General features: G+C 45.8%; 1 protein-coding gene and 1 pseudogene across 1 annotated transcript; one reads left to right on the top strand and one right to left on the bottom strand.

The window, feature by feature from the left end:
* Nucleotides 1-3545: 3545 nt before the first annotated feature.
* LOC135378971 (adhesion G-protein coupled receptor G6-like) lies at nt 3546-72268 on the bottom strand. Its single transcript, XM_064612174.1, has 22 exons — nt 72194-72268; nt 63814-63912; nt 59442-59591; nt 54258-54339; nt 40145-40308; nt 39888-40076; nt 38504-38713; nt 36633-36911; nt 32467-32680; nt 25509-25678; nt 23629-23745; nt 22059-22186; nt 17592-17738; nt 14611-14702; nt 14059-14446; nt 13814-13981; nt 13491-13612; nt 13145-13416; nt 11546-11615; nt 11274-11473; nt 9245-9363; nt 3546-4545 (listed from the first exon to the last, which is right to left on the bottom strand). The coding sequence occupies exons 2-22, from the start codon at nt 63905-63907 to the stop codon at nt 4378-4380; spliced, it is 3543 nt and encodes a 1180-aa protein (XP_064468244.1). The 5' UTR covers nt 63908-63912; nt 72194-72268; the 3' UTR covers nt 3546-4377.
* Nucleotides 72269-112110: 39842 nt separating this feature from the next.
* LOC135379219 (U2 spliceosomal RNA) lies at nt 112111-112254 on the top strand (annotated as a pseudogene).
* The last annotated feature ends 12650 nt before the right edge of the window (nt 112255-124904 follow it).

Raw genomic sequence — 124904 nt, 5'->3', positions numbered from 1 at the left:
TCACGAAAGTGTTTCGCTCCTTTGTACTCTCGGAGCGGGTTGGAATTGTTCAGTTAATAGAGTATAGCGATCCCAATGATGCCTTCAGAGGGATGTTTGGCAAAGGCACTTCCGTGGGACCGCCTGTGTCGTTCAGCAAGACGCGCGTAGCACCTGCGCGCGTAGCACCGCGTTTTTGGGGCGATGGAGTGTTGTTTTTGTAATTGAATAAAACGTGGATCAATGAGATCTGCAGAAATAAAAACGCAAAAAAAAGAGAAGTAATATCAGTGGTGGATATTAAACCGGATAATGGTTTATTATTACACGGACTCCTCATTGGTGTTATCACAGAAATATTGGCGCAAAATGGGCTTGCCAATATGGGCAGCCCATATTGGTCCAATATGGAGCCTGGTTGCACTCCCCACACTGGTCCGATATTGGCATCCCATACTGGACCAATACTGGCAAGCTTGGCAGCCCATATGGGTCCAATATTGGACCAATATTGGCTTGCTGCTTGTGTACTGAAATACATGATGTTGACTGCACGTTTGTTAAGTGTATTGAGGCATAAAACATCTGTAACGGTGAGTGGGTGCGACTTTGAAAATACCCGGTCAATTTGCAGTGTCAAGGTATACCTAATAGTGCTTCTAACATTCCTTGTCAAATACCATGTTTTTAATTCAACCTATCGTCAATAATGTAATTAGTAATTACATGCTGAGTGGAGCTGTAAAAGGGATCGAATTCCTGTTGTGTGACGAGCATTGCTCACAGACAAATGTTTTGCAAGGGCAGCAGCAATCGGACGATAGCAATACATAACGATTTTGCTTCTTACCCATGTCTAGTTTTTTTCTTGGTCTCAGCACAAGAAAAAAGTTGCTGTCAGAACAAGATGTCGCAAACGTCCGTATATCATGCGCATATCTACAAACGACCTCCTGGCGACGTTCCTGTGATATCGATATCTATGGATTTCTCTGGGATCTGCTGGCTACTACTACCATTCCAAACATCCAAAGGTCGATATCTTGCAAACGTACCTGGGACATCAGGTATTTCCTGGGTAAAACCAATTCGCCAATGTCGTTCTGTGACGTCCCATGGATATCCGAATATTCAGGACGTTAGCGACGATGTAGGGATATCCTGGGCATATTAATGATTTACCGAAAAAGTAATACACACTGTCCCTTCCTTTATTTCCTTATTCGCACACTTACCGGCCTTGGTGGCTCAGTCGGTAGCGTGTTCGCCTTCTGATCCCGAGATCGCGGGTTCGAACCCGGCCGAGGACGTCAGCAACTTGGTGGCAGGGTACAAGTTGCTTAGACATTCCGTCTTCCGCGAGGCACGTTAAATACGGGGTGCCGTGTGGTGAGCTTTCATCGCACGTTAAAGAGCCCTCAGGTGGGCAAAAGCAATCCACAGACCGACCGCTGTGGCGTCGCTCATGATCTCAGTTGTCTCGCGACGTAAACACCCAATTATTATTATTATTACTCGCACACTTAACAAACCCCTTTGAGGCTAAAACGTAGCACTAGGTAGTATGAGTGCTAATTATAGGAAGAGAACCGGCGCTCGCTAAAACCTGGTACTAGACGTCGTCCGCTCTTATGCCGGCGAGGCTGAAAAAATCGGGGAAAAGGAACCAACACTTGGGCGTCCAGGTTGGGTGTATTAATTATGCGAGCAACCATCGCATAAGAATAACCCGCAAGCAGTGTCCCTAATGTAGACCGTGCTACCTGTCTGACACTGAGACGTTGCAATACACGAAATTTGTTGGAATTAGGGGTCGGCTCGTACACTTGCGATGTTCTGATTACCGGATAGAAATCGAAGCGTTCTAAATAAAAACGGGATATCACTGCACGGCTTCACGATCCGCACGATATCCCCGTCACTATCTGCAAGTAAGCATTAGTGTCTCTACCCACATCCCCTATGTAGAACCGCATGCGAGGGTACTCGGTGGAAGAAAAAATGGCGTGCCCAGATGAGCCACCGCTTGCGTCACTGTGCGTTCAACTGTTCAACCGCTATTAATGAAAGTAAGTGGAGTGCTGAGGTTCCTCGATATTTTTCAGGCTCAGAAGGAAACACATTCGTCCCGAAACATTTTATTTCTCAAAGTTGTAGCGAGGCGGTGAAAGGGGCAGCCGTTCCGGGCGCCCTCGGAGCACCGAACGACAAGCGCTTGTAGGTTGTTTGTACACATAAGGCAGGGATGGAGATAATTTGAATTTACGAGCTCGGGAGCGAATGAGCGTTTTCTTTTCTTTGTTTACAGACCTCCTGACGGCAGCGAGAGAAGAGGGGCGCTTTACCTTTCTGCCCCGGGCTGCCTCGCGACGGCTCGGTTTCTCTTGTACATTTACCTCTCATACATGGTGCATCATGAAGCGTGATCTATCACACGAAATACTGCACATATTGCATCTTTGGAAACCTCCGGTGTCATTTTTTGTACTACATTTTATTCCTACGGTTGCAATAATCACGGATTTGAGGGTATGCTCAATATACGCCCAGACATGGTACACCTGCTTTAAAAAAGCGTGTGTGTCGTGTCGGACAAGCGTGTGTACTCTGGAGATGCGGATACTGCCAGTGTCAATGTTATCCGCGTGTGGCTCTCTTTATAATGTTTAATATTATATATTATATATATATATATATATGTAATATATTATATTATACAGGGTGTCCCAGAAAACGTGTCATTGAATTATAATTAAAAAACTACACCACCTAGAGTCATGCGGTCAATGGCATTTGTTCTTACTGGGCTTTTGCCACCTACTCATGTGCATGTCGTGTAACGTAAGTTTAATTATGTAAATTTTTGCGAGCTTAAGTCGGAAATTTGCCTAGTAAAGGTCACTTTCTTACCCCACCGATGTGAAGAGCGTGTCTAATTTAGTGAAATTAATGATAATTGGCAGGGATATTCAGGAGCTATCCCATCGGAAAAAATAGCCGAACATCATGCTCTACGGAGGTCGCACAGAATAGCGCACGATGAATTTTTCAGCGCAATCTTTGTCAGTCCGACGAAAGGAGGTTGGAAACCCAACCCTCCCCGACATCGCAGAAAGAGATAAAACAGGCACGGCTTATCATGTCCGACTTTCGCTGGGATAATGCTTTCCCTCTCCCAATTTTAGGAACTGTTACTTTTTCTACTATCACTCCGTGGGCTGGCTTCGGAATCTCCTTTCGTCGCACTGAGAGCGATTGCGCTCAAAAAGTCATCGCGCCCTATGGTCCGTTGCTCCGAAAAGCATGATATTCGGCTATTTTTTCAGATGGGATTGCTCGTGAATATCACTGTGAATTATAATGAATTTGAGTGAATTCGGCACGCTCTTCATATTGGTGGGGTAAAAAAGTGACCTTTACTTGGCACATTTCCGAGTTCAGTTCGCAAATATTTACATAATTAAACTTCGAGTACATGACATTCACATTAGGAGGTGTCAAAAACCTAATAAGAAGAAATGCTGTTGACCGCATGATTCTAGGTGGCGTAGTTTTTTTATTATAATTCAATGACACGTTTTCTGGGACACCCTGTATATAATAATGAATGTTTGTAAGTTGTGTGTACAAAATGTGCGCTATGTCGCCGGATGCTACTCCGACGAATTAGCTAGTCTCCCTAATTCATCTATGCCATCTGCAAATAAGTCTTCGTTGTGCTACCCGTCGTTTTCGAGAACGGCGCTCATTCCCCGGAGTGCCATAGTTTTATCTCCTTATTTTAACCAGAACTGGATAATGCTGACTATACTCGTCGCGCGTTCAGTGTCCAGAAGTTGGTTCTGGGTACCAGTGGTACAAGCCGAATACACGGTACAGCACGAAGGAGCCTAAAAAATCGGCTCCATCAATACTACCAGCCGCAGGTGAAGGTGACGTCTTTTCCTGCATACTCCTGATGCGCGTTTTTCTTTTCTTTTTTTTTCTGGCTCATTTGCGTTGCAAACTTTGGTGATGATTATTTCAATGTATTTGCTCGTTTCTGTTTTTTTTTTATACAGTGGCTTTGAGCAGCGGCTGGCCCCCAGTCCTGCCATCTCGCATTCCCCCTGAATTCACCATTTAAAAGATGGTGAGCAAATTTTGGATAATTTGTCATCTAATATTTACATCTCACTCCCACCGAACGCGCGCGTGGACGTATAATCTACCGTTATATAGATCATTAAAACGCGTACGATCCGACCTTCTATCACGATAATGGTTATCCACAGTGGTCGCACTTGAAGTTATGTTGAAGAAAAATTGACGGACCTAATCCACTTTAAGCACAATGTCCAGTGAAAATGAAGCCCAAAGGGCAGTGACTGCAACTGCTTCCTGCACTCGTGCTCGCACTCAAGATCTACGCCTAGCGGGTCCGTCAAGGTTGAAGTGGTTGCCTTCATGTTGCGACACGCCTTGATCCTCGTGACGCCCAAGTCCTCTTCCAGATTCAGTTGAACGACATCTCCAGTCCGCAAACTTGTCCTTCCATAGTTGCTGAGCTGTCTTGTCGCACGCCACCTGAGAACAACAGCGAGGTGCAGAGAAATCGTGCGTATAACCACATGAGCCTATTGAGTTGATCCTTACTGACGTCATCGTCATTCGATGTGATGTTTCTCTGGTTGCAGGGTTTAACGAAATATTTTTACTTTTTGCGGACCACCGTCGCAGCTCGTCAAGGTTATCGAGTGTGAACCATAATAAGTGTTCGAGTTTTATCAAAGGAGAAGCATCACTGAACGTACTCGTACACTCTCAAAAATGAACTTCACCGCATTGCACGCTCCTAGCCACAACCATCTTCTCGAATGATATCGCTATCTGGCCTGATTTGTTGAAAGCGGGAGGCGTACGCCTTTTTCAGTGACAATTATGACCAGCATAAGTGTCACAAAAAAGGCGTACGCCTCCCATTACCATTGTGGCGGCCACCTACCGTAAAAGAAGACGGACAGCATGCCCTTTTCACGCACACGATCTCGATCATCATTCTCGCTCGCTCATTCCAGGAATAAACTGTCACCCCATCGAACCTCTGTCCCAGTGTGGTTGCTCCTTACTAGCTCCCACATATTTGGTGACCCGAACGTCGCTAGCCCATCGCCTGAAGCTCACCGCGACCATCTCCGCGAACTCTTTTCCCGGCTCCAGGAATACGGCCTCATTATTAATCCATCAAAGTGCCTTTTTGGCGTCAAGGAGCTGGAGTTTCTCGGCCACCTCGTCACTGAAGACGGCATCCGACCATTGCCCACTAAGGTCCAAGCCGTGCGTGATTTTCCGCTCCCTCCAACGCTCAAGAAATTGCGGGAATTCCTTGGAACGGTAAACTTTTACCGCCGCTTCATCCCGAACTGCGCCACTATCATGCGACCCCTCAACGAGCTCCTTTCAGCCAAGACCCCACGAAATGCACACCTTTCTTGGTCTGACGTCGCCCTGGCCGCATTCGAGCAACTGAAGGTTTCCCTCGCGGACACGGCCCTCCTTGCCCACCCACTCAAGGATGCCCCTACCAACCTTCTCGTTGACGCTTCTAACGTTGCCGTTGGAGCCGTTCTCCAACAGAAGATTGATGGCGTATGGACCCCGTTGGCCTTCTTCTCTAAACCTCTACGACCTGCAGAGCAGAAATACAGCACATTTGGCCGGGAGCTACTTGCGATCTACCTGGCCATTCGGCATTTCCGTTATTTCCTCGAAGGTCGACAATTTCACGTTCTCACGGACCATAAACCCCTTACCTACGCTATTCACGCCAAGCGATCCACTCTAACGCCTCGAGAGGTCCGGCACCTGGCTTTCGTGTCCGAGTTCACTACCGATCTTCGCCACATCAGCGGTTCCGACAACGCCGTCGCCGACGCTCTATCCCGCGCTCCTACCTGTTCGGCCGTCACACTCCCAGCACCTTTGGACTTCAGCGAGATGGCCTCTGCCCAAATTCGCGACCCTGAACTCGACCAGCTCCGTTCCTCGTCTGCGTCTTTGGAGTTCCAGGACGTGCACATCCCTAACGCAGATGTTACCTTAGCCTGCGATGTCTCAACGGGCTCTCCTCGTCCTTTCGTCCCAGAAGCTTTCCGACACCAAATTTTCAAAGCTCTTCATGCCACGTCCCACCCAGGAGTTCGAGCTACACAACGTCTCGTGTGCGAACGATACGTCTGGCCAAACATGCGCTCGGACGTTCGCCGTTGGACGCGTTCGTGCCTCGACTGCCAGCGCTCCAAGATCAGCCGTCACATCATTGCTCCAACTCGACTTTTTCCTCCTCCCGCGTCCCGTTTCGAGCACGTACACATGGACCTCGTCGGACCCCTGCCTCCATCTCGTGGGTTCCGCTTCCTGTTTACGTCCGTCGACCGTTTTACTCGTTGGCCCGAAGCTCACCCTATACCTGACGCCACAGCCGAAACCATATCACGCGCATTCCTGTCTGTCTGGGTCTCACGTTTCGGAGTCCCAGCCTCCATCACGACAGACAGAGGCCGCCAATTTGAGTCGAAGCTGTTTAACGACCTCCTCAAACTTCTTGGCATCAAGCGACACCGAACTACGGCTTACCACCCCTCCAGCAATGGCTTAGTCGAGCGCCTGCACCCGCCAGATCAAGGTTTCCCTTCGTGCTCAATCCGACCCCGCTCTCTGGGCTGATCACATGCCCCTCGTGTTACTCGGGCTGCGTACTGCTCTCAAGACGGACCTTCATTGTTGCCCGGCCGAGCTTGTTAATGGCACAACCATCCGCGTGCCCGGAGAATTCTTCGCTGCATCACCACAACCCACTGCTACCGACTCGTACCTTGCCCAGCTCCGAACCACCTTCCAGAATCTTCGCTACACCCCTTCACGACTGTCTTCAGCCCGCCCCCCGTTCATCCTCAAGGACACCTTCCTTACAACTCACGTCTTCATCCGCAATGACGCCGTACACTCCTCGCTCCTCCCACCCTACCTCGGCCCGTACCAAGTACTCAGTCGTTCCGAGAAGTTTTTCACGCTGAACATCGCCGGACGAGAAGACGTAGTCTCCATCGACAGGCTTAAGCCTGCCTACATTGACCAGCATGACACCCTCATCCACCATCTCCCATGGCCTACAACACCAAACACCGCGCCGCCTCAACGGTCCCGCAAGGTCCACTGGGCTACCCCGCTCACTTCGTGACCGTTGTTTCTCTGGGCGGGGGAGTACCTGTGGCGGCCACCTACCGTAAAAGAAGACTGACAGCATGCCCTTTTCACGCACACGATCTCGATCATTCTCGCTCGCTCATTCCAGGAATAAACTGTCACCCCATCGGACCTCTGTCCCAGTGTGGTTGCTCCTTACTAGCTCCCACACCATCAAATCAGGGCAGACAGCGATATCATTCGAGATGATGGTTGGCTAAGAGCGTGCTATGCGGTGAAGTTCATTTTTAAGCGTGTACACTGTTAAAACAGAACTTCACCACATAGCACGCTCCTGACCAACCATCATACCGAATGATATCATTCTGTGTCATGATTTGTTCAAAACAGGGGGGAGGCGCCTATCTGGGACAAGATAATCTGTCCCAGATAGGCGCCTCCTCTCATATTCAGCAAATCAATGCACAGAATGATATCATTCGGAATGACGGTTGGCTAGAAGCGTGCTATGTGGTGAAGTTCTGTTTTAACAGTGTAGTGTGCTACAGGGTTGTAGAATGGGGTCACCCATTTAATTCCAATTTCATTCCCCAGGAATGGAGATTTGTGATCATTCTATTCCTTCTAATTCCGCAGAATGGAAAGCTGAGGTCACCTACCACTCCTGGAATGGCTCGGCATACCCATCCCACGTCTTTAATTTAATCAATAAAATAGAAAGAAAGAAAGGAACAAGGACCAGTAACTGTACTGGATAACAGTGTTAGAGGAGGTGGGCATTTCCCTGCACGAACAAAACGCAGGCAAAGTGCAGAGAGGTTCCTAACGTCACAAAAGCACGGACACACTACTATCATTGTGATGATGCCGTTTGTACTTTTAGCCTCGGTTCTCATCCACACGATGGAAAATAAAAAAATAAATGATACATTTGATCTTTTTTTATTCGGACGTCTGAGGAATCTTGTTGATCAGGGATATCATGTCCCGGTTCACAAACATGATGTGTTGGAAAGAGGTGCCTGATAACCAACTTCGCAGCGCTGGAATAATATGCGAAGCTGCGGAAAATACTTGTGCTACGTCAGCTGAAGCTACGCGGAATTCTTGGTGACCACGGTGTGCTTCGCTGTATTATTATTTTCGATATGAAGGATAAAAGTAGTCCCGTTTATACATCCCGAATATTCGACAATATTATGTTGCTCTTGACCGCGTGCAGGAGCGGTGGTTGCTCCAGATATTTTCGCACTTCTCCTGTGTCCCCATATTCGGATACATCCGCCACCAAAATTAGCTGACCAAACGCGGCCTGATTGATGGGCGTATCTCATCGCCGAGTGTTTCGACGCAGTCCTAAGGAATCTTGTGACATAATACGTCCCTCATCAACGATGAACGGTTTCTGCATCCTCAACACCACATCGCACACCGGTCAGATGTGGGTCTTTCGAGTACGCGACACAGGAGCGACAGACAAGTGACTCAATTACTTTTAGCAACCTTTACTTTCCGCTTCGCGCGACCAAGGTGACCGCCGTTGCCACCATAGTGCCCACCGCGGAGGCGCGGCGACACGACAAAACAGATGGCGCGGCGGTGCAGCTGAACCTTTTGGTAACTCGGAACTGTCTTATGCAAAATGCTTAGAAATCAACGTTAGTTTGAAAATAATGTTGAATTGTTGCACCAATTGAGCATCAGCTTTCTTTTTTGCTCAAATTATTAATCACGTGGTACCAGTCGCCCAATCCCTGCACCCACAACCCAAGTTGCTCTTTTTTTGCCGTCCGTTGGCAGCACCGTTCAGGTTCCGACAGTCTTCAAAATGCCTTCGCGTAAAAAAAAAAAAAAAAAAGAAAAAAAATACGCCGACTTGAAAAATGACGGTCTCTCTGTGTTATCAAAGAACAATGTCGGACACAACGGTGGGCAAAAAATGAGGGTCATTTTCCACTTTTCGGTCCCTTTAACTATCGTGGTCAACGAGGCTCACAACGGTGATGTCAGTAACGCAACTGTTAGTCAGTTATACATTCGTAACAGTTCTTACTCAAACAGTATGAAACACATAACTCACGTGGAACATAAATATGGCAAATCCTTGCAGAGTTGAGGAAACCACGAAGAGGTACTCGAATATCCGACCGATTCCGTGCGCATCGATGGTGCTCGCGTAGGCAAAAATCCAGGTGAGCCCTATACAGCCCGCCACGGAAACAGGACGTTAGCTATCCTCTTGGAAGCGCTCGAAAAATATAGCTGGTGGTGGTGGTGCTGCTTCTGGTGAAAGGGCTCGCCGTTGTCGGCCTTACAGAAGTGAACAACGCCACCACTGACGCCCTAGGGGAATGTGCGTCCTGGGCCGACTTCGAAGGTAACTGTGCAGACCTATCTCTGGAAGTGTCTGAGGAAAACCCAGGAAAATCCCCAGACAGCACAGCCGGCACCGGGATAAATGCAGCACTTCACCACACAATATACGGTTCTGACCAATCAGTATTCGGGATGATATCGTAGTCAACGTATCACCCGGGACAATGATGGGCGTTCAGTGTGCGAAGTGGTGAAGTTCTGTTTTAAGACTGCGAGGTACACGCGCTCGAATCCCGGTGCCAGCTGTGCTGTCTGGTGTTCTTCCTGGGCTTTTCTTACGAGGGTGGTTCCATAAGTTTCCGGCCCGACCAACTTTTAATAGTCATAGAGACGTGTATCACTTTTCGATATAGTCACCCTTAACTTCGATGCACTTTTGACACCTTTCAACAAGCATTCTTATACCTTTGAAAAAATAGTCCGAAGTTTTGTCCGCAAAATGCTGGAAAACTGCCTCTTGCACCTCACTATCGTTTTGAAATCTCCGTCCTCTGAGATCCCTCTTCAAGTTTGAGAACGGGAAGTAGTCACTTGGTGCCAAGTCTGAACTGTAGGGTGGGTGGTGGATTTCTTCGAAGCCGCACTCCTTCAGTGCAGCCTTGGCAACAGAAGCCGTGTGGACAGGGGCATTGTCCTGGAGCAACCGGACACCTCGACTCAACCTGCCGCACCTCTTTTCCTTAATGGCGTCTCGCAGTTGGTGCAGAAGTGAAGCATAATAAGTCGCATTCACTGTGGTGTTCCTCTCTTTGAAGTCGATGAGGAGGATCCCGTGACAATCCCAAAATATTGTTGCCATGATCTTCTTTGTGGACTGTGTGACCTTGGCTTTTCTTGGGGGTGCTTCTCCTGGTTTGCGCCATTCCATCGACTCCTTTTTCGAAAGGGGATCATAGTAGAGCACCATAGTCTCATTCCCTGTGAGAGTTGACTTCAATATTTCTTCTTCGTTCTCTTGACAGAGCTCCAAAAACTCTTTGGCATTTGATTTGGCATTTTTACCTTTTTCATGTGAACAACAACAACAACAACTAAATCATGAAGGCCCTCGTCAATGATGCGAAAAACGGTTGTTTTGGAAAGCCCCAGCCTTTCTGAGATTTCCTTCACCTTCAGACGCCTGTCGCTCAGCACTTCCTCCTCGACAAGAGACAAAGTTTCTTGTGTCACCACTTCCACTGGACGACCATCGCGTGGATCATCTTCAATGGACTCTCGCCCCAGTCGAAACTGCTTAGCTCAGTCTTTTACCATTGTGTACGACGGAGAGGCTTCCCTGTACACGTTGTCCAGTCGCACTTTAATTTCTCTAGGCGAAAGTCCCTCTTTTGTCAAGAATTTTATCACAGCGTGGTACTCGATTTTTTCCATTTTAACTGAAGAGTGCACCCTGGCTGTTTGAAATGCCGTTCTCCAACCGACAAAGGCATGCAGAGGGTTGAGGGTGGTGCCCCGGCCCTCCAACAGATGGCGCCACGCGTCCTTAATCGCATTTTCAAATTCGAGCGCATTTTCTACCTCGGGCCGGAAACTTATGGAACCACCCTCGTACATGCTGTAGACGTATGGCGTAAGTTCCCTTAGAAGTCGACCCAGGACACACATTTCGTTAGTCGTGACGTTGCCCACCTCGGTGAGGCCCACAAGGGGGAGCACTCACCACTACCACTACCACCACAACAACCACAACCTAAGAGTGTGCAGCACAAAAAGGCAGAGATACGCTTTCTTACCTAAGAGAAATACAACGCAGACTGTCGCACGTAACTTCAGTTTTGCTTGCTCATGCCACTGCTGATTATTTCGTGCGACTTGTTGCCGCCTGCAGTAGATGCTGTAGATGATCATAATGAAGACAACAATGTTCACTGCCAGTATTAGCCCGACTGGAAGAAAGAAGCCGTACAACAGTGGTCGTCCTTGAGGCCAGCACCTGAAAAAATAAAAATAATAATACACCACAGGCGCTTGGATGTGAGCAACTACAGAAGCACCACTCGCTTACAGCTGCTGCCTGCTGTTGTAATTCTGTGGATCGTATGAGACTACTGCAGTAACTACTACCAGAGGTACACCTGTAACAAGAACAATGATGGCCACAAAGAAAGTGCTGATAGCACTACTCTACATATATATCGGATAAAGTGTACCATATAATCGGTAACGTTATATGGATAATTATATAAATAATAATCGATCTTGCTGAATACTGCTGCCTAATATGCGATAGCACAGACAGAAATGGTTTTCTTGAAGATCATGTGCGTAATAACGGGTGCCACGGGCTTCTGCGAAATCACATCTATGTCTCGAGTGTTGGCACAGTGTATTGTCCAAATGCCGGGGGATAAACGTTCTTTGTTCTCCACAGAAGAGTCACACCGGCGCAACAAGTCAATACTAATAAAGCAGCCTAAGAAGAACTAAAAACTTGACGTTTATGACCCGCCATGAGAAAAAAAAAAGCGTGACCATCAACCGCTCGTTATTTATTGAACAGTGAGCTTAGGCATTGTTTCACCAATGCCGATTAAGATCTGAACCGAGATCAACCCCAAGCAGCACAATGTACTGAAAGTCGAGTGCAATAGGGGTGGACTGTATGTGTCTTATCAATGTTCCTTAGTTTCATGAGTCTGTTCAAGGCCTTCCACCTACCCGTCCACCCCTATTGCACTCGACTTTCAGTACATTGTGCTGCTTGGGACGACCCCTTAACTTCAGTTTGGCATGTTGTTCATCTGGATTTCGCGAACATCCTGCCAAGTGAACGACAGATGGAGAAATTCGTGGTTTATCAAGAGGACGAGAGAACGTACGAATAAACATGCTGGGCCACTCCCAGATTGCTACGCCATCATGTTTAATGGACTAGCATTCTGCTTGTCCAAACAGAATAGCTGATTAAACAGGGAAAGGGTGCAGGCTAGCTGGTATAGATCCATGAAGAAGTCCAAGAGACACGGACACAGAAGACGGCACACGTAAGATGAACCAATAAATTATTGCTGTGTCTGAGAACTTACGTGTGTCGTCTTCTGTGTCCGTGTCTCTCGGTCTTCTTCAGGAATAGCTGATTGTCAGGATCTAATTTCTGATCATGGTTCTCGCGCGGGTTACAAAACGTCATGTTGTCAATTATGTTTTAGTCTGTTTTATTAGTATCGGTCTGTTGTACTGCGGCGTGACCCTCCTATTCGGAATAACGGCAGTGTACGGCGTATCTCAGTGCGTTTTTTTTTCAATGATACAAGAAGTAGTTAAAAGTAATGCACGTTTTCTGACAAGCCTGGCGTGTTTGCCGCATCTGGGAACACGGCGCCAGAATTAAGGCGTTACGGGTAGTCGTGTTACAGACGATTTCTTGGTAGACCACCCAGGTAAGGACACAGGGATATTGGTGGGATTGCACAAGTTGCTTAGACATAACGTCCTTCTGTGCGATGTGAATTAAATATGGCGTTCTTTGTGCTGAGACTTCAACCAGTATAAAATAATCCTCGAGTGTACTAGATTAATCCGCAGGCCGAACACTCTGGCGTCACACATGTAACTCCGTTCGTTGAAACGTAACGCAGTAAACGTTACCAACAACTATGCTTACCCCAGGCAGGAAGACCACACTTGAGCACGAGGTGGGGGATGTAAGTGCCAAGCACTTTAACAAAGCGGAGATATTGCAAAAGAGCTTCTACCAGAGTCCAGGAGAAGGCCACTAAGAGCAGATAATGCATGATGACACCCATGCCTATGCAAGCGTAGGAGTTCCTCAGGCCGTTCTGCGTCATCACTATCAGGGCGAACACGAACAAGGCTCCCAGCAAGGAAATTGAAAGGTTCAGGAGGCATTTATATCCCACACCTTTCTTCCATCCTCTGCAAAAAGAGTAAACATTTCGCGTTAACTTCGGGGTCATGACTTGAGCAAAAATAAAGGTGTCTCTACTTGCTTCGAGATGGCATATGTAAGGATCACTGCGAGAAGGCCAAACAAAGAAGGCGCGATCCCAATTAGTGTCAGGTAGCTCAGAACAGTTTCGTGAATGTCGTCTATCAGCACGTCTTTCTCTTTCTGAAATCACAGACAGAAATGAATTTAAACTGCATTACATATTGAAAGAGACACGAGACAAAGAGACACAACAACAATCGCACACTCCTTGGTCGGTCGGTCGCAAGAACGCTCTGAATCACCACTATGCTGGGGATACACCTACCGGTACCCCTACGGTACTCTAGAATATGCAGCTCTGTGGCCAAGAAGGATACTCACAAATATTATTCCGAAACTGGTAAGATGAGTGCAGTTGCATACGTGGAACTGTTCAACCATGCCAACGTAAGTGCATCCTTCTGAAGACCAGTCACCCATTTCGTCGTTTGCGTGTATGTCCCAAAAAACGCACTCTGCTATTAACTGCGTTGCGCTGGTTGTCTTGTTCTAATGTTGAACAGATGATAACATACATTGCTTGACGTGGATTTCAGAAAGTATTGCATTCAAACATCACTACTTACACATTTGTGGCGGAAGTAAAAACTGAAAACAGCACCCTCCGGTTCGCGGTGGGGGTATTTTAGCTGAATTATCTGGGTGCACTTTTGATGCCAAGCGTCGGAATAATTGCCGAACAATGCGTTATGAGAAAGCAGTCCGAACGTCAGGTTCAAATTTTCTATTTCAGGAGCGTCGGAGCTTCTTAAAGGTGGGAACACAATGGCCACTTCAGCATGTTCCGTCAGTTCTTCAGCTTTAGAAAATTCGATCCATTTTTTGTCGGCTGCACTCAGGTAAACACCGGGCCCTGTTTCTGGAACAGAGAGCTTTCCTATGCCAGTCGACCCATTGAGGACAACTATGTAGTTTTCAAGATTAGCTGCCGTCTGTTCCATAGACCAGAGGACTCTGAAATTGGGAGAAAGCGATAAAATAATCCCTTTAGTGAAGTGTCGAGTCCTCAACCTCTGCAAAGCCGTCTCAGGGTGCCGAAACGTTAAATCTAGGGCGATTATTTGAAAGCTACAGTTCGTGGAGCAACGCAAATGGAAAATGCCAGAAGAATGCCTTACTTGTTTGTGGTACCGGCCATGCGAGAAAGGTACAAGGAAGTAGAGTTGGCTTGAATGATGCTGCTGATAGATCCGAGGACATTTTCCGCGACCTAAAAAAAAATCTCGAACCTAAAGGTGCGTTGACATGGTGCATCCTTTTCGACCAGTTCTGACAAATTTTGGAGTTGGTGGAAGTCGGCCGACACCACCAACATGAGTTGCTCGGAATCGGTGCCCGAGTGAAAATTTCAGGAAGTCGGTGGCGTTCCAGCCAATCAAAGGGAGAAGCATTGCCACGTGACTTCCGATGGCGCGATGAGATTTCGTTCGTGTCGTACTGCACTGTAAACTTTTTCACACCTTATAGGGCGTAAAAAAAAATGTGCAGGGCGCGCACCTTTTAGGGTGTGACATCAACTCCTTTAAGCCTAATATGGTGTAAATGAGTTAAAGGGTGTAACATGCAAACAGTCCCATATTTCATGCATAATTCTGAAAAAAAGATTACAACAGGCGTAAACATATGACCATGCCTCTGCACATCATGCTTACCAGCCTTATGTTTACAAACAGGCAAATTTCAATGTTACTTGGTGTACAGCAGCTGAAACAAATGTGGTGGAGGTTTTCCACCCAACCTCTGCATCAGTGCTGTGCATCAAGAAACCCTGAAATGTGCACTGTTCTGCAAAAAAGGTTGGGGAGCATAATATACTGAGTAATGATCATGTGGTTACGGCTATTATAACTTTTCTTCCAGAATTATACATGAAATATGGGACAATTAATACCCAGGAGATGGCACAAAGTGGAAAAAAAAAGGCAGAAAAGCAGCAAGGCCAGATATAGCCTACTTCAAAATGGGGAAGCCCCTCTCTCCATTTATTGCTGTGCACTTATTGTTACATGACAATCTAATGTGGGCACAGACAGGATGACTATGCTTATGACTAGAATAACATCCACCTGGCACACAGTGGAGTCTAAATGATAGCATAGCTAAAAAGGGGAAGTTTGTGCTGTGCTGCACAACACCATGCACTGCAGGTCTCAATTTGATCTGCAACTGCAGCAAAAAAGAAAAAAGCCGAACCCATCTTGTTGTGGATGGATCTGTTTTCCAGAGAGCAAGCGCTGCAGACATTCTCTTTCTTTAAATAAGCAAGTAACAGGTAATGATCGAGACTCTACAACAGAAAATTGGTCCGATGCGTACGTCCGATGTACGTGTGGTCACACCGTAATGTAGGACATGTCACCTCCACCAATGGTGCACGGGGCATTTTAGTTGAAGATGCTCCACATCACATCAGGGACTATCTCATCAACAATCGCATTGTTATTGAAACTTTGCAGTCAGTGGAGAGCGCTACGATTGAGAGCCAGACATTCAGAGTTGGATGTATTATTGTGAAAGACACACATGAGGATGACCTTCCAGTGTTTGCTGAAATTTTGGGAATTTATGGTGTGAACTCTAACATATTTTTGAATGCTCTGGTGGTGCCCACACTTGAATATGACGAGCACTTCCACATTTTCAGAGTGTTAAGAACTGATGAAACCTGCATTTTGAACACTGCTCATTTCACTTTATGTGATTTGCTATGTCTCCACAAACTGTCGGACAGTGCATATGCCATAAACCCGCGGAAATTGCTTTTGAAGTTGGCTACACTTCACAGCTTTGTAAGAATTGAAAAGTCGCTCTCCATGTCAATACTTATGCTTCTGAGCCACAAGCCTGTCTCAATTATTGCCATCTACTTACACCCCTTATTTACACCCTGTGTGAGGAAAAGGTGTATTCAATATTGCGATGAACAAACTCAGGGCATTTACACCCTCTGAACTCGGTAAGGAAAATCTCTGGGGTGTAGACTAGGGTGTATAGCATGCAATACACCTTTTTTACACCTTCAAGGGAGTGAAAACTTTTACAGTGTGCCTGGGATGCGTTCGAATCTGGCACGTGTACCTGAGAAGTATTTTGTTAACTAACGCCACACAAACATACCAATAGGCATTTCTTAAAGATAATAATGGGCGCTTGGCCAAATAAACTGCGTTAGCTTTGACTAATGGGAGTTGAAAAAAGGCACCATCAGTTAGATTCGAATCCACACCCTCCGATTGCCGTAACGTTGCTTGTGGGTGGAGCCACCGAGCTAAATAATAATTGGGAGTAGATTGGGAGTAGATGGTACACGGTGAACGTATGTAGTGCACCGTCTCCAAGTTGGTCATAGGACGATGGTTTGTGTTGGTGGGAAAAGTTGCCCCGTGTGAACGCTGGCTAGCAGCCACTCTTAACACGTAAGCTGCATGACTTAACTGCTAGACGTAAGTATCACTCACCTATAGGCAGAGCCGTCCCCAGGCAAGCTACAGCCTTGGGCAGTCTAAACGTAAAGTGCCCCTCCCGCACCGCCCCCATAAGCCCCATAATAAAATTAACAGCAAGAAGATAGAGCTCACCTGAACATACGAACTTCTAAAACATATATTGACTCAAGCTTTATTGTACGACCTATTTCCCGGGACCCGAGCCCCCAGTGGTGAAACCACACGAAGCGGCTGGCGCCCCCCCTCCCCCTCCCCTGTCGTACCGGCTCTGCCTATAGGTGCCCCGGACATAATAGGCAACCGACGAAGGCTCATTCGCAACTGAATTCCCTTTATAAATCGGGAAAGCATGCGCAGAAAAAAAGTGAAAATATTTCAGCGACACAATCGTCATTGAGTTTAAATGTTCTTGCTATACTTCGAGGGCATGTCAGATTCATCATAAAACACTTACGGTCTGGCATGTTCTTGTAAATGTTAGATTTACGGGGATTTCAACAGGTAGAGTTTTTAGGAACGGAATACACTTCATGAATGAGAGATCGCTTCCATGACGCACAAGAGGTCTGCTGCGACGTGGCAGAGCGCAAACGTTGAGCGAACACATACAGAGAGGGAGAGAGCATTTTCTTTTCATTCTTGTTGGACTGTACCTGTTCGCTGATGTGTGGAACTGATGCAATATTCACCAAGGTCTGCACAGCGTAGACCACATCTTGAGGTAGCAGTTCGTTTGTATCAGATGTAAAATTTCGCAGATCCACTGCCGCTGATAATACGTTGTATGAGTTTAGCGTCTCCTAGTTTCAAGAGAATGTAATTAGATTGTGTTAGTTACTACATTCGAAATACGTTCGCGCCAGAAATATCTTCCGCATGGCATCCTCGACTGGCAGCCAACGATCGCCCTAAAGCGCTCTGGGTCGTGCGCTCTATCTTCGATTGGTCAAACCGGAGCACACTGACAACAGCTTTGGCAGTTGTTTCTTTTTCCATCTCCCTTGTTCCTCCCGCTGGGAGCGCTCTGGCTTAGAGCATTGGTTCCGCCAGTCGAAAACACCATTAGCAAAGAACTCATATACTGTTAACGATAATTAGGCTGCGGTAGTGAATACTAGAGTCTACCCTTACACACGTCTGTAATAGCATAGTTTAACACCTCCGTTCATCAAAAATTCACTGTACCTTTTGGCGCCCTGCCAAATATGTACGAAATGCAATAGTACTGCAGGAGACGAAGGACGGTGCCTGCAATGTAACCGTACCCTGATTTGCGTGCAGCGCAACGGCAAACCTGGACATAAGCTTTCATGGGCCTCGTCCAGAAACATTTCACTAAGAGCTGCAGCAGTACCGACAGCACGCTGTGCCGCTTGGTAGTTACTGTGGGGGACTCAACACACTGCACTGCACTGCGGTGGGCACTTCACTGGCCTTTAGCTGGCGTTGTCGGCGGCACACCGCTTATGTTCATATTCTTTGGCGAATGAATCTGCATCTCCCGCAGCGATCGAATGCACATGAATTTCGACATGGCCGAAGCAAATATGGAGTGCATTAACGTTGCAAGGAAGATGCAGGATTAATTACACTTTAACACTTTAATTACACCCAGACTAACTGCAGCTTCCTTTACGCCGAACACAAACGCGTCTTCAAACTTTCCGCCATAACGTTTCGTGAATGGCGCGCATTGGCTGACGCCATGGAAGAAGATACCATGGTACCCGGGTTCGAATCCCGTTGCCGGCTGTGCTGTCTGGGGTTTTTCCTGGGTTTTCCTCAGACGCTTTCAGACATATGTCGGCACAGTTCCCCTAGAAGTCGGCCCAGGACGCACATTTCCCCAGGGCGTTAGTCGTGACGTTGCGCACATACGTGAGGCCGACAACGGCAAGCCCTTTCACAATCACCACCACCAAGGAGCGGCTCTTCCCTCCAGACTAGCGTAGCCACCCTCTAGCGGTCGCTCGAATCAAAATCGCCATTACGTCCTGTCCACCACGTGATCCCCTCTAAAGTTTCGGTTTTGCAAGGCTTTGTTTCTCGCGCTGCTCTCCGTGTGATTTCGCTTCCCGAAGGTAAGGTAAGGTAATTTATTGTGAAAATGTGAGCACCATCGTAGAAACGACGTAGGGTAATGTGTTCCTGTCCTGGCTGTGGCTGTCGTTGAACTGAAAGCAGCTCTGTCACGGGAACACATTTCGTTCGTAAGTACTCGGTCAGTTATTTTAGTCGCCTGTGTGTGTTCGAGTCATCTTGAGTTGTTCGTTTGAGACCTGACCCTATGCCGCAGATTCATTTCATATCCTCTGCTGTGGTACAAATCTGATTAATAGTGTTTTGAGTACGGCATTCTTTACCACTTAATCAAGAAACGTACATACGTTGGAAGTCACCGTTGCCACACGTGATATTTCCGGTCCCGCGTACTCCTTTTGCGTTCTGCACACCGTGACTGATATTGAATCATGCCTAAATTGACATTGAATATGCTGAGGCGCTGACGTGTAAGATGTTCAACCTCTCGAAGAGCTTTGGGTCATTTGGTTCACGACAGGGACTCAATTCCTACGCTTTGTTGCGTGGGTGGTGCCGGGCTCATGTTAAATGGCCGTTGGTTTCACTGATGATTGGGTTCGTTAAGTGGAGACTCGAGAGCCAAAGTAGGGACGACTCGCGCAGTTCCGGTACGCGTGACTCGTATCAAACTCCGTAACATCATCTCAGGAACGGAGCGGTGGGGCGCGTTAAGTTGGTGCTCCGTGAACGTTCCGTCTTCCTCGGGATCACTTAACACGCCGAAAGAAACTTCTGGTGCGCGTTCCCGGGTGCACCTTGTGTGCCACGTCTCTCATGCTAGGAAATGCGATACTAGAGCACTGCACGGGCCCGGGCTTGGCGGTTTTTAGGCGGGCCTGGGCCGGGCTCGGGTTTCAGCCACCGGGCCGGGCCGGGTACAGGCCTTTCAACGCCAGACATGGTCGGGCATGTACGCAAACATATTTCACGAGACTGGACAGCTGAATTTTCACGTTACTTCCCCCCCCCCCCCCCATTGGGTATGTGATATCAGGTATTCTCATCGGAGAACTATCACTTTTTTTACATGTGATCATGCTTATTTCGTGAATTTATCTGGATTTCACGCGTGCACTCACACACATTTGGGGACGATTGGTGTGGCAGGCGCGCTGAGGGTCCTGCACGAGCATCAGTTAGGATAGGTGTTGGGACATATTTCGTTCTCGTGAAGGTCCGGCACGAAGGTCGGTTAGGTTAGGTGTGCTAACATATGTTTCGTTCGCGTGAGAGTTCGAAGAAGGGGAACTAACACCGGAGCATGTGCAATAGAGCGGCGATGAGTCTCTCTTGAACCGCAATGTACATACGCCGCCATGCGCTGCGTTCCCAAGCAAGGAAGCACCAAGCACAGAGCGGCTTGCCGGCAGAGAAACACAGCCGCTGCTGCGTTCGAATGTACCTCCTGACTCTCCACCAAATAGCTGCGTCATTTTCCTTGCTGCGCTGTGCTCTTTAGTAAATCTAAATACGTCTCCGAACCTCGAGAACAGATAGAGCAGAGGCGCGCTGGGACCGGGCCTGAGCATGGAAACAGTCGGGTACGGGCTGGGCCTGGGCCGGCGGAGCCGGGCCTGGGCAGGGCACGGGTATGAAAATTAAGGGTGGGGGTATATGTTTATTCACACAAAAGGAGATGTCAGCCAGGTAAGTGCCGGCTCGCTACTCCTTAAAAAAATAAGGAGAGAAAAGAAGAAAAAACAGGTGCTGGAGAAGCCGCGATGGGAACGATGTGCTGCGGGCGGTGAGGCTTGCCGCCTGTGCTTCAGAGGGCGGTCATCATTTCGGTGGCCTTGAGGTACTCGAAGAGTGCCTTGGTAACATCCCATTGCCCAGGGCGCGGGACAGGCCCGAGGAGTGTAGCGAGCGAGAGGGGGTGGTGGCCCAAGGCTTGGAGGCGTCGGGCGAGGGCGGCACGGGGCGCCGAGAAAATTAGGCCCGTGCAGTGCTCTATGCGATACCACTTCCAGCCCTTGACGCATATTTCGATGTACGCGCAGTTCGGCGTGCTTGGTTGACGGTTTCAATTCTCCAGCACCTCCCCACGTTTACAGAAAGCACTCGCAGCAGACTACTGAAGAAAGCTTAATAGGTGGAACGCGTGGGGAGCACTTGACTTCCTGATCGCCTCCGCTACGTTCCGGTGAGAACCCAGGAAAGGCTGCCCGGGAGCCTGCCTAAAGGGATCATGAAAGGATATTTGACAAGCCTACCAATTTGAAAGCATTTACCAAGCATTTTCAGTTTGTTCCTCTGTACTAAAGCATTCACCCTGTGACATATGAAGGTGAAAATCGTTCAAATAGCGAAAATAATCTATATTAACCATGACCGTAAGCGGCGGCTGCTACGTCCCGCTTGCAAAGCAAACTGGCCGTGACATATCATACACAAGGGATGCTGCCGATTTGCGGACGGTCTCTTGCGAGCAAATTGCAAAATTCGTTGCGAGACTGCAAACTTCGCAGTGAAATATGTTTTAATTCGACGTGGAGTTAAGATCGTGTCTAATCGTTGACACAGAATCCTACCAGTGTGTACTGTAGCCGTTGATTGTCAGTATGGTTAGCGGAGCTCGTTTTCCTCTCTGAGCTTCTTCTTCAGAAAATGTCTCTGTCGGTGGCCTTTTGGGAGCTGCTGCGCAAAGAACGGTTCCTAGACGCTACGTGGGTCACATAATATCTTCCCCAATCGCTGGCACTTTGCGTTTCGCCATATTTCTACTGATTTCGACATCGTTGTCGTCCATACCGAAACCATACACCCACGTGGTCTTGTGGGGTGTGCGCTCCCGGTCGTCCACAATATGCTGGGAGGACTGGACGTTGGTGACGTAAACCCGCTTCGAAGGGATGTATCCGGCGGTCATGCCCCGCTATTTTTGCGTCGTAACTGCGCCTCCAGTGCATTGAATACAGTTAAAAGTTAGGAATAAATGTCTGTTCGTAAACCATTTGGTGCCTCACACAGAATATGACGCGTAACGTTTCTGTCATGTTATTGAAACCTCTTAAACGGTATCTATTCTCCGCATTTACCCTTAAAAGTTTGAGGATGTCCAGTGACCTTCCTGAAGGAACCTCCTGGCAACTTCCTTGCACCGGACCCCAATATGCGCCTGTGGTGTAGTTTCCTTCGCACTTTCTGAGCACGGGCACACCATTATCTGAAAGTTTTAAAAGCAGAATGAGGACCATCTCTGCAGACCATAACAAATGTAATAGCTTATTTCACGAGTATTAAGCGAGGTATGACAATGGAGTTACAGTCTGAAGCGTCTTCCCCTGTACTCGAGTAATAGAAAAAAAAAAGAAAAAAGAAAGAAGACGCAAATGTTGCCCCAGCAGCATGTCACCAGGCAGGATAGCGGGACCACCGCAACCACCACCGGATGCAAATGAACAGCGCAGTACTAGCAGGCGAAACGGGGAAACACACAAAGGAGACACACTTTGCGGAATGAAGGATGTCGTTACCAACGTAAAAGGAACGGGCATTTACCCGGCGCATGGTTCGTGATTTAGTTACGACTGAAATAAACGGCAATAGATAATTTCCTTCTCCCTCTCCTTCCCACGAAACGATCTCATGGGAAGATTCTACAGTTGGACGATTGGACCTTTGAGGAGACTATTGCGAGCCCAGAGGTATGACTGTGAATTGACCTTCAAAGGGCATCTAAAGGGGTTGGCGTTTGTGGGTCTCAGAGGCTAATCGGGGCAGGCATATTCTGTACTGAATGCTCATTAGTTCCAATACACGCGTACTGAGACGCAGGACGAAATACAATTCCATGGATGAATATGGATCTTGTCTCTACTTTGCTAATGTTTTTCCTTTGAGTGTTTCTTATGCTGTACTTTAATATCATGTTATTTGTGAGCCACTTAGGCCAGGGACTTGAGGGCGAAATAAATAACTGCCTCGCATACTGCAAGTGTTATTCAAAACTCCAGCTGCACGCGAATGTGGAACACGGTGCGAGTTCCACTTCTACACTCCCAGAGAAAAGGGTGGAGCAGTTATACCTTTCAGGAGGTAATACTTGTGGCATATGGTGTGCCTAAAAGGTTGCAAAGTTCTACCTGCTACCTCACTCTCTGCAACGAATGATAGGGTTACCACTTCTGATTCGGTGAGCGAGGGGGGCGTACACCTTTTTGTAGCAATTTGGATATATGATAATTGCCTTTACCACCCTTTTACACACTTTATCGGGCACTATGTTGACCTAGGTGGTAACTATAGAAGTTACCAACTTTTCACACCCTTTTTTCTGAGAGTGGAGACCCGCAATGTGCCTTCCATAGGAGTGTTGCGTCCAGTGTAACACTCAGAGAGATACGACGTGTTAGCATGTTGTTCTGCGTGAAAGCGAGAACGTCGACAATGTAGACAATTTACGTAGGAGTAGTGCGTAATTAGGAAAGTGACGGTTTTGATTGTAATATATGAGTTCACCAGCCGCCATAACATACTGTCATTTCTAAGCGATATATATTTTTAAAAAATTGCACAGGTGCATGACTGGCGGTATTCAGCAGGTGCCCACTGAGGATTACGTGCTGTAACACTGTGTTCACGTGTCTGCACTTTTGGGTTGCTTACCGCCAACGCAAGGCTGAAGTGGGGTTGCAATATCCCCCATGATTGTTTCCGGCCACTCGAGAGAGATGCAGCCATTCTCTACATCGGTGTCCTGCGTGGTGCCATTCAGGCAGATTCCTACATGCACAAAAGAAGAAAAAAGAAATCGTAATTACAAGTCCTGCACGGGTATAGGAATGTTGTGATTCGCGAGCAGAGACCCGTCATATCAAGCTCTGTCTGTAGGCTCTGTCGAGCCCCATTGACACTAGAATATGAATGGGTTCCTGGAGGGCTCGTGCTAAGACACCAGTTGCAATTGCCGAAGACAGGGCTTAAAGAAGCAATGAGAAGACATTAACGTGGATTGAAACCGTGTCTCCTTCGTCAAGCTGTTCCCTCAGGGGTCATCACGTAAAATATTTTTGGCTCTGCGCTTTGATTCTGTATTGTTACTGTGCAATCAAATTTACAGAAACAGACGCAGAAAGCAGCCGTGCACTGCAGATCCGGTCCCCGTATGTCCTAGGGAAGTCCCCGTGCCTACGTTTCTTTGTTTCTCTATTCTCGGTTCATGAGCTTACTGCTTGACACATGCTTGACCGGCGCCATCCTACGTCACGGGTCACGTGCCAGGGGGCCACGTTGCATCACGACGTCCCCTCGTTCTCGATGCGCTCTTTCCACGAGTGGTGGTTTGTAAAGGCGCGCGGAACGGAGGCGTCAGGCGCGCTTTGTACGCCGCCTGTACTCGTCGTTCTTTCGCAGAAGCTCATTTTATTCGTTGCGTAACAAGCTGCGGTGAAAAAAAAATGTGTCGTTTCGGCTTCCTTGAATTGCTCGGTTCGAATGAGCCAAGTCAAGAAGAACGAACGCCTTGGTGTTTGTTTGTTTGTTTGTTTATGAGGTGACACAGGGCGGGACTGGCCAAGGACCGACGCGCGAGAAATATGCCTGAATAGTGAAGACGGCGTTGAAGATGTCGTTGTCGACTTCTCTGTAGCATGGCACACTGCCAGATGTAACGGACGTGGTATAAGTATATTTCGTGGGCATATACACAAATAAAATGATCATATTCCTACCTAGCACTTGCTGCAGTAACTATGAAGGTATCAGACTGTAAGGATATACGAGGGTGTTTGTAGGCGACAACGAGAAGCATGAGCTGTTTTAAGGCGTGAGACATTGTGCTATTTCTGTTGCCTCTATCTTGGTGTGCTTAAGCTTAGACCTCCTAGTGTGCCTGACAATAGCCTGGCTGACATTTCATTTTTTCTTTTCTTCTGTCCTTTTTTCTTTCACTCTATTAGACATACGCCTCCCCCTCTTAGTATGGACAAGCATGAGCTATTCGGAGCACCTTCAATATTTCGCAAAATCAAAGAATAAAGAAACGAGAAATAACATTTTAGCTTACCCCGCTCCCATTATAGAGGGTGTTTAACGTAACGTGACGAAGATAGTAATAAATTGCCTCAACATAATGAGGTCAGCGCTATTTATCTCGTGGGAAATTTTCCCATGACTTGAGACTTTTCTCAAATATAATTTGCCAGAAATTCAAGTTTGCCAATTGATCTTCGAAATTTGCCAAGTCAACCTCTTTTTTTTTTTTTTACGGAAATTGAAAAGGAACGTCACAAATACCCCATTGCATTGCAAATTACACACTCTACACATTGACAATACCATGGCGTCGCTCATGATCTCAGTTGTCTCGCGACGTAAACACTCAATTATTTAAAAAATATTATTATTATTATTATTAACTTTAATAATAAATAAAATTTTACGAAAACCGTCATCTCGACGGTGCAAATTCTCGTCCGAGCTCAGTTCGCTGCCAAATAGCTTGGAACCGTACTATATGTTTCGAAGGACTAATAACTGTGGGGTACCTGCGACGTTGATCTCAGCGCTGTCGGGAACAATGTTGTAATCGGATGACTGATTCACGGAAAGACGGAGTGCGTAGTCCGTCATCTTTGTCATACTCTCCTGATCCGGAGGCTTGCCACCTCCGCTTGTCCGATAATATATGGCAAACCGAACGTTGTATTCGTTATAGCTGAAAGGAAAAGAACATACGAGTTAAGAAAAGCTATAGTTTCAGGAAGGAAAGTGTTCTTCAATAAATTGCGCAGAGTGCAATATGCATACTTCTTTTGAAGGTAACGCTGATATTACCAATGCGGAACGAAAATATGTGTTTTATCCCACACATGTCTCATGCCACGTATACCGCATCAGGCAGTTCACTCATTACCACATTCCACATTATTTACTCATTACCACATTACCATTCTGTGTGCTGATTTGTTCAGGTGGGAGGTGGCTATCTGGGACAAGCATAATGTGTCCCAGATAGGCGCCTCCTCCCATTTTCATCAAATCAATACAGAACGATATCATTCGGAATGATGGTTGCCTATGAGCGTGCTATGTGGTGAAGTTCTGTTTTAACAGTGTAGAGTTAAGCGTTAAATTGAAGTTAAGAGACCGTTGATCTCGGTTCAAACGTTGATCGGCGTTGGTGAAACCGGACCTTAGCCAAGTAGCGAAGGCGAAATTAAAAATCTGACCCGGCAACACTGTCATCTTCATGACACGAGTGATCCTGGGTGTTGGTAGCACGTGTACGATCGTAAACACACATATTAACGACGTGCGCATCGTTTTTGGGTGTACTAAAAGTTTCTTCATAACTTCAATATAGAAAAAACTACATGTTGCCCCACTCGTACACATCTACGAAGTCATCTACAGGGTGTCTCTTTTTCGATTGAGATTTTTCATTAAAAACTGTAAGGGCTATAGACATCCTGTTTTCAATTCTATCATCACTGGGCCTGCGGACGTTCTTGGCCATCTGGTGCTCAACCGTTCAATGACTAATTACCTAAAATCGTTCATTAACTTTTTAATTATAAAAGCTACGAAGCTGTCCGAATGTGAACATCTGTTCCCTTCGGACACCTGATATCGTAGCCGTTTTCAGAACAAAAATTCGTTCGATAAATCGTCCGCAAAAAATTCGTGAAGAGACGCCTTTTTTTTCTTTATCTTGTTCATTGCGCATCTTCGGAGACGCGTCTTTCATTCACCCCCAATGTGAGAGGGTGAAGGAGCACAGTGCCGCCTCACACGTCGAACAGGAACTTTTAAAACTTTTTAAAAAAATGCATCGGGTGAAGCTATCGGAACTGCCCTTATCTTGGATTGCATTTTCTGTTTTCTTTTAATCTTGTTCCAGGATGCAAGAGGCGATAGTGTGATCTTCATCCTCTCACATTGGGGGTGAAGGAAAGACGCGTCTCCGAAGATGCGCAATGAACAAAATAAAGAAAAAATGGTGTTCCTTCACGACACGGACAACACGGACAACACGGACAACTTCGTAGCTTTTATAATTAAAAAAAATCAATTAAAGATTAGTCATCCGACGGTTGAGCAACAGATGGCCAACAACGTCCGCCGGCCCAGAGATGATAGAAGTGAAAACAGGATGTCTCTAGCCCTTATAGTTTTTTTAGGAAAAGTTCGTATAAAAAAAGACACCCTGTATAACACGAGTGCGTTACCGTATCTTACTCCTCTGTCCATGTGTAACAGTGGAGAGTAGGCCTGTTTATCCGTGCTTCCCTGTAGCCATGCCGTGTGTCCCTACATCGTAGTACCGAGTTCCTTCACTTTTTGTGTGAAACACTAAGCGACGTTCTCGGAGCCGTACACCAAGATCAACACGTGCGAATAGATGAATGCTTTCGTCATGGCGAGACCGGCCATGATGGTGTGAATGTGTTTCTTTTTTTTTCTTTCTTTTCAACGGATCCAATATGGCTACTCCTTGAAGAATTGCAAACGGCTAATAACTATGTGCACATTTCGCTCGCGGTGGGAAACAGATCTTGAGAACTTCCCAAATTTCTGTGTGATCGTAGCGGTACCCTTCTGTTTGGAGTTGTCAAAACCTGTGATAACTGTATGAATTTCGAAATGATATGTGTCATTAAACCTGATATGATTTATTTTTTCTTTGTTCTCCTCTGGTATTGTCGCCCTGGATGATTAGTATGGTTCGGTAAGGGGAAGGGATTTCAAAGTAAAAGAAGAGGCGAATGTGAACGCGCCATGATTAATTATGCGCTGCTTATTATTCGTACTCCTCACGTCATCTCTGACTTCATTTATTTACAATCGTAGTAGCCGCGCCACAGATGGATGGCGCTGACGGTCTTTATCATGGCGTCATTCTGAAGATGCAGGGGCATATGGTAGTTTCATTACCTGTCTATGGGTGCCACCTTGGGTGCCACACAAAGTTTCAAAGATGAAATCTACCCAGGTACCAGCGCACAGTAGCCGAAGCCAAGTCTTCGCCAAACGCAGGCATGCTGCCCAATATTCAACGCCTTCAGCCTTATAATCATTCCCGAGTGTTTAGCTTAAATGTCTATCTTCAAAACAAAGTGGGATTCAGAACGAGTTCTGAAGTTGAATTCTGACCTATGATGTGATCTGCTGTGATGTCAAATGATGAGCAATGATGTGATCGGCTGTGATGTCAAATGATGATCAATGATGTTATGGGCTGTGATGTCGAATGATGGGTAATGATCTGATGAGCTATGATGTGATTGGCTGTGATGTTGAATGATGAGTAATGATGTGATGAGCTGTGATGTTGAATGATGGGAAATAATGCGATAAGTTGTAAGATTGATGTTGAATGAATAATTATGTGATGAGCTGTGATGTTGAACGAATGGTTATGATGTGATGGACTATGATGGATATGTCGAATGATGGGATATGACGTGACAGGCTGTGGTGGTGATGTGATGTTGTGGCTAAGGCCGGACATGATGTGATGTTGAATGAATTTTTCGGGAAATGCCGACTTATAGTCTCCGTGCCTGTATCTTAGGGTAACTAAGATGCGAAACTTTTGTCCCAAGCTGTTCCTGCGACACATGCCCCCGGGAGGCAGGTGAAGTCAGCGTCGGTTTCACTCCAATGGGGGGGGGGGGTATGTTTATTAAGAAAAAGAAAGGAAAGGTCAGCCAGACGAAGGTCGGCTTGCCATTCCAAACAAAAAAAGGTAAAAAAAAGGCACTCCAATGGGGGACACAATAGGGTAAGAAAAAATGGAACTTCCTTTTTAGCAGCTGGTGTGATGTTCTGAAACTCCCAAATATGAAACGATACCTCGCCTTGTAGCTGTTGATACAAAGAGCAGTGTTTGCAACCTGTTTCATTTTTAACTGCAACAAATTAAAAAAAAGCGAATTGCCCTAGGACGCTTTAACTTTGTCATGAGATTACTTGACGCGGGTGCCCCTAGGAAACCGCATTTTACGGATCCTAGATAACCATACTCAATTAGGGGACTCATTAACAGTTATTTCAATCAACTTTTTCATTATTGCCTTGAGCGATGACATTGCAACCGCGATTTTTCAGCATGATATCCTACAAAAATGCCCTTACAAAAATGAAAATTTACTTTTAATTGACAATCGACTTCCTTTTTATTGACCCTATTGACTTCCTACTCTCTTTGCTTTTGATTGACTTTAGTCAATCAAAAGCCAATTGACAAATAGTTGACACAAATTGACTGCATTTTAAATGCCATGAGTCAAGTGGCAGCAAATTGAATTTTGCGTTACTTTTTTTACCACAGAAAGTGCAGCCGGTACACACATTATTCAACAAGCATACGAGTGCACGGTTCAGAAGGCACACATATTATTCAGCCGGCCCAAAGCCGTTTCATACCGACGTGACGACTTCGTAGCTGCTGAAATTTGGCGATGGGGATCACAGGGTTTGCTAGTTGATAACCGTTATGGCTGTGTACCGGCTGCACTTTCTGTGGTAAAAAAGTAACGCAAAATTCAATATGTGTGCCTTCGTTGGAGCGTACTACGTTGTTCCGCGCTCCGCCGGTGAGGAGTGACATGGCACCGCGATTCTTCCGCAGTGCATTCGTTTCATTCCCACTTGCCGCGTGCTTGCCCGTTGCCTGCGCTGCAACATGCAACCTCGCCTTTGAGAAGGATGAAAACCTTGCTTTTTAAGTACAGGTTTAATGTTCGCATAAGGTAAATCAACCTAGCTGTGATGCATCGTGCGACACCTGGGTTTTGCTTGTGTTTAACCATCGAAGTACATTCTATTGCAGACGGTGGACGCATTGCAAATGGCGGCAGGAGAGGATTGGCTACATCGGTGAAGCGACGATGTACGTTACAAGCGAAATTAATAGTATTCTTTCGTTATAGGTGACCATGAGACTATCGATTGCAAGGACGTGAGTTAGAAAATGGTGTACTATTCCAGCATTCCCGTTGGAACAATGCCAGCGCGATATTCACTTCGGTTTCTTTACAGGTTGACGGTCACGCATACGCGTTCAAAATTGCAACTGCTCACACCGAAGCGTGTCTAGGTGCCACCTGCTTGGACAATTGTTCGTCGGCCATTTCGTTTTAGGAACTATCGTGTTCGTCAGTAAGGGTGATCTTGATTGAGCTTTGCAGTGCCAAAGTTTCGAGGATTGTGTGTTGAGCGTTTGGAGGACTGCCTGGTGCATAGGATGGGTTGTGCGTTGTATGGGTTGGATTGTATGGTATGGGTGTGGGTTGATGGGTTGTTCGGCAAACGATGATGTACTGGATGCAATTTAAAGGTACGTGCAAGCCAATCAATTTTAAATAAAATTGTGTTTTCATGTTCGATGTCCTTGGAGCATTTTCTTCCTTGCTGCAGGTGCCTCCTTCCGGGCGCCTGCAGCTTTCGCAGGCACCGCGGAACACAGTCAGAGTCAATAAACACAGTGCCCATTCTCAATTGAAAATTAGTCAATCACCAGTCCATAAAACGGTACATAAAACGGTACATAAAAGTCAGTGCCTAATCTCAATCGAAAATAGTCAATCGCCAGTCAATATAAAGACACCGGCCAATTATCAATAACAAAACAATCAGAATCAATCACCCATAGAGTAAATGTAAATTGACATTTCACTGGCATACGTTGACTTTAGTCAATTGACGGTCAGGTGAAAGGAGACCTTTATTTTCGTAAGGGATCTCTACGTGATCTGTTTAAACCACTCAGGTAGCACAAAAGTAATTGCTGCGCGTGCCACAGACCTAACTATTCCAGCTCTACGGTCTGCTGCGAATCGCAAGTGATCGGCAAAAGAGCGACAGTGACGTCGATATCTCCGCCCTCACTTAATGTGCGAATGCGCATCGATGTAGCTTTTACAGTGCAGTGGCGTTACAAGAGACAAGTTGTCTCTCCCCAATGCAGTCACTACGGTGCTGTAGAAGATCTAGAGCACATTCTTCTCCATTGCCCACTACCAACCTTCCGGAATCGTACTCTCCGGATCCCTTAGAGGAGTACAGAGGGCCTTCCAAAAAATTTTCAGATTAAGACGCCTGATGAAAGTGTGTGTGTCATTTTACTGAATGGCGCTAAAAATTTTGATGTGTGCAATTTGTTTACCAGAAAAAAAAAAAAAAAACTCACATAAACGTGGGTCCGCGCCTTCACCCTCGACTTGCCACTCCTGGTATTACGAGGAGGAGAAGGTATAATGCCACGTCCTCGATGACGTTATAAGGAAAACTCGTTCTGGTTCGCCGGTCAGTGGGGGTCAGCGCCATGTCCCTTTGCCGCCTTATAAACCAGTTTTGCCAGTTCTCCCTTAGAATTGGGGATAGAAGGAGCGGCTGAGTCATTACCGAGCCACACTCTAAGAAAAAAACGTAGAATTTCCTACTCAGAGTTGCAGCGGGACGGTACTTCTACCATGTCGTGCCAATAGACAAGTTAAGAAAATCCCAGAGTGCTTAGCGTCGCTTTGAACTGTGGGAGTGTACTAACACGAAAGAATCGGGTGGCTTCCAAACTGTTCCGATTTCTCCCCTACCGGTCCATTGCCCACGACGTGTCAAGGTCAGCGAAAGCGAAATGTGAAGGATTACTCTTTGTTCCCGCGCTTAGCAAGCGCCCAGGATGCAATGCGTGCGAAAAGAGCACTGGGATTTTCTGAACTCGTCTATTCACACACGACTTCTTCGCGGGTGTGGGCGGCGGCGGCCCTTTCCCTTGATCCTCTCTCGCACGTCTGCTCTAAGAAAAGATGGTAGAACGACATATTCTACTCGGTACTTTGTTTCTATTCTGCAGTTATTCCCAAAAGGTAAAACTGGTTGGAGTAGAAATATGGTTGCAATGCAGCTCTACCGAAATGGGTAGAAAATCATACCTTCTTTTCTCGGAGTGCAGGAGAAAGGCTTTTTCAGAACCCCGAACAGCTGAGTAGCAGACGACAGAGGAGTAGCAGAAAACATTTCTCTGGACCAATCGGCGAGCGTTCTCGTTATAGCGTCAGCGGGAGGTTCGAGGCAGTCACAGGCTAGTAGTACTGCTCTTTACCGCCGTTGCGCACGTTCGCTTTTTTGCGGCGCACTTTAAATTCCATTTCTGCGATAATTATGACGCTGTGGTGTGAATTATTTCGCATGGTGCATCTTAGTGGCCTACTTAACAGTTTCATAGGAAGAAAACAGGGTGTTAAAAATGCCTTCTGTGCTACTTTAACGAGCTGGCGTTTAATTTTAATTCTTCGTACAGAGACGTCTTCAAATGTCCGAGAAGGTAAAAAAATCGAAAAACGTATTTGTAATCGGATTTTTTTTCTGGAATCACACATCGAATTTTCAATTACTTTACTAATTAATTCATCGGACCGTGTTACTGCACTCATCTAACCCTCTTACTACTATGCACATTGATTTGGGAGTGTTGATGTGGTCAAAATTGCGGAAACGTACCCAAATTGCTTTATGGCAAGGACCCTCGCTTCTGTTAGGGCGTTGGCTCCGAAGGTCTGTTTCCCTGATGTCATCGTCACCGTCCAGAGTAATCTAATGATGTCTTGGCGCATGGTCCTCGCGAAGTTAATGAATGACTGGGATGACACGTCGTCCAGTCCGGGGATGTTGTCTGTCGTTGTAATATTCCATGAACCGATAAAGGTTTCGAGATCTGCGACAAAAGATTTGCGTGTCCAACATTCACGCGTGTTAAAAATAAGAATGTGAGTTTCTGCCATCTACAGAACACTCACGCCCGTCTACAGCATGATCATGGTGTCGATGGGCTTCCGCGATGTGCGCAAAATGTTTAGTTACGCGTTCATTGCGTGGTGTTGGCTATATTACAGAGCTGTTTGGGTGCCGTGCTTCCGGGCCGACTTGACAGGGAACTATGTCCAGATTTGCCTAAGAGCTTTACAGCAAACACCTAGAGAGCACATCTGATGAACGGATTCTAACCTGGGTCATGCCCGAGTATCGATGGCCTTCGGTTGATGAAACCCTGCACCTCAACATCGCCTTCCTAACATCTTGCAGCTAATGCAATAAAGAACAGGAAACCTGTTGCACGGACGCGCACTAATAACTGGCTCCAGTGAAATTATTTAACTGGTAAAAAGGGCAGTTGTTTCTGGGAGCCTTGTTTTCGTCAATGTTATGTGTTGACACATTGACGCATTCGTTTCGGGCAACTGTCAATCCCTAAGTGAACGGGGACACATAAGCAGCAGTCGGAAAGGCGGCGGCTTCAGGAACGGTCGCACCCATGTATGAAGCCATCACCAATATGTTAGGCATGGGCCGACCATCTACTTGGCTAATTTTTTTGGTCCATACAGTGCGTAAACAGAAAATAAATGAACGAATTTTGTAGTTTACAGCAGAGTTGCGGAATGGGACCACCCATTCCATTCCAGTAGGCGATTTCAGATATTGCCCTTGTGCTCCGCACGGGGGCCCTCTGTCGCGCAAGTCACGCGCATCGCGCAATGCGTTGTGGGAAATGGTTTGCATTCGTGCTCGTCTGCCTGTTGTACCTGTTGCTTGAAGGTGCGGCAGGTGAAGGAGAAAGAAAACCGAAACCGTTTGCGCTCTTCTTCTTCTCTCTGGCTCATGAAAACTAAATCCCAAGGTGCAGCGGGGCTTTCGCAACACGGCGGTCTCTGGTGGGCCATCCATGCAATTTCTGAAATCGTCTATTCCATTCCGAGGAATGAAGATTTGTGATAATTCCATTCCTTTCACTTCCTCGGAATGAAAAGTTACAGTCAATTCTCACTCCTGGAATGGCTTGGCAACCCAATTCCATTGCTGTAATTCTACCAATAAAAGAATTAGGACCGATAACCTTACTAGCTAGCCCAGCAGTGCTATAGAGGAGATTGACATTATGCCCAGCACGGAAAGACAAAGTTATTTCGCCCTCCTCCTCTCCTCCTCTTCCTCTTCATTGGCATCATCATTACAGAAGTTTTCCACTAAAGTAACTGGTGCAAGTGATGTGGGGTTGCGGGCCTCACACTAGTGACGCCAAAATCACTATTTTATTTTTTGTGAAAACCAAACCAAACCATCGCCCATGACTAGGGTTGCCACCAGGCCGGTATTATACCGGCAGGGCCGGTTATTTGGTCGCTCTGCCGGCTGCCGGTAGAAAGGTGATACCGACCACCTTTTGCCGGTATTTATGGCTCAAGACCTTTCACGTCGACTTTTTCGGGGTATTCCCTTCAACATTTCACTACGGCTGAATAAATCTGGAGCACAGACTCAACTCCGCAGTCATCAGTCGTTGCCTTAGTTATTCATTACAGTCTTGTGTTCGGAGGGGACAAGAGCAGTTGTTGTGCAAAGCTGTTGGTGGTTGTGTCGAGCGAGCTAGAACTTATGCCGTATACAACCATCATGTGATCTTCGCCTGCAAAGAAGGCTTGTCTGCGCTGAGGCGTTTTTCAAAGTGAGTGGCAATCCAATCCGGTTGCTCCAATACAATCCAGTGTGGCGTTCATGCCTGTTTAGAGCAATTTCTAACATCAATAATCCAGCCCCACACAGGAACATATGTTTCCTCGCATTTGAGCGAGCACGCTCGCTCTTTCTCTCTCTGTGCTCGTCCGCCCCTCACACACTTGCACTTTCCCGCGAGCCTTTCCCTCTATTCCACCTCCTCTCCCTCAGCCGGTATTTTTCACTGCGAAAGGTGGCAACCCTACCCATGACCGTGTGGCACCCAGACCATTACATTCCAATTCCATTCCGCCTGCGAAAAAATGTCTAATTCCATTCCCATTCCATTCCCAGGACAGTTTCCGCCATTCCATTCCAATTCCATTCCGGGCTCTGATAAATGTGGAATGATTCCGGAATCATTCCAACCTCAAAGTGGCAACTCCGCAACCCTGGTTTACAAATTAGCACTACTTCCGCGAGTGCAGAGCCTCCGGCGGCATGACGTCACTCAGTAAGCGGAGGAGTGAAAGGGCGGCGCTGAGAGGAGAAAAGCGCCGTGCAGACGCCCGCAGGGCCGCGCCATTCTTTTCCCCAAGATCGCGCCCTCATTCGTTCTTAGAAAGTGACGTCTTGTAGTTTCTCCGGAGAAGGAACTCCGAAATGGCCTCAACATCAGGCCTATGCTGTGGCCATGTATTCCGTTGAATAACAGTGAAACTACGACACTATTTCGCGTGGCATTTTCGATGCCGTGGTCAGTGATCCACATGCGATAAAATGATACTATAGTTTCGAAATCGATTGAAATAGAAGTAACCGTCCCTTTGAGTTACAATCTGAGAAATGCCGGTGGCGGGGCTCGCATCCGCATGTCAGAGCAACAGGTAAGTAACGCTTACTTTCATCTCTGTCTTGTTCCGCCTAATCCAGCGGCCGAATAGTCGCGTTTCGCTTCACGCCAGTCAGACGAAAAGGGGGGATATATTTATTGGACGAAATGAAAAAAAAAAAAAAAAAAGAAACGGGGGAAAGGTCAGCCAAACGAAACGCCGGCTTGCTATTCCGCAACAAAAAGCAAATTAATAAAGATGAAGAAAGAAGGGGCATCAAGGGACGAAAAGGGGCGTCATTGGGAACCTCCGTTTTTGGTAAGTGATGTACAGGGCCTGACAAAAAGTTTACGAAACGCTCCAGCGACGTAGTTTTTCTTCTGCGCGACACCCTAGCGACATGTGGAAGTGGGTTCATCCAATAGACCTTTTCCATATTCGCGTCGCCCCTGGCGGCGGAATGTCGAACGTCGTGTCTTCCCCCCAACAATGGTGACGCTTTACGAGCTGGCACGTACGTTGTGTGGGAAAGTAGCAAGAGAAGATTTGAAGAAGAATGCGGAAAGAGTGAAAGCGCATTGTACTCATTACCAGACCTCAAACGTCCGCGTAACCTTGAAACCGATTATCTCTCCACAATGAACATGACAGTCGCCCACAGGTGGGTCCATGGCGATGTTTTCCGCTCAAAGATGGCGGACTCAAGGGCTGGGCATGCGCATACGCGTTGTCGGAAATTGTCCATTGCTCAGAGAGGTGGAAAAGTGTAGACGACCTCACCAAGAACGTGCAGGTGATATTGAAACTACCGCGGTGTGTCGCAACCAGCGTGCTTGTCCACCGCTCAGAACGAGTGAAGAAACGAGCTTCCGCCCGCCGCTACGGTGTCGACCATAAGAAGTACGTCGATCATGTATTCCGAAAACTTATGTCGGGACACATACCTCCCGAGTAGGGCAAGGTCCACCACCACCAACAACAACATAGATGAATGGATGATGATGATGTGGGATGTTTCCCTGCGTTTAGTGCAGGACCCTACCCCATTCCAAAAAGGTTCACATGAAAGGATGACGAGGGAAGGAAATCCCTACAGTTCGTGAAGGAGGCCGGTGGCCCTCAGAAAGGAAAGAAGAGCGCCAAGTGCACGGCACTGGTGTCCAGGGTTACTCCATGGGCCGAGAACTTTGCAGATGTTGAATGGCCTCTGATCCAGCATTTCAAGGTCCACCGAACTCCCCACTCCCTCTTTTTTTTTCGTACACAATCTACACTACACACAGTATACAACTAATTACCACAAGCACAAACACAAGAGAAAGACCAACTACAACACCTTACCAGCGAACTGCAGCAGCCGCTTTCGAGATTCAACCTCCTTAAAGCCGTCAATTGAGATCCCTTCGCACCAATAATAACCTTGTAAGTACGGACTGTTCCTCGTAGCACTCGGTAGAGTTAGTGTGTGAGAACTGGAATCTGGGGTGACTCGGTTCCCCTTGATGGCCAGACCGTCCTTGAACCACATGATTGACCCTTCTATGATCTCGGGTGATGTGTGGCAAGTAAAAGTCACAGAGTCTCCAGCTCTTTCCATTCCTGCACGAAGCCAAGGTGTTCCTGCAAAATGAAACATGGTACAGCAGATGTGGCGGCTTATAGTGCACGATTTTTTTATAGCGCGAGAATATAAGCCAAATACAGCGCGATTTTGATATAACGAGATATAGCAGCGATACCAGATATAGTGAAGTGTAGCACGAGCATGGTACTTCAGATGTGGCAACCTATAGCACGAGATAGAGGGATTTGATCTGCACGGCTCCATAGGATCCCTTCTTTATATGCTCATTAAAGGGGCACCAAACTGCAAAATGTATCTTCCCTGATTGAAAGATGTCTTTCTTTTGACAGCGTTAGAAAAGGAACGGGATTTCGTTCGTTGTGTTGTTCCTAATTTATGTTGCAATGTTCTGTAGAGGACACGTAGGAAGGGAGTTGCCTCAGGACTGAAGCCGCCGATATTTCGAACAGAGACTGTTCTTCTTCAGGCCGAAAGGGGGCAAGAAGAAGAACAGTCTCTGTTCGAAATATCGGCGGCTTCTGTTCTGAGGCAACTCCCTTCCTACATCTCTACGGGTTCACTGGATTTCTACCCATATATGTAGAGGACACGGTTGTCTAAAATCAGCACTCCGTAGTTTATCGCATCTCAAATCTCCAGGTGTTGCAAAACTTTTTCTTTTGAGTAATAAACACGTGCTGCGCACGGTTCACCTTCAGATACAATATTGGAACAACACTTTCAAGCGCAACCTAGGTAATATGGGATGGCGAAGTGCTGACGGGCGATTTTAGCTAACCGTGTCCCCTGCAGTACGTTTTCCCCCTCTCACGAATGGCCGGAATCCAGAACAGACAGGGCATGACCCCCCCCCCCTCACGTGATCTCTTGCAAAGATTCGGCAGACAGTCACTCAAATCATCGATCAATCGATCAGTAACTTGAGGAACAATAACGGAATGGAAGGACTGCACTAAATATAAACACGAATGTGAGTACGAAATTGCGACCGGTCGTCAACAATAAAACAGAGGCAGCATCCAGGAATCGTAAAGTACTAAATTGTACCCTATATTTAGGGAGTGACTTTTTCGGGTTAAACCCGATTTCGCCCGGTTATTCCCCCCGAACTGACCTCCGACCAATTCGGGTTAAACCCGATTTCTCCCCGAATTCCTGTCACTATGAAACCTTCAAGTGACGTTTCCACTGAAGACGAACAAAGGTAACACATGTAAGAATGGGCCACTTACGTTCCCAGCAATACCCATGTGTGTCAGCACTCCCGAGCAGAACAACATCTTGGCCCAATATTGGACTGATATTGGCAATGCCGGCCCAATATTGGGCCAAGGTGCTGTCTATGCCTTCGGGGATTAGTGCCGGTAGGGTGCCCCCCACATACACACACAAAAAAAAGAAGAAAAAATATTAGGAAAGGTCTTAATAGACCAAGATGAGAAACAAAACACCCGATAACACTCGAAGGCACAATTATCGCCCGATTTCTCCCCGAATTACAGGCTTAAAAATAGTACCCGATTTCTACCCCCGAACCTGAGAAAGGCATTTAACCCGAAAAAGTCACTCCCTACCTATATTGTTTCGGTGGGGTTCTGATCCAACATAAACAATGCTGCTCTCCTACCAGCTTTGAGAGGAGCCTCGCAGATGAAAGGATGTCGCGTCCAGGGCTCTGTCGTTGACCATTTCATTTGAAACGCGTCATGGGTGCCGTTGACACGAAGCGTTCTTCCTCCTTTCCGGTAGTCCGATGACTGTTCCCAGTTTGCAGCCTTCGCTCGACCGTCGGCTCCAGTCTTTGGATGAATCCAGAACGGGCCCTCCGTCGTACTGGCTTGAGAAGCGGAGGGAATTCGGTTACGGTTTATGTTGATACTGTGTGAGACGGTATCGAGAACAATAAAGGACGGGCAGGAAGACAACTGCAAAAAGGAACAAGTGCGTACAGACGGGACGGAGAGGACAGAGAAGAGCGCACGGAAGGTGCGGGGAGATGAGGAAGTGTTCCCGCCTCTTGTTTTAACTTTCTTTCCCCCGCTTTGACCTTGATGCTGGTGACAACCGTCTTATCACAAAATAAACAAAACAACCGACTTATCACAAAGAAGGCAAAACAAATGAAGGCGGGGATACTTCCTCCTGTAGACGCATGTTTCGCGCGCGCTTCTTCGCGAAAATCAAGCCGGTGGGGCTAAAGCGTACTTTTTACTGATTTTTTTCGGAGTTCTACTTCTGTTGCGATACTGCGCATAGTTTTCTTTTATTAAAATTCAATGACACGTTTTCTGGGACACCCTGTATACAAGCGTCGTTAGTGCATCACACACGCTATGCGGCGACCACGAAGAGTACGAACGGCGTCTGCAGATGAGCAGTGGAGGTTTCGCCACGCCGCTGCAGAACGCAAACAGCATAGCGCATCTGTTGGGCCTCTTAGGAATTAGTGTAAAAATTATTAGTGTACGATTAGTATTAGGTGCCCATCGCTGGGTCATTGTCAGAGCGCGCAGGGACTACACAACGGAGCGTGAATGCCATTGCTCTGAGCGTGGTACCTAACTCACCGTGATACCTGCCTTGCGTTATACTTAGTTGTCTCCGTCCCTATACTACTTCTCTTGTTCCACTATCAAAGTTGATAGTTTGTGAATTAAAACTTAGAAACGATAAAACCCCCAGTGCAGGGAAAGACGAGCACAGAAGACACACACGCACACACACCAAAAAAGACGAGGACACGGCGCTTTCCCCGCACTGGGGTTTTTATCGTTTTTAACTATGAATCACCAACCAGCAAGAGTGTTAACCCTTTTTCTTTGCTAATTAAATTCCCTCCAACTTGAGTACTCTTTCAACATGTACTCAAATTCCCCCTCCCAACCTGCTTAGCATCCCCACGTGGAACACGACACAGCAGAGCAACTTAGTGGAAGCGAAATTCCAGCGTCTTCCCTCGGGAATAGCACCCACAGCGAAGTTGAGTTGCACGTCTTTTTAACAGCACTCACCATCTGATCGACGCCAAGCTGTGAATAAAGTATCGGTCGACGAATAGCCTTTAAACAGAGCCAGCTGACCTCCGTGGCTCTCACAGATCCTCTGGGCTTCGCCCTGACTGACCCCCGTAGAGTTGTACCAGAAACACTTGGATCTGGTATCGATATCCAGCCAGCCACCTCTTGGACACCTGGGAATGTCTTGAGAAGTAGGAGACATCAAGTCAGCATTTTTTTTTCATTCGCAGCGCTTCATATGTAACACATACTCAGTGAACCGTCCTTGGTGGGTAACGAACAGAGCCCTTCCAATGGTTCATCACACGGACGCTGCACCACACGGTTAAACGCATCACGTTTATATAGCGCTGCAAAACACACCTTCCGGCTGTGTGTCTGCGGTGACAGGATATATGGGGCCCACTCTTCGTTCCTGCGCATACGAAATACTCGGGTAAAGGTGGAATCATCTGATTTGTTGCATGGCAGCGTGAGTAACACGCTTAACAGAGGAATCGCTGATTGTTGAAATTCAGCGGCAGCGTTTGAGAGCCGAAAAGGCAAGAACAATGATAACGTCATTCTTCATTAGCAACACCGAAGGTCTCTGCATACAAACACATATAAATGAACGCGGACAAAAAAGCCAGAAGACATAACGTTGAATTTATGGTCCATGCAATATGACACCTACAAAGCAATACAAGGTTTTCACGTAACATTTAAACAACGCAATAACAGGTTACCTCGTATTGCTTTGTTAACAGGATGTGTGAAGCCAATGTGTGTACTGTGGGGTCCCAGTATCTCTAACCCATAAACATGCTAACCGCTGCGACCTCCTATGAGGCACTATGAGACGTAGTTTAAAAAATGCAAAAATATCAGTGCGCCCTGCAAAGTTAAGCCAAATTCGCGTTTTCTGCCAAATCGACGCCGCACAACCATGCAACGCTTAACAAGCCGATCCAGGTCCGCACGGCTGGCCCCGCGTTCACTTGCGGAGAAGTTGCTCCTTTTCGCATGGGTCGCTGAGCTGCACCTGTATTTTGCTGTTCAAATCGTGGATGAAGGAAACAGTGCAAACAACGACCAGCAAACTAAACCAAAATACTTTTGTTCTGTGCCACAATGCGACTCTGCGTCTTTTGCGACTCAGGACAGCAGTTTGTCTTTCCATGTTATCCTCTTTCCACACGTGGAATGAGGTTATATCTTATATGGCCCGAGTGTGCATAAGGCCCAAGTGACCAGAACGCCCAAATGTTCATAAGACCCGAAAAGAAATTGGGCCTTTTGAGCATTTGGGTCAAATGAGCAGGGCAGGATAAGGTGTCCAGAAGGCCCTAATGCCCAGAAGGCCCAGATGGTCATATGGCCCGAAAACCAGGAAGGCATCAGATTGACCTGTGAGGTCATGGAACCGCAAACAACAGAAGCGTATTTCCCCATTCAACTAGGCCAGCCCCAACCTTCCCTCACCTGAAAGAAAGGCTTCTGTTGCCTCAGGGTCCCAAAACTTGCACTGATAAAAGTACCGTATTTTTCTGTGTATAAGCGCCGTTATACACTTAAAAAAATTCTCTGAAGAAGTCCTGCGCGTCATCTAATGTCATCATATGCGCGTCATCATCCTGCGCAGGGCTTCTTCAGATAACTTTTTTAATATATAACGGCGCATATACACAGAAAAGTACGGTACTTTTATCAGTGCGAGTTACGAAATTTGGTGACGGAACAAACGATCTCGGAAAAATGGTTCCCGAGGGGTTAGTGCGGAAAAAACGGTCCCATGCGTAGGCATGGTTGCTACGTTCAAACCCCTCTCGAAATCGTACATTTGGTAGCTCGGTTGGGATAGGGAAACGAGGAGTAAACCCTTCTCTCCTATGCAAATTTCCTCCTGAACCCCTCCGGAAATATTTTTTCTGGCTACGCTACTGCCGTGCCCGGCTTGGTTACCTTCGCAGAAAAAGCGGTACTCATTGTGCGTCATAGCAGTATTCCAGAGAAGATTGAAAAGCTTTTAATGTGGCAAACGGATAAGATATCCAATAAAAATATTAGGCACAGAGCCTACCAAATGTACCGAACGAAATATTGAACGCTGTAAGGATTCATATTTATTTGTATTTAGTTTTTGACACATCTATATCTTATTTGCTTGAAAAATTGTTTCCTCATTTCAGCACATTTATTAATATTTTTAGTTCAGTTACCTTTTTCTCCTCTGTCGCATTCATTTAATATTGTACATAGGAGCAAAGGAAATATCTAGGACACTCCTAATCTTCCCTCCTGGTTTTCGGGCCATATGACTATTTTGGCCTTCTGGGCATTTCGGCCTTCTGGACACCTTACCTTGCCCTGCTCATTTGACCCAAATGCTCAAAAGGCCCAATTTCGTTTCGGGTCTTATGAACATTTGGGCGTTCTGATCACTTGGGCCTTATGCACACTCGGGCCAAATGAGACGATACCGTGGAATGCAGTCTACTTTTACGCATCGTCGGAAGAGATCGATTGAGCGACTCAGAATCGACAAACCCTTTACATCTGCAATACTTGTGTGTGTGTGGCAGAACTCTTGGAGCGCACTTGCCTACATATCTGGTGAACTTTTTTTTTCTCAAGCACATTCAATATCTCTGCAGCTCACGTCAGAAAGGGAAGCAAAACCATTCCTGGGCAAGTTTGTTTCAAACTTGCGGATCGGTGCAGGGAACAACGCGAATCTTATCTCATTTACAAATTCCAATCAACCATGAACGAAGATCTGGGAGAACTTTCAACGGTAAGAAATCTGGCTGCCTATATAGATGAGCTACACTTTTCGTTTCTTTTCTGTTTTTTTTTAGCAAAGTTTGAAGCAGCGCTCACCCTGCCCCGGAATTTTCCCCAAAGGGGACAGTGACCTACGGACAGGTGTCCCCGGACAAAATGTCCCCGGATGAAATGTTCCCGGACAAAATGTCCCCAGCTGACTGCGAAATGAAAGTTAAAACTTGAGTTCTTGTTACATAGCCGTTTCTAACTTGCGTGACGATATATGTCTGTTTTCATGCTGCCCCGTGGGTATAGTGTGCGTCCTGGGCAGACTTCGGTTGGCATATCCCTAATGAAAACAAACATCTATTGTCACGGAAGCTGGCAACGACTATGTAGCAGGGGGATGACGCCGAAATAAAGCATGTAAAAATAAAACGTTCAAAAATAAATCTCTTAAATATCAAATTTGCAAAATTTAAGCGTGGATTTTTTAATGTTTTATTTTAAAAGATTTATTTCGGCGTACAGCCTGTAGCACGAACTTTAATTTCGCAGTGGGGGACGGCAGCCGGGGACATTTTGTCCGGGGACATTTTCGGGGATGTTTTGTCCGGGGACATATCGTGCGGGGCCGTTTTGTCCGGGGACATTTTGTCCGGATCCCCCACTGTCGAAACGTCGACCCCTTGCCCATTTTACTTTTTAACATCTCCCTATGTAATAAACTAGTGTTTGTAACTTCCCTAAAATCTGTTTCCCCGTCTTTTTTTGAACTTTTATACATATATATATATGTGTGTGTGTGTGTGTGTGTAAGATGTGTAAGATGTGTAAGAAAGTGCAAGGGATAGCGCGAAAACGTATAGGAAGGGGGTTTCGCAACTGTATGTCCAAATACGTCTGTACTGTACGTCCGAAGGTCGTGTCCCTTTCGGGGACCATCGTAATCCCCTGAAGACCGTGGCTTTCGGGCGCGACCTTGTTCGCCTCTAGCTTTCAGCTCTACCGCTGTCGGACACTATGACGTCATTTGTTTACACAAAGGGATAGGTCTATTGGTAGCGTGTCTGACCAGCAATCGGCGGATGTGGGTGTTGATGCCATTTCTTCAACTGCCATCATTCAATTGAAGTACCACAGAAGCCACATTGAGTTCCCATGTTTGTGGATTACAGTCCTGAGGACTGTTCTACAACCTTCTGCGTAATTTAAAGTACCAACCCATTTTATTAATTAACGAATTGATGTTGAAACCTCATTAAGACCATCTTGTTCCGTCTAACTATGCCATATCGCAAATAGGTACACCCAGTGGAGTTTTCGCAGGCGGGAATGCGGCGGGTACACGAGTGAACGCCCGGTGTTTCGACGCCAACTTGAGCTCCTTGACCATAGATCATTCAGCCTGTCCAAACTACTTGGCCCATGGAGCTCTCCTGCGCATCAGTGCCGGGCTCTTCGCTCTCTTTTTGCTTTCATACAAGCCACTAGACTCCTCAAAGAGCTCTGAACAGAACTCCGACCTGTCGTTGCTTGCGTTCATCATAATTCATCCTCTCATGTGAAGTGGGGTAGGGTCCTGTGGCTACCACGGGGAAACATCCCATGTCATCATCACTTCTTCAGTCATTTATTGTTGTTGTTGTTGTTACAGGGGAAATGTAACGTTCTCCCGCTTCTCATGAGGCACCTGTGTAATTACGTCTCGTTGAAGTTTCGTGGGAGCCGTATCGTACATCGCCAGGCTGACCACGTCTTCGGACGCGTACATCTCGAGTGCGGACGAAACGCCTCCTTCTGGGACACGGCACATGTGGCTCCCTGGTCTGGTGTCAAGTTACTCCAACCGCCAAGAAACCACGTTACTATGATGATCTAGCTTTTGGTGAAAACGGAGGCGGCGGTGCAATGTAATTGTTACAAGAGACAGTTATAGCAAGCTCATTATAGTTAACTGGAAACTTAACAGTAACAATCGTGCTGATATTAGCTCTATAATTGCGCAGACTACAGAAAACAACCAAATGTTAAACGGTGCCTGCCAACGCAATCAATTACAGAAGGGCACAAAAACATTGCACTCTGGATCAAATAAGTTTTACAGGGTTATCAAATACGTTTACGTTACGAGGCAGAATTTATCTTCCAGCTGCCTTCGCCTGCACTCTTAAAAATGAACTTCACCGCATAGCACGCTCCTAGCCAACCATAATCTCAAATGATCGATATCGTTATCTGCCCCGATTTGTTGAAAACTGGAGGCGTACGCCTTTTTTGTGACAATTATGAACAGCATAAGCAGGTCCCGACACTCGGCGCACTTCGCGGCTCAAAGTATAGAGGCGCCACAGTAGACTGACGAAAGCGCCCTCACTTCGGTGGGTTGCTATGATCGCGTCAGCAGAATTTGATTTCGTTTGCAAACTGTTCTTAATCTTGGATAAAGGTTCACCACAAGAATGTTTACTGAAACGAAAATCACCTCTGTCTTGTTCGAAAATTTATTATCACGTGACCTATGCTCATGACCAATCAAGCAACAGGCGAAACCGAAACTTCTGATGCGCGCGCTGTATGAAACCGTTGCAACGGTTCTCCGTTGGTGGCGTCGACTCTCCGCACTCGAGAGCAGGTTGCGTTCTTTGCTGTTCCGCGCGAACACGGTGCTATTCACGGAAAACAGAGTTTTTTTTGTTAATTATTATACCTTCTGGACGTGGTGGACATGTCTACTGTTCCGCTAAATGGTGCAACAATTCTGGAAGAGCACCAGGACTGAAGTTTTTCCGGATTCCTGTGGATGAAAGGTATGTGCCGGCATTCTGAAACAGCTGTACAGACTATGCTTATTATCGATTGTGTAGTTGATTGTTGCGTTGTAAATCAACGTATATCTTACGTAAATTAGCGTAGTATTTTGTATGTAAGGGAATTTGTGTGAAATTGTTCCGGCTTTGAATTCCGCTTTATTTTATCCGCAGGTTTATTTTATCGCCTTTCTCACCTACAAGTTTCCTCTTCTTGTTTTCTTGCTTGTCTGTGAGCGACCACCACTACCACATTTTTTCGATACCCAGGTTCGACAGTTGGCTTCTGTACGCGAACAGGCCCGACTTGTTAAACAAACCAAGGGGCCAAGGGCCCTATCCTGGTCAAAGTAATCTACCTCGATTACTTGAAATTTCTTCTGTCATTGGTGCACAATCGAAAAAGGCGTGAATATTAAAAGTGGTTGACACCTTCTATCAACCAATCGCCCCACGTGTTATCTTGGGAAGCGACCCGCCTTATCGGTGTTTCCTCCTGAGAATCCGAAGACCACACCTGTGATCTGCCTGCCCTGCCTTGTTGCTTCGGTTCTTAGGTGTCGGAAACAGAAAACTCTACCGGCGTAAAACTGAATTTCGTAGAAAATGCGTGGAAAAGCACGCTCGTAATTTCCTTTTTTGCTGTTTGTCATTTTTCTTGACGTACAGGTGTGCAAGACGGCAATGTTTGTGTGACACCGTGATTGTACTTGGCATTTATAATTCGGTATGTACCCGTGAGATGGCGCTGATGGCAGGCAACAAAACTGACAAAACGATAAAAGCGCGAAGGATCATTGCAAAGGGTCGAACGGACAGTGTGGCGCGAGCCGTAAACGCGTTTATGAGAAATCGGTTCGTCCTTTAAATCTTGAGCTTTATTTATGAGTTTTTCTTTATATTTTTCTGCATGTTCATGTGCTCGATATGCGAAATGATAATTCGCATTTCAATATGCTTCTTTTGCTCGTGAGCTGTGGGGGTGGTAATGATACCGCAAATGAGCATTGATAGTTTTACTCAAGAAACAGTGAACTTTGATCGAAGAGTTTTTTGTATGCACACCGCTACGTTGCAATAACATTGATTGTACGACGTACGGCTCGGACGACGCTTCGAAAAGCCCGCCGCTTTCACGCATACGATGTCGCGATCGGCGCAGAGAAACGGTGTTACGCGGTGCTTTTTTCTCATCATTAAACACAAGCGAAGAAAGACATGACTTTTTTGTTGTGACGAGCACATACAGACTTTATACAACACAATAAACGGAAATGCACATGCGGACCCATCACGAAACCCATCGCCGCTCAAAGTAATCGACCCTCTTTCGCTAGATTACTTTTCAGCTTTGAAACTAATATTTTACGTCATTATTACGTCAAAATGACGTAGGGTCGCGGTCCGAGATTAGGGCCGAGAGGCTGCGAAGGAAAACTAGGTATAAATTTCAATTGAAACGGGCGGGATTTAAGGGCGGAGTATTCCGTGGCAGCCCCGCCCTACAGCTTGTGACGTAAAGTAATCGAGGTCGATTACTTTTGACGAGGATAGGGCCCCAAGTGCACAACAGTTACAGGTTGTGCTCTGCGCACTTCCTAGAAGCAGATTATGTGGATCCAGCTCGCACTCGGCTGAAGAAGTCTGCTATACCTAGGGTCCCAGTGCACAAAGATGGACTCAAGTTTCCTGCGTCACAGGGTACGTGGCCAGAAAATTTTTCACCTTAAAATAAGAACCCTTCATGGAAAAATGAAGCAGAAGTTGAAGGAGGTTGGCGCTTTGCGTAATTGAGATTAGATTAGATCCCTGGATGCACACAACCGGCGACCAGTGTAGTGATGATTATGAGATTTGATAATGGACCGGGCGCTTTTGGTAAGCCAATTGTGGGCTAGGCGATAATGGATAGTGCTAGATGTGTTCAGTCGTGACGAAGCTACTCGAAAGTGGCCCTCATCTCTTTGTGCATTCGCCCGCGATTCCTGTGTGCAGTTATTGATTCTGTGCAGTTATTGATTCTGTGCATGTTTGTACTCAGAGGCGCGCGGTCTTCCTGAACAATGTCAAGACCACGACTACGCAAGCCAGCTTCAAGAGGCAACCTTGCATCTTGACACAGGTAAAGCAAAACTAAGGAGTGGTTGATGCTCACCACGATGATAACGTAAGAAACTCTGCTATTCATTGACCATCGCACGGCTATTAAAATATTTGATCCGCAAAATATCCATCGACCCTGTGATTAAACACAAGGTGAAAGAAGGCTTCAGCAGGGCCCTGAAGAAGAACAATCTGCTGGGAATATCGGCGCCTCCTGAGACTTTCTATTATGTATATTGAAGAGGGCGGCGGGTAATGACATGACGCTTCCGCGGCGATTGCGCTCACTTCGTTTTTAACTGATACGTCAAGTGAAGCTAATCCTTGCGTTAGGTGCAGGGGCAGATCCAGACCCTCGGTTTGGGGGGGGGGGGCGGTTTCTTTTGCGGAGCGCGTAGTGGGGGAGGGGGGAGAGGGAAATCCAATGTATAAACTGACGTTTTGGGGGGCGATCGCCCCCCTGGATCCGCCACTGGTTAGGTGTCAGAGGCTGCATTGTTGTAAAAAAAATATGTTTCGGGCAAAAGTAGGTTGTGAGAAGGTGCTGTGATCCCTGAAATTGTTGATACGCCAATCCTATTTTTTTTTAGAGCTGAGACACGCCCAGTATTCCTTCCCGTAGTGTGTTGCACGGGAAGAAATGCTTGAAGTAAAAGCGTAACATTCATTTCCACTTTGATTTTTGGTTCTCGCATTCCTAAATACAAAATTGGTCACGAAACATACTAAACAAGTAAAAGGAAATGCTTTCCATACTTAGTAATATTACCGCTTATAATGCCAAAGTCGAAAGACTTGCGGCGCATGATTTAATTTAATTCTTGAGCGATCCTTTGCATGAAAAAAAATAAATAAAAATAAAATATTCATAGTGAAGCATTGTTGCTCTGTGAAGGGAAAGTTGTAAAAAGGCATTTCAGGGCTTAAACTTTAACAAAACACATCTTAAACAAATCACATTGTCTTCTCTCATAAGAAAATATTATTATATTCTATGTTCCTGAAAATTATTCCTTGTAAATGCATAGTAGCAGTTGCCTCAAAGTGTATCACCTACCGTCTCAATGAACACAATGAATGTTCATAGTTTCAATCTTTTGTTTATCCTTTTGCAACAGGACCATGCCATGACCCTACAGCACAGTCGTCAGGACTTGCCTTGCTAGACCATTCGGTGGAAACTTCAATATATCATATGCCTGGGCAAGCTGACAATGATGGTATGCAGTGGTGTGTTCTCTTTGGCAAACCATCATATGGTCATGGAATTGGTTTTGACTGAAGACACTCTTTGAACCCCTCAGCAGTGGACACTGACTCTGAGGCACACCGGGCATCCAAGGAGGTTGACGGCGATTCATCAGTTTCCATTCCGGCTCAAGTCATAATGCCGATATGCAAAAATAGTGTTACAGATTCAGCCACTGAGAGTCCGACATCAGACGTTGAGGTAGTAGTGGAATGCACAGGTAAGTATTTTTAAGCAGTACACGTTGACTGCATGCTACTTCTTGCATGCATTACTTGTAGTATTGAACTACGGTATTGATGATGGCGCTGCCAGTTCAACTGGTTCCACTTCGCAACCAGTCGACCCCCAGGAGGTCAATGGTGCTTATGTTATAGCTGTGGCTAAAGCTATTTTCCTCACCATTTGTTAAATGCAACAGGTACAAGCTCCAGCATATCTACAACCACAGACGGAGTCTCAGAAGGTGCAGCAGATACAAGCTCCAACATAACTATTCCCACAGATTCAGCCCAGGAAGGTGCAGCAGGTATGTACGCACATCTCAACTGTAAACTATACTCCTAATTGCTCCTTATTACATAAACTGTAGTTCTTACTTTGTGCTATTTTGTCTACCAACAGCTATGGATGTGAGCACTGTCATTCTCCCACAAAGAGACTCAACACGGGCCACTTCTCAAAACAAGAGAGGAGCAAAGAAGTGGAAGTACTCGCCCCAGACAGAAAGACGAATAGCAAGACTGCAAGAGAAAGTCAACAGGTACCGAAAGGCCCTGAACAGACTCAAAGCCAAGGAACAGCGGACCAATGTCACAAAGGAGGACTCTCTACGTGTGCTCAAGGGGTTTGTCCCCAGTGCTGTCTATACTCTACTATGCTCTCAGGTGGCCCTATGTTCTGTAAAAAAACAAGGAAGAAGATGGTCCGAAGAAATGCAGAAATTTGCACTCAAGTTATATTTTCATGGTCCCAGATCATAAAGGTTTCTTGCCTAAGTGATGACGCTGCCCTGTGTCAGGACAATAAGAAGGTGGTTGTCACGTATCCGCATGAAGCCTGGCATCATTCCTGGCGTCATTCAAATCATTCAAAAGGCAACAGAACACTGGGCTAGACGTGAAAAAGCCTGCTGCATTCTGTTGGATGAAATGTCCCTCAGCAAAGTTCTTCATTATGACCCAGGAGAGGACATTATAGTAGGATTTGCTGATGATGGCACAGAGAGGACACCACGGATTGCAAACGTCGCCTTGGTAATGTTGTTGTCTGGGATATCACGACAGTGGGTACAGCCAGTTGCCTACACTGTTGCTTGCAATGCCACAGGAGCAGAAACTATGCAGAGGCTCTTGCTGGAGTTAATTGTCAGGCTGAGGGAAGTGGATGTTTGGGTGAAGGCCGTGATATGTGACCAAGGCGCAAAAAATGTCTCCCTCGCTAGTCGTCTCAACATCACTGCTGAGAGTCCTTTCTTCTCAGTCAATGGTGAAAACGTATTCTTTCTATTCGACACACCACATCTACTCAAGTGTGTGCGGAACAATCTCCGAGCCCATCAGCTGGAAATAGACGGAGATATCATTGACTGGTCGTACATTGTTTCACTGCACAAAAGCTCGCACCCTCTACGTCCCAAGCTTGCACCCAACTTGACAGACAAACATGTCTACAAATCTGCATTTGCAGATATGAACGTCAAGAGAGCAGCGCAGGTCATGAGCTTTGCTGTATCAGTGGCCATTCTAGTTCTGATATCTTTGAACGAAATCCCAGCTACAGCAAAGCCAACAGCGGAGTTCCTCGAGAGGATTGATGTACTCTTCGACAGCATGAATAGCTCCTCGGTGAGAAAGACTGGACAAAAGAAGAGATACGCACTACCTGAGACGTCGGAACACATTGCTCTCCTCGAAGAATATCTGCAGTATATAGCGAAATGGAAATTCAGAAGCCCACGGCAGCCACACACAATTGAAGGCTGGCAGATATCCATCAAAGCAGTTCTACTCCTGTGGGAAGACCTCCACAAGAACTTCTCCTTTCCGTACTTACTGACACGGCGACTTCAACAGGATCCATTGGAGAACCTGTTTAGAATACTGCGTCAGCAGCACGGGTGCAACGATAACCCAAATGTTTTCCAGTTCACCGCCAGACTGAAACACATCTGGGCTGCCAAGTTGATGAGATTATCAAAAGAAGGGAACTGCGAAGACGACACTTCACTTTTTTTGTCCGAACTTGGAGCTGCGACCACTGCGACAGCTTCAGCTGAAGATGCGATACCTGCCAGTACGGAGGTGCCACAGCCTGGTGAAGGTTCAAATCCTCTGAATGTTGCCGGGGACAATGCTTGCATTGTTGATGAAAATGTGATTTACTACCTTGCTGGGATCATTGTAAATGACTTTCTTTCTGAGAAACCGGACAACTGTGCGTGTGAGCGTTTTTTAAAGCCAGAGGACAGTGAGATGTTGGCTGGTACACATCAGTTTCTGGCTATGCTCAGAGCAAACGATGTACGCGGGGAGGTATTTGGGGACGTCACAATACCGTCTGCGAACTGCTTTGAGCTCATTCAGAAGATGGAGGAGATGTTTGTCGACCTGATTGGGTCAGCTGCACATCTTCCACATATCTGTAAATACCTGTGTACAGCACTGACTCTCGAAACTGATATATTCTGCAGCTCTGTGTGTCAGGACAAATTTGTAAAAATGTTTACTCTTAAGAGACTAAAATGGCATCTCCGCTTTGTGAACCGTTCCTTGAAGGCGCAACGGTCAAGATACTCTTCAGCAGCACGCAAGATGCGAAAGCTTTCCTCTGCACGCAGGACTGCAGGTGGTCAAGACAAAGATGGTGCTGCTGGAAGTGTAGACGGAGTGTAAGCGGACTGAGCTGCTGCTTTTTTAAAAACATCTGTTAACTTCATTTCAGGGGTATTACAAGCTGTTTCCCTCATTTCTCGTGCTTTCTGCATGAGAGAACTGATGTTCTGAGGCTGCAACAACATAGAAAAGACAAATACATACAAAGCCTCAAATTGCCAAAGAAATTAACGATGAAAGATGGAAGTCACTGAAAAGGTTAGCCGTCTGTAGGATTTGAACCCACATTTTCTGGATTACCGATCCAGGGCTCTATCAATTGGTAGAGCTCTGGACCGGTAATCCAGAAGATGTGCGTTCGAGTCTTATACAGCTGGCTAACCTTTTCAGTGACTTCCATCTTTCATCTTTCTGCACGACTTTGAAGTGTACATATTCTGAATTGCTAACGTAATGCAAAGGTTTGCCGTTAGGCATCATTGCAATGATCTGTTGCTGTGTTGTTCCTAACTCATTAAGCTTGCAGTGTATAGGATAATTCAATACAGTTGTACATACTTCCCCATGTTATCAGAGCGTCAGTTCATTCTAAAGTGCCAACATCACTGCTATGTTATTGTTCGTATATATACCCCACACTGTCTACTGTCTAAGCACCAATTTTTGTGTAAGCTTACTTTCAAGTTTGCATTATATCGTGTGTGTATGTTTTCTGAACATTCGTGTTTCATGCGTAAAGGATCCTGTTTCCATGCGCCCATGCATACCTATACGTTGTCTGGGCATAAATTTCTCTGAGATCACTTTCAATTTTGCAGCGCGTGATGAGCGTTTTCCTTACGTATAGTGCGGTTATGCTAAGCTGGCTTCCTTCCCAGAAAAGAGATTGCTGTGCACTATTTGTCACATATAATTCCGTCACAGGCGTGAGCTTATCCCAGTGGCTGGTCACACTAGTTACATTCCATAGTTTTGTTTATATGCCGTGCACGTTAGAAAGGTGCATAAGGTAAGCAGTGCAGTGCGGTGCAGACCCCCTTTTACACGCTGTTTACGGGCTGAGCACACCGAGTTCCACAAATGGGCACCTCATAGCGCCCAAATGTAGTGACAATAGTCTTAGTATGAAACAGTCACCCCTGTTTCCGATAATCATAGTGGTGCCACTATTTTTCGGGCAATGAATCTTTCATAAACACCAAAGAACGATTATTGAATGTTCTTCCGATTCACAAAGCGAAATCTTACACAAGCAGCAATATTTTTGAGTTACATGCATCGCGATATTAACCCACCGGAGAGCTGTGAAAGTAGCGGTGAATTTTTACTTTTATGTCAATTGCTGCCTGAATGCTACGAATTTTACTGTATTGCCATTTCGGAAAAGAACCACATCGTACCGGATGTAAACAATTGCAGTATATTCTTGCAGATACTATACATTTTTCATCAAGTGAAAATAAATGCACTGCCTATACGAACTTGCTGTTTGCATTGTTGTTTTCAACTGACAAAATAAGTAAAAAATCAGGCGAAGCGCAGCTTACTAACGACAACGCGCCATGTTGGATATGTGTGGGCAGTAACGCACAATCCCGGAGGTCCGCGCACTATTTCATACCCCCGTGCCAAAACTGCGCACGCTCAGAAAGACCCACCCTCCGCTTGGGGCACTACTGAGCTGCAAAAAGTGGCTCCATAGGGTCAACGGACGTGTCCCGGGTCTGGCATAAGTGTGAGCGAACGTCCGTTAAAATCGGCTGCATGACCTAAAAAATTCCAACTGTCTGGGTGACACTCACAAATGTGTTCGGAGGTTTTGCATTTGTCGCGCATTAATTATTTGAACGCGTTCTTGCATTTGTTTATGGTTGATATCGCATTGATAATTAAACTCGAAACTTGTTCGATTACAGGCAGCAGTTTCCTTTCTGAACTCGGAAGCCTATGGAAGCAATACATATATCATTAGTGTAGCATAAAATTTCAGTACGAGTCTGGTGCTCATTCTGCTGGTCGCACCAGGACGCCCTACATTTTCTTTTTTTCTGTATCTGTCCACCTATAATTCTCAATCGCATTGGCAGGGCATCGAGCACGTGTTCACTCCGCGTGCAGAAAGCCCTGCTAAGAATACAAGGACGGAGTTCCCAGCCAAGTCTTTTGTCCAATCCAATCCAGTCTCGGATTCGTCCGCAGCTTCTACGCAAACGTGTGTCGGAGATTTCCGGCGCACGTCAAAAGAACCCCAGGCGGTCCAAATTATTCGCAGTCACGTACAACATGTCGCCACACTGCGCAGACAAACCTTATGTGTACCATCACGGTACCATTATTATATATTCTACAAAGATTTGCCATTCGAAAATTATTCGCTGGACAAGGCGCGCTCGTTGGTTTTGGCGTTTTTTTGAGTCATCCCTGAGAGCAAGGCGGCAAGAGCGAGTTTTAGTAATTCGTACGATATCGCCTTTGCGTACGTAAGGGATAGCGTTGATGGTTCTACGCACGCCCATAACAAAAAGAGAGCTTCGCGCAGTGCGCAGAACCACCAACGCTACCTGTAACGTACGCTATCGCCTTTGCGTACGATGTACTAAAACTCTCTAATAACAATTACCGTGAAAGGGCAGCCAAGGCTTCCTCGTCTGCTGCACTTTCGGACTGAATGTAGCCATGCTTCCTCGTGAGATCGCTCCAACCTAAACGGGATACAATGAAATAAAATTAATAGGCAGTCAGGGGGACTTACAGCGCGAACAAGGCAAACGTGTTATGGGTACAATGAGACGGTACGCCTTTTCTCAGTTTTTTTCCCGCATTGCTTCCGCTGCGGAGTTCAAAGATGGAAAGTGATGTTCTGACGCTGGAACACAAAAGACAGGACAACACACAAAGCCTCAAGTGCCTAAGAACGATGAAGGCAGGAAGTCACTGAAAAGGTTAGCCAGCTGCAGTGGATGCGGTTTGTCCTAGGGAAGGGTAACCATAATGCTAACGGAAGCAGAAACGGTATATTACCGAAATTGGAGATGGTAACGATACGGGAAACGGAAATGGATACTACGGTCATTCATTAACGGAAACAGAAACGGAAACGAAAGTTATCGACCCGAATTGGATTCGGGTAATGGCTGTTCCTGTTGTGCGATGACATTTGAGTGACTTTTCATTTTACATTTGTATTTTGATGACTCTATTCCCTGTAATGCTCTAAACACTACACGTGAGCATGGAAACAAAGTGCAATATTGGACCTCGAGGGTGCATCCCTCGCTTACCTCGTCCCAGTCTTCATAACTCAATGATATCAACCTATGACTATACTGCACAATGCCACGAGATCATGGGAAGGATTATCCTACGCCGAATAGAGTGGTTCTTAGAGTTCCGGCGTCCGCTACCTTCCGAAATGGCAGGTTTCAGAAAGGCTCGGACCTCGATAGACTGCATCATAAACTTGGTCACTCACATTGAAGAAGCTAGATTTCGGGGTGAGCTTACAACAGCTGTTTTCTTGGACATAAAGAGAGCATATGATACGACGAGCTACAACCATGTCCTTTACGACCTATACAGTTTCAACGTCACTGGCAGGGCTCTTCGCTGGATTGCTGCTTTTCTTAATGGTCGGTCTGTTTTCGTGAGAACAGCAAAAGGCGACACGAGTTTGCATACATTGTCAGTAGGGGTACCACAGGGGAGCGTACTCAGTCCTTTACTTTTCAATGCTGTCATGGCTGCCCTGCCTCGTCTCTTGCCCAAAGGGGTATTTGTTAGTCTCTACGCAGATGACATCTGCATATGGTCATCGGGAAAGCAGTGGCCTGCTTTACAGCGTCGCCTTCAGACTTCACTTGATCGCGTAGTGCACTTCCTGCTGGAGAGAGGCATGGACCTGTCTTCAGAAAAGACTGTAATGCTGCCTTTTACGCGTCGCCATCTTAAAAGATTTCAGCTACAAATTGGTCATCATCAGGTACGTCGTGTACCACATCACCGCTTTCTCGGCATTACTCTCGACCGGAGTTTGCCATGGGTAGCGGAGGTGCGCTGTCTAAAAGCAAGAGCTGAGAGTCGTCTTAATGTTCTTCGTTACTTATGCGGTTCCCGGTGGGGCACATCTCCTCGGGCAATGCTCAGCGTTCACCGATCTCTTATAAGTGAGATGGTTGCGCATCACATTCCCTTGCTACACAACCTCCCTGTTACCACAGAGAAGGTGTTAGAGTCTATCCTAGCAAAGGGCTGTCTTGGCCTTCCTCGAGCAACGTCAAACGCTTTAGCCATGGCAGAAGCACGGGAACCACCTGTATCAGCTCTCAGGATGCAAGAAACGTTCCGCCACTACGTGCGGTTGGCAACGCGTCACCATCGCCATCCTCAGCTTCGAGCCATTATGAGTCGTCACCACTCTTCTTTTACCCAAGCTATCCAGACACAACGTGGTCTTATTCCGAAACACAAGCCACATGCATTACCAGATATCCCAACATGGCTCTTGCAGCCTCCTGACGTAAGAACAAGTGTGCCTGGACTCCCGGGAAAGAAGGATATACCAACGCATGTTTTTCGTCAGTTCAGTCTTGAGCTACTAAACAGCTCCGCAGGCAGGATGCAGATTTTCACGGATGCCTCTACGACATCATCCGGCTCCTCGTGTGCATTTGTTATCCCGGAGGCGAATATTGAGAGAGCGGTGCGGCTGTCTCACGTCTCCTCTGTAACGGCCGCTGAACTTTATGGAGTCCTCTTGGCAATAAGTTTCCTCAACTCACAATCTTCAGCTGCTCGCTGGACCATCTATAGCGACTCAAAATGTGCGTTACAGACCCTAGCTACCATGTTTATTACGGGATCTCTGGCGACAGCAGCACAAGATGTCTTACACGCACACCATGCAGCAGTTTTAAAAGGTCATGACATCCAAATGCAGTGGATCCCTAGTCACTGTGGCATTGCAGGTAACGAGGCTGTGGACGCTGCTGCACGCCGGGCTCTTCAACTAAGGCGCGCCCAGGTGTTGCCCATTTATTTCACCAAGGGTCACGCGGGGCGAATGCTGAACGAGTTCAAACAACGAATGTGCAATACCTCCTGGTTAACAGGATCGGCTCGGGATTCGCTTCTGTACAAGGTCGACCCAGGGTTACACTTTCGAGTACCACCTTCCTTTACGCGACAAACGACAACTGTCCTACATAGGCTACGGCTCAATGTACCGTACAGCGCACGTCTCCTCTTCAAAATCGGAAAGCGAGACTCTCCGAACTGTAGTGAGTGTGGCGTTGTAGAGGATGTAGAACACATCCTTCTCAGGTGTCAGAAGTACGTCGATGCTCGAAGGGCATTAGAGACAAGCCTCTCTCGTTTGTACTCCCGAGCCTTCGACATCACGAAAGTATTAGGTCCTCCTTCGTCCGACAAGGCGCTAAGGGCACTTGAAGACTTTTTGCATGCAACCGGGCTTATGGACATCCTATGACACGGTGAATGTGTGATGTGTCCGGTGTGTGCCCCCGGTGATTCCGCCACTTTACTCTAACTTGGGCGCAGCTCTTGAACTTTTGACCTACATGTTGAACTCCATTATCATCTCTGTTCGTCTCTGGACATCATCCTTTTGCGTTTTCATCATCTCATCATCGGATTGAACTTTCTGTATTAAGTGTACTGGGGTAGCCAGTTTGACTTCATCGAAACTCACATCCCCATTTTTTTCTTTATTCACATCACATCACATCACAATGCCACGAGGATGAGAGCCTACGATTTTTAGTTATTTATTTATTTACTTATTTTTTTTTTGCTTTTTTCATTTCACGGTGGCTATGACAGTATTATTTACTACTGAGAGCGTCCGCTTATGAATGCGACATCGAATGAAGGTTATGCCCATCTTGAGTTGCTGGACTCAGAGTGAGTGAAGACTGAAGACATGCCCCTACATTAAAAAAAATGTTGCCAGATGTACGCACCCCAACGACGTAAAATTATTTGTGTACTGTGTACGCGTGACACCGAAGGAGCACTTGAGCAAAACGGGGTACTGCAGAGTCGGACGGGATGTCCTCCCGCATCTCTGTATAAAAGCCTTTCCATTACCGCAAACAGTAACGTAAACGTAACGGAAACGAAGTTGAAAGGCTGGAATCAGAAACGGATAACGGAAACGAAAATATAGCGGTAACAAAATTGGAAACGGTAACGAAAATACGTCCGTTACACTTCCCTGTGTCCCCTCAAATGAAGCACTCTTGGAAGTCGTTGCAGAGGTGCGTTAGCTTAGGTCAAGCAGGAGTTCATAGAATCTGCGCTCTCTGCGTCTATCTGAATCTCTCAGTCCTTTAGAATCTGGATTTGTCTCTCCTTGTACCCACTCGTAATACATGATGGCTGAGACGCAAGTCCTGGTGAGTATATAGAACTGCCTGAGCTGTTATCTCTATCCGATGATGGCACCGTTATGCGTTGGAGGAACAGTTCAGCGAGTGCTCTCTCTCCAAGAACGAGCAGATATAAGACTGGTTTCACATGAACGTCTTTCAGCCGCCCACTTGAACCCACGGATATCGACTGTCTTTAGGTTCTATTTACGAAGCAAAGGGACAACGCATGAGTAGGTTATTGTGAAACCGCCCTAATGGAAGATGAATTGCATAACCGTGTAGTAGGGCGGTTCGAATACTTCAATTTTTTCTAATGTCGAAGTGACGAGTTGTGAAACTCGAATTCCGTTCTATATTTCAATTCCTAACCAATTCAGAGTCTCCTTCAAGCCGGATATACAGGGTGTCCCAGAAAACGTGTCATTGAATTATAATAAAAAAACTACACCATCTAGAATCATGCGGTCAACGGCATTTGTTCTTACTAGGTTTCTCCCACCTCCTGATGGGAATGTCGTGTAACGTAAGTTTAATTATGTAAATTTTTGTGAACTGAAGTCGGAAATTTGCCAAGTAAAGGTCACTTTTTAACCCCACCAATGTGAAGAGAGCGCATAATTTACTCAAATTAATGATAATTGACAGGGATATTCAGGGGCTATCCCATCAGAAAAAAATAGCCGAACATCGTGCTCTACGGAGCTAGCGCGCGACAAATTTTTCAGCACAATCCTTGTCAGTCCGACGAAAGGAGGTTGGAAACCTAGCCCACACCTGGGGAACGCAGAAAGAGATAACACAGGTATGGCTTATCGCGTCCGACTTTCGCTGGGATCGCACTTTCCTTCTCCCAATTTCAGGAACTGTCAGTTTTTCTACTATCACTCTGTGGACTGGGTTTCGAACCTCCTCTCGTCGGACTGAGAGCGATTGCGCTCAAAAAGTCGTCGCGCGTTATGGTTCGGTGCTACGAAAAGCATGATGTTCGGCTATTTTTTTCGATGGGATAGCTCGTGAATATCACTGTCAATTATCATGAACTTGAGTGAATTCGGCACGCTATTCATATTGGTGGGGTAAAAAAGTGACCTTTACTTGGCAAATTTCCGAGTTCAGTTCGCAAATATTTACATAATTATACTTACGGTACATGACATTCACATCAGGAGTTGGCAAAAACCTATAGTAAAAACAAATGCCGTTGACCGCATGGTTCTAGGTGGCGTAGATTTTTTAATTATAATTCAATGACACGTTTTCTGGGACACTCTGTATTTAAATAGTTCCCGATCTGCATGTTGAATTTCTAGAATAAATCCGAGGAGCTATCAAAATAATGACGCACTAGATCACTGTTCCTGCTGAATACAACGGCAACTAAGTCTAGAAAAAGAAGATCATCACGAATAATGTACCTCGTATTTGAGACTTTGTAAATGTTTCAGGCCTTGCCAAGTAGCCGTTCCACCTCCTGCAAATTTCTCTCCCCTCATCCCAGGTCATCTTTGTGTTTGAAGGGTCGGCCTGACACGACGGCGCCGTATCATAGCACACTGACTGATTCTCTGAAATGGAAGCACGAAATGGTAACATCATAGTTACATGAAATAACTACATAATTCGATGCAATAATTTTAGAATATATATATTAGGGATGTACCGACCGAATCCTCGAATCCCAGGCAGGGATTTGAGATTCGCGAGTCCGAATCCATTACCGAATGCCCGAACAGCGCCTCCTCTATTACTCAATGCCTCTCCATTTGGTCAGAGGTGCCGTACTGCGCATGCGTATTAGTTCACGTTCTCTCGTTTGACGGCGCCACTACCCTACAGCCAGGTCTGACGTGCCCTGACGTCACCTGCAGCACATGTTCGTGTTTTGATGTTTTCCTTGTAATCACTCGCAAGGAAGTGCTTGCTGCACACAACGGAACAGTTGGAAGCAGTGTTCGGCTCCTAATCTTTCCTCACTATCACTTTCTACCACTTCTTTCGTAACGCGAGATCCGCAGGCACCTCGTGAAACGATACCCCTTGCTCCTTTTTCTTGGTCCCAGAAGTAAAAAAAATGGCAAAAGGCAGTACGCAGTACCGCATTTTTCGAAACGTTCGAAACCGCGCTTATCGAAATCAGACAAGAGCGCATAGCAGACGACAAGGGGTATAGGGAAGTGGCGCCCTCTGCGTGTCCTCCGCGGGAAAGGGAAGCGACTCGGCGCATCTGCAAATGGACAGGCATTGAGAAGAAGCACTGGCCCGAATCTTTCGAATCCACCAAACCGGCAATCCAGAAGATGTGGGTTTGAGTCCTACAGCTGGCTAACCTTTTCAGTGACTTTCATCTGTCATCGTTAATTTCTTAGGCAAATTGAGGTCTTGTATGTATTTGTCCCTTCTATGTTGTTCCAGCCTCAGAACATCAGTTCTTTCATGTCCACCAACCACGTTTGTTTGTTCCTTTTTAAAATCGGCGCCTCCAAGCCTGCTCGATCGGCGGCCCCCGAGGCGCGCCAACACGAAGCTAACATAGCATGAAGCTCCGATATTAGAACTTTAAAAGTAACACTGTTCTGCTTTGATTGTTTCTTAGTTTTATGGAGGGAATTCAGACTCCTGAGTTTATGTATTTCCTGTAGTCGATGAACAACATGTTAAATACGTTACACTAAGGAAGAAGTATATGATGGGTTTGTCTTCTCCCGAAATTTCTTCTTTATTAAAAATATATCAAATTCTGCTTCAAAACACTTTTCAGGAGAAGAGTGTTTTCCCTGTCATTTTAAACTCTTTCTAAAGAAAGTATTCGAAAGATTCAAGATTCGTAAAATTCGTGGATTAGCAGAACCTTCCTTGGATTTGGATTCGCAAAATTCTAGATTCATCCCATCTCTAATAGATACACACACACACACACACACACACATATATATATATATACCTACGCATTGCTGATGAAGGCCCAACAAGGCCGAAACAGCTGTCCAATGCTGGTGTGGCGACGTTTGGGACTATATATATATATATCTTGAAAAGTTGGAGTTCGACCGGACGGCTACGTAATTATAGTCGAAATAAATGGGAGACAGAAGACGAAAGTAGGGGAAGTAACAAAAAAGGGGTTTATTAAAATTTAAAAATTATAAAAGTTAGGGAGGATGTCTACGTTACCGCGGAAGCTCCGCCTTCTTTTGGACGAAAGAGCTAAATGTGGCCACGAGGCTGATAAGGGGCTTGAGAATGACGTGATCGGTTGGGGGAAATTCCCGCCACCCGGCGGTTGTCAATTGGGGACATTCCAGAGACACAAAAGCACTCTGGAATTTCCCCAATTGACAACCGCCAGGTGGCCGGAACTTCCCCCAACCAACCACGTCATTCTCAAGCCCCGTATCAGCGTCGTGGCCACATTTAGCTCTTTCGTCCAGAAGAAGGCGGAGCTTCTGCCGTAACGTAGACATCCTCCCTAACTTTTATAATTTTTAAGTTTTAATAAACCCCTTTTTTGTTACTTCCCCTACTTTCGTCTTCTGTCTCCCATTTATTTCAACTATGTATATATATACATATAGTTGAAATAAATGGGAGACAGAAGATATATATATATACTTTTTTGTTTGTGTATATACGTATATAGATAGAAACTCATGGAACGATGCGACAGCATCAGAGGACACGTGTTTCGCCGTGTTCGCGGCTCGTCAGCTCTGGGTAGCTGCGCACCGTTTGGAATTGGCAAACCAGGGGTCACTCAGCGAGCGATATACACCCGGGAGGGTGACTGAGCACTCCTCAATGCACAGTGCAAGCCAGTGAATTATAATGCCGGAAAAAAGTCATTAAAGAAACAAGTGGATGACACTAGACGTGTTTGAAATTCAAAATTACATATTAAGATGGCTTCTATGGCTGCACACAGAGAAACAGATACTCATGGAACGATGCGACAGCGCCAGAGGACACGTGTTTCGCCGTGTTTGCGGCTCGTCAGCTCTGGGTAGCTTCGCATCGTTCGGAATTGGCAAACCAGGGGTCGCCCAGCGAGCGACAACACCAGAGCCGTTTATAGGGAGAGTTTGGCCATTCTCTGATCTTTTGCCGCCTCGTGGGTGGAGCCTAGTTTGACGTCAGAGTCGTCGTTGCGCCCCCAAAAAAGACTGAATCCAAGCAGAATCCACTTATCAGCCATCTGATGCGCGCCATATTGATGCTGTCCGTCAGCTTTGTCGTCGCAATGAATGCAGTCTACAGGAATAACCGGCTCATGACCCACAGCCGCCTGTGATAAGAGGGGGGCTTTGTTGCCAAACTAAAAGAGTGCAAGGACGAAGGGCTTTCGAAGGACAACGTACGCACGTGGCGTCCCTCCTTGCATCGTAAACAACGATCAGCATGAATATGGCGTCTGCGACCGGGTGACAACGGGACAACAATAGAGCACGGAGAGGGAGGTGGCTTAGCCGTGACGTCGCATGACGCGCTTCAAGTTAGGCTCCTCCTAATGGCCAAACTCTCCCTATAAACTGCTCTGGACTACACCTGGGAGGGTGACTGAGCACTCCTCAATGCCATTGAGGAGAGCCATTGGCATTGAGGAGTGCTCAGTCACCCTCCCTTCCTTGAATATCTTTTGAATGTAATGCTCTGACGGCGTTTGAATGGCTCCTCCCACCTTATATTCTGAATATTGATTCTGCACCACCGTCGTACGCATTTCACCATAATCCTTCACCAAGCAGACTGCGATAGGTTTGGCCAAACCCTCCTTCTGCCAATGGTGAGCTTCATATTTGTGGTCAAGTATCAGCCTGTGCACAGTCGTGCTTGAGGACGTGCGAGCGGGATTGAGTGGACGATGTGGTAGGAAAGGCGTCAAAGAAAGAAATGCGCCACGCCATCCTTAACAAATTTTCGAAATGGGTTTTTTGGGGACATTAAATTAATACCTACTTTTTGCTTGCCTCTTACAAGTTTCTACATAGACACACGCAAGTGGTAGCAGCATAACCTACGCCTTGTTATACACCATTATTTGCAGGAAAATATTGCTGCTGCTGTTGTGCAGTTTGCTCCCTCCGGGGCCGTCTCTCTCCGTACCTACTCAGGTCATGGACCTGAAAACTTGAATATGGGATGATGTCGGGTGATAGGATAGTTTTTCGTATTTATCTGGGAAAGCTGGAAACCGACTGTCACAACACCTTTAAGGTGTTGCACGCCCCCGATTTGTGTGATGTGTTTATTGCAGGAGCTCCGGCACCCAAGGCTCTGCTACTGCTCAACAACTGTTTTCGTTGTTGTTTGCACGCAGCTCCTGCGCTACCACAAGAGCAGAAATCGTCCTGTCTAGTACAAACGAATGTGATATGGTGTTTGAGGTAGACCGGGTTAGATAATGTCATTTATTTGTTGTGTCACCCTGTTATATGACTTTCGGAATCTAAGCATGCGTCAGCACACCTTCTGCAGTCTCTTTTCCCGGACGCACTTCTACAGACTCCCCCCGTTGTTAGTGATATATTGCACATTTTTATTTAGGAGAATATAGGGCATCCTGTTAAGAGGTATGAAGATGTTGACACATATATGCATCTTTTCCTGGTGAACGTAAATCACTAAGGGAACAGGACGGGTAAGTAACGCACACTTTTGCTGGAAGTCCGCCTGGTCTGATTGCAAAATGGCCGCCTTACGCTGGTCGCCCATTCTATCTTCTTAATTCAAGAGCTTGGACTACTCTGAGTAGGACGCAACCATCAAGTAAAAGAAGCACTATTGCAAACTTACGTGGTAATAGATATGCTGAGTACACATTAGGTAACCACAGCGCTTGGATGATAACTCCTAGCATGAAAGACAGGAACAACGGTAGTTCTTGCATGCTGGCTGTGAAAAGAGAGATACGGGGGTATACCATTGGTTTCTCCAGGAACTACACATTGCCACCAGAACCGATTCGCGGCACACGGGAGCAATGACAGCCTGCTCAGCATTGATGCGACCTGTGGCAACCTTACGCCAAAGTAAAAGCACGTTTAAAGAATGTATTTACAGAATTAAGCAGCTTTAGTCGATCGAACAGTGTTCACAATACTGGTTCATCACTTCAAATGAAACGTGTCCTTAACGCGGCCAACAGGATAACAACCGACTTGTCTTATTTGGATGTCACGTTGCTGGTACATTCTGGACCCTACCCGTTGCTATGCGTTGTACGCACTTCAGCGGCCCGTACACTTCAATCAACGACATCCACACCATCTGAGTGTCGTAATTACACGGCATTCGGCGCGGCAGTATACTGGGGGAAGCCCATTGTTGTGCATTTACCGCTGTTACCGAACGTCAGCGCAGCGCACCTATGTTCCGCTGGTTAGGCGCATGGGTGTCCTCCTCACGAAGTTGCAACGCGAGCTGGTCGCCCTCGGTGAAGAGGAATTTCTACGAAGGTGGTGTTTTCGCTCGTACTTCTTGTGCGGTGTGGATACGTAACCGTCACATCTGCATTGTAACAAATTGTAACACCCGTTCATTATGTCTTCTCTCTTTTTCACTTGCAGATAGTCACGAACATGATTGTAGATATTGGCGGTACTAGTGTACATACATACACAATTTATTGTGTATATATCCAGTCTTGCATATAAACGCACATATAGGTTTATGCATATATTGCATAGTATACTAGTCATTTTAGTCACAACAGCGAACTAGCCGGTTGGTCTTCTCGAATGTTAATAAATTTTCCTATAACACTTATAGTGGCTCCGTAAACACAACAAACCAATTACGTTGTTTCTTTCACGCGACTGATCGCGGCTGAGGACGGTAGCAATGTTGGAGGAGGTAAACATTGGTTGCTGCGCCTGTGTCGAAGATCTCGGCGCGCGTTACAGAACTCCAAGGTGGTTGAGATTATTTGTGCTCCAACCCTGCGGCTGGTGCAGCACGTGTTCCACGCAAATATAAGCTGAATCACCTTGCGTGTAAACCAAGCCCCAATTATTATTCTAAGCCACTGGCATCAAAATGTTGAGCTAGGTCATAGCGGAATCTCTTTACTGTATCGATTTCGTAATGTGTCTCAAATATAAAAAAGCTGGCCTTCAGTAGTAACGTGGGAGCTCCAACTGGGGACCTGGTACGCCCCTATCAAATCAGGGACATAGCGAGGTCATGGGAGGTGTCATGTTCTCGCTAAGGCAATATATCGAAGCATACGTTTTCCAGCAGCCTCGCATGATATGAAAAAAAAAAAAAAAAATAAGACAACGGTTTCATACAAGTGGTCCCAGAGTGATTTCTGTTAGTGTACATACGCCTCGGCCTGTCTGATGTCTTCTCAGCATCCTCATTATCAACTCTAGTAGAGCAGCTGCCGCCTTATTTTTGCGTTGCCGAAGAACGAGCTCAGCTTCGGTAGTATTATTTGGCTGTCCATTATTATTTGGTTATCCGATAGTAACGACACCCACGTGACTAACTTCTACGCATATGATTTCACTTCGCATGCTCCAACGAGATCGTATCCTTCGAAGTCTGGACCAAGGTTGACAGGGAGCGGGCACTAAGTGATCTAGCTGTGGAGGAGCACCCCGTGAGCTGTGACGTCACCGAGCATCTAATCGTCACAATGGGTAGGAAAATGAGCGCTAGGGAGTGCGAGAGTGAGAATAGAGAGAGAAAACGGAAGCAGAATATTTGCACCGTGCATGCATTTGCGCCACATTCCCCCTCTTCTTTCCTCACCCTTCCCTCTACAACGATGTCTGGCTACCCTGAGCCGCGACCCACAACCAGGCTGGCCGTACCTCCCTCAAACACCATTCCCCCGTCTCTACGGCACATAAGTCATCAACTTCGACTGCAGCGGCTAGGGCGTGCTCTATACCTTATTGTCTACATTGAGCGTGGCTGTCTCGGTTGCTAAGACATATATACGTAGTTTCGTCATTTCTCGAGTAGGTGACGACACCGACCACTTCCGTTGTCTTCTGTCTTCATTCATTCATTTTTATTTTATTTTACCCAAGATACATCTTAAGTGGGAATAATAGATCGGACCGCGGGGCCGCCAGGCTTTTTCGTCAGTGGCGGGCGAGACGTCCACGTGAAGGTCGGCAGCTGTTGACCCGGTTGGATTTCTTGACTCGTCTGAGGGTTCGCCAGGCTAGGATCTTTTGACCCCTTTGTGTTACGTCGTTAACTCTAACATCGCTAAGCAGGAATTACTCGTATCGAAATACGAGGGACTCGGTTTACGTGCGGTATAAATAGAATACAAATGCAGTTCTCTTATGTCATCTGTGTTAAAAACAGGTGGTTGCATTGTAAGATCAACCTGTTTGTAACACACGATTTATAGGAGTGCTGTCTCTCTCTCTCTCTTTTTTTTTTTTTTTTGACAGCGCTTTGTACTAGAGATTATTTTTACAGTTAGCGTGGGCTACGTACACTCACGTTGGGTGGGCCGGCTGCTGTTTCAAACACGTTGATTATTCAAACACTTCTCGTATCACAGCAGGCTCGTAGTCGAAGAGCCAAGTCGCTGTTGTGGACAGACGTTCTACTTGGTGGAACCGTCTGACCATGGAGTCTCTCAGGGTACTAAAGATAGCTTCATATGCCCGAACATCTGTCTTTTATTTATTTACTTTTTGTGTGTTTTTTTATCAAGTTTTTCCTTAATTTTTCCCGCCGTCCACGAAAGGACAAAGACAAAGCACTTTGCGGCTGTGCCCATTATAATTGGTAACAAACTTCAGTTCTTCCATAACGTGGGGATGGCTGCGCCAATGAACACAAAAATATAAAGAGAACTCTGAGTCCAGCAGTATACCCTGCATTTTGGGGTTGAGGTCAATGAACGTGGCAGGTCAATGTTGATTGGAAAGCACAGTCAGACAGTATTTTCCTGCACAGTCAGCAAAAGAATAGAATAACGTGATAAGGGTGGGGCCAATGAAAAGAACGCGACAAGGATGCGCAAAGGCAAAAGGGGGACTCGCCGCCGTAATTCCTACAGCACAACCTCAGGATTTTCTCGCTTACTTTTTTTGTTCGTGTGCGTGTGTGGTATGAAGAGAGAAAACACCGAAAAGTATTCGCTGTTACCGGGCATATTACTTCCTAACTTAATACTACGTACAGCGCAATCGTTCTGCAATGAACATGGTAAGGGATATACTTTCTTCTCTGTCGGGAATCCTGACCAGTATGACGCTTTGACTGGTTGGATCTCTTGACTCGCCTGTCACGTGACCGGTTGGATCTCCTGACTCGATGGATCTCTTGACTCGTTGGATATCTTGACCGGGTTGGAACTCTTGACGCTTTGGATCCGTTGACTCGCCGGTCACCTGACTGGTTGGATCTCCTGACTCAATGGATCTCTTGACTCGTTGGATCTCTTGACCGGAAGCGCTATCTATACTGCGCCATCCAGGGTCTAGGAGCCCCGGAAATGATGAGGTCATACAGGAAGTCCTTTTTTGTTGCTTTTTCGCAGAGTAGGCCTCGATCTGACTCTGTCGCACCCTACCTCAGAGAGTATGTATGTATGCGGCGCCAGCGTGTGCCCTACGGTGGTGAACGCATTTCTACGTGGACTGTCAAGCGTCTGTACAAGTCCCTCTTGGAGCTACTCCCCATGCCTCCGGCTGCCGTGGGCCTTGGTGTGCCAAGGCAGGTTGCTTGTCAGCGCGCGGGCGGGTTAGACGCACGTCGTGCTACATTGGCGCTTGGCACACGGCGTTTTACCGCTTTGGGACCGTCTGTCTCGATTCGGAGTCGCCACTGCTTTCTGTCCATTCTGTGCTTGTCACGAGACTGCAGAGCACGCGTTTCATCAGTACCTTGTGCCCGATATGCTGTAGCACAGAGTTGAGGTCCTGTTCGGCGTGCCCGGGATTCGGTGGCTTTTGTCAATTTTAACACCTAAAAATTTAGTTTCTCAACAAAACTGCAAGGAGAACCTAATAGCGATAGTGATGTGGCTGTAACTATATTTCGATTGAGAGAGTGAAATAGCGTAGTCAGTGTTTTACTGGAACTTAACTGTAATTTATTGCAATGGTCCCAATAGACCAATTTCTTAATGCCAACTTTTATTTTTACTGATATGTCAGAAATATCCTTGCCGCTTAATAGTATAGGGTCGTGTCGTCAGCATACAAATAAACATCTGAATAAGCTACGTGCGCATAAAGGTCGTTGATGAAAACTAAATATAATAGAGAACGCAAAATGGACCCTTCACTCTTAAAAATGAACTTCACCGCATAGCATGCTCCTAGCCAACCATTATCTCGAATGATATCGCTCTGTGCCCTGATTTGTTCAGAACGGTAGGCGTACGCCTTTTTTTTAACACTTATGCGGTTCATAATTGTCACAAAAATGGCGTACGCCTCCCGTTTTCAGCAAATCAGGGCAGATAACCATATCATTCGAGATGCTGGTTGGCTAGGAGCGTGCTATGCGGTGAATTTCATTTCTAAGAGTGTTGGGGCACTCCCATATTACAAGTAGCAGGTAAGGAGAAGACATCCTGGTATCTAACAACTTGAGATCAGTCCGTAAGCTAACTTCTAATTAAGTTAAACGCAGGGCCAACAATTTCGTAACTAACTAATTTAGTTAGTGAAATTCCGTGGTTAACACAGTTGTACGCATTGAAAATGTCAACAAACGAAGGAAACAGCGATGCCTCCTTGGTCACTCGATTGTTTTATGCGTCCATTAAAGGAAAGAAGGGCAATCTCCGTAGAATACCCACTCCGAGGACCAAACGGGCTAGGGCACAAAATATTACACTTCTCAATGTAGCTTATTAAACGCCTCTGTAATAATCTCAGCAAGCCAACACGTTATCGACTGAGAAATATGCACAACACCAGTCGTCTCTTCCAACGTGTTCAAACTAGACATATGCGCTGATGCTGTTTTCGTCGCCCGCGGCGTTGGGCCAATTTTTGGCCGGAGGAGGCGGCGTCATCGCTACTGCCGCGCTTTTCGAAAATGACATTTTTTTGCGAAATACACGAAAGATCTGTGGGCATCATAACTGTGTCCGTTTCAGTTTCTTTTCTCTGTAGGTGCTACACTATACTTATAAGTGACAGAATGCTTAGAAAGCACTGAATTGGTATGATACATCCAGAAAGAAAACTCCGAGCTGGGAAAACTGGGAGCGAGAAAGAAGCACGAACAAGACATCTTGTTTGTGCACGTCGTTCCTGTGCTGACGTACGTTCTCACGATCGGAGGTACGTAACTTCAGCATGAATACCGTCGCGACCGAACTGGCACGTTTCAAAAACTTTTGCTTCTGCTATCCAAATTACGGCTTTCCTATGGTTAGGCTCTGCTACGGCTTGGCTAGGCTCAAAGCCCTAGCAAGATTCCTCGTGACACTCAACCCAAAGAAAGACGCAGGAAGTAACGTCAACACCTTTCTCTGAAAGAATCAGGCAAACACACCGCGCTCCGAACGGCCACAAAACCCGCGAAAAACTAACATCACCTAGACAGAGAAAGCCTGCTTAGTCGTCGACATGACGTAACAATTAAGAGTCAGCAAATCAGAACCGTGTTTTCAACGGCGGCAGCCAATCACGTACGTGTCTTCAGAGGTCGTGTCTATGAAGACGAACCACCGTTCTGCGAGATGTGATTGAACGTCCACACGTACTAAATGGAAAAATTTGGAAATAGAGCAGAACGGTCGCAATCTTTCCCCAAACTAAACTTCTGGAACGCGTCTTGTGATTTTTGTCTAAATATTTAGGTCCGCAGGTTTCAGGTGAGCTGCAGTCAGTTGCGGGTTCTTGAATTTGCAGAGCGGTGAATCGCAGTAGCAGACGAATTCTTACTCGTAATGTCCACGTTGCGAAGGGGGGAGACGAGGAAAGCGCAAGCTTTCTGGGTCTACGTGGCGTTTGGAAAAACCATGAGAAAAACGCAGGTCTTTCCCCCTCCACCTCTAGTGCACGTCGATAGTCTCTCGCCCTCGCCAGAGCCTCGGACGCGCGGTCAAGCGGCCAAGATCACTCCAGTTTTTGCGCGATTTTGCATCGATAGTTATCCGCGGGCTGTTTCGTTGTTCGATCTCGTCACTTCCATACCCATATCTTTGGAACAGAGAACCACAGAACAAGCATCGGTATAAAGGATGGTTTTCGGGTTGTAGTGTGGCACCAAAATGTGAATATGTAACCCCATTCGTACCCATCTCAAACTCGTTATCTTTTGTGTTTGCACAGCCGCAAATTTCTGCAAGGTACATCCCCGCAGTAAGTATCTACTGACAGAGAACATTCCCCCCTTCCAAGACAGGTTCTTCAACCACGAATAATATCTATTTTACGCAGTTATTATATAACTGTGACGGAAAGTCGATCACGCTTGCTAAACAACTGCGTCAGCTGAGCGGAGTACGTTCACCAAGCAACTATTGGAAGACAGGAGAATATTTCGCATTTTCAATGACAGCGGTATTTGAAGCTAGCACACTCCATAAAACTTGTGATGCTATTCAGCAATACCCGAGGTAACCTAACATCCTCATATCAGTGACATAAGTATATTAGAATTTACAACTATTTTTCTTTCACGGGGCACAGATGATCATCTGCGTACAACGATTCCTAACGTTTTTTTCTATTTCTTGTTTTCATTTTATGTTAGTGTTTCACAGTTATCCCGAGAATCATGGCGTGGCTGGCGTTGGGTGGTAAAGTAGTTCGTCCATCAACTGGATACTGACCCGACCCGACCCGTGGGGCAGGCTTTTGTCATATTATTGGACTGCTTTTCTTTTACGCAACATTTGGTCACCTATTGTAACTTTCTTCCACTTATTATCACAGGAAGCAGAATCGTTTTTTTTTTTTAGCGGGGAGTGTTTCCTGGCAAAGGCACCTGAATGGACGCCTAACCCCCGATTCTCAACCACTTTCTCGGTTCCTACAGGGCTCTTGCCAAAGCTGTAACATGGGTTAGTAAGAACGGATATGCTATACCATGAGGGTAGTTTCAGTGCGAGCAGTACCATTGTGGAGGACAAACGAGTCGGCACGGCGAAACCGAAACTGTTCGCCTCTGTCACACCTATGGCACCTTTCGAGTCATTTTGATAAGTAACATCACCTCTTAGTGGCTTCGGATCTATTTAATGACTCTTACGTCTACTCGAGCATACGGAATGCTCATTTATACATTTAACACTACCGATCTATAAGGTTAGTTAGGTTTCACAGCAAAATCGGCCAGCTCAATCAAAATACATTGTTATTCGAAAACGCAACCGCTGTATTCGTAACACAAGAAGAAAGTGACGTCAAGTTGCCTTATTTAATCAATATAATTTTTCAAAAGTAACTACCTTATTTATTTCTCAAACGTTTTAGAAGATGTTTTCCAGACAACGATGGGGTATGTACAGGAGATGACACACACACAAACATACACACATTTTTTCTCCCCAGATTTTCCTCGGTGTTTATGGAGGCACTTCGTAGCCGCTGATCTTCCGTGTTTGAGCGCCACGTCTGCAGCCGGAGCTACAGTTTGCTCCAGACAATGAACGATGTCGGCGCGGCGCACACCTCTTGTTCAAACTAAGCCAACGTGTCCTTAGCCTGTGCACTGCAACCGTACGCGGCAACGGCGAGCAGGCAATATAGCGCTCCAAAATCGCTTTTCCCTGTTTCCTCCGGGTGTGTCATACCCCAGGCTCGAGTACGCCAAAAGAGGGGAGTCCACTTAACGCACCCGATGTTGCGCAGCTTTCGTTTGGAGTTAGCATAGCCACTTTAAGGCTGTCGCGATAGTAACGCGCCCAAGGCGACGAAAATCCGCGTGTTACATTTAAGTTTGCGAACTTTCATCGCACGTTAAAGAACCCTCAGGTGGGCAAAAGCAATCCACAGGCCGACCGCTGTGGCGTCGCTCATGATCTCAGTTGTCTCGCGACGTAAACCCCCAATTATTATTAATTATTAATTAATTAAGTTTGCGAAGTACAACAAGTGCGAAACGCGCTATACAAAAACCTGCCACGTCTGTACTCATACCTGGCCACATGAGTGCTTCAAACACTTCTATAGGTCACAATAAATTTACATACGGTACACAGCAAAACAGGTAACCCAAGAGCAGGACTTACCAGCCCTTTCACAGGGAAGAATGCTACTCGGATTATGTCTCCCAGCGTAAGGAACAGTAACTGATACGCAGCGTGTACCGCCTCTTCAACGTATTTAAACATTGTTATCAGAGACAAGAATGCGCTTTCCTATCGAGATTGCCCGATATACTTATGTATGTTTACTCAAAGCGTCTACGGGTTTTCCCGGTCATTTTAACCCATTGGTCACACAATCCATCCCATGTCGTCATCACCTCTGCTTCATTTATTGTTGTTGAAGTTGGTCACACAATTTAATCCGAGTGCTACCCAATTTAATCCAGCGGTGCACCAAATTAATTCAGACACCAACCAATTGAACCCAAGCAACACGTATACAGTATATGCGTCCCTTTTGTATTCAGTCACGGAAATTGTCTGACGCTTTATGATATCGCCAGTGTATTATCAGTTTATGACTGCTCATCCAACAACCCTTGGCGTTTGCAGTGGCATGCGGCGTTTTGTGACTGCTTTTTGTCATTATGACAGCTCATGGCTGTTCTCATGATACGCCCCACGAATTGCTTTAATGGGACTACTGCTGCTTCAAACACTGCCATTGTGACATTCTATAGGTGTTTGCATGATATGTGCTATGAATCAATTTTATGGGAGCACCGCTGTTTTAAACGTTGCTATATATGTGTTTTATGACTACCAACGGTCATTATGACATGTGACACGAACCAGTTTTTTGGGACTACCTTTTTTTAAACACTGTCATGCAGTGTTTTGTGACTGTACCGATGGTCATTATAACATTCTATGACTATTTTCATGATATGTGTCATGAATCGATTTTATGGGACTACCCTGCCGGAAACACTGCCATAAAGTGTTGTGCTACTTATACGACGTTCCATGACTATTTTCATGGTATGTGCCATGAATCGATTCTATGGGACTGCCACTGCTTCAAATAGTGTCATAGCGTGTTTTGTGTCTACCGGCGGTCATTATGACATGCCATAGCTCTTTTCATTATATGTCTATGAGCCCATTTTATAGGACTACTGCTGTTTCAAACACTGTCATACAGTGTTAAAATGATAAAATCGACTTCCGGGTACACAAGACACAAGAGTAAAAACCGGGACTAGTGTACCCAAAAAACAACTGATGATCTGAGGCTGGAACACATATAGAACGGACAAATACATACAAAGCCTCAAATGCCTCAGAAATTTATGATGAAAGACGGAAGCTGGCTCAGCTCGCTAACCTTTCAGTACTTCCATCTTTCATCATTAGTGTACCCAAAATGGGGAAAAAAATGGAAAGACTATACTCAGGATGCTTGACGTTTCGAGAGGACGCTCTTCATCAGAAAAAGGGGAAACAGAAAGCTGGCGTCGGAGGATGTTAAACATACTCCACAGCCCGCTAGGGGGCTGCACGTGAACGTGTTAGCTAGGGCAGCATGTGTGGCACCGGTCGACAGTTGATTAGAAGATGAGTAGTGTTCAGATAATCGTTGATAATCAGATAGTCAGATAATGTTGTACCGGTTGACTCTCTTCCCGTTTTCGAGCGTATGCGGAATGGAAGCCTGAGCGAAGAACAATGAAACGAGAAAATGTTTAGAAACCAGGGTTATCTGGTGGTTTTCTGATACCTCGAGAAATTTCTAAATGTACGAGTCGACGATGTTCCCGGAACCTTTCATTAAGCTTTCGTTCGGTTTCCCCTAGCGTTTTATGGGTATACCGACGGTATTATGACATTCCATAACTATTTTCATGACATGTGCCATGAATCAATTTTATGGGACTTCCACTTGGGGGGGGAGTGTTTATTAAGACAAAAAAGAGGAAAAGTTAGCCCAGCAAAGAGCCGGCTTGCTATTCCTAACACTGCTTTTCCATTACTTCAAACAGCGTCCTACACTGTTTTGTGACCGATTATGATATTCCATGACCATTTTCATGATACGTGGCATGGATCAATTTTATGGGCCCATCGCTGCTTCATACATTGTCATACGGTGTTTCATAACTACTGGCGGTCACTATTGAATGTGCAGCGCAGTAGCATCATGAAGGCACACTCTAACGTACCGCTGCCTCTCCTACGTCCTTCGGCTCCGAAATTGAGTTCAGCCAGCTCCTGACTGACGGACAGCGACGGACACGCAGCAGCATCGAGAACGTGCCGATGATTCGTAGCGATGTTCCTTGTTTGCTACTACTGCCCTGCCCAAAGGGATGAGCAAGAATTTCGAATGTAGCGAGACAGTTTTCGTATTGTTTCGCCTGCAGGGATTTCCCTAGACCTCCCCCAGGGGGGTGTACACCCTCCCTGCATTTTTGCAACCCCCCCCCCCCTGAAATTTCTCAGGTGACCGCAACCAGCTTGGCCACCAACACGTTCTGGTAGAGAGTCCGGAGCAGCGAATTACATCCTGTACTGTCAAACTTGGGCTGTAGGACCAGTCATGCAGATGATCGTACCATGCATTTGTGCAAATTCGTTTGAAAGTGACTGTTCAATGCATATATTGCGCGCATATACGAGCGAAAATGCGTGCGGGCACGCAAACTCAATGTGGATCATCAAGAACCATTTGCGCCCAACTCAATCAAGCGAGGTATTCTGCTTTTTTTTGTCTAAAGTTTTCACCGTTGGTTGCTAGGTGTTCATTGAGCTTCGTGAGACAAGGTGCTGGTCTTTTTTCCTTGTCGATCGTGTGATTATGCATCGTAATGTTGAAATGCCGTCCATAATGAAACTGTATTCTAATGTACTGTGTTCTAAAGTAATAACACGTACAAATCAAACGGGAATATTCAGATATGTCACCATTGTGCCACGATTCTTTCTGTGTCTGAGAAAAATTCCGTAAGTGGAATTTTCACCAAGCATAGCCCCCCCCTCCAGCAGTGAATTTCGGGGAAATCACTGGTTTGGAGGAGTACGATATCTCTCAAAGGCTGTTAATTTTGTCCGGCAACGTTGAACTGAAATCGCGGTCCTCCTAAGGCAGATCCGTCAAAACAATTTGATGTCGTTCTAGGTCTGCTACAGGAATTAAAATCGCGTTTGTCTGCTCTTGAAAGTTCACAAGCATAGATTATGAACGTGATGTAACAGAAAGTCGATGATTTAAGCACGAGATTAGCTTCCGCAGAAAATGGCATTGAACTAGTCGGTAATGTACGACATGAAATGCAGGAGCTCATGAAAGAAAATGCCGAATTACACGCTCGGTTAAATAATCTGGAGGATCGCTTAAGAATGAATCACCTCGTTTTCTATGGTGTACCAGACAAGGAAGCGGAAACGTAGCGTCACCCTGACTGTAAAGTTCACGAATTCGTGAGCAATAACCGGGACTATTGTACCAAAAGGGTAAATAAATGGGAGGGCAATAATAAGGATACTTGACTACGTAGAAAACAGCGCAGAGACGGGACACGAAGAAGAAACAAGTGCACACACAGAGCGCAGACTAGCAACTGAAGCTTTACTTCCCAAAGGGGGCAAAACCGAATAGGAGAGAAGAACATGAAAGGAGAACAATCAGGAACACTCTTGAAGATAACTAAACTCTTTGTAGAGTAGGTCCACTGACGGCTTGCTGACGCGTCTTTCACCTCTATTATGAATTTGTGCTCCTTGATAACTTTCCCTGGTGAGCCTGTCGGAGTAGCTCCTAAGTACACGTGTGTCTTCCAAACGAGGTCGGCATCCGCAATCGCGACAGTGCATGGCCAGGTTGCTTCCTGTGTGGGTTTGCAGGGAGGATGAGTGTTCGCGCAGCCTGTCATTCAGACACCATCTTGTCTGCTTCACATATGACTTCCCACACGTCAGAGGAACGTCATAAATAACATTACACTTGCACTGGACGAAAGGCCTTACATGCTGCAACCGGAAGCATTGGATGGAAGCAAATGATACTTGACGTTTCGAACAGACGCTCTTCATCAGCAAAAAAAAAAAAAAAAAAAAAAAGAGAACAGAAGCCTAGTGTCGAAGGATGTTCAAGAAACTGTCCAGTCTTACGACATATTGCCCTATTGCCCTGATTTTAGGCTTCTAATCAGCTGTCGGCCGGTGTTACACATCCTTCCCTAATTAACACCAGAGCCGTTTATGAGGAAAGTTTGGCCATTCTTTGATCTTTTGCCCCGCGGAGATGGGGAGCCGCCGTGACGTCAGAGCCATCATCGTTCCGCCCACTTGGCCGGGATGAAAGGCCATCCGCGGAGGCACGGGGGGAGTTGAAGGATGAGCTTCTGCTCCAAAATGGCGCCACTGGCCTTGGCGCCGCCCATCGTGCGACGCTAAATGGCGCGCAAGGAGACAGGCACCTCCCAATGGCCAAACCCTCCTAATAAGCGACTCTCGCTAACACGTTCACGTGCAGCTCCCTAGCGGGCTAGGCAGTATGTTGAACATCCTCCGACACTAGGCTTCTCTTCCCCCTTTTTCTGACGAAGGGTGTCTGCTCGAAACGTAAAGTATCCTAATTATCGTCCTCCCACTATTTCCTCTTTTGGGTACACTAGTCCCGGTTCTTAACAGAATGGCGTAAATGCAGGCTAGCTGGTGGATAAACTCCATGATAGGCAAGCCTGAGCGATGGGCAAGAACACGTAAACAAACACAAACACGAAGGCTCAAAAAGGTTCTTACTCTTGTGCTTTGGATACTCAGTTTTTGTTTGCAGGAGGCGTACCTTAATGCAGAAATTTAAAACCATGTCCCATCGTTGCAATATCTTCAGGGACGATCGTACAGACACCATTCGTTCGTCGTGTGGTGTGGTCATTCTAACTCCAAAATCCCTTCCTACCAAAGGCTTTCAACTTGCAACAGATCTGGAGGCCATGGCAGTCCAGATTTGCTTACAAAGGGTCATCACCGTGTGCCCTTTGTGGCTGTATCCAAATGTCAGAGTTAAAAAGAGGCAGCTGGAATGTCTATTAAACCAACTGCCGCCACCATCTAGGTGACCTCAATACACACAACCCCTTGTGGGGCAGTGCAATTAGAGTGGACAGACGCGGAAAAATGATAGAAGACGTCTTACTTAGCACCACACTTTGCCTCCTATATAGAGGCTCTTCAACTTACATAAATGCAGCTACACATACTTTTTCTGTGATAGATATATCTTTGTGTTGCCCATGTCTCTTTCAGTGCATAGACTGGGAGGTGGACGATAACCCGTACGTTAGTGACCACTTCCCGGTAGTCATAAAATTCCGTGGTAGTCCAGGTAAATTAACAACACCTCCACCACGATGGAAATTGTCACATGCAGACTGGACTTTATTTGAAAACGAAGTTAATCTTTTGCCGTCACCTTTTGTATCTAAGTCCGTCGAGCATGCAAATGAGTTTGTTACGAGCACTATTATAAACGTAACTAGAAAGTCCATTCCACAAACAACTGGCCTCGTCCACAGGCGTCCTAAAGCTTGCTGGACGAGTGAGTGTGGAAAGACTCGCAAGGAACAAAATCGAGCTTGGGGGTACCTTCCGAAGGTACCCTACCACAACAAATGGGGAACGGTGTGGAGAACGGCCCTCGCCTGTGTTTCATTCCACCATGTATTGAGGTGATGAAGAAGTTTCGGTTTTCATTCTGTGCACGTGATTACCTCATGATATCACTGTGCCACTGTGCACTGTGGTACATCACTAGCGTAGTTCTTCCCCCGTTTCGGTTTGCGCAAGAGTGAATTTCTCGTATTTCATTTTTTGGAGTGATCATACAGAGCTCGTTAATAGGGAAACTCAATGTCTCTCAGGTGAAGAAGGCTGATGGAGTCTTCCATGTGTTAGAAGCTTTTGCTAGTTGCCAGCTTCGAGAAATGTATTTTTACATGAAAGAACTGATGTTCTAAGGCTGGAACAACATAGAAGCGACAAATACAAGGGGCAATCCAGAAGGTGTGGGTTCGAGTCCTAGAGCTAGCTAACCTTTTCAGTGACTTTCATGTTTCATCGTTATTTTTAAAGTTTTTCGTGGTATTGAAAGTATTCAGTGGCAGTTTGTATTGTACTGGTTAGGTATCAACCGCAGAGCCTTAGTTTCCAGGAGCCTTGCAGATCTCTGTCCTGCAGCAGAAGAACCGCTTCCTTTTTACGTTAAAGTACTTGCAATGTTACACAAAGTGGAAACCATTGTTCCATCAATTAACATATACCGGGTGTTTCAGTTAATCCCCGGGCTAAATAATTCGCGAACAGGTGCACCAATCGACGAACTTTCATTTTTACAAGTATTTGGCCGATACCACCTATACAATCTGCGCACAGTGTGAATGAGTGGGAGGCGCTCATTATTTAAATAAAAATTCAAATGAGTTTCGTAAAAAAACATAACTTCTAGAGCAGGGCGCTATCGGCATTAAAATGGGTACTACCCCTTTTGGGACCTTCAGTGGACACCTTTTAGAGAAAAATCTGCCACCGAAGCGGGTCATTTGTTGCCGTAATTAATTGGTTTCGGTTTACATATTTTGTCGGGGCTGGTCGCGGTGAAGCGCAAAAGGACGTAATTCATTGGTGTAATTCATTGGTGTAAGGACATAATTCATTGGTGAATACGGGAATGGAAGAGGGTCCTTTTGCGCTTCACTGCGACCAGCCGCGACAAAAATATGTAAACCGAAACCAATTAACTACTGCAACAAATGACCCGCTTCGGTGGCAGATTTTCTCTAAAAGGTGTCCACTGAAGGTCCCAAAAGGGGTAGTACCCATTTTAATGCCGATAGCGCCATGCTTTAGAAGTTATGTTTTTTTACGAAACTCATTTGAATTTTTATTTAAATAATGGGTGCCTCCCACTCATTCACACGGTGTGCAGCTTGTAGGTGGTATCGGACAGATACTTGTAAAAAAGAAAGTTCGTCGATTGGTGCACCTGTTCGTGAATTATTTAGCGCGGGGATTTAACTGAAACACCCGGTATAACGTTCCTCTTTTATCAATAAGCAGATAAACACTCTTGCCCGTATTCACCAGTCCCACTTAGCCACTGGTTTAGTGACGTCAGGTTTAAGTTGATCACGTGAGTACTTCGTCCGCCAATCACGAACAACCACCCCGCTGGTCTAACCCGGCTGTTGTGAGGCCCATGGCGGCCTCCATGGAGTTTATGTGCACAGCGCATAGGCCTAATCTACGCTTCGCCGGAAATTTTTCGGCGAAATACAGGTAAGTTTTGATTTGTAAAGCTACTAGAAGCGTTCGTAAGGAGAATGTTGTTGCACTCCAATCAATATTTGCACTCAACGTCTCATTTCGTTCGCCGTTCACACGACGTAAACCCGGCGCTCTAGGGATGGTCTAACTCCCATGTATTTGCATAGGACAGATTTAAACTAGGGGTGGAGGTAGGTTAAAGGCGGTCTACTGTCTAAAGGCGGAGCAGCTGTGAATGAGCCTTTCGAGAAACAACCCAAAATAAGTTTTTGCTGGACGCTGTTGCCTAGTTTTCAAGTCGAAATTGCACAAATTAAACAAAAACAACGTTGTGAGGAACCCGTGAGCGAAATACGTGAAGTAATAAACCCACCGCCGATAAAAAGTTAACGATCGGTATGACGTGGAATTTTGAAATCCGCTCTCCTAATTTAGGACCAACATCGTCAGAGTTAGTGATGTCAACATTGGCAGCTAGACACAAGTCCCTTTCCGATCCAAAGCTGACAGGAGGTCGTGCACAAACAGCTGTTACCTCCAGCAACAAAAACGACGCTGATTGTGCGTGGTACTTTTAATACAGCCCTTAGTGCCTCTGTTATACACCACTAACAATAGTTCGTACTATGCTGCTGTTGCTGGTTGTGATTGATAAATTTAACGACTTGCTGCACATTATACAGTGATCGCCGGTACTTGTGAACGAACTCTGCGTTCCTACATTGCTGTTAAGTGTTTCCTGTTAAAAATGCACCCATCGTGTTTGTCTTCTAAACTAAACGGAGGTCACAAGAGGGAGGGGAGGTTCCATGGAGCTGTTATACCTCCATGTGCCTTACAGCTATACAGCGGAGTATGGTACATGTTACCCAGCATGTAAAGGCACAAACATCAAACACGTAGCTCTCCTTTGAAACGTGCGACTGACATTCCAAAATAGTAGCATTGAGAGGGTACCTGGAGTTATATGTTGGATGTCCCAGTGCATTAACAAGACAGAATATTTCAGATCTGACTCTGGAAAGGGCAACATATGGAGGAAGCTCTAGATCCCCTCGGAAGCTTGATTTGCTTGCCCAGAAAGATGCAAGCCCCATAGGAAAGCACTATTGTGTTTTGTCATTATGAAAGCACTAATGTTTTTTGGAAATCGCTATGAGCATGTTTCTTGGCACAATTTTGTGCTGGTGAGATCTGGCTATGCTTATCAGTCGGCTTCAATGCAGGGTGCTGCTGTATATGTCGACTGGGAGAAATTTTGACAAAAAAGTGTGTCTTTAGGATATCAGACTTGGTTATTCGATAAAAGTACAGGTAGAAATATCCCGCAGAGGCATACAAGGAAATATTGCGAGCAGTGTTTTGTGTCAACGAATTTGTATGGACAAATCAGAGCCTTCATGATGTCGATACCACTGTCAGGAGTGTGCAGATGCTGCGTGCAAAATTGTGAGCAGGTTTCAGCTTGCCGGTTCAGGAGACAATCCACAGAGAAGTGGAGGTCTCAAAATTTTATAAGGACGCACATGTAAGTACATGTATAGCTAAAATGTGTGCTCTACCGCTTCCAGCACACCACACCAGAAGGGAGGGCAAATATGCCAACAACCAACATTTCTGCAATGATGATGTACCGTAATATTAGAAAATATTCAAGGTGACAGCTACTTGCTTTTATGCTCACATTTATCATCTGCTAACAGTAGATGTGGCTTTGTAGAATGCCACCGCAAGACACAAAACACAAGAAACCTGGCTGCGGACTTTATCGAAGCAACATATTTCTGGGATGCGATTACTGCCAATACAAGCCCATAACCATGATTCAGACAGCGTTCCCCTTCATTGTGTGAGCAGCACTGTGTATGCCCAACACTTTGTTTTTCTTCCAAACTATCTGTTATGGGCACAGCAGTGTCTGTACCTCATGCTTTTGAGTTGTTTCTTTGCATTAAATCAATAAAACTTGTTACGCATTTCCACAAGGATTATTATTATTCAGGATATCAACTATTAGTTGTGAAGTACAGATGTCTGTCCTATGCCATATGCCATGGAAAAAAGAGATATTTACTACATTGTGCATGGAGACCCAACACCAATGCATTGATAGTGCAACAGAAAGGAATTCTATTGGGCAGTTTAGCATGAAAAGCAGAACCACTAGCTGACACTCTTACTGGCACAGGAAGTACCAACACTGAACAGTTGAAATTACTGCTGTACATTGGACATGAAGAGTGATTGAATACCGGAAATGCTGTCTGTTACACATAACAAACAAATAGACATAATGAAACGGGAACTGTGATGGAAGGACATGTGTCTGGGCCGGTGCAAAGAGAACCAGTAACACAATTACCAGTACCGTGAAATATATGTAGAACACAGGGACCTGTTGTTATTGGTAATGCTGCTTTCCACCTTGTACTGCGGCGCACAAGTACATCGATCTGTCTGAAACGCAGCTATATGCTGAGGACATTCACCACGTGGCAGATTGAAATTTGTGCCGTCTGTGCTAAATCATGGGTATCATTATGATGTGACTGCAGATGTATGACAGATCACGTGATCTGAGAACACAGGCATGCTCATTTTTTGCAAGATTTCTTGCCAAATCTCACATGCAATGCATTCTTGACAGCTGTCATGACATGGTGGCGACACGGATGTCAACGACACTCCAGCTTTACACTGGTGTGATCTGTGCACTTGTTGTGTAGTCTCATATGCTGCAAGGAAAATCTGGAAGAATAGAAAAACACGTCCCTGTGTAATCAGGTCACAAGATTTATTATATACATCTGCATTCACATCCACATTGCAACCATGCCTTTATTTATCATGAATGTCCCAATGCCTGTAATTCCGTTCTGTTGTGTCTGTCTTCAATGTGTTCTAAATAGCTGAGTTCGAGCAATAAGCATAGAATAGTAGAAATTATAGTAATACTGCATGAACCAAACCAATGGCCACTTCTAATATACACTTCACTTCAATGTACTTTCAATTATGTTGCAACTTCGTTCTCCTTACACCAGTACAGGTACGTGCTAAGTGCCCACGGTTCTTCCTTTTTGACATGTCCTGTATATTACCTGATAGGAACAGGTACTCCCATTTCGTACTAGCTCACCTCTGCCTTGACTCACACTCCACCCCTAAATGCACACCAGTGAATGAAGTATGAACGCAATATGGGCATACTAGCGTCACAAAAATCTGATGTAATTAATAGTGTTGTTATCAGCATCATTACAAATGATTCTAATGTGTATGAATCTGTCACTCGAAAGCCCACAGGAAAGAGTGCCTAGATGCTGTTACAATGCAAGACACCACGGCACTCATTGACATTTGGAACGATTGAAGCTTCCTTCCTTCACATCATCACCAGGAGAATATGTAGCGCCTCAAGCGTACTAGTTTTACTGCATAACCGGCACAAAATGCCTGTGACATATGATACACCTTCTTATTTAGTTTGTTTCAGGAGAGCAGTTCTTCAATGCAATATGTGAAGAAAACTAATTGTCGTACAGATATGTGGCTGGAACGTGACTAACCCTGCTTAAATGCATGAAAAACATGTCATTGTAAGAGTAGAAACCATTGCTTCAGGAATATTGTGGTTGTGTGTGCGAAATTTTTCCTTTCTTCTTAAGAGGAGTTTCGCACTACCTCTACCTGTGTTTCTTTTTGTAATCCTGCCCCCTCCCACTTAATTAATAGCGAGCCAAAACCTGCGCACCATCCAACACATAGAGAAATAATAGCTAATCAATCTATCAAAGGCGAAATAGCACAGACTTAACTCTATAGCACAGACTTAACGCTGAAGAACAGAGGAACAAGCGGCGACACGTAAACAACAACAGAGGAAAATAATCTATCATTGAACCATCATAAAATCGACCAATATACAATTTCCATTCTAACAAACACTACAAACCTTGATGGAGGTATCCAAGACGTAGGAAATATGCACTGTTTTCACTCTTTTCCTCAAAGCCAGGAGACTTTATGTCTCTATCTATGTGACCATAGCACCGCGCATGCTTTACCACTCATAGGGTTAGGGGCTATATTACTTCGTTCAGCAAACGGGGCGCTCTAGAGGTCAGATAAGAGAGTTCAAAGGCGATATATTTTATTGTGCAGCGCAAATAAATGTCGATATCACTCGCGGGGGTCACTACCTTTTCGCATCCTTTCCCTGAAACGGAAATCTTTCGTCAAAGTGGTTGACAAGTCGACTAAGTTTGTGGAGATGCGATGTTGTTATTGAACATGTAGAGAAAGTCCAAATTATTAATTGGTAGCAACGATACTCGATCAAAAACGAGAAACAAATTTAGTTACATCAATTTTTGTAATATCTTGCAACAGAAATTTCTAATGAACCACACACAAATATCAAATGTGAAATGCAACTCAGAGTTATGAGGCATTCCCATCTTAGAGGTACTTACTTATGTCATTCGAGTGAACAATTGAAACAAATACAAGACAATAATTATTTCGGGCAGTAAGTTCACAACTCATAGAATATCAGTCGAGTGAATACTTGAAACAAAATCAAAACAATAATTCTCACGACAGGTGAAGATTATGGCATTCTAAACCAGATAATAAAATTTTAATCAATAAAATAAACATAGCTATGCTTTTAATTAAAGCTCAGCTACGCCGATTTTCGAGTGTTACAGAATGGAATGGTACTCACACGATGTGTTCATAAGGAAACACTGATTATGTATGCAAAATAGTTATCCCAAACTCCTCGCGGTTTTCCGAAAAAGTGAATTTTTAGTTTCACTGACATCCCGTCTTGTGGCCCGCAAACCCTGTGTCGACGACACATTCGTGGTCTGCCCGCGCTCCGGCTTGGCATGACTTTTGGCTTGGTTTCTTCCGCCAAGCCGGCCAGTTTCTTCTCCCGAGCCGTCTGCTGCGCAGATTCACATTGGGGAAGTGATAAGCAGTTCGCTATTAGGGAGCCAGTATATTTCTGGACCCACGAGGAACGTGACTTTTGCTTCCTTCGACTGCAAAGCATTTGCTAGGCCAGTACAGACTTCCTGGTGTGATTCGCGTTCTGTGCTGAGTGCCGAGAATACGTGAGCGTTTTGCTCCCGTCTGCAAGAACACTTCAGCATGCAGTTCCAGTGTTTCAAACCACAATTTTCCGAAAGGCGAAAGAGAAATCTATTGACTGCAACAATCGGTTACAACTCCGATTGGGTGCCACATTCGAAAGCAGCGATTTGATCTGTTCATCTGGCTCATACGAATGGTACGGAAGCAATACGCAACTTGTTTCACAAGAAGCCGAAGATGTCTCGTCCGGGATGCTGTGCCAACCTTATCTGCAGCAAGAGATTGCAGGGGCAGGATTAGGCAGCAGACAAAGGTAAGACGCCTAATGTTAGACAAGTCAGTCATGCGGTGCAAATTGCATCACGTAGAAGAGAAAAGTGCGCTATCTGTCAGTTACTGCTTCATCCTTTGGAGATTTCGCCCCAGCGGGTGTGTTCTCAGCACAGATTTGGAATTGCCTTATTTGTTAAATGATTTCGCAGGCATTCCGGCACCACCGAAAAGCTTGCACTCCACGTCTCAACTATCGCCGTCTGGGTTTCAAGCTGAACGCTGTCACCAGTGACAACCAGACGCCCCTTCAAAGTTCATCTGTTTTTGTTGACGGAAAAGTGACACCTGGTACTGAGACATTTCATTTTCTGATTAATCAAGTGCATTCCGTCACTTGTGCTCGACTTCTTGTGTTGGTATACCCTTGCTGTTGCTCGCTAGCTTAGAGCAACCATGCCTGAGGTGCCAGCGCTTTCAGAGTACATTTAAGCAGTATCATCGTATCATATGCACGGCAGCACAACTTGTGTATTTTGAGTAAGGTATAAATTCAATGTTGGCTCAGCTCTTGTATTTTGGTCACAAATAAGGTGTTCTTCCAGAGCGCTCAAGGGCAGTTCAAGCAGTTTCATGTGTGCAACAGCACATACTTTTTCTCAGTTTTACTAAGGTAAATCGAAATCTTCCAGTTGATGTCTTTCGGTCATAAATTATGTTCTTCGAGACATTCAAACAGCATCATGTGTGCAACAGTACATACTTTTTCTCACGCGAAGTAAGGTAAATCTGTCCGCCGTGGTGTTCTGGCAGTGCAGCAGAAGCTTTTGTTGTATTCAAGTGGTATCATGTATACAAAAACTTGTTTTATGCCTTTCTGTAGCTGCTGTACTAATATTGTGAGTACAGAGACATTCCTGCAGAACATATCTGATCATCTTGTGTGCTATTGTTTGTATCATCTGCAGCAGTATATTGATAATGTTAATTATTCAATGACTTCAGCTAACGTTTACATTCTTACTTCGAGGTAAACCTGTCACGCAGATGCCCTACCCCTTGGTATGCATAGTTCAAGATTGTACCGAAACAATCCACCTGGAGCATTATTCTTCAATTGGCAGTGGCATTACTATCACAACACACCACATACTGCATGTCTATGGTGCGTGTACAATGCATCAAACATATTCTCAGGTACAGGCCAGCTGGTACGCAATTACAACATGAAACAACTGACACAGAGACCATAAAGTCATGCCTTTTCCTCCGCGCCTCGGGTTTAATGTTATTATCCTCACATGCAGCTCAATTCACCTTGCTGTGCAGCATGAGCAAAAGCATATATTGTTTGTGGTCACATGACACGGAACATAAATACAGTGAAACCTTCCTATGTTGGACACCCGCAGTGCAGCCGAGGCGTCTCCTACTTATAGAAGTGTCTGAGTTACAGAATATGACGGCAACAAAAAATGGAAGAGATCACAGCTGTGAGAAATGTCCTCCTTCTTCAATTTAAGGTCCTTAGTGGTACCTGGTGGTGGTGCCTGGTAGTGGTACCTCTACCCACTCTTCACTGATAATTATTACTGATTTTAGTATATTCAATTCCGTTCAGATTCTACTCAATGGCATTACCTCTGGAGCTTTTCGAGCAGCAAGGACTTGTCTCTGAAGCGTCAGCCACTTCTCATAGCATTGGTGCAGTGCTCGTTCAAAGGCTCTAGACAAACTGAAGACAAGTGCTCACATAAAGAATTACAATGTAGACTGACAGCACTTGTTTTTGGACTCTAAAAACTAAAGCAACAAAATGCTGAGACCAGTATAGGGGAAAAAAGGGGCAAAAGTCAAGGCCACTGGCTCATTTTGGGTCTTTTTGGTGCAAAGATGGGCCGATATTGAGGCAATTTGGTCAGGGTTTTGTCCGACTTTGCAGGGAAAACCCTATCCTACTTCCAAGATAGGGAGGTGTCCGACATAGAGAATTTCGTCCCCATGTAGTTTCAATGGGAGCCTGCCCGTGCAATGAAATCATGGGGATTTGTCCGAGATAGGGAGGTGTCCGACTTTGGAGGTTTTACTGCACTATAGAGCATTCTACATCATGTAATCTAACAGTTGTTCACGTTTGGATATTTTAACCATAGAATTTACCCTGCATGCACCATACCATGTCCAAACACGAGCAACTGCTAGACAGCAGCATGTACTGTTGCACTATAGCACTTATGGCTTGCGTCCTGTGATCGGAAACAGTGGTATCTTTTTCTGCTACAATCGGTAAACTACAGTAAAGATTTAGAAATGATGTGTCATACCATAAAGCACTATGGGAAATGGCAGTTTGAAAAACTGGAGAAGGCTGTCATTAGAATGGGGGACATGAATTGTTTGCAGTATGTGCTGTACCACGTAATGCACTGCAGGCCCACCACAGTATGGTAACGCTCTAAATACTGATTTGCTCAAAAAAGGAACGTGTGCATTTCTTGTACTAACTTCCCCTTATGCAAAGTAAACGAAAAATGTTTTCAGCCAATGGGGAGGGAGAGGACATCATTCTTGAGTCTCGTTGACCTACAGTGTGTCGTGTGTGAAGGTCATTTTGAAGAGTGTAGGTTGTACAAGACTGTGTTCCCACATTCTTGGCAGTGTTGACTAATAACCATAATAAAGTAGAGGGTACATTTGTTGCTTCATATATTTGTGTCATGGCAAAGTATGTAGAGATACATCTGTCTCAACATGAAGGTGCCAAAACTGCTTTTTGTGCCTAAAATATGACAAATCGTTCTCTGCTCAACACCACTAATCATGTGCCGGCGTCCATGACATGTCTGTGACATTCCAAAGTGATTAACATGTACCATAGATGTGTGCAATGCTGAAGATGACTGTGTACCTTCTATGGATTCTTGTTTCAAGAAAAGTACTGTGTGATTTGTACCTTCACAATTGTACATAAAAATATGTAAAGTTTCCGGAAGGAAACATCATGAAGGTCCATAGCGAAAAACCCTGAGACGAGGGATAGGAAGGGACATACACAATGTCTCAACATAGCGTGTTTATGTCCCTTCTTGTATCTCCTCTTCAGGTCTCGCCATCATGGACACTATCACCAGCTCGCTTGCTGTTGAACTGTTCGTTCAACGATAAGGGTCACTTTCATGGACTGGATGGCAGCCAACATGTTGTCAATAAAAAGAATAATGGAAGGAGCTCAATATGATCCTTAGGCTGTGCGTGGTCATTGCTTTCTGACAAATGGTGACTTAGAATTTCAGGACAGTGCCTGCAGTGGTAGTATTCTTGTGTTCTCACCCTTGACGCCCATTGTGTGTCATGGGTCACCTGTAATCTGCTAATATGCACATAGCTAAAACAAAGTATATTTGTATTTCTTTGAATACAGTTGGTACAGCACATTGTTTTTTACATGTTCTTTGGAAAATATAAATAAAAAAATTCTCTACTCTGCAAGTCTCCTGTCAGCTCTACAGAGCAGCTTCGAATTTCACTAGAAGCCACGTGTGAAACCTAGACCAAACTAGTGGTGAAGGTCCATATAGGTCATAGATAGATACTATTATTATTATTAGATCATAGGTCAGGCTTAGGTCCTGGTTGGTAGCAACGCATTTGAATCTTATTAAAAATTGGTGCAGGAGGTGACCAACATAACTAAATACACCATCTGACTCACACAAGTTTTGTGGTGTTATACTTTTGAAACAACATTAATACGCTGCAGTGGTCTTTTCTCCTTTGTTCCTTTTAACCTAGAAATATTAGGTCTTCGGCATCACCAGCCTTAGTTGCTGAGCATGCAGTTATTTACGTTGAGCACTGCAGTTTCATATTTGTTTCTCTGGACAAGCAAGCCCGCTTCCCCATTTTGATAAGAGTGGTGGTGGTGGTGGTTGGTAAAATAACAAGGGGAGGTTGAATTCGCGCAAGCGAATTCTGCTACCCCCCAAAAAAAGAAAGACGGTACACGGTACGATAAGAGTCTTTCAGCTTTGACAGGGCATTTGTGGACAAGGAAAACATTTGGACTATTGTGTATTTTGCTATGAAGTGCACCGTACAAGGCAGAGGACACCATCAACCATTTCCACCAAGGTTATTAAATTTGTGATAAAGTACATATACCTTTTGTCACTGACTAATTTGGTAGCAAAGTTACTTGAGTGGCAGTTGTGCAATTTTAAGCACATGTTTAAAGAAATAGGATATGAGAAGTGCTGACTGGTTGAACATGTGGAGTACCCAATATAATAATTGGGGGTTTACGTCGCGAGACAACTGAGTGTGGAATACAGGGCACAGTGTAATGTTCCTTATTCTGGCAATGTTAGCATGGTTCAAGAAGTGGGAAATGTTGCACTACCCTTAATAACATCTGTTGGGCCCAGCAAACAGGATACACATACCCTGATCTGAATACACTATGCCTAACTCAAAAGCAATATGAGATCGACCCGTACGTGTTTATTTGCGAAACTATTATGAATGAAATATGGCCTGTGTGGTATAGAACAATGCGCACACTCAAGTAAACATGCAAAAAAATACGTATAAGGGCTCTCGACCTACATGCCGCGATGCGCTCTACGAGATAAACAACACACTACAAAACTACATCCAACACTTTTTGTGCGGGGCAACTCTAATGAGCACTTTCATATAACCCACGAATGGTTCAACGAATGCAGTTCGAGTGGTCACAATACATTCCTACGTCGTTCATTGCAGTCGCGCTATGATGCTGCACAATATATGTATCTCGTGTAAGCCTGGAAATCGCACGATGTGCATCGGCAGAAATACGGCCTTCTTTCTTTGAAGACCAGTCCTCTGCAGGTATATGCTCAAACAATCACCGAGTCTCACGTTGTTGCTCAATCGCTCCCATTCCTGCACTTGTAGTAAAAGCAACAAACGGGTTGACGTGAATGGCAGCTGAACGGTTGAACTGCGAAGTTCTCGAGCACACAATCACAATTTCACGCCGAAAATGATGTTGAGGTGAGTTCGCGGTTGTTGTTTCCATCGTTCAATAGTTCTCGGGATTACCTCGGACGAAACATTCATCGCAGCCGGCGGCCATAACTGGATTTCCTCGCAAACGGAAGAAGACGCCAGGGAAGTCAGAGAAAGCCTCAGCTTTCATCCAATCAGACGCACGATTCTCTATCTACGTAGATGGAGCAGGTTTATCCCATCTACGTCACAAAAATGGCTGCGCCCATGGCTTGTTTTGGTTTCTTTGATTAATTAATTTTCGTAATAGGAAGACAAAATTGAGAAACGAAGGTGCGTTTCGGGGGCAGTTGGATGTGCTCGTTCTGAATATCACAACCGTTTCAACACATCGGGAAATCGGCTTAGCTGACCTTTAAGTGTAGACGTGCACTTGAAAACAGGAGAGACAATTGCTCTACATTGAAAAGATGGACAGATTTTGTACTCGATACCATAAGTCATGGGAAGATGTGATAGAAAACTGCTTCGAAAAGGAGGAGCCGCGAAACGATTTCATTATCGCTGCATTTCCATACGTCCTAGACACGGTCGTATTCGTAGATATGGTACAAACTACAGAACTGAAGGTGCAAGAATTTAAATGCCGAATCTACAATACTTATAAAAATATCTGCACATCAACGTCGGAAGGACCACTGGGATTGATGGCAGAGTTTTTGAGGTTTGCCAACGAAGAATTGAAATACACTAGACCAGATGTAATTGTAATCATTGCAATGGGCATTGCGTTCATCACGAAAGCAGTCGGATCAAATTATCATATACAAGCGGTCTATATCGCACGATTCATTACGGATTTGTTGAAATTACACATATCTGTGATGGAAAGTACATAAAATCTTATCACATGATATGTTCCACTACCACGGCGACGCAATTATTTTATTCTACCAGTCTCTGCAAATATGTCGAATGAACAGAAGTTCAATATTGTCGTGCAAGATCTGATGTATCATCATTTATTGAAACTCAACAAACATATCAATTGCGGTGGACCACCGGACGATTTTCATCTAATACTCTCTTGTACGCCATTCAAGAATCTTCATACAAAGAAAGGAAACATCAACAAGAGACTGTGCAAGTTCATCGCGACAATGTGCAAGTTGTTGAAGCAATACAAACATGGCGACAACATATCACCTGCGTTAATCAACGCTGGATTCAAGCACCCAATAATCAGAATAGACTACTTGATGTCTTCGGAATTCATGAATCAAGACAACGAGCGAAAACTTCAGAGTTTGGAATAGAATTGTAATTTATCGGAATAAACAAGCATATAATTGAAATAATAATTGTATTCTTTGCCATCATTGTAATGTATTCTACACATCGCAACGAAAACAGCTTATGATTAGATTGAAGATCGCTAAGGAAACGAATATTCCACAATTTGTGTAAGAATTCTCATATGGAATGAGACCTGACCACCAAATAGGTTTTACTCGACTACACTCTGTACAAGTTCAACACCCGAAGGATAGAATTGCCGGAGAAGGATCGGTCATTGAAATTTAGAGACATGATACACCAGTCTAGGATTACAAAAAGGATCACTAATCTAATGTGAAAACTTATCATATTTCTCAATCAGTTGCATTAGCCCAGACATAGTAAAAGAAGAAGAAAAGGCGTCTTTGACAAGCAACTCGATTGGAGTACGGAACAAATAAATAAATATTTTTCTCAGCACAGTTGTCCGTTTGTATGACTGGATAGGAAAAATGAGCCGTCCAAGATATAGCAAAACGGGAAATAAGGCAAGGTAACTGATTGCGGCGGGATAACTCAAAGCGTTCGCGACATAGTGTCATTGACTTTTAACAACAACAACAACTTTATTTGCGGCCTTGGAGGGTGGGGAGTTTCATCGCAACAGGCGATACTCTACCCCAGTGCTTGGTGGAATGGGGGGAATAAAATAACGAGCCCCTTTACAATAACGACCGAAGTCCGATGGTGTCCAGAAATGTCAGAAGAGCTTTGAGCGCAGAGCGTCGCTGGGCTGGATTGGGCCAGGGACCAAGCAATTTCGGTAGGGAGAGAGGGTGAGAGTCCAGCTGACGAAGAGACTCGGAGAGTGTGGTTCGGGAAGGTTCGTAGTGAGGGCAATGAAGAAGAATGTGCTCCAGATCCTCAAGAGCACCACAGTGGCAGCAGGTGGGAGAATCAATTTGTCTCACGCGGTAACTCCACTGAGCTGTAAAGGCCACACCGAGGCGCATGCGGTGGATTAATGCAGCATCCTGACGAGATGTGTTTCGTGGCATGCGGAAAGCGAGCGTGGGATCAACTCTGTTCAACATAGAGGGGGGAAGAATGTCGGTTGTCCGTTGGCGGGAAGCCAGGGGTGTCACTAGACGTCGCAGAATTGAACGGCGGTCTCCTCTGAGCAGAACAATACGGGTCCGGTTCCGAGACGAGAGTGCTGCTTCTGCGGCGCTGTCGGCCTGCTCGTTCCCCACGACACCACAATGGGCTGGAACCCACTGGAGAACTAGCCTGTGGCCTGCGGCGTAGATAGTGTGGTAAGCCATTAACACGTCTGTGACTAGGGGTGCGGATGGGCCTCGTATGCCGGAAGTTTCAATTGCTTGAAGTGCAGATTTGGAGTCTGTAAAGACTGCCCATTCCCGGGGTGGAAAATCAGCGATGTGTTGTAGAAAGAAAAGGATAGCATAGAGTTTCGCAGCTGTGGAGGAGGTTGGATGTGAAAGGCGTCTTCCGTGCACGACGCCTTCGGATGGAATGACGAAGGCTGAGGCGGACTTGTTGTTTCGGGATGCGCCATCAGTATATGCTGCCGTAAACGTAGAAAACTTCTCGTCTACCAGAGCATGAAAATGGGCTCGGAGGACTTGAGGGGGGACCTGATCTCTTCTTTGCAGAAGGTTTGGGAGGCGTACAAAAGTGGGCGGTACCGGTAGAGACCAGGGGGCTTCCGGCGGTATAGTGTCCTTAGTTATGAAGCCAGTGAGAGTCTGGCGTGTCCTCTGCGCTTCTCGATAGAAGTCGCTTCCAGGGCGGTATCGAATTTTCCTGAGTAGCGGGTGGCGGGGAATGTGAGCATGCAAACGGAGGTAGTGCCGAGCCGTTTCCCGTTCACGGAGAACTTCAATCGGGAGCTCACCAGCTTCAGCCAGTACTTGTCGTGTTTCAGCCATTCTTGGAACTCCGAGGCATCGACGAAGGCTTCGAGCAAACAGGGACCGAAGCGTATTTAATGAAGTTGTTGATATCCTGTGCAGAATAGGAAGGCTGTAAAGCACAGTTGCCCTCACCAATGCCGCGTGAACCGCGAGCAGGGAACGCTGATCACAGCCCCATCCTGGGCCAGAAAGATGTTGGATTGCGGGGAGCCATCGCTGCACTTTAGTTTCAAGGTGTTTAATGTGCCGAGCCCAGCGCAAGTCCGAGTCGATTACCACGCCAAGGAAGCGGTGAAAGCGTACTGGTTCTAGCTTCTTTAAACCAAGCCAAAGTGGGAAATTGGCCATAGCTTTACGCGTGAAAGGGAGCTCGACACACTTTTCGGGTGAAAGGTCCATCCCGAGGTGCGTCAGGTACGTATGGATATTGTTTAAAGCGAGCTGCAGGCGGCGCTGGAGAGCCGGGCGTGATTTTCCTACTGTCCAAAGGGCGACGTCATCTGCATACACGGAGAACGACACTTTGCGAGGAATTACTGATTGTAGGCCGGCCATCACCACGTTAAAGAGTGTCGGGCTGAGAATGCTTCCTTGGGGGACTCCTTGGGGAACAGGATGCTGAGGGCTTTGGCCTTGGGACGTACGGACAGCGACAGTTCGGTCCGTAAGGAAGTCTTGGAGCCAGATGAAGAGCCGACCGGATACTCCAAACGAGCGCAAGGCATGCAGCACACAAATGTGCGAGACGGTATCATAGGCGCGCTTGATGTCGAGGAAGACCGATCGGACGATCCGTCGATGGGCTCGAGCATGTTGAACTGTAGAGACTAGGTCGAGAACTTGATCCATGGAGCTTCGGTGGCGACGAAATCCAGCCATTTCGTGAGAGAACGCACGTCGTTTTTCGAGCCACCAGTCGAGGCGATGCAAAACCATTCTCTCCATCAGTTTCCCCACACAGCTTGTCAGGCTCACCGGGCGAAAGGAGGATAGGGCATTTGGGGGCTTGCCTGGTTTCAGGATGGGAACAACCAAGGCCTCCTTCCATGTATGTGGTAAAGATCCTTGTTGCCAAGACGTATTATAGACATGAAGGAGAGCTTGGAGTGACCGCCCGTCAAGGTTTCGTAGGGCGGCATAGGTGATTTTATCGGGCCCAGGGGACGAGCTGGCGTTCACAAGCTTCAACGCTGCCTTTAGCTCGATTAGTGTGAAGTCGCGGTCCATAACTTCCGGGGGACGGGGCCAGTCGTGGTGAAGTTCAGCCGTCAAACTGTGGACAAAACTGCGGTGTAGGGGCGTGGTCGAGGCAGCCGCCGGAGTCGTTAGTACCACACAGAAGTCCGTCGCAAGCGTGTTCTCGTCTACACGCTGAACGATAGCCAAGGCCGCGAGAGGATTCTTTTGAGGGGGCGCCTCCTTCAGAGATCGGATTGTCCGCCAGATCTTCGTGGCCGGATCGAACGGTGAAAGGTGGTGGCAAAACTTACGCCAACGCTTCCTGTCCTCGTTTTTACGTTCTCGTGTTACTTTAGCTTTCATCCGGCGGTATTCCACAATGTCCGTAAGTTGCCCTGTCCGACGAGCCGTTCTTTCTGCTCGGCGACGTAATGCTCTAAGGTGATTAATAGCGGGGGAATGGCCGATATGGCCTGTTACCCTTTTAGACATGACCACCGCGTCCTGAATACCGCGGGTAATTGCTTGAGAGAGAGCCTCTGGGGACATACCGGTGTGCATAGATGTTCTGAGGCCCGCACGAAAACGTCTCCAGTTTGTGAAAGAAATCAGTCCACCAGTTGCTGAGAGGGGCAGTCTGTCGTGCGAAATATATAGAGGAAAATGATCGCTACCTGTAGTGTCGACGTCCGTAGCGCACGACAAGTGGCGAATTATGTCGGTTGAGGACCACGAGAGGTCCAATACATCAAGTGACATTGGGGATCGCATGTAAGTGGGCTCGCGGTTGTTCAGCAGGCACATGTTATTATTCTCCATTGCCTCTAACAACCTCCTTCCCCTACTGTCCGTCCTTCGGCTTCCCCAGGCCGAGTGATGTGCATTGAAGTCCCGTAGCACAAGCGCCGGGGCTTCCAGAGAACCAAGTAAGCGTTCGAGGTCACTCCACGGGACCTGTACCGCGGGACGGATATATATTCCATTGACTTTTACAATCGCATTCGGGTTCAGTGCCTGGGAGATAATACGAAGCCTTCGCGAAAAGCGAATCTATTATCAGATGCCACAACGCAAACGAAAGATTTTACGAGCATGACGTGGAGGCCAAGTCTACATTTCTAATCACGTAGTCTTCCTAACACACGGCACACAAACGTATATGAAATAATTTCCAAGTGGCAATCAGATTTTGGGAGAAGCGGATCACACAACAGCCATCAGAAGTGCTTAACCAATATACAATGAAGATGAGCGTTATGCATAAACACAATGGAATATATGTTATATTAATTGTAATAAGCAGATCAGCGCAGGTCACACATAAACGTAGATCCAATTCAGAAAATATACTAGAGATTTCCCGTAACCATGCAGAAAAACTATCACATTATTTTAGTGTCATAGCATCCGGGCACTACAAATGGGAAGGCCATACTTTAATTTTATAAGTCTTTAGCTCATAACGTTGTAAAACGCAAATTCCACACTAAAGATAATCTTCTTCTTAAAATTTTCAAAGTCAAAAGTGCACGCTATTTCTTGCATTTTTCTAAAGATATAGATTAAAAAGTTGTGCATATACTCAAACATACTCAAACATACTATAACTCAAACATACTATACAAGATATTTTGATTGTGGATTACATGTTAAAATTTATCGATTCACATTCAGGAGAAGTGGTGACTACCACACATCAGTAAGAGTTCAATTAAAATTTGAACAGGTGTTGCGATTTATGATCACTGTTGTAGAATGTGTAATTTCACAATACGCAAGCTTTAGTTAGTTCACTTTGACGTGCACTCTTTCATGACGTCAGGGAAGTTAATCGAATGGATTGATATTTTCTGTATACACTATAACACACCGCGATCTTTATGTCGCGGATATTAAAAGTTACGAATATTTTCCGAACGAAATTTACTTAAAACTCGAAGAAAGGGTCACCCGCGTCGTCGAAGACGTTTCGGCAACACGCCGGGCCGCGTTTCCCTGATGCCGTACCCGAAACCGAACGCGATTCTGCGCCCGACGCGTTAACGCGGTACCGCACGCGTGCGTGTTGCTTTTTCCGGAAACGGGTTCGTCGACGCGGATGACCATTTCTTCGAGTTTATTATTTCAATATGTATATTATTTCAATTATATGATTGTTTATTCCGATAAATTACAATTCTATTCCAAACTCTGAAGTTTTCGTTTGTTGTCTTGATTCATGAATTCCGAAGACATCAAGTAGTTTATTCTGATTATTGGGCGCTTGAATCCAGCGTTGATTAACGCAGGTGATATGTTGTCGCCGTGTTTGTATTGCTTCAACAACTTGCACTTTGTCGCGATGAACTTGCACAGCCTCTTATTGATGTTTCCTTTCTTTGTATGAAGATTCTTGAATGGCGTGCAAGAGAGTATTAGATGAAAATCGTCCGGTGGTCCACCGCAATTGATATGTTTGTTGAGTTTCAATAAATGATGATACATCAGACCTTGCACGACAACATTGAACTTCTGTTCATTCGACATCTTTGCAGAGACTGGTAGAATAAAATAATTGCGTTGCCGTGGTTGTGGAACATATCATGTGATAAGATTTTATGTACTTTCCATCTCAGATATGTTTAATTTCAACAAATCCGTAATGAATCGTGCGATATAGACCGCTTGTATATGATAATTTGATCCGACTGCTTTCTTGATGAACGCAATGCTCATTGCAATGATTACAATTACATCTGGTCTAGTGTATTTCAATTCTTCGTTGTCAAACCTCAAAAACTCCGCCATCAATCCCAGTGGTCCTTCCGACGTTGATGTGCAGATATTTTTATAAGTATTGTAGATTCGGCATATAAATTCTTGCACTTTCAGTTCTGTAGTTTGTACCATATCTCCGAATACGACCATGTCTAGGACGTATTGAAATGCAGCGATAATGAAATCGTTTCGCGGCTCCTCCTTTTCGAAGCAGTTTTTTATCACATCTTCCCATGACTTATGGTATCAAGTACAAAATCTGTCCATCTTTTCAATGTAGAGCAATTGTCTCTTCTGTTTTCAAGTGCGCGTCTACACATAATTAAAAGCATATCTATGTTTATTTTATTGATTAAAATTTTATTATCTGGTTTAGAATGCCATAATCTCCACCTGTCGTGTGTTTTGATTTTGTTTCAAGTATTCACTCGACTGATATTCTATGAGTTGTGAACTTACCGCCTGAAATAATTATTGTCTTGTATTTGTTTCAGTTGTTCACTCGAATGACATAAGTAAGTACCTCTAAGATGGGAATGCCTCATAACTCTGAGCTGCATTTCACATTTGATATTTCTGTGTGGTTCATTAGAAATTTCTGTTGCAAGATATTACAAAAATTGATGTAACTAAATTTGTTTCTCGTTTTTGATCGAGTATCGTTGCTACCAATTAATAATTTGGACTTTCTCTACATGTTCAATAAAAACATCGCATCTCCACAAACTTAGTCGACTTGTCAACCACTTTGACGAAAGATTTCCGTTTCAGGGAAAGGATGCGAAAAGGTAGTGACCCCCGCGAGTGATATCGACATCCATTTGCGCTGCACAATAAAATATATCGCCTTTGAACTCTCTTATCTGACCTCTAGAGCGCCCCGTTTGCTGAACGAAGTAATATAGCCCCTAACCCTATGAGTGATAAAGCATGCGCGGTGCTATGGTCACATAGATAGAGACATAAAGTCTCCTGGCTTTGAGGAAAAGAGTGAAAACAGTGCATATTTCCTACGTCTTGGGTACCTCCATCAAGGTTTGTAGTGTTTGTTAGAATGAAAATTGTATATTGGTCGATTTTCTGATGGTTCAATGATAGATTATTTTCCTCTGTTGTTGTTTACGTGTCGCCGCGTGTTCCTCTGTTCTTCAGCGTTAAGTCTGTGCTATAGTGTTAAGTCTGTGCTATTTCGCATTTTGATAGATTGGTTAGCTATTATTTCTCTATGTGTTGGATGGTGCGCAGGTTTTGGCTCTCTATTAATTGTAGCTGTTGATTGTGTTGTTTCTCGTTATTTCCTTACGTCTATGCTGTTCACTTAATAAGAATCTGAAGTTTTAAGTAAGTCACTTAATAAGAAATTAAAAGTTGAGTAATGTTGGAATATGAAACTGAGATTCCCTATTGCGCTCGAAATGTTATGACAGATAATCACGCTATTGCAATGATGAAGAATATCTTCTTTGTAGCGGTATAGACTTTATTTCCTCGTGTCGTTCTTGTCGTTCGTGTTCCGTGGTCTTCCATACATCTATTGGCACCCGTCTTCAACAAATCAGGGTAGATATCCTTAGTTCTGTTTGTTGACTAGGAGCGTGCTATGTGGTGAAGTTCATTTTTAAATGATGAGTTTGATTTTTTCTTCTAATTTTCAGAGTGATAGATTACTCTGTTGTTTTGATTAGGAATATCTTCTTTGTAGTGGTATAGATTTTATTTCCTCTTGTGTTCGTGTCGTTCTTTGTTCTGTTTGTTGGCTAAGAGCGTGCTATGTGGTGAAGTTCATTTTTAACATGTCTATTTTCTGATGAGTTTGATTTTTTCTTCTGATTTTCTGAATGATAGATTACTCTGTTGTTTTGATTAGGAATATCTTCTTTGTAGTGGTATAGATTTTATTTCCTCCCGTGTTCGTGTCGTTCTTTGTTCTGTTTGTTGGCTAGGAGCGTGCTATGTGGTGAAGATCATTTTTAACATGTCTATTTTCTGATGAGTTTGATTTTTTCTTCTGATTTTCTGAATGATAGATTACTATGTTGTTTTGATTAAGAATAACTTCTTTGGAGTGGTATAGATTTTATTTCCTGTTGTGATCGTATCCCATAGTCTTCCAGGGTATCTGCTGTTCACAGTTAATTACATACAACTATCAGAACTTCCCGCTATTGCACTGATGGTTCTCACGTATAGGAATATTAGATTTTTTATAACACAACTTATAATTTTGTTTGTAATCATATTGATTAAGAATATCTTCTTTGATTAAATGTGGTGATCGTTTCTCGTTTTGATATGGTGTAGCCATTATTTCCCTACATGTCGGATGATTGGTTCTATATTAATGCTATGTGTTGATCGTGTTGATTCGAATTATTGCCTTATGTCTGCGCTATTCACTTCAATAGAAATTGATTAATTAAATTTGTGTCATGTTGGAATATTAAACAAGGCTATTGTGCTCGAAATTACTTAGATCTATCAGGTTCTCACATCTCAGACTTTTTATAATAAAACTTGTACTTTTGATTGTAATCGTAATGATTAAGAACATCTTCTTTGATTAAATGTGCTATTCCTTCTGATTCATTGAAAACTTGTGTGTATGATTACAGTTAATAAAAAATATTGTGTTTGATTTGTGATACCTATTCAATGCTATTGTATCGTACCTGTAATAAGTATATTCTTTGTTACGTGTACTGTGTTTCTTCTACTTCAGATTTTTGGCTAAGTTTTTCACGCAGAGCCATAACATAATTTCTGACACTAATGACTTTAATAAATATATTTTCACTTGTACTTTTGTGTATGTCTATCCTTTGCATGTAAACAGCCTACGGCACAGCTGTTGTAGCTGGAAAAAATTAGCGATTCAAGTCGGCACAGATTGAAAAATGACGAAAGACGTCGGCCCAGGTTGAAGGGTAAGCGCGCACGCACCCCTCCGCCCACGCACCGCACACCGGTAAGCGCCTCCACCCGAGCGCCGCCTGTCGCGCACATGAAAAACTCTTGAAAAAAGTTGGCCAAGGCTCAAAAATGTCGAAAGAAGTCGGCCCAGGTTGAAAAATGTAAAAACATGCGCACGCAGCCCTCCCCCCGCCGATAATCACGTGGACAACCCTCCGCACACGCGCCGCGCAGGGAAAAATACGCGCTGGGCTCAGGGGCAGGGTCCTGTAGTTTCGCCCCCATGGTCCTTCTCAACCCCCTATTACTACTAGTGTGTACATTCCCATTATACTAAGTTCCAGCAAGTGACAGTCACAGCACAGCCAGTCTTTGTTAGCTGTACAGAATAAATCAATTCAGTGCTTGATGATTTGTACAAGAATGTTATATGCAGAAATACGCAGATAAAGGAGGTTACAATTAACCATAGCACCGCACTGATAGAACGACAGGAGGTCACGACACTGGCAACTTCCACACAATTCACAGGCAGGGGCACCCTGGGTAACATAACGAAAACAGCGCTAACACACACACAAACACAGGACGCGGATGTAAACAGGACTGCACAGTTCGTTTTCCGTCGTGCGCCCGAACAAACGCAGCCAGCGAAGCGATGCTTTAACGCGTTGCAGATTTTGTGACGCCTTGTAAAGTACCACGTCAATTTCTTGAAACCATAACACTATAAAAGTTATGCGTGCGGGAGTCCGATGCAGGATATGGCCACCCTTGCATCAATGTTATTGCTGTTTACTTACAGGCAGCCTACCGTGATGATGCCCCTGCACACACGCTGCGCACATGACACCAGACTTGAAAGCGTAAAAACACGCTGCTGACATGCCCCAGCGATCGAAAGGCTATCTTGATCGTTGCAATTCACCACACAGGCCGCACAACAAACGATAAACAAGCGATGACCCATGGAGGTGCAGTTATTATACGCAACCACAATCGACGACCGAACACTGACAAAAGTACAACGATCGCCTCCACGAGAATACGTACACCTGCCTCTTCAATAACATGGCAAACGTGCTCTTTGTACATTGTTTTAGCGATCATATTAACAAACACAAAGGCAGGCTTAACCGCCGGCTCACCATCCGCAAACACCTGTAAACACCATCCCGCAACCACCTGTAGCAGCGCCAGCGCCACCCGCGCCGCCTGAACTTTTCTTTATCAACCTCATATAAAAAAAAAGAAAAAACGGGAGACTTCCTCTTCGCGGCTTTTCCGTTGTCTGCTAATTTCTCCCTCCCCAAAACCATCTCGTGACAATGTGAATAATGCGCATGCGTTGTGGTCAAAGGGCTTCAGAGCCGGAGAGATCACTTGATCAACTTAAACCAGACGTCACTAAACCAGTGGCTAAGTGCTACTGGTGAATACGGGCATCTGAATCCCAGAAAGCCATCAGATTCCTTCGAATCTCTTTCTCGAACGTCCTTGCCTCTTTCTCTTCCTTCACTTCCTCTTTCTCCTCGTCCCAGTCTCTTACACTTACTTCACCTCTGAGAGAACATTCCCCCCGGAATGATACGGAAAAATGTTTGTTATAGAAGCGAGTTCTATAGTACCCCTCTGTCCGATGCACCAAATGTTCTTAAGCACCCCGTTCACCTTAGCCACTTTTACGACTCGATACGGTCCCACAAATTTGGCGGATGATCCCGGAAGTCATTTTCTCACTAGCACTTGGTCATCTATTTGAATGTTCGGAATGTCCGTTGCGTGGCGCCTATCAAACTTGAGTTTCATTTGTTTCCGATAACGTTCTTCTTCCTGAGCGCTCCTGCGTTTTTCCGTCAGTGGCAGTCCTTGATCTATCCCGAGATGCCGATCTACTGGTAATACCGGGACTTCACCATAGGTCGCATACGTCGAACTGCATCCCAATGCAGCTGTGTATGATCGATTATGATGTGCAACTGCTGCTTGGAGACAGCACTTCCAACCCCCTTTAAATTCAAGGTAGACCTTGATGAACTGCTTCACATCTCGTATTATGCGTTCCGCTAGACCGTTTGCTGCCGGATGATAGGGAGCAGTGTACCTCAGTAAAATAGCCTGGCTCTCAGCGCACGACTTAAATTTCTTGCTTCGAAATGCTGCACCGTTGTCCGACACGACCACTTTCACATCTTGAAATATCGTGCGCTCCAGCAGAGCGATAACATTATTGGCGTCCTCTTTCCCTGACCGAGCAGCGATGATCCGAGTACATTCATCGACAGCAACTAGGAATGACTGCGTTCTTGGGACACCTTCTCCCTTCTTTTTAAGCTCCGCGAAATCGACATGGACGACCTCGAAAGGTGTCATTGAATGTTCCCCAAGTGCCATCTCGTCAAACTTTTTCCGGAACTTCACTTTGTACATCTGGCACGCGTTACACGAACGAATGTATTCCCGGATATGACGCTTTATAATAGGCCAGCAAAACCTCTTCCTGATCTTGCCGTACGTTCGGCCGAACCCATCGTGTCCGTCAGACTCTGAACTGTCGTGGTAGAGCTCCATAATTTTGTGTATCATTGTGTTCGGTACTCCGTATCTTCCCTTTCCTAGTTTCAGCTCCTCCGTACCTTCCCACAGTTTGAGCGCGTTCACGGCACCGGGATCTTCCGTATCTATTGTCACAGAAAGTCTCGAGGGAGAGCATCGGCGTCGGTGAGATGTACCCCTGGGCGATGACGATACTTCGAACTCAAATTGTTGTAGCTCGTTGATCCAACGGGCAACCCTCGCCTTCGGTTCTGTTATTTCTAAAAGAAAGTTCAAAGATTGGTGGTCGGTGAAGAGTTTAAACCGCTTTCCTTCCAAGTAGGGTCTGAAGTAGCGTATCGCCTTGAGAGCAGCTAAGGCTTCTTTCTCTGTTGTGGTGTAGTTAACCTCAGCCTTTGTAAAGGTAGATGAATGAAATCCAACAACCCGAAGCTGGCGGATTCTTGGTTCACTTTGGTAACGCTGATATAAGACGACACCGGTGTCATAGTGGGAAGCGTCGGTGGTCCATTCAAAAGGCAAGTTGAAGTTCGGCAACGTGAGCACCGGATCGGTGGAGATTGTCTTAACGAGATACTCATATGCTTCTTCACAGTCCGGCGTCAAGCTGAAGTGTACATCCTTCTGTAGTAACTTTGTTTGGCATCTGATTTTTCGAGCATAGTCCTGGATATAGGCTCGAAAATGACCGGCAAGTCCAAGGAAGGCTCGTAGAGAACGAACATCGACGGGTTTCATTAGTTTCTGGATGTGTGCCACTGACTCTAGTTTAGTTGTCTTGGTGTTACCGTCGAACACTCGTCCCGAAAATTGGACCTGCTGCTTGAAAAACTCACTCTTCTTGTGATTGATTGTCACATGAGCCTTGGACAATGCTTGTAGAACCAGTGAGAGATAATGTGAATGTTCCTCTTTTGACCGAGAATAAATGATAATGTCATCGACGTACACGTTACAGAAAATACCGAGGAAATCACTCAAGGCTTCACTCATCATCTTCTGAAACCATGCTGGTGAATTCTTCCAACGAAATGGAAGTCTGTTGTATTCGTATACCCCAAAGGGAGTGACGAAAGCCGGGTACTTCTTGAACCCTTCCTGTAGTGGGACTTGCCAGAAGCCTTTGCATAGGTCTATCCTATAGAGCATACGGAACAACCGCCAGTTTCATCGATGACACTATCAATGCGTGGCATTGGAAAAGGAAAGAGCTCCGTTTGCTGGTTTATACACCTGTAATCGGTGCAAAGCCTAAACGAACCATCTTCCTTTGGCGCTATCGTAATTGGAGATGCAAACGTCGACAGCGACGGTCGAATAATTTTTGCTTGTAGCATCTCTCCCAATTCCTGCTTTAGCCAGCTCCTTTTATCTCTTGACATGTTTTACGGTTTCTTGCGAACAACTGTTGTGTCTTAACTTAACTTAACTCGAATGGCACCTCCAGGTATGTTGTGGCCGGTGGATATTTGTCAATGCACATTAGGTCAGGGTATTTCAGAAAGACCTCCTCGGCTCTCTCTACTATTCATTTTTGGAGAGCACACGTTCCTAGAGAGACATCTTGTACTGTTACCTCGTCGTTCCAGTAGATGTTCATGCGCCGTTCTTTCATGTCTGGAGGTGACAAAAGGAGGACAATTAACAAAGCCTTCGTTCGCTTGGTAATGCTTTGAAAAGTGAACGTAACATCGGCCCATTGGTTATAAACGTTCCTTGTACCATCATAACTGACTACATCTATTGCCCTTCCGACGGTGATACACCAGTCATTCACAATTTTTCTGTTTACTACAGTGACCGATGCCCCACTGTCGATTAACGCCTTGACGGGTTTCCCGTTTACAGTGACATCGACATATAAAAGAGTCTTGTTGCAGAGAAAAATAGTCTCACTTGATGTCAACGGGTGGGACTGTACAGCCTCTTTTACTGGTTTTGTTTTTTAATACATCCAGTCTGCCAACATCCTCGGGTTCCCGACAATCCACAGTCCTTACGGCCGGTGGACCTCGAGCTTGCCATCCACGATTGCCACCATCCTGTGATGACATGCCCCGCCGATCACGAAAGGAATTTGTGCTTCCAGCGCCTTGCAGAGAATCCCCCTGAACTACGTGGTCCATTATCGGCACACAGTTCCTTCAGGCACATATGCAGCTCCTCGACTGATTTAGGTGACTTCACCTGAACCTGTTTTTGCATGTCTTTTGTCAGCCCGTGCATTATCAACGGGACTAAAGATGTCGCCGGAAGGTTGCTGTCGGCAACCTGCAGTAATCGTCGCTTTTCGAAGAAATATTCCAAAGGGCTGTCGGGTGATCTATACCGGAAGCGCATGGCTCAGTCCCAACGTTCCACCGAATTTTCTTCAAATGAGACTAGAAAATATTTCTTCCATTCCTCCCATGACTGATCCGGATGGTCCTGCAAACGCAGCTCGTACCACATCTTCGCTATTCCAGTCAACTACATTCGCCTATTCTTTACCCGGTCTTGATCTAGATGCCAGTAATTTTTGTCACAGGCATATTCGTAAAAGTTGAGCCAAGACATTGGGCTCGCTGATTGTCCGTCAAACAGATCGGACTTGACTAGCTCAAACCTAGGCTTCAGGCTGCCTTTCAATGTGGTCGAGAATGCATCCATAAGTTCCTGATGTTGTTCCACTTGTCGCTGTTGTTGCTGCGCCTGATACCACTGCATTTCAAGAATTTGCGACATCATGGCATTGAAGTCCATGCCCGTCGACGTCTCACAATTGTCGATTTTCCTAGAAATGAGCCTTTCATAATCCGCCGGCTTGAGGTTTACCTTGACGGTCGCCTTCTGAACCAATTCCGGTGCTGTCGTCTTAGCTTTGAGTGAAATGAGCTCCTTTAGCTCTGTTGTAGACAGTTGCACTTGGAACGCTGGTTCCTCGTCGGCTTGGCATGTCGTGACGACGAAGTCATCCGATCCTTCGGATTTTATGGTAAAGGTCACCCACATGACTGCAGAGGTTCGGATCCTGTCGACTGCGCCAAATATAACGTTCCTCCTTTATCAATAAGCAGATAAACACTCTGAAATCCATCAGATTGTTTCCAGTCTCTTTCTCGAACGTCCTTGCCTCTTTCTCTTCCTTCACTTCCGCTTTCTCCTCGTCCCAGTCTCTTACAACATAAAGGTTGTGAGTGTCACGAATATATCAACTACTTTGTTCTTGAACTTGGATCTTGAATCGTGGATCGACCCTATCTCAGCGCTCTGCCGTGTGCGGTAGAGGATTTCCAGTGGTCAGCTGGTCGGGGAACGCTCCCAACGAGAGATTGGGATACTGATGCTTGTACATACTTCCTGATCAAATCTTTCAGAATCAAGTGAGCATGCATTTAACAGATGTGCGGTAACCCAAACGTTTTGGAAGCTTATATCACCACGTTGTCACGTCAGGTATGGACCTATAGGGGACAGGTTTGAAAAAAGTTTGGAACAATGCTGGATGCTTTTTTGTGTTGCCTTTATTGCACAACAACTGGAAGCCAGATAATAACACATCTTGATGTAGAGCTGTTCCTCCCGGAGGAAACGGAATTCCTTTAACATGGCACTCTGCAAGTGAGAAACGGAATAGTAGTTAATGTGGACAGCTATTGGTATGGATATTGGTATGGATTGGTATGGACCGGTTGACACCGTGAGTGATCTTTGAGTGTAAGACTTTGTATGCAGTTTGGTTTATTTTCTTTAAAAGGAGACTTCGGAAGGATTCGAAAAAAAAAAGAAAAGAAAAGGTGAGCATCATACCGAACACGGACCGCTCCCTTGATACCGAATCCAACATTCGCCTTCATTTTGTGCGTGTAATTAATTCGTAAATGATGACAATACCAAACCGAAACCATCATCCAAAGCGCACAGCGGCTCGCCCGGAGGAAGATACTGTGACGTCACCCGGCATTGTCGTCTGCTACGAATCTTGCATTCTTTCATGGAGGATGACGTCGGCAGTGTTGCTTTCAGCGCCCCCTTTGCTTCCCAGAGGCGAAGCGCTCACTTCGTAACAATTCGTTCGAATAAAATCTGCGCACTTTGGGAACGCCAGATTTCGTCTCCCTTCAAATCCGCGTACGAGTTTGAGGGAAGGAAAGGGGATCTAGTCCTTCATATACAGCGAACCCCCGTTTATCCGGATCCTGCGCTATCCGGACAAAAAAAGCATGGGTACGGATTTCTCCCCATGTATTTCGCCCTCGTTCATCCGGACTTCAGCTTCCGGACTCGGACGAGAATTCCAGGGAACAGAAGTGACTAATACCCAACAATCGGCTTCAGTTATCCGGTCATTATCCAGGAAGGACACTTGGCTCACACCTAGTCAAGGGAGGTCGGGGACCCTGGTCGTGGCCTCCTTTTACTGACACAAAGAGAGTGTTGCTAGGAAGAATTTTCTCCCTTCCCGGCTTTGCAAGTTACACATGTAGGGTTCCGGGCTTTCGGATTTATCCGAAAAAATCCGAAAAACGTACTCCGGTAAACTTTTAAGCAATTCGGATTAATCCGAAAAACTCCGCTTGGCAGATGTTTTTGCTAATAACCGGGTCATTGTTCTTGGCCTCCTTTTGTGTTCTGGGTTTTTTCTGACCTGGGATATCAGCCCTACCGCAACATAATAATGGTATCCGTGACCTAGCGTTTTCTACGGCGGTCGTCTCGACCACTTGAGGATTCACCGCCCGGGTTTTTCTCCCAGTCTGTTTCCTGATCTCCTTGTCTCACGCGAGACCTAAGCACTAAAATAAGCATCGAACCGAGGTCATACCGAGTGCCCTTTTTGAAAGGGCAACTAGTTGCAGTGCTGACGACAAGATTAAGATGCGAGCGAAAGCTGCCCTGCGACCACGTGAAGGAGTACCCCGATTTCGATGAGTTCACGTCGTCCCGCGATCGCGATGCAAAGGTTGTCGTATTTAAGCACTGCCGCGTGACAGTGAGCACTACACACCGAAAGGGTGCATTTGGAAGTACGGAACACCTCAGAGTGTATCGTACGAAATATATTGTTACGCTCGTGTCTTTTTAGTGTTGAAGCAATAAATGTGACTACTGCGTTTTCGCTGCACAACCGTGCGTGAGTCGTCAAGCTCCCTCCGAATTTCGGATATTAACTGAGCTGTAAATCATACACTCCGAAAAACACCGTTTTTGAAAAAAACAATAAACTCCGAAAAACATCCTCCGGTAACGCCCAGAAATAAACTCCGAAAACCCGGAACCCTACACACAAGTAATCCACTGAGCAGTCTGGTCATGTCCGCAACGGGGACACCTGCGCTGCAATCACAGATGACGACATCGTCAGTGTCGTCGTTTCCGATAGTGTTCAAGAAGAGTCTGATGATGAAAGTGGGGATGCATCAGCTGGTGACGCTAGAAAATGCGCGGGCGACACTGAGAACAGCGCTAGTATTTTCCGAGCAACAAAAAAATATTTCGCAAGTTAATACCATTAGCAAAGGTTTGCAAGAAGTGGATGCGTGTATTAGAATGAACCAGATGACGATGGATAGTTTTCTGCGTAATGGTCAATAAAAATGTCCTTTTAGGATAACTCTGGATTTTCGTGTTTCACTTATTCGGTTCCCCCGCTATCCGGACATTTCACAGGAAACGAGGCCGTCCGGATAAACGCGGGTCGACTGTATTAGAGAAAGTGCCCTTGATAACGTCATCCACCCCCGGGTGGGCCTAGGTGGGCCGTGTCTCTCAATGCGCGAGCTATAAAACGGTCGTCGTATTAGTATTCTTTGCTGTGCTGTTCGCAGGAAGATTTTTTTTCTAACATATACAACTTAGTGTCTGCATCGTTTCATTGAGCTTGATGCCTACTCTTTTTGTATCTGCTTCCAAACAATTTGCCCTGCTATGACGCAGCTGAGTATTTTATCAATGTATCAATTTTAAAGCGTCAGCTATCTGGTGCATTATTTTACTAGCTGTGCCGACTTAATGCCGCCCTAGTAGAAAGCTGCGCAAATTGTTGGTTTAGCTCTTAAATACAGATTCATCGCAATGTGCATGGTCTGCGCACCACAACTTGGGCTGTCCACATATCACCATCGTCGACATTTATTTCAGTTCTGTTAGCTGTAGACTGAAAACGTCATCGTCATCGCATGCCGCTAAGAGGCTCGGAGATGGGAACACTTTCATTGTGAGCTTCCAGCACACCGGCAATCTTGGATAACTAGCACGGATGATATGTAGCAGTGGCCGAAGTTGAAACTGTGTTTGCGGCGATTGTCGCTGGGTGTAACTGTTGTAACACAGAAGTAACTGGAGTTATGGAACGCACAACTCAAAAGGGGTTGGTATCATTTTCCTACAACCAAGGAGCATAAGAGTACTTAAATTCGAAAAAGACATCGGTGGGAGAGTAATTACAGTGGATATAGCCCACGGAGGAGGAGTACTTAGAATAATTAACGTGTATGGGCCAAACAGAGCAAAAGAATCGGAGGAGTTCTATAAAGATGAACTTCCGTATTATTTTATTGGGGCTCACAATTTTATACTTGGTGGAGACTTTAACTGCGTAACTGATACTATAGATACATCATCAGGAAAACATTCCAACAGTAGTGGTGCTAGACACTTGGAGTGGGCAATACAAAAATTCCAGCTACAAGATTCGTGGCCAATAGCAGGTGGGGGAGGAACGGGCTTTACCCGCCTCAATAAAAAAGGGGGAAGTAGAATCGACAGAATATATATATCAAGTCGAATGGCACAGAAAGTAAAAGACGTTAAAACTATCGAAACAATTGACATTTCCGATCACAGGGGTGTCTTGCTGGAAGTGACAGAAATGGGGTTTCCGGGTTCCCAACGTCCATGGAGAATGAATATAAAGTTGCTCGACCTCCCAGAAGTTGACCAAGAAGTCAAACACATAATCCAGAGAGGGGTCAAGGATAGTGACCATACTTTTATTTGGTGGGATAAGCTGAAAAATACTGTAAAAAAGTGCCTTAAGGCCTGGGGGAAGAAAAAAGCGCATGAGAAGCGTGCAATGACGCACAAGCTCCAGGAACACTTGCGGCGGTTGCAACAGTTCGGCGTGGGAGTACTCTCCGGTGTGAGCTACACCTCCGCCAAAGATCACCTCGCACTCCTGAGGGAGGAAAGGTGGGAGGCGTTGAGGTATATGGCGGCGAGGGACAGTCTAGAGAAGGAAGCCTGGTGCTCCCGGAGGCTCCTCTCTAAACATCTGGCTTTAGCGCAACCGCCCATGGAGGCCCTCATGACCAAGAGCGGACGAGTCACCAAGCAAAGTGAAATAGCCATTGTGGCAAGAGAGTTCTACGCTAACATGTTTGAGAATGGACTCACGGCAGGTGATTCCTTCTGCGGGGGAAAGGCAGGAAAAGGCATAGAACTTAGCTGCAAGGAGGTGCAGCACGCTGTTAGAAGCCTGAAGAATGGGAAGTCGCCGGGACCCGACGGGTTCCCGGCGGAGTTCTACAAACGGTATTGGGACATCCTGGGCCCCTCTTTGGTGAAGGTGCTTAATGGCGCACTCCAGAAAGGTACACTTCCAGAAACCTTCCTGGAAGGAACGGTCACTCTGTTGTGCAAGGACCAGCAGCGTAAGGAGGAGTTGGGCGCCTGGAGACCCATAACGTTATTAAATTTAGATTATAAAATATTAGCAAGGGCAGTCGTGGGCCGAATACAAGGAAATATGGAATAATGGGTGTCACTAGCACAGGGTGCTGCAGTTAAAGGTCGAAGAATTCAAAGGAAAATATGGGAGCTAAGAGATGTTATAGAATGGACAAGCAGAAGGAGAATAAAGAGTATTCTCATGACCTTAGACCAAGAAAAGGCATTTGACCGGCTTAAACACGCGTATTTAAGAGATACATTAGAAGGAATTGGGACGGAAAATCCAATAATAAACACAATAGGAGCCATGTATGAAAACGCCAGGAGTAGGTTACTTATCAATGGGCAATTGGGAAAGAGCTTTCAGGTCAAAAGGGGAGTAAGGCAAGGTTGCCCCCTTTCTCCCCTGCTGTATGTGTTAGCCTTTGATAGGTTATTACGAGGGCTGAACAAGTCTGAGGCAGTGAAAGGGGTTGGATTACCTGGGGCAGTACAGTGTAAAACCATTGTGGCCTACGCAGATGATCTCACTATGATAGTTCAAGGCGAAAAGGAAGTTGAGAAAGCTCTAGAAGTAATGGAAGAATATGGGACAATGAGCGGGGCGAAAATAAATAGAGACAAATCAAAATTGATATATTTAGGTGGGGAGAAGCCGAGGAAAGATCTGGGCTTGAGTATTGTGGAGGAGACCAAAATCCTCGGAGTCAGGTTTAATAAGGACGGGGTTTCACACAACAATTGGATGCAGTTGGAAAAATACGTGGAAAAATTGAAGGAAGAGTACGTTGAACCGGGAACGCCACTTACAGCTCGAGCGCAGATTGTCAAAAGAATTATGATACCGAGATGTGCGTACCTGTTTTCTGTCGCTTACCCTTCTCCTGAAATATGCCGTAGAATTGAGAAACTCTGCTTTCAGTTTATATGGGATGGGAAAACGCAATGGGTAGCGCAAGAGAAAATGAAACTGCCTATTGATGTTGGGGGCCTACAGATTGCTGATCTGAAACAACTGTCAGAAGCACATGCTTTACATGGAATATATAGGATGTTGGATGGCAAGGACATCGCACAGCAGGTGACAAAATTTTGGCTGGGAATAAACATAAGACATTTTCGCCAACACGGGATAGATCATAGGAGTCCAATGTCGGAATGGCAGCCAGCAATTTATGAAGCAGGGAAGCACACTTTGCTGCAATTGAAAAGATCAGACAAGAGCAAAGACTACAGCGGAAGCTCAGTCGCTGAATTATACAGAGATCTGAGGGGGAAAGAAATAGAGAAATATCCATCTACAATAACAGCGGAAGCTTGGAAAAGAATTCTTAGTTACTGGTTAGAAGGCAAAAGAAAATCATTCCTGTGGAAAATTGCGCATGAGGTCATACCAGTGAGGGACAAGTTTTATCTGTGGGGTAAAAGCCGCAGAAGAGACTGCGAGCTTTGCGGTCAAATAGAAACGGTGAGGCACGCCGTCTTCGAGTGTAAGGTACCGATGTACCTGTGGTCCTGTTTTAAGAAATATTTTGGATTAAGTAACTTGACATTTGAAGAAGCTATGGGAATACATGTTGGGAAAGTAACCAAAAGACAACAGAAATTTTACATGTTAGTAGCAGTCGAAATCGCATATCAAGCTTGGGTAAACAGGTGTAGAGTGGTGCATGGTGGTGACTGCTGGGGTAAAGAACGAATGAGAAATATAATCAGCTATTACGTACGAACTTGGCTTGGGAGGGAGCGGTTAAGGTTAGGAGCAAAAAACTTCTCGAAACAGTGGCAGTGTAAAGGGTTCAGGGTAGTGGAGGGTATTATTAAATTTAAATTGGCAGATTAGTTAAATGAATTTAGAATATACTACCGCCGCAAGACAAGGAGGAGATCTATCGGAATTTTGGGGTGAGTTAACTGTAAAGCACAGGAGTGTTGACGCTCTTCTGAAGCACACGATACAGCGTTACACTCAAGTGCAAAAGCAATGGGGCAGAGTTTTAGAACTGGCCTCAGTTGTTGACTTGGTTGGGGAAAATAAAGCAAATCAGTAAATTAAGGATATAGGGAGTGGTAGGCTAAAAGATAAGGAAGATGGGCTCACTAATTTTGTGACTCATCTAATCAGTCAACAATACAACACAGAAGGAAGATCTTTTTGGCCCGAGACAGTGTGTCTGAAGCTCGCCTCGGCACTGTCAAGGGTTGCCCTGGTATTGCACTACCTCCAGGTGTAGCCCACCCGTCTAAAAAAAAAAAAAAAAAACAGATCTTTTCCTGATCTCTCAACACAGAATGTTAAAGGGAGCCAGCCAATATTATTGGCTGGTCTTCCACGATGACGCCAATACATATATATGTAACACAGAATGTTGTCTCGTGACTGGTCTTCCGACTCGATGCCACGACACAGAATGTTGCGATCCCAATGAAGGCTTCTGAGGGATGTTTGGCATTGGCAGTTCCGAGGGACTGCCTGCCTAGCATTAGTTGATCCTGCCCTTCGTTTTAAGGGCGAGGGCAGTAGCATTTTTGAGGGGTGCGTTTTCTTGTTCAACCCGAGTTGGGTAACGACGTCAGAGCCTTTATCATCACGTGACTCCAGAGTAGCCACCTTCGACCGTAATTTTCGAACGGCTACAGTTATACCCCTGTCAGACGGGCATATATACGGCCTTAACGGTTACGGCCGTAAATGCATACTGTCATTAACTTCCTGCGAGACGGTCAGCAATAAAGCCTTTGGGACAAAACTGAGGTACAAGGGCAACGGCATTCCCGCAAGACAGTCTACGGCATTCCATCGAAACTATCCAAGCCTCGTTACCAAGCACACTATAAACAGGATTTAGCACATTTAATTCAATTCGAAATAAAATGCTTTTTACCCGACATAATATTGTCATCTTTTTTTTTTCGTGTTTTTCTGGCGTTTTTGCACTTTGCTTCGCTTTTTATCGCATCTGTAAGAGTGCTACGTTTGTAGCAGAGTTGTACACGTTACTCGAAAAAAGTAATTGATTACAATTACTGTTACTACTGCGAGAAAAGTAATTACTTCATCAAAATTGTAATACGTTACCGATTAAAAATGTAACGCGTTACTTTTCCCGTTACTTTTAAATTGTGGGCCATATCAAAGCCTACAAGCAGTGAATGCAACCATGCAGCTCTTGTTGCAAATTCCAATATCAGACACCAACATACATGGTAAGTGAAATTCACAAATACATTTGAAACCAACGTACAAAACACATACACACTTTGATTATAGATCTATATACGCATTTACATATATATGTACACAACACCGTTATCTACGAACGACTTAGGTTTATACATATGTATATATACCCGTGCCTAATACGTGGACCAATACGTGATACGTCTATGACTCAGCTCACATATTTACACAATTACATGCTCTAAGCAGTAGGTAGCCAGTAGGTCGCGTTTATAAGGGATTATTATATTACTGTGGTATGCATGGAACACGTGTGGGCTAGAGATGGCCGTCACAGTTACCTGTGCGTCATTGCTTCAGTACGTCGAATTCGTGGTGGAACAAAACAACAGATTGGCTTGCTGAAAAGGGTTTCCATTGTTGATGGAAAGTTAAAAAAGTAATCGATTACTCAGTAATTGATTACCGAAAAGTGTAATCAGATTACTTGGAAAATTACTTGCTCACAAAATTAATTGATTACGTTAAAAAATTACTGAAAAAAGTAATTGATTACTAGTAACGCAATTACTAGTAACGCAATTACTAGTAACGCGTTATGTACAGCTCTGGTTTGTAGTTACACCCTCGAACCACTGCACGCGGCATCGCACCGTGTCGTCTGCAAAAAGTCAGACACCACTCAAAAAATATCCAAAGCACTTAAAAGCAAATAGAGTTTGCTGTTGTATTTTGAAAATACCAACAAAACGTTGTTTTCGTGTACTTTCAGTAAGAAAAAGCGTGATTTCGCTACATTACATTCAACGTTCACAGACTTGTTTATCGACGTGGACATCATCGACAAAATGCCTTCACGGATACCGTCTGGCAACACCCCAGAGCTTAGGGCCGTATGTAACTTACGGCCATTCCTTAATGCCGTAACTTTAAGTGCCGTATATGTGCCCGTCTGACAGAGGTACTACTCTGCGCTCAAAATGGCGGAATGGCCCGACAGGCGACACGATGTGGAAGTGGTGGCATACTGTCTGCTTAACAACTTAACCGCGCTGCTGATGGTAGCTGTCGTATTCATCTTCTTGCGGGTTGGGGGTGCCAATGGCCTGAATTCCGAAGGTAGACCACGCTGTCTTCGACTCAGTCGTTTCTGTTCTTCCAGGCCGTTGAGCAGGTGCCCCGCACCTCCACCAGAAATGTCACGAAGCGAAATGGGCCGGCGAGTCTTCGAATAAACAGCAAACGGTTTATTAAACTACTTGGAAGTAAAAGCACAAAAGTGATAGCTCTCTGAACACAACTGAGTCCAAAGAATGAATGCTCCAGCTTGGAGCGCACAAGCATTTAAGCGTCGCGCCGAAAAGTCTAGAAACAGCACGTGCGATTGCCAGAAAGCAGGCGATGTGTCTGGAAGCTTCTTGCTTCTTCTTCAGCATGCGCCGGGATGCAATGTACCGTTTCGTGCCTGCCCTGGAAGTTTCTCGAATATGATTCGTGGCAATATTGTCTGTCAACAGGACGGTTGGTAGCAGACGACGCATCGTCGTCTGCTAGCTTGTGTGTGACGTCAGAACGACGACTACCCTTATCAGAGCAAAGTAGAGTAGAGTTGTCACTCCCTGGTTACTCTAGCTAATTTTCGCCGCAGAGTTATGACGTCATTTCCGCTACTCTGGCTACTCTGGCTATTTTTCGCCGGCTGAGAGCAACTCGGAGTTGCCAGAGTTGAATAAGAAAACGCACCCGAGGTGTGATGTGGGCAAGCTTTCGCTTGTCCTATCCTACAGTTGGCAATAAAACTGCCAGATGTAAAGGGAGCCAGCCAACAGATATGGCTGGTCTTCAACCATGATGCAAATACATACGTAAGTGCTGGATTTTTTAAATGAATTTTTCTCAAACACACTGCTGAATTTTTCGGTGACATTGCCGTCTAATGTGTCCCGTGTTTACTTCCTGAGCCCCTTAGTGAAGAAAATTGGCAAGATCTTGAAAAGTACGCGTCATTTGGCCGGCAACGCGTGCACCCTCGTAGTGAAATCGAAGCAGGCCGCTTAAACAATAAAGGCCCTCCGTTCGGATGGTTTCCATTGAATCCAACTTAATCACGGTGACGGTAGCATTGATGGCCAGTAGTTGACTACATGTAGTTAAACTACCTGATTGTAGTTAAAAGTAGTTATCAACTACTTGCAGAAATGTACTGTGCAACTACTAGTTAAACTATTATTTCGAGTAGTTAACTACAGTAGTTAGGTTACTGCAGGCGCCAACTACTTCCGATTTTGCCGCAAGCTTTACGGCAGAATTGTGCTTCCGACTTTTACTTTGAGCTACTTGTTTGATGAGAACGGAGGTGCAGAGCAATTGTGTCGTGTATGTGTACTAAATCTTCACTTTTATCACTGCTTGTGATTCATATTTCGGTGTCCAAGAACACTATAGAATGGGATTGGTGTTGATGGACAAAATTAAGTAGTCAGATATGTAGTTAAAATACATTGCAGTAGTTGAAGAAGTAGTTTTAACTACCTCCCCTGAAAAGTAGTTCAACTACTAGTTAAACTACTCCACCGCGAAGTAGTTAGTAGTTATAGTTAAACTACTGTAGAAGTAGTTAGTGGCCATCACTGGACGGTAGTGTCCGTACCGGATCCGGTCCCAGATCAAGTTGTGGAGGCGGCACTTACTGGTTTTTGGGCCTGTGACTAAGGTTACAAGGGAAACCTTTTCGCAGAAAGAGTTAGAAGGCATTGAAACGGGCAACCGTCGAGTTCTGATGGAAATGAAAAGCCCCGTTCCCAATTTCATCTACCTCCGCGGAAGGCGGGTTGCGTGCAGTTACGATGGCCTCAGCGCGTGTGCCCACGCTAAAACTGCGAAGGTCATGTTAAGAGAGATTGTGTTGCACCAGTGTGCGCCCGTTGTTCCGTGATTGGTCACGAGTCGTGTGATGCTCTGTGCAAGCGCTGCGGCGGTGACCACGCCATAGCCTCTTGCACAGTCAAGACATGGGCTTCACGTGTTGTCGGTGATGGTGTGTCGTTGGACGCTCCCGTGGTGCCTGTTCCGGCGGTTGTGGGGGAGCCTGTGCGCTCCGTAGAGTTGGAGTGTATCTCTACTGCACCCGCCGTAGCGAATGGAGAAGACACAGTAACCGTCGGTGTCGCAGTTCAAGAGGGAACCAGTGGTTGTTCCGCGGCAGTTGCTCTTGCATCTGTTCGGGGTACGGAATGCGGCAACTGTGATACCGCCCCCGTGGGTGATCCCTTCGCTCCCGCTGTTGAGCAGATAAACACTGTGGATGATGACAGCGTAAGTGTCGCGTCTTCCGAGTCCGATAGGTTGGTAATAGACCTGGAGGCGGGTGCTGTGATGCCTCGCTGTAAACGGAACGGACCCCTCGGACTAATTTCCTGACGTAGTGGGAGGCACCGCCATCGTTGCTGACGAAATGTCGGCTCCTCCTAATTCCAAGCGCAAGCCCGACGATCCCGACGTCCCTTGAGAGATTATCTGTCAATTCTATGTTTCCGTTCTTATTATCCCTCCTTTTTATGTCCCAGCTTCGTGTCGCCACTTTAAATGTACATGGGTTTTGCAAATAGGCCATACAGTTTGAAGTTCTAGACTAGTTCTAAACTAGGTCATTATCCGGAAGGTCTATCCAGATTCTAGAAACCTAGTGAGTGAGCCATCGGACTTCTTCCGTCGATTAGACACTTTTGTTTTTGGCAGCCAAAACTTGATAGTGCTGGTGATTTTAATTGCACGATCGACCGCCAACACGGTACGCAGGCGTGCAGAGAACTGGAGCGCCTTGTAAGCGCCATTGGCTTAACTGACGCCTGGTCTCACGTTCATGGTGACAGATACGAATTCACTTGGGTTAACTCCCGTGGCCATCACAGTCGGCTGGATCGCTTTTATGTGTCTCCGGGAATGCTGGATTCTGTCTCTGGGTGCAACACGAAACCCGCCGGGGACCTCACTGATCATCATGGAGTCGTTTTATCTTTGTCAGGGCTGAAGAATTTTCGCTCCGGTCGCTGCCTTTAGCGATTGAACGCGTCTTTGCTGGAAGACCAGGAAATTAAAGAAGATATGCAACATTGGCTGTCGAAACAATGTTCCGTACCCGAATTTGGGCCCGATCACTGGGGAGGCTTTGAAGCTGGGAGCCGCTGATCGCTTTCGATGTTGGGGTAGAGACGGCGCGCGAGAAACACCGGGAGTGTAGAGACGCACTCAGGCACGTCTTATCACTTGGCCTTCGGGAGAGGAAAATGGGTTGCGCTGCGCATGCGCCAGCAGAGACGTCACGTGTCACTCTTTGTCGCCGCCTTGCCGTCTGCTCGCTTCGCGTGCGCATGCGCTAGCAGACAGCGGTTTGCTTGAGGATGGATTGGTGGATTTGTGATAGACTGGTAGTGGTGAAGCCAGCTTCACTTTGCGAAGTAGCCAGCTTCGAAGCTGGTTTGCTGAATATTCCGTTCAAGCTCCTCGCTGGACGTCCGTCGATGTTCACGAGGTGAGGGAACGTTTCAGTAACACTTGCCAGTAGCATGTTCGGTTCAAAAGTTGAGGGCGTCTGTACAAAATTGTTCCATGGGCCGCTCTGTTACTGCAGATTGCAACCAATACAAGTCCACTTTTTCTCAACCCAACAGAAGCACCAGGTGATTGTACACAACTTCCAAGCGAATTAAGACGAGCGATTGCAATTCTGAAGCAGGTAAGTACGTCTCCTGCTCTTTTACACTAATACACACACACCATTCACGTTCAAAGCACTTACTTTGCAGATGTTGCAAAAAATGATGCAGTGGCATAAACTGGCAGTCTGGCGTGTAATGTATACCCATACTGCCGAGTTGGACTAATTCGTGTGGCGTGTTCGGACTATCTAATTGTATCACCTGTTCCATCTCACCGAAGCCGGTAAATGTGTAAGAAATATCGTGGTTCCGATCATCTTTAGTTGTGCTTAATTATTCCAATATTTTGTTCTTGTGTGTTTACTCAGAACTCTCATGCTGCATGTTTAACTGGGGCATCGGAATTACAAAATATATGCCAGTTGTGTTAAAACTGAGGACATTGCTTATTTTTGCTGATTGCATATTTTCAGGCATGGAGAGAAGAAACGCAGAAGGCAGCCGAGAGTCATTTTACTAAAGGCACAGGGGCAAAAAGATTGAAAGGTGGAGGTTTAAAGTGTTATTATATTTGTGGCTGATCAGGTGCTTTTACAGAGAGGACACATCAAAGGAAATGTGCCATAAAATCACAAGGTTCGTGGGGACACCTGCCTTGCTGATATGTCTGCAACGTTCCGAACTGGCAAGATCTCATTTGTCTCCCAAGCTTCCTATTATGTAGGTGAATTTGGACTGTGCCACACCCCACTGACAAAAACAGGGGAAGATGCAACGGTGGCCCGTGCAGTTCCTTGTAAAACGCTATGTTGTACTGGAATGTCTTCTCTTTTTTTTTACCTTCAAGAAACTATTTGTTTATATTTGGGAAACTACGTGACTGGGGTGCACTCAGCTTTCTATGCAACTCAGTATTCGAGGTGTGCTATGCTAAACCTGCCGTTACACCACTGAACAAAGATGCCAAACAACTCTGCTTTAAACATATGAGACAGTGGACTTTTTTCACATACGCGTCGTACCCTAGCGGCTCACTAACGAACCATGCTCGGCGCGCATCAAAACAAATCCTCGTGGATAGCACAAAGGACTAAAACCGGTCCGGAGTGAGGCCGACGAGATCGCGCCATTCCTGCGGTCTCCCTATTGGTCCCCACTTCCAGAGCCGTTTATAGGGAGAGTTATAGGCCATTAGGCGTTATAGGCCATTAGGAGGCGCCTAACTTGTAGTGCGTCATGCAACGTCACGGCTAAGCCACCTCCCTCACCGTGCTCTATTGTTGTCCCGTTGTCAGCCGGTCGCCGACGCCATATTGATGCTGATCGTTGCTTACGATGCAACGAGGGAAGACACGCGCGAACATTGTCCTTCGAAAGCCCTTCGTCCTTGAACTCTTTCAGTTTGGCAACAAAACCCCCCTTTACCAGAGGCGGCTGTGGGTCATAAGCCGGTTATTCTTGTAGATTGCATTCATTGCGACAACAAAGCTGACGGACAGCATCAATATGGCGCGCATCAGATGACTGATAAGCGGATTCGGTTTGGATTCAGTCTTTTTGGGCGGCGCAACGACGACTCTGACGTCAAAATAGGCTCCACCCACGAGGCGGCAAAAGATCAGAGAATGGCCAAACTCTCCCTATAAATGGCTCTGCCCACTTCTGTCATAGCGCGCCATCTAGCGAAGACGGAGATAATACCCTCCGGCGCCTCAAGGTCATACGCATGCGCATAGAACATTGTGAAAAAGGTTCATTGACGGTATATGATGAGACGGTAATCCAGAAGATGTGGGTTCGAATCCTACAGCTGGCTAACCTTTTCAGTGACTTTCATCTTTCAACTCTGCTTCGTCTCAACAAAGATGCAGGGAGTTAAGATGGGTGCAGCCATGTCAAAGCAAACCACTGCAGAAATGTAAATAAGAGCAACATTTCTGGAGCGTGATGTTCGAACAGCTACTTGGAATTCAGAGGATCATACTGCGCGTGAAAATAACTAGCACAATCACAAATGTTTGGATGTTCATGTGCCTTGCCTCAGCAACTGAGTTCCAATGTATGCTTGATTGCATTTATTTAGCATTTGTGACATGAGAGGCAAAAGTCCGGAAGATACTGCAAACCTATATTATAAATCTACTCACTATACGCCAGTTAGATCACACAACTTGGTTGATTTATTTTATAAAGCTTTGTTTCGCACCTCAAGGAAACGTAGCTCTTCGGTGAGCCAAAAACGCAGTCCAGTTTTGGATATTTTATAGTTAACAATGCATCGCTCCAAAATACAACATAAATTCCTGCTGGACCCCATATCAATGAGCCTGTTGGTTTGCATTTCATCGGAGCGGCCCTCGGTGGCTAGCATGAAGATATTGAACAAGAACCGGATGACTGGCTGTTCTATGAACCTCTCAGCTTTGTAAAATGGCTCTTGGCTGCCTTCTGCATTTCTTGTCTCCATGCATGAAGATCTGAAATCGGTAATAATAAGCAATGTCGCCAGTTTTAAAACAATTTCCATGTGTTTTATTTTGGTGTCCTCTGTTACGAATACAGCACGGGAATTCTGAGTAAAAACTCAGGTTCAAAATAATAGGAATAATTAAGCACAACTAAAGATTATTGATCACTGTTGGAACTACGATATTTGTCACATATTTACCGACTTCTGTGTTGAGATAGAACAGGTGATACAATTAGATAGTCCGAACACGCCACCGAAATTAGTCGAAGATGATGGGAATTGATGTGCTGGGACCCTGTGACTTCCTCCTTTCAGAATTAGTCGAACTCGACAGTATAGGTGAACACTACGCACCAGACTGCCGTACAGCATCATTTGCTGCAACACCTCCAAAATAAGTGCATTGAGCGCGAATATATCTGGCATGTGTGTATTAGTGTAATAGCGCATGAGACGTACTTACCAGCTTCAGAATTGCGCTCGTGCGTCTTAATTCACTAGGAAGTTCAAGTGTACATTCATCTGGTGCTGTTCCTGGCGCCTCGGCCGATAGAGTGCAGCTTAGAAAAAGTGGACTTGCACTTGTTGCGTATCCGCAGTAGCAGAGCGGTTCGTGGAACAATTTTGTACAGAAGCCCTCATATTTTCGAACGAGCATACAACTTGCAGGCGCTACTGAAACGTTCCCTCACCTGGTGAACATCGACGGGCGTCTAGAGAGGAACTTGAACGGAATATGACGCACCCCGAAAGTCGCTGGAGAGGCGTGTTAGCTTAGCTCAATTGGTAGAGCCCTGGACCGGTAATCCAGAAGACGTGGGTTCGATCCCTACAGCCTGGCTAACCTTTTCAGTGACTTCTCTCTCTTCTTTCATCGTTGATTTCTTAGGCAATTTGAGGCTTTGTTTGTATCTGTCCCATCTATGTTGTTCCAGCCTCAGAACATCAGTTTCTCTCTAATATTCAGCAAATTTACTTCATCACTTCCACAAATCGCATCCTCGAGCAAACCGCTGTCTGCTAGCGCATGCGCACGCGAAGCGAGCAGACGGCAAGGCGGCGGCGGCAATAAGAACGGCACGTCACGTCACTGTTGACGCATGAGCAGCGCAATTTATTTTCCTCTCCCGAAGGCCAAGTGATGGGGTTAAGCCACCACTAGATGGCTAATAGACGCCGGTATCAACCACCACCTCAAGTGGCATGTGCAGTGCTCAGTTGGAATCTCTGTGCATAGCTGATGTATTCTGATCGATACTGTCACTACGGTGCTGTAGGGGACCTGGAGCACATTCTTCTTATTTGTCCATGCTGATGAGACAGGACCAGAGTCAGACAAGAGGCATCATTACCGTTTTGAGGCTGCGGGCAGAATGACTGTGTGTCATCGCGTGCCCCGTGACAATCAGCTGTTTTTTATTAGTCACTAGAGAAGAAGTCGAAGTCAGCCCTGTGTTGTCGGACATCAGCTGGCGAGAACGGCAACAAACTCCCCCCCAAGCCAGCTGGTGATAAGCATGTGTTGACGCTAAGTAACGCCAAGGCCGAAGCCTCCTGCGCAGGAGGAGTTCTTGTCCCTGGGAACAGGTTTGGTCAAGGAGTCCGCTATCATGTGTTCAGTTGGCATGTAAGACACTTTGAACTCTTTGTTCTCAACTTCGTTTCTCGCATACAGGTAGCGCAGTTGGATATGTTTAGACCGTTGATGATGGATGGGATTATCAATTAGCTTAATGGCCGATTGATTATCGCAGTAGAGTTGCACCTCCCCAGTGCAATACCGTCGGAAACCGAGTTCATCCATGAAGGATTTCAGCCATTTGCCCTCCTTCATTGCATCTGTCAGGGCAACTTCGGATTCGCAAGTTGAGAGGGCCGTTGGATGTTGCCTGGTTGATTTCCAGGAGACGGCGCCTTCTGACATTATGTACACGTAGGCGCTCCTAGATTTGTCGGTTTCGTCCTCGTTCCAGCTTGCATCCGTGTAACCCGTGATTTGAGAACCAGAAGCACAATAAGTGATCCCGGTGCTTCTCGTTCCACTGAGATAACGCAGCACTCGTTTAGCCATTTGCCAATGTGATTCGGTGAAGTTGTTGTTAAATTGGCTGAGATAACTGGTAGCAAAAGCGATGTCAGGTCTCGTTGCTTGGGCTAGATACATTAAGCTTCCGATAAGGTTTTGGTACGGAATGATTCTCGGACTGCGCTGTTGCTGCGTGTTTGTATCGTGAACGCCATCTTTATCCACGTCGTGTTCTTGTTTTGTTCCAAGACCCTTTACTATCGGCGTTCCGACTTCCTTGCATGAAGCCATTCCGAATTTCTCCAGGATTTCGTCGATATACTTCCGCTGATGTAGTTTTATGCAGCGGTTACACTTTTCGTGGTTAACTTCAATGCCTAGAATATATTTCGGCTCTCCTAAGTCTTTCAGGTCTATCTTTTTCCCCAGGTCACCGATTGCCTTGATCAACGCATGCTGACTAGTTGCGACCATAAGCATATCGTCGATGTAAACGCTCAGGAGGATCTTATCATTCAAGTTTTCCAGAACGTAGACGCATCTATCTGATTCGAGTCGTATGTAACCGAGGCCTTGCAGAGTCTTGTCTAAGGTGTGGTACAACGTTCTTCCGGATTGTTTCAAGCCATACATGGATTTGTGCAGTTTACAGACTTTGTCTGGTTGCGTTGTGTTTCCGGGCGGCTGTTCCATGTAGACCACCTCTTCGAGGACACCATGGAGATACGCCGTCTTGACATCGAGTTCACGCAAGTGCATGCTTTCTTCATTAGCAAGAGCAAGTAGCAATCGTAAGCTTGTCAACTTGACTACTTGCGAGTACGTTTCGTAGTAATCGATGCCCTGAACTTGACTAGCACCGACCGCAACGAGGCGAGCTTCATATTTTTGAATTGCTCCATTTTCATCTCGTTCTATCCGGTAGACCCACTTTGACTTGACAACCTTCATTCCTGGCTTCCGGTCGACAAGTATCCGCGTTCGTGCTTCGTGCAGTGATCGCGATTCATCTTCCATTGCTTCCTTCCACTTTCCGCACTCTGGCGATGATTGTGCTTCTTGATAGCTGGAAGGCTCCTGCGGCTCAGAAGTCCCAACTTCTTGGGCCTGTTGGATAGCCTCGGGCTGCTCAGTATAAGTCGTTTTTGTCGGATCAACTTGCAAACGTTGGGGGGCTCTTGATGCCCTTGTCGACCGACGTGGCGGTTGGATCGCGGGTATTATCTTCTCACTGACGGAGGTGGGGGTTGAGTGAGAATTCGGGGTATTAGTGGATGATTCCTCATTATATGCAGAGCGATCAGCTAAGCCCGGGCTCGAGCGGGTAGTCAGGGTACTGGACCAGGTATGGTCGTTGTTTGTAGAGCTGTCACTGTGTTCTTCCGGCACATCTAGATCAGGTAGGGTCACAACAGAAGGACGTAGGTAATGTGGGGCGATATCGTCCGCTCCCAAGGCAAAAGGTCAGAACCTCTTTTTTGCTCCATGAACGTGACATCTCTGTTGATGAAAACTCGCTTACGCTGAGGATCGTATAACCTGTATCCCTTGGTGTCTCCGCAGTACCCGAGAAATATGCAGGGAGAACTTCTAACATCCAACTTGTTTCTAGAAGGTGGTGGAATCCAGGCGTAACCAGTACATCCGAAAACCTTGAAGTAACTAACTGACTGTTTTCGTCCTGTGTAAATTTCCTCGGGGATGCCTCCCTTCAGCACTTGCTTGCTACACCTGTTTCGCACATATGCTGCCCTGTTAACCGCTTCTGCCCTGAAATCCCGTGGTAATTGCGCATCGTAGAGTTATGTCCGGGCAGTGTCCAGCAGCGTGCGGTTGGTGCGCTCAGCTAGTCCATTTTGTGCCGGGGAGTAGGAGACCGCCTTTTCGTGTTTCATACCCTTATCTCTCAGAAAAGTTTCGAGCCAATGTGCAGTAAATTCTCCGCCGTTGTCCGTACGAACGGTGCGTACTCTTTCCCCAGTTTAAGTTTCCGCCCGTTGAATCGCTGTACGGATGAGTGATGGCACCTCATCCTTGTGTTTCAAAAAGTGGACGATGATCTTCCTACTGCAATCGTCAATTATGACTCGGAAATATCTGCTTCCTCCCAGTGAAGGCGGGAAAGGCCTGCACAGGTCCATGTGAAGCAAGTCCTGAATTCTCCGCCTTGGCAGGCTGTTGGTGAGCTTGAATGGGTGCCGCGCGAATTTTCCCAAAGTACAGCATTCGCAATCAGTTACCGGAGGTAGTAGACTTGGTAACCCACGTACAATATTATTTTGGGCCATAAAGAGGAGTGCAGTATGATTCAAATGGGCCATGCGGCGCTGCCATCCTACGGTCTCAATTTCTTGTGCTCTGCTTGCCTGCTGTGTCATAGGTAATGCAACATTCGCTTGCATCTTGTAGGTTCCGCCGATTTTGGTTCCCCCGAACACGAAGTCGCCGCCGAGACAGACATCGCACGTATTGCCGGAAAAAGTCACGTCCATACCTTTATCCGTCAGCTTCGAAATTGACACGAGATTGTCTACCATGCTTGGGATGTACAATACGTCA

This window comes from Ornithodoros turicata, chromosome 1 (assembly GCF_037126465.1).
Source record: "Ornithodoros turicata isolate Travis chromosome 1, ASM3712646v1, whole genome shotgun sequence".
Lineage (NCBI taxonomy): Eukaryota > Metazoa > Arthropoda > Arachnida > Ixodida > Argasidae > Ornithodoros > Ornithodoros turicata.
Note: the sequence above shows the minus strand (reverse complement) of the source record. Positions and strands in the feature narration are given on the sequence as shown.

What these genes read in the sequence shown, in the direction of transcription:
- LOC135378971 (XM_064612174.1), bottom strand. Translation starts at nt 63,907, where the DNA reads ATGCAAGAACTACCGTTGTTCCTGTCTTTCATGCTAGGAGTTATCATC. An exon ending in GCCTTGGCTGCCCTTTCACG is followed by an intron (nt 40,309 to 54,257) that starts GTAATTGTTATT and finishes TCGTATGCGCAG; the next exon opens with GAACGAAGAGTGGGCCCCAT. An exon ending in TTTACTTCCGCCACAAATGT is followed by an intron (nt 13,982 to 14,058) that starts GTAAGTAGTGAT and finishes GTTCAACATTAG; the next exon opens with AACAAGACAACCAGCGCAAC.